Raw genomic sequence first — 142,639 nt, 5'->3', positions numbered from 1 at the left:
CCATGTGTGCGCATCGGGACGCGTGTCAGCCCAGCCTGGGTGAAGCCTCCAGAGGGCTGCTGCCATTAGGGCTTTGGTTGATGACTCCAACCAGGCAGGTGGTGTCTGAAGCCCATCTGAAAAGGAGCATCCCCCTCCAGGACTAGCTGCACCCAGGGGGGAGGGGCGGTCGTTGTCATTCCTCTGTCTCCACACAGACTTCAAAGGTGTCCCAGAGCCTTTGTGCCTGGGCACTGCAGCTCCCTCTGGGTGCTGACACCACATCCTCTCTATCTGTTTGGCAGCATCAGAGGATCCCGCTGGCGCCCAGCCCCGGCCTTGGCTATCAAGCTCTCATCTGGTGTCTCTTCTCTCCTGGGGTTGGCACCCTAAGCTCTGGTGTTGGATCTGCAAATCCTTCCATGGGCACAGATGGGACACTTATGGGGCCCCAGGGCCTGTACCAATAGGGAGAAGGATGGTTAGAAGTGGCTGCTTCCTAACCCTGGGGGAACTTACAAATGTCACCCAATCCATCCTGGCAACACTGTGTTTATAAAGCAAGCAACTACAGTGGTCATCTTTCCAGAGGTTATGGTGCATAGTGAAAGTCGCTCAGTCGTGTCCGACTCTTTGCGACCCTGGCCAGAATTCTCCAGGCCAGAATACTGGAGTGGGTAGCCTTTCCCTTCTCCAAGGCATCTTTCCAACCCAGGGATCGAACCCAGGTCTCCCACATTGCAGACAGATTCTTTACCAGCTGAGCCACAAAGACAGCCCAAGACTACTGGAGTAGGTAGCCTATCCCTTCTCCGGCCGATCTTCCTGACCCAGGAATTGAACCAGGTCTCCTGCATTGCAGGCGGATTTCTTTACCAACTGAGCTATTAGGGAAGGAGATGGTGCATGCTGCTGCTGCTGCTGCTAAGTCGCTTCAGTCGTGTCCAACTCTGTGCAACCCCATAGACGGCAGCCCACCAGGCTCCCCCGTCCCAGGGATTCTCCAGGCAAGAACATTGGATTGGGTTGCCATTTCCTTCTCCAATGCTTGAAAAGTAAAAAGTGAAAGTGAAGTCGCTTAGTCGTGTCCGACTCTTAGCGACTCCATGGACTGCAGCCTACCAGGCTCCTCTGCCCATGGGATTTTCCAGGCAAGAGTACTGGATTGGGGTGCCATTGCCTTCTCCGGAGATGGTGCATAAGGGGTCGAAAACTCAGACCCTGAGGTTGCAGAGGCCTGTACTCAAAACCTGGCTTCCCATCACTAGCTGGGTGCTTTAGCTCTAAAGTGGGGATCACAAGCCCAGCTTCACAGGGTCTTATGAGAATTAAATGAGATGCTATATATAAAGCATAGTGCCTGGCAGTTAGTGTGTGCTCAGTAAGAAGTAACTGTCATTGTTATTATTACCTAAAGAGGACAGCAAGTCAGGCCAGAAAACCCACGAATCAGCGCTGGGTTCTGGATCCATTCTGGATCTGCCTTGAATCACCCTGTTCATCTCTGTTTCCTTATCTGTAAGATGTGGATGACACTGTCTGGTGTCCTAACTTTGCTGTAGCTAACGCTTATCCATTCGTACCAGGCACTGTTGTAAGTGCTTCTTCTATTAATTCATTTCATCCTCAGTACATCCCTGTTTGACAAGTGAAGAAACCAAGGTACAGAGATAACCTTCCCAAGATCAAGCAGTTGGTAGCAAATGGAGCTGAGATTCCAACCCAGGCCATCTGGCCCAAGAGCTTGCATTTCTGCCTTTCTTACTGCATCTCTGTTTTTCTCCACCAGCAAGTGCACATGTGCGTGAGTGCTCAGTCGCTTCAGTAGTGTCTGAACAAAGTGTCAGATAAAGTGTCTTTGTTTGACCCTATGAAGTGTAGACTGCCAGGCTCCTCGGTCCATGGGATTATCCCAGCAAGAATACTGGAGTGGGTTGCCATTTCCGCCTCCAGGGGATCCTCCCAACACAGGGATGGAACTCATGTCTCCCGCATTGGCAGGCTGATTCTTTATCACTGAGCTATCTAGGAAACTCACTTTTCTCACTGTGGGGAACCAAATGGTATTTTGATTATGAAAGTGCTTTGGGTAGGGGAAGTATGATAAAAACATGAGAGATTATTACTACTTATTCAAGTCTCCTGGTGCTCGGTCTTATTTTTTAAATTTCTTTTTCTTTTTTTTTTTGATGATGATTTCCCTTGGCTTGTGGGATCTTAGTTCCTTGACCAGGGATTGGACCCGGGTCCCCTTCAGTGGAAGCTTGAAGTCTTAACCACTGGACTGCAGGAAGCCCCTCTTGGTGTTTGGTCTTGACCTGGAATCCTTACTCTTTCCTGGCAGGGTATAGAGCTGGGGGGTTACTTTAGTTTTTCCTGAAGTCTTTTAATCACTGGATGTTGAGTTGAATTGTGTTCTCCAAAAAAAAAATACATGTTGAAAGTCTAGCCCCTCGTACCTCAGAGTATGACTGTTTTTGGAAATAGGATCTTTTAAAAATAATTTGATTGATTGATTAATTGATTTTTTCTGGCTGTGTTGGGTCTTCCTTGCTGGGAGGCTTTTTCTCTAGTTTCCGGGAGCTGTGGCTCCTCTCTAGCTGCAGTGCTTGGGTTTCTGATAGTGGTGGTGCACAGGCTTAGTTGTCCTGTGGCACGTGGGATCTTCCCAGACTAGGGATTGAACTCATGTCTCCTTCATTGGCAAGTGGATTCTTTACCACAACCCACCAGAGAAGCCCAGAAATAGGGTCTTGACAAAGGTCATCGAGTTCGGATGAGGTGATTAGGGGTAGCCCTAACCAATATGCTTGGTGTCTCTAACAAGAAGGGAAAATTTGGGCATGGATGTACAGAGAGGGACAGAGGTCATGAGAGAATGCCAAGTGGAGGCAAAGTATTGGAGCCATCATTCCCCAGCCAAGAATCACTGAGGCTACCCAAAGCTAGAGAGAGGCACAGAAAAGATCCTGTCGTGGTTACCAGCACCTTGATCTTGAACTTCTAGCCTCCAGAATTGTGAGATAAAATTTTTCTGTTGTCTTAAGCCATGTAATCTGTGGTACTTTGTATGGCAACCCCAGGAGACAAATACACTTACTAAGATCAAGGAGGTGGAGATGAGATGAGGACAAAGATGAATGGGAAAGTCAAGGCTGACAATGGGTGATGAGAGGAGGCTGAGAGGGGCTCAACACTCCCACGTGTGCACACGTGTATGCACACGAGTATGTGCGCTTTGACTGTGAAATCTGAGCTGTAGGCTCACCAAACCTGCAGAACTTTCTTCTACAAGATCACAGGAGAGGTCAAGCAAACGTTCAATCTGTTCCATCTCCACCTAAACAGGTAGGAACAGGTGTCTTCTCTGGGAGAGCATTTAATTAAACCCCACCCCCTTTTTTCGGCACCAGAGGATGTGCAAAGTGGGGAGCTGGGCTCCCAAGACCCCCACATCAGTGAACAGCAGCAGTGGGGTCGATATCAGCCACGCTGATTGGTTGGCATGGAGGAATTCACTCTTATGCTATTACAACTTACTTTACAAAATTACAGTCTGGTTTGTTTATTTTTTAGGAAACTTTTGAATGAAATATAACAGACATACATGTCACAGATCCTAAGTGGACAGACATCGAAGTGTGTCTACATCTGTGTAAGCAGCCTCTGGACAAAGACTGAGCCCATCATTGTACCCCGAGGCCCTCCTGCCCCTCCCAGCCACTCACACCAACAAAGGAACCACTATCCCGACTTCTAACATCACATATGGATTTGCCTGTTTCCGAGATGATACGAATGGGATTCACAGTCCTCCTTTGTGTCGCCTTCTTTCTCTGCACCTTATGTTTGTGAGATTTCTCTTCATCTCGCCTATAGAGCAGTTCATTCTCACTGAGAGAGAATAATCCGTGTTTCTGGTCTTTTGAATCAAATCAAGAGGTGCACAGAGAGAGAAGTGTCCTTACATAATTCAAGCTAGTCCTTAAAAAAACACAAAACAAAACAGTTAAAGCCACTCAATTGCTGAGACAACAGCAAAACAAGTTAATTAATCTTTGTAAATTGGATCCAATGTATTGGTCCTCTTTTAAAAGCCACTTTCCAAGATCACTTTCAACCCACCCTTTCCTTTCCTGTTTCCCTGGATTCCCAAGCCCCAGTTATGTCACCCTGGGCTGACCCAGTTTGGACTTAGAGGAAGGGATAGGGGGTTCACTTGCTCGGATTTCCCCGGGTGAACCCATCTCGACCCCAGAGTAACTGGGAGCCTGGACTATCCCTCACTTGGCTAGTAGGGTTTCTGTGCCTTGAGTAGTGTCAGAGCCGCCTTCACCCAGAGTCGAGGAGGCTGCCCCCCACATCTGAGATTTTGGAGTTCTTCCCCGCATCTGAATCAGAGATAAAGCTCCAGTCCCTCGGCGGCAGGAGGGAGTCTGAGAAAGGGGGCGGGTCCTCTGCCGAGTCCCTCCCCTGGTACCGTGGCTGAGAGTCACTCCCACAGCTCGCTCTCGGGCTCTGGCCTTCCTTTCTAAGAGCAGCTTGGCTGGAAAGGGTCTGCACCCCACCCCCACCCCACCCCGCCCCGTCCCTAATCGTTCCACACCAGACCACAATTGGCCAGATTCCTTTATGCTGACCAGCCTTTCTAGGGGCTTCCCTTTGGCTGGTAGCAATGACTTAATCCCAAAATGCAATTTTCTGGGAGCCCCGATGCCGGCCTGAGCCCGAGTCCATATATGGTCTTAATACAACCCCTGGGCCGGGGCAGGGGTAGCGCTGAGAGGCCCTCTCCCTCCCCACGCCGCGCCTGCCCACTCCAGTTTCCAGTGACGTCAGCCCTGCACCCATCACAAAAGGTTAAGGCGGCCCCCTCGCAGCACTTCTTTGTGCCTTTGGAAGGAGCAATCTAGTTGTTGCTTCTTTTCAGGGTTCCCAGTTCCTGGGGGCGCTTTCCCTTCTGGAATGTGATAAAACCGCCACACGACTGGTACTTTTTCTTCAGTTACTGCTCTGGCTGTGGGTGTGGGCAGGGAACATGAGGAGAAAGGACAGTTACTTGCTCAAGCCCAGTTGCCCTGGACTGTTTTGAACTGGAAGCCGTCTCAGGGCCCCACCCTGGCACGGGGCAGAGTCCAGTTTTCGCAGACCTTAGTTGGAGCCTTGGCTGTGCCCTGGTCTCCACCCTCAACTAGTTTTTATTTGTTTGGCCTTCTGTATGAGCGAGGGAACTAAGACATTGTCAGACAGGGGAAAGAATATTGAAGTCTAGTTACCAGCTCTATTCAAAGCTCATTAGTAGATGAGCATATTCTTTTTATTAGCATCCTCACCACCATTCTAGAACCAATTAAAAGTAAAGCCTGGGACTAGACTCCAGCAGTGGCGTGCTGGAGCTAGCTCAAACCAGTTGTGAACCTAATTGTTAAGTTTTCAGGAACTTTGCAAGCCTATGGTTAAACACAACAATTACTAAAGAATAATTTATATACAATTAAAATAGAAGCAACTAGATTTAAAACAAATTTTAAGAAATGATCAAAACTTATTCACTTCTTAAGGATTTTACTGTATTTGCTGTTATCCGTGTTCTTGAGGTTGAAAAAAGAGTGAAACTGTCAGTTGCTCAGTCGTGTCTGACTCTTTGTGACCCCATGGAGCCCACCAGGCTCCTCTGTCCATGGAATCCTCCAGGGAAGAATACTGGAGTGGGTATCTGTGTTCTTGAGATTATTCACATCTATTGTATCTGTGGGCTTCTCTGGTGGTTCAGATAGTAAAGAATCTGCCTGCAATGCAGGAGACCTGGGTTGGATCCCTGAGTCAAGAAGACCCTTGGAGAAGGGAATGTTGGTGGAAACCTCCTATAATGCAAACATCCTATGATGCTGTGCGCTGTTCAGTCCTCCCATTCCTGGTTCAGTAAGATCACACTGGGATGTTGAAATCAGCCATGATGCGGATATTTAACCACTAGAAAGCATTACAAATCAGACCTCCAACCCCCAACCCCCAAGGCAGTTGTTGACCTTGACTGTAGCTCTGAGAGGCAATAAGAAATGACTCATTACCTCCCCATAGGGTGCTTATAAGACATGGAAGGGGACACGTCCTTCATGACTTGAGCTGCTCAGTGTCTTCTCTAAAATGCCAAATGAAGGGTGTCAGAGCACACAGGCATTGAAGTCAGAGAGACCTGCATCCGCATCCCAGTTCTGCCACTTACTGGCCATGTCCCCTTAAATAAATTACCTAATGTTTCTGAATCATTTGCCAGGGAACAATAGCATCACAATATGGTCACAAGGATTTCATGGTGAAGATATGCAAGTGTAGAAAGAATATTTCCAGTTGGGGGACCAGCCTGAAGGGACGGTGTAGAAGCATACAGAAGTGGAAGGACTATTGAGGGAATGGCCAGCAGTCTGGGAATGTCTGGATATTACGATACACCGGAAGTATCAAGCTGGGCAGAGTGCAAGTAAGATGTGAATCTGAAAATACAGGATTAACAGGGAGGGAAAAGCTGAGACTCCTTGGAGCAGTGCTGGGGAGACTGAGCTGCTGTGAGGGCCACCAGCAGTCCAAGTCACCAGGTTTGAAGGATACAGCAAGTTCAGGTGCGATTCAGACAATCCCCTCAACCAGGATGTACAGTCTTTGTTATTATTGTTCAGTCGCCAAGTCATGTCTGACTCTTTCGGACCCCAAGGACTACAGCACACCACTCTTTCCTGTCCTTCACTATCTAGAAATTGAGTTTGCTCAAATTCATGTCCATTGAGTTAGGGATGTTATCTAACTATCTCATCCTCTGCCTCCCACTTCTCCTCCTGCCCTCAATCTTTCCCAGCATCAGGCTCTTTCCAGTGAGTCGGTGGTAGTCAAAGTATTGGAGCTTCAGCTTCATCATCAGTCCTTCCAATGAATATTCAGGGTTGATTTCCTTTAGGATTGACTAGTTTGATCTCCTTGCCGTCCAAGGGACTCTCAAGAGTTTCCTCCAGCTCCACAGTTTGAAAGCATCAATGCTTTGGCACTCAGCCTTCTTTATGGTCCAACTCTCATATCTGTACAGTCCAGCACACAACATTGTGGACTATGGGCAATCTACTCCTCTAAGACTAATCCCCAGCCGTAACCAGAAATACAGGGTCCTCCTCCAGCCCTAAAGAGAGGGCCAGCAGGAGTAGGTTAATAGGCTATGTTGATTCATCGGCTCAACATGGTCATCAAAAGGCCAAGCACTCTTCTCATTTTGATATTCCCACTACTGTTCTCAGTGTGTCAGTTTTTATTCTTGGTGTTGATGCCAAGCATGGTATGATGGTTGCCACAGCTTACAACCCCTCAATTAAAGTAGGTAAGAGTGGGGCAAACCTCAAAATCATTATGCTGCGCTGTGCTTAATTGCTCAGTCGTGTCCAACTCTTTGCAACCCCATGGACTGTAGCCTGCCAGGCTCCTCTGTCCATGGGATTCTACAGGCAAGAATACTGGAGTGCATTGCTGTGCCCTCCTCCAGGGGATCTTTCCGACCCAGGGATCGAAGCCAGGTCTCCCGCATTGCAGGCAGATTCTTTACCAGCTGAGCTACCAGGAAAGCCCCAAAGTTATTGTATCAGGAAGCAAAATCTTTCTCCAAGCCCCAGCAGATTTCCTCTGTATCTCCTCAGCCACAGTGGATCACAAGCTATATAGTAGGCAGACAGTGGCCTCCAAAGACGATTACACTCTTATTCCCTGGAGCCTGTGAATTTGTTACTTTAAACGACAGCAGGGACTTTGTAGGTTAAAGGTAGATTCTTGAGATGGAGAGGTTATCCTGGATATCTAGGATGTTCAGCATAATCACATATGGAAATTCCCTGGTGGTCTTGTGGTTGGGACTTCGAACTTCCACTGCAGGGGGCTTGGGTTCAATCCCTGGTTGAGGAACTAAGATCCTGCAAGCCATCCTGTGTGTCCAAACCCCCGCAAAAAAACAAACAAAAAAAAAACCCAGCATAATCACATAAACCCAGATGGGTGACAGAGATGGTAGTGTGGGGCAAGGGTTATATGTAAGACAGAGGCCACTAGATACTAATAAAGGCCCCCAGCTGGTAGCTAGCGACCTCAGTCTTTCAGCTGCAAGAAACTCAATTCTGTCTATGCCTAAAGGAACAAGGAAACCAATTCTTCCCCAGAGGCTACAGAAAGGAGATCTATACCTGACTTCTGACCCATACAGCCATAAGAAAATAAATTTGTGTTGTTTTATGCTCATTTGTTATGGCAGCAATAGTAAACCAATACACCTGCCCATCTCGTAAGCCAGTAAAGGCAAAAGAGACTAAGCTAACTATCCCTGGCTTAGGGAAAACTAGGGATTTTCCCCTGGGACTAGGTGACAAGCCAAGTTCCCTGCGGGTGCTGGCAACAGTCCATAAAATCAGGAAGAAGTACCACAGCCAGGGTGGGGATCGAGTAAGCTCCAGGACAGACATGCCAATGGTTTTCAGTAGTCTTATTCTTCTTTTAAAAAATATTTATTTATTTATTTAGCGGCATTGAGTCTTATTTGCAGCATGTGGGATCTAGTTCCCAGGGATGGAACCCGGGCCCCTTGCAATGGAAACACAGAGTCTCAGCCACTGGATCACCAGGGAAATCCCTATCTCTTGTTTTGATGCTGCTGCTGCTAAGTCACTTCAGTCGTGTCCAACTCTGCACGACCCTACAGACGGCAGGCTCCTCCGTCCCTGGGATTCTCCAGGCAAGAACACTGGAGTGGGTTGTCATTTCCTTCTCCAATGCATGAAAGTGAAAAGTGAAACTGAAGTCACTCAGTCGTGTCCGACTCTTAGCAATGCCATGGACTGCAGCCCACCAGGCTCCTCCATCCATGGGATTTTCCAGGCAAGAGTACTGGAGTGGGGTGCCATTGCCTTCTCCATGTGTGATTGTATCAAGTCTCTAAACATTTTAAATATCACACGGGGTTGCAAGCGGAGGTCCATACAGGCTTCCAGAGATCACTCCTGTTACACCAGGACCCAGGTCTGATTGGTGGGGGATCTGAGGGGGGAAGACCCAGAGAATGGGCAAGCAGCTTCCTGGTTCCTGGACAAGCCTCCAGAGCTCTACTGTGGAAAACGCTACCCACCACACTCCATCAAACCTGAGATGCCTCCAGTTGGAAGCGACATCGTTACTTCATGAATCAACAGAAGAAAAAGTGCTGTCAGATATACAGCAGCCTGCCATCAATTGCAGTGTTTAAATGAGTAAGGTGTTAAAATGAGAAAAAGAGTGCATTTTAAAATCAACCAAATAGGATGCTATGAATCTTCCACCAACAATCAGAGTTAACTCTTAAGATGTTGCCAGCTCAATCAAAATTGGCAGGGGATGTACTCATGAGTTTCTAGGGACTAAGGTGGGAGGGTTAGTGTGTGCTTACGGCTCTCCTCGAAGCCAATCTTAAGGATGCGGGCTTCCTCCTATGGGCAATGGGCAGTCACTGAGGGGTTCCTGGCAGGAAGTGGGCCCCCAGTTTCTGAAATCAAATTTACAACTTTGTTTCAGATCAGAGCATGAAAGACCGCTCCTCTATTGCCCAGGAGAGTTGGGCAAAAGTGACCTCACCTTTGACTAGCACTGGTCACCTCTGTTACAAGTGAGGATGCATTTGAAGGATAGCTCTTTATTAATAAGGGGCTTGGGTTTACCCACCCTGATGTGTAGGGTCTATGTGTTTTTTGATTTATTCAGTTCAGTTCAGTCGCTCAGTCATGTCCGACTCTTTGCCACCCCGTGAACTGCAGCACGCGAGGCCTCCCAGTCCATCACCAACTCCCAGAGTTTACCCAAACTCATGTCCATTGAGTCGGTGATGCCATCCAACCATCTCATCTTCTGTCATCCCCTTCTCCTCCTGCCCTCAATCTTTCCCAGCATCGGGGTCTTTTCAAATGAGTCAGCTCTTCACATCAGGTGGCCAAAGTATTGGAGTTTCAGCTTCAACATCAGTCCTTCCAATGAACACCCAGGATTGAGCTTCTTTAGGATGGACTGGTTGGATCTCCTTGCTGTCCAAGGACTCTCAAGAGTCTTCTCCAACATCACAGTTCAAAAGCATCAATTCTTCGGTGCTTAGCTTTCTTTATAGTCCAACTCTCATATCCATAGATGACCACTGGAAAAACCATAGCCTTGACTAGACGGATCTTTGTTGGCAAAGTAATGTCTCTGCTTTTCAATATGCTGTCTAGGTTGGTCATAACTTTCCTTCCAAGGAGTAAGTGTCTTTTAATTTCATTGCTACAATCACCATCTGCCCAGAAAAATAAAGTCTGCCACTGTTTCCACTGTTTCCCTATCTATTTGCCATGAAGTGATGGGACCAGATGCCATGATCTTAGTTTTCTGAATGTTGAGCTTTAAGCCAACTTTTCACTCTCCTCTTTCACTTTCATCAAGAGGCTTTTTAGTTCCTCTTCATTTTCTGCCATAAGGGTGGTATCATCTGCATATCTGAGGTTATTGATATTTCTCCCAGCAATCTTGATTCCAGCTTGTGCTTCTTCCAGCCCAGCATTTCTCATGATGTACTCTGAATAGAAGTTAAATAAACAGGGTGACAATATACAGCCTCGACGTACTCCTTTTCCTATTTGGAACCAGTCTGTTGTTCCATGTCCAGTTCTAACTGTTGCTTCCTGACCTGCATACAGATTTCTCAAGAGGCAGGTCAGTGGTCTGGTATTCCCATCTCTTTCAGAATTTTCCATAGTTTACTATGATCCACACAGTCAAAGGCTTTGGTATAGTCAATAAAGCAGAAACAGATGTTTTCCTGGAACTCTCTTGCTTTTTCCATGATCCAGCGGATGTTGGCAATTTGATCTCTGGTTCCTCTGCCTTTTCTGAAACCAGCTTGAATATCTGGAAGTTCATGGTTCATGTATTGTTGAAGCCTGGCTTGGAGAATTTTGAGCATTACTTTGCTAGTGTGTGAGCTCATTTGCAGTAGTTTGAGCATTCTTTGGCATTGCCTTTCTTTGGGATTGGAATGAAAACTGACCTTTTCCAGTCCTGTGGCCACTGCGGAGTTTTCCACATTTGCTGGCAGATTGAGTGCTGCACTTACACAGCATTATCTTTTAGGATTTGAAATAGCTCAACTGGAATTCCATCACCTCCACTAGCTTTGTTCGTAGTGATGCTTCCTAGGTCCTACTTGACTTCATATTCCAGGATATCTGGCTCTAGGTGAGTGATCACACCATTGTGATTATCTGGGTTGTGAAGATCTCTTTTTTACAGTTCTTCTGTGTATTTTTGCCACCTCTTCTTAATATCTTCTGCTTCTGTTAGGTCCATACCATTTCTGTCCTTTATCGAGCCCATCTTTGCATGAAATTTTCCCTCAGTATCTCTAATTTTCTTGAAGAGATCTCTAGTCTTTCCCATTCTATTGTTTTCCTCTATTTCTTTACAGTGATCACTGAGGAAGGCTTTCTTATCTCTCCTTGCTATGCTTTAATTTATTAGGTGATAGACAAACCTTCTTTGGGGACTCCCAGGTGGCTCAGTGGTAAAGAATCTGCCTGCCAAGCAGGAGTCATGGATTTAACCTGGGTCAGGAAGATCCTCTGGAGAAGAAAATGGTAACCCACTCCAGTATTCTTGCCTGGGGAATCCCATGAACAGAGGAGCCTGGAGGGCTACAGTCCATGGGGTCAAAAAAAGAGTCAGACACAACTTAGCAACTAAACAACAACAGCAAATCTTTTCATCCACCCAAGGATTTGGGGGCCCAGAAGCATAGCAGGACTCCAGAGGCGTGGTCTGGACAGAGGAAACATGGTAGATGGAACTCTGAGGGGTCACCAGTGATCACCTTTGCCACCCACGCCATCCCTTTGCCTGTGGTTGACGTCAGGTCCAGAAAGTTTGGAGATCTTTCTGACTCTCTTTATAAGTAAGGGGGGAAAATCACAGCATCACCACATGGAAGGGCCCCAAGAAATCACCTCTTCCTCTTAATTTTTCCGATTAGGAAAGAGTGTAACTGGCCTAAGGTCACCCACCCGGGAGTGGCAGAAACAGTCTGGAATCTAAGTCTCCTCCTGCCCTCAGGGCACGTCCGAAGAGGCGAGGGTGGGGACAGGAGTGCCATTCCAGGCGCACCCTGCCCTGCCTCCTACTGTCCTGGGAACCTGGGCCAGTTACTTAGTATCTCTGGGCTTCTACTTCCTGTAAGTCGGGACTGGCAGCAGGTACTGCTGCCGAGGTTGTCATGAGGATTACGTTCATGAGAGGGCAGAGACCTTTGGGTGCCAGCTGGTAATTGCTCCATCAAGAGCAATGGCTGTCATTGTTATTCTTTCGTGTGATCTCAGGCCGCCTCCATCACTGTGCTCCTGCTATCAAACAGGAGGTCTGAACTTTGAGACTCTGGGACTGAGGCATCCATGGAATTTGCTCCCTTTGCTAATCTGGCAAAGTCAACAAACCCTTTCTGTCCAACCCGACAGGAGCCTCCTGGAGGTGTTAGGTCGCAGCATGGAAGAGTGTGCTGGAAGGTCCCAGGGTGCTGGCTGGAGGGAGAGCGGGTGGCCTCAGTGATGGGGGGGAGGCGGCCCTCCAGGGGCTGGGGGAGCCCGGCCGAGGGTGCTGGGGAAGGGGTGCAGGAGCCAGCAGGCGCCGGGCGGGGCACTTGGCATGTGAGTGGAGTGTGGAAGGCCAGGAAGGGGGATGTGATTGGGCCTTCACGCTAGAAAGGAAGGGGACTGGAGTCAATGAAAAGAAGCATTTTCTGTGGTGCTCAGGAAGGGCCTCTCACTGGGGATTTCCTACCCGGGGCCGCAGGCCTTGGCCGCCTTCCCAGGAAAAGGTGGTGCTGGTCGTGGGGAGCCCGCACACTGCGAGGCCTCAGTCTGCGGACAGAGGTGCCCACTCCCACCTCTGGCGCTGCCGGGCTCCCTGAGCCTGCTTCAGCCTGAAACAAAACACTCTTTGCTTGAACCGTCCATTTCAGACATCTCTGTGCAGGACAGGGACACCAAGGTCTGGGCAAAAGTGGAAGAGGGGACTGGAAACTACGAAGAGTAGGGAGTAAGGGAGGTCAGGGCCTCACAGGGTGGGCCTTGGAGACTGAGCAGAGAGGCTATTTCAAAGGAACAGGCCTTGGCACAGGGGCTGGCGTGGGCCTAAGACCGCAGGTCAGCCCCAGACCACTGGTCATGCTGACGTGGCTGTTCCAAGGAGCTCGATGTGGGCTAGGGCTAAACCTCCTTGGGGAAAAGAATTTCAAGATTTAAAAAAGAAAGAAAAACACACACACACACACAGATCAACTCCCCTTTTCTCTTTTTTCCCAACCCCAATCAAAAAGTACGCTATCTGCTATTGAAAAATCACATCTCAGAAGCAGCACCACTTTCTGACAGTATCTGCCAAGATTTCTGATGAGGCTGATGGAAGCGCGTTGCATTTTCATGTTGTATAGTGAGTAGACAGAGTCCTCTCACATTTGTTCAGGTGAGATAATGATGATATTATTACTAGAAGCACTGTGTTGCAAAGAGAACCTATCTTTTTTTTTCTCTTTCCTATCCGCTGCCTATATCCAGCCTCGCTTTCTTTCTTTCCTCTCTTCTCTCTTTACTGTCTTATGCTTCCCATCTTCTGGTGTTTACTTTCTTGCTCTCACTCTTAACTCTTCTTTTTCTTTCTTTCCTCACCTCAGTGCCCCACTCAGCTTGTGGAAACCCAGAGGACAAAGCAAGGAATTCTTCTCTTATCAGGTGGAGGGGCTGCTGAGAAGGGGCAGCGGCCAGGGGCTGGCTGCCAAGATCAGGAGAGAGGGGTCTTGTCTCCCCCCACAGAACCCTGGTGCCGCCCAGTGAAGGGCCCTCTTCCACTCGTCAGTGAGTCCTTCAACCCAGTCAGAGAGGGCTTGCCTAGCAAAGAATCAAGCAAAACAGCAATGTGACCCACTCATTCTTGCCAAAGAGACAACAGATGGAAAGGGTTTCATGTATTAAGCATCCAGGAATATTTTGCATCATAACTGGACACTCTGGACACATACTTGATTTACAAAGGAATGAACTTTTCATGTTGGAATATAATTGCAGAAAATCAGAATGTGAGGATGAATATCAGAGTCAGGGGGAGCTTTCATTGTGTTTCCCAAATCATTTATTCATTCATTTTTGTCAACAAATATTCACTTAGCACCTGTTCTGTAGCAGAGAATGAGGTGGTTATTAATACTAAGGCACACATGAAAAGCTATGATTCCAATCTCTCAGGGTCTTAAAATCAACCCCAAGGTTCTATCCAACCTAAATATAGCTTTGTTCTTAAACACACCTCCTGTGTGGAAGCAGACTCCCTGTGGGGTTCCTTCACTATGGAATTACCTTGGGCACTGATATAAATATGGGATAGTATGGATTCCTTCATGATGGTGGTGGTTTAGTTGCTAAGTTGTGTCCAACTCTTGCAACCCCACGGACTATAGCCTGCCAGTCTCCTCTGCCCATGGGATTTCCAGGCAAGAATTGGGTGAGTTGCCATTTCCTTCTCAAGGGGATCTTCCCAACCCAGGCATGCAACCCACATTTTCTGCTTGGCAGCTGGATTCTTTACAGCTGAGCCACCAGGGAAGCCCAGATTCCTTCATATTGATCCATTAATCCATCCACTCTTCCACACATCCAGTCATCCACCTTTCCAACCTTTCATTCACCTATCCACCTACCTTCAACCTACATATCCATTCATTCATCTACCTACCCATCCAACCATCCTACCATACACCAATCTTCCCTCCACTCACCTATCCATCCATCCACCCACCCTTTGACTCAACCATCATCCTTTCAAGGACATAGCAGGAGGTCAATTATCTGCTCAGTGGGGATCGAAGCACCCAGAAACAGTTGTTGTGGTTGGGAACTGTACAAAGAGAGACCCAGTTGTATGTAGTGTTGCTGATCGTCAGCTCACAAGTAAATGGTTCCTGAACCCTGGGCTGTGATGTGAGAATCAAGCTGGGATGGATTTCATGGACTAGTACCAAAGGTCCACAGAGAGGTGCTTAAATGTAACCAAAACAATGTCTCCCTTTCTCCCCAGTCTGGGCGAAAGCTGCTTGGGGAAGGCAGTGGCTCCTATAAGCCATCTTTCCATTGAGCTTTTCCTCACTGTGACGCCCACTGCATAACAGAGCTGCTACTGATAGTTACTGCTTTCTTTTTAAACAAACTAAGGATAAGTTTCCCAGATAGTTTCCATCTAAAGATGCCCCCCACATTGGAGAACTCAGTGGAAGTCAGGATCTGAAATTGTTCCTTTGCTCCCTAAATGTTGTATTCCGATTATTTTTCTGGTTGCAGGAATTCTGACCGCAATGCATTCATTTCTCGTGTTAACTTGAGTTGCGTCTCTTCTTAAAAATGCCCCCCACTTCCCTTCTGAATGGTGGCACATTCATTAGTCGTCTGGAATAAATCTGTCTCCAGCTGAATGAGCTGGAAAGAGGAAATAGAGGGCAGTGGTTAGAGCCCTGAGTGGTCAGGAGTCCTGGTTCCCATGTGTTACTCTGCCACTGAGTCACTAGCTGCCACTGGACGAGCTACTTGTTTTTTTCTGAGTTACTGCCTGTCTGCCAGAGACTAGTGAGCATGGGATACTGAGACTGGGCTGGGAGCTCCAGGCCAGGAAGGGAGGCCTTGTCCTCGCCCCAACTCACCAGTCTTATGGGCTTTCCTCTCATTGTCTCTAAAAGGAGGGGAGTGGGCTATATAATCTTTAAGGTAGTTTTTAATACCTGGACTCTTAACTCTACATTCTCTTGTACTTAGAATATTTAATAGTGAGCGGGAATTTTTTTTTTTTTAAGACTCTGCTCCTTTACCAAAAAAAAAAAAAAAAAACCCAGAAATAATCATGATACATGACATGAAATTAATAATAATAATAAATAACAATGGTATTTTGTACTCTGTCTCACTGTTCTAAATTTTAAAACACAAATAAGAGCTGCAAGTGGTCACACAGAATGATGGAACTAAAGTAACAATTTGTCTCTTCATCTGTAAAATCATTATCATTGTTTATTTCCAATTTGTGGTTCAAATGCAAGCTTCTGTTGCACCAGAGGGTGGAGATCTGGCTGTGCCGGAATTGAGCTCCGCTGATTCCAATCCCGTATGAACTTACTTGAAACAAATGTGAGCATCTGAGAACCTGTACATTAGGGGCCAGCGGTATATATGAGAGCTGAATTAACTTCACATAGGATGCAATGCTTATTAAAAGATAAGTAATAAAAATGGGCTAAGTTACATATTTATTATTAAAACTCAATAGCAACAACAATTATTTAGAACTTAGAGCAAAAGTTTCGGCAAGCGGGAGGTATTTTTACTTCTAAAATCGCTTAGAATTGCCACGGTGATATTAAAAAAAAAAAAGAAACACCAATTTTTAGTAACTTTTGTTATTTAAATTCTTTTAACTTTGAAATAATTTTAGATTTACAGGAGAGTTGCAAAAATATTATAGATAGTCCTCATAAAACTTTTCACTCAGCTTATATAACTGTGGTCCATTTTTTGAAACAGAAATTAACATTGATACAATACTATTAACCAAACTACACTCTTTGTTTGGATTTGAGCAGTGTTTTCACTAGTGTCCTTTTTCTGTTCCAGGGTTCAATCCAGGATACCACAGTGCCTTTAAAGGTTTATCATTGTTTTAAAATTCTTTATAGATCATGCAACCCCTTTGTCCCTGCCCCCAGGGACAAAGCTTCCACTGCCCTGACCTTGGGACGCCACTGATTCCACTACACTGCTGTGGGGTACGAGGCAAGAAGATCAGATGGTTCATCATTTGGCAAAAGGTGGTATGGAGTCTGTTTTAATATGCTAGACTCCAAGAGAAACAATACCTCATTTTGTCAAGCTGGAGTTCCATCAGCCAGACACTTCAACAGTGACTGTTAGGTGTGTGACATGTGCAAAATTCATGTGTCTACTGTACAGAAACCAGAAAGCTGGACTCATTTTGGGCAAGAGTGCCATGAGTCCCATAAGGCAAAGAAGTGAAAATATACAGAGTAAAAAACCTTGACAGGGGCTTCCCTGGTGGTTCAGTGGTAAAGAATCCGCCTGCCAACGTAGGAGACATGGATTCAATCCCTGATCCAGGAAGATCCCCCATGCTGTGGAGCAACTAAGACTGTGAGCCACAACTATTGAACCTGTGCTCTAGAGCCCAGGAGCCACAACTAGAGAAAAGCCTGTGCAGCAACGACATCAAAAATAAATAAATCATAATCAAAAGCCCTGACAAAAATTACCGTGCAGACATTTCCGGATGCTTGCTCCATACCAGTCTCCCAGCCCTTTTTTCTTGCCGTCAGTCATCAGGATCTTCACAGGAGGCTAAAAGTCTCTGCTCTTTTGAGGATGGCTTCCTGGTGAGGTTACTCTAATCATGTCAGTTCTACTCACCTTGCCAATGATTGGATTAAGTATGGACATGAGGTACAATCTGGTCAATGAGGCATGATGGGAAAGTCTGGGGTTTCTGGGGAAGTTTTCTTCACTCTTCAAAATGCCCCTCTCCATCTTGTCTGAATTTTGGGTCTTATTGTATGAAGGATACAATACCTGGTGCTGTTGCAGCCCCTTTGTAACCATGAGGAACAAGTCTGAGACAAAAGCAAAGTGGGAGGACAGTGAGACTCCAGGGTTGGATGAATCACATACACACCTGGGAATGAACTAATTCAGGACTTCTTGTTATGAGGGAAAAGACATTTTCAATTTGCTGGGGATAGTTGTCATACTTGTACTGGCCATGACCACAGCATTTCTCTTTCAGCCATTTATTCGATTAACTAACACTTGATGAGAACACAGCATGATATGAGAGTGAATGGCTAGATTCCTGCCTTTAAAGGTGACATCATCCAAAGGGGGTGTAAAACTCACGGACAGATCCACTGGTTGCAGGAGAACTTGCTGCTTCCTGAGAGGAGTGCATAGGTGCCATGTGATGTCTCCAGCCTGAACTCCCTGAAGACAGTTTTGTGAAGGAAGAGGTAATGCCCTTTATCTTGAAGGTTGGCTACTTTTAGCAAAGGGACACAGCACAGGGGTCTTATGAGGGGAACAAAGACACAGAAAGCAGAAACCACAGGGTGTGGTCTAGAAAGAGGGGCTACTCCAGTTTAGTTAGGAACTGGTGTTTCAGAATTATCAGTCCCCACTTCCCTGATGATTCAGATGGTAAAGAATCTTTCTGTAATGAAGGAGATCTGGGTTCAATCCATGGGTCAGGAAGAACCCCTAGAGAAGGGAATGGCAACCCACTCCAGCATTCTTGCCTGGAGAATCCCATGGACAAAGGAGCCTGTGGGCTATAGTCCATGGAGTTGCCAAGAGTCAGACATGACTGGGCAACTAATGCTTTACTATGGGATAGGTGGAGAGAGAGAGATGGCACCCACCTGATCAGTGCCATGCTCTAGGAAGCCTGAAAGGCTCCAGCCTGGGCAGGCAGAGGGGACCCGGTGCTGACCTCTGGTCTGAGTCCTGTTTCAGCAACCTGCTAATTATGTGGCCCTTGGTCATTCATGTGTCTCAGAACAGCTATAAGAAGGGGCTGGTAATCACTGTCTTGCTCCCTTATGGGGCAACTGTAAGCACAACATAAATGTGAGAGGTTATTATCTCCTCCACCTCCAGGCCTAACTATATATTCACCCATCTTAGGTCGTTGTCCCAGGCTCAGAGGAGTTTCCCTTCTTGCTTTGGTTGTTGAAGCGGCCCTCATGCCTCTTCCTTGGTTTCATCCACGATCTCCCATATTTCTAGTATTTTATATTTCCTTCTCTCTCTCCTGAGTGTTTCTTCTCTGTCTCCAAACAATCTCAGATCTTAAAAAATAAAGATCCTTCCTTGGATCCTCCATATCTCCCAAGAACACCATCCATTTTCCTTTTTTTCACCCAACTTCTTAAAAGAATAGACTACTTTCTCATCTCTTTTTCTCATCTCCTACCCAATGTTAACCAAGTCCACTCCAATATCCATTTAAGAGTGGGCCTCAAAACCCTCCTACACTGTTGGTGTAGCCAAGACATGGAAGCAACCTAAATGTACATCAACAGATGAATGGATAAAGAAGATGTGATATAGATACACAATGGAATATTGTTGTTCAGTTGTTAAGTTGTGTCCAACTCTTTGTGACCCCATGGACTGCAGCACACCAGGCTTCCTTGTTCTTCACTATCTCCTGGAGTTTGCTCAAATTCATGTCCATTGAGCCAGGGATGGTATCTAACCATCTCATCCTCTGCTCTTCTTTTCTCCTTTTGCAAACTTCCATCTTTCCCAGTATCAGGGTCTTTTCCAATGAGTCAGCTATTCACACCAGGTGGTCAAAGTATTCAGCTTCAGCATCAGTCCTTCCAATGAGTATTTAGGGTTGATTTCCTTTAGGATTGACTAGTTTTATCTCCTTGCAGTCCAAGGGACAGACACACAATGGAATATTAACCAGCCATTAAAAAAGAATGAATGGAAGGACTTCCCTGGTGGTCCAGTGGCTAAGAAGACTGCACTTCCACTGCAGGGGCATGCACAAGAATCTGAAATATGTATGTAACTGAATCACTTTGCTGTATGCTTGAAACATTGTAAATCAGCTCTACTTCAATTAATTTTTTTTTTTAAAGTAGGCTCTGACTGTAATGCCTACATCTAGGAGCTTCATCCTCTTCTCATCTTGCCTGGTTTAACCTGTCCTGGTGAAATGCTTATGTTCCAGCTTCCTCCACCCTACCCTTTCCTTTTCCTTCTCCTCTCTTCTCAGGGTTGGGGGTCCCTCACATTCCGCTGAGTTTGGGCTTTTCCTTCACTCAGCACACTCTTCTGGAACACTTGGTTAACCTCATTGATTCAACAGTCCCCTTGCAGATGAAGCACTGCTGCTGCTGCTGCTGCTGCTAAGTCGCTTCAGTCGTGTCCGACTCTGTGCGACCCCATAGACGGCAGCCCACCAGGCTCCCCCGTCCCTGGGATTCTCCAGGCAAGAACACTGGAGTGGGTTGCCGTTTCCTTCTCCAATGCATGAAAGTGAAAAGTGAAAGTGAAGTCGCTCAGTTGTGTCCGAGTCTTAGCGACCCCATGGACTGCAGCCTACCAGGCTCCTCCATCTATGGGATTTTCCAGGCAAAAGTACTGGAGTGGGGTGCCATCGCCTTTTCCGAGATGAAGCACAAATACCTTTATTTCTGGCTTTCCCTCCCTTAATCCAATCCAATGGTTTCCAACTGACCTGTCAAAGCATCAAGGACTCCTCAGGCTCAGCTTGTGCAAAGCGGAGGCCCACTTTTCCTGTCTTATAACTGTTTTTTTCTCTGTTGTTCCATATACATTTTTTTTTAATGGTCCCACTATCATTTAGGTCATTGCCTGGAAAATTCCATGGACAGAGGAGTCTGGTGGGCTACAGTCCATAGGGTCGCAAAGAGTCTGACTCAACTGAGTGACTGAGCATGAGCACCAGAGCCTAAAGTTTTGCTTCCTCCAACTTCTATACATCATATATTAAAGCAAACACCAAATCCAATGAATTAACCCTTGAAATGTCCCTGAAATCATCCACTGCCTTTTCACTCTTATCACCACTATCGAGAAGGGTTCCTTTTTTTTTTTCTTGACTAGGCTGTTATAATAGTTTTTCAATTGGTCTTCCAGATACCACTCTTTTTAAATAAAAATGATCTTTATATTCCTGATGGTTTCTCTAAAGAGAGATTCAGTTATGCTAAAAAAAAATTCCCACTGTTTGCAGAGTAAAGTCACAATTCTCTCTTTTTTAAAATTTTCAGTTTTACTAAGGTATAATTGACAAATAAAATTATAAGATATTCATGGTGTTTTGATAAATGTATACCTTGAAAGGTACAATTCTTTATCATGGCATTTGAAATGCATTACAATCTAGTTCCATCTTAAGTCTCCAAAATTTATCTCACACTGCTCTTCTGCAGTCTCTATTAATAAAATAGAGAATGGACCTACTGAAGGTCCAGCCTGAACGTCCTCTTCCCAATACCCCAACCAGAACTAAGTTGCCTTTCCTTTGTCCTCATAGGGTACATATTTTAAACTGTTCTTAGAGTCACCATCATCACACTGAATTGTAACGATGCCTCTGTCTCTTCTAACAGATTGTAAGCTGCAGCATACCTCTTGCTGTATAACAAATAACAACCAGATTCACTGACTTAAAACAGCAGATGTTTATTATTTCACAGTTGCTGTGTGTCAGGAATTTGGGAGTGGCTACCTTGCTGGTTTTGGCTAGGGATATCTCATGAAGTTGGAGTCAAGAGGTCAGCCAGGGCTGCAGTCATCTGAAGGCTTGATCAGAGCTGGAAGATTTGCTCTCAACAGGGCTCATGCAGAAGGTTGGCAAGTTAGCACTGGTTGTTGGCTGGAGGTCCTGGTTCCTGTCCATAGGGACTTCTCCATAAAGCTGCTTGAGTATCCTCACAATATGGCAGCCCCCTTCCCCCCAAGAGCAAGTGATCCAGCTCAAGAAATAAATAAGAAAACCAAAATGCTTTTATGACCATCACTTATTCTGTTTGTTAAAAGCGAGCCACCAAATCCAGCCCACACGCAAGGGGGAGAGGTGTATTAATCACCATCTCTTTTTGGGAGAGATAGGGAAGAACTTGAGGACATATTTTAAAACCACCAACAAGGGTTGTCCTATCTTTCTGTCTTCAGTAACTAGCACAGTTTCTGGCACTTGGTAGGTGCTCAGTAGATGTTTCTAGTGGAATAATGTGTGAAGGGGGGAGATATTGGAGTCATTGTAATATGGGTAATTAGTGTGGCCCAGGTGAAGAATGGTGGAGGTGAGAGTTGATGGGAGAGATTCTGAGGTAAGAATTCGTGGGACTCCATGACTGGTTACATGAGGAGGGTTGGGAAGAGATCCATTTGGGGTTGAAGGTGGTCTTGAAACTAGGACTTAAAGATGGTTGTGACAGTTTTCAGGACTTCCTTCTTGGGATTTCAAAGGTAATGACATATAAATCATACAGCTAAACTTAAGCCCCAAGTCTAATTGTTCAGTTATATTTGGAAAGGTTTGGAGTTGGCAGTCATCAATTTGAGCCAGAAGTCATCCCCTATATATCATGTTTCTCATTTATAAATGTGGAGGTTATAGTACCTAACTGTGTACCAGAACTTTCCAACTAAACTCTTGGGAATATTAAAAGGTTGGCAACATCTCATCTTTTGCAGGAAATTCCCACCACTGCATCCTCTAGAAATGGTCATGTTTAAACACAAGGGAACTATCAGATTAAACCATATGAAATGCTGGTATTCCAGTTTTGACTTATAAAGAAATCAGTTCCATAGGGTTCAACCTAATAGATACATGTCTGCAGTTTGAAGATTTAAACACCTCTTCACAGATGGAAAATTGAGATGTTCCAGAGTTCTGGATCTTTCTATTCCTGAGACTGAGGTCCAACTAAAAGAAAGGTCAGTCTTGAAGTTAAATTAGGTTTAGCCCAATACAGGCATTACTTTCTCATTTCCTTAAAGTCAGATAAAGGAATTAAAGAACAAAGACTAAATACTGGATTCAAGAAACTTAAGATGGAAAACTTATCTTGGAACTCCAGCTAAGTCCAGATTCAACCCCATTTCCTACACTGTGCCGTTTCTAAGAAATTGTATTTACTTATAAGTGAAATTGCTGAGGACCTAATAAAAAAGGAACTAGGAATTAAATAGTTCTTTGCTCATTTTTGTATTTTTGTATATCTGGAAGGTGATTAGTTGACTCCTTCATTATTGGTAGGAATAAATCCAATATTTGCCGATATAAATTAATTTATGAAAAATACCTTTTGTCATTTCCAGGAGTACTTCTAAAACTTAATACTGAATAGAAACTTTCAATGTGAAAGTTCTTTCTTTTCTTCTTCAGTGTTTATTCTTCCACTTTTTCAGATTAATACCGAAGATATTTGGGTAAAAGGTGTGAAACTCATTGATAGTGGCACAAAGATCTCAAATGTCAATAGAACAAAACTGCACGAATTCATCCATTCCTCTCTTTAGAAAGCAAACTCCCCGAGGGCAAGGTCTTTGCCGCTTATTCCCAGCATTCTGAACCGTGCCTAACGCTCTCTAGCTCTCAACAAACACTTGGTTATCCGTCCATTCATAATCATCGGTGCAGGGCGCGGGCCATCAAGGAAACCGGCCTGCAGCTTTTCCTTCCTGCGCCCAACCTGCGCTGCTCTCAGCCCCACAGGGTCAGAGCTCGCACCCCCGGAAGAACCCTGGAGGCGCGGCCCACCTCTCGGTGGCCCTGCGGCCCTTCCCTTCCCGTGGAGGAAGGAGCGGTAACCGAGGAGAGAGGGAAACCCGGGCCCACTTCCTGTCCGGGCAGGGCAGAGCGTTCGTGAGCCCCTCGGCTGGAAACTGCAGATTCGCAGCACAGGAGAACGGAGTGGGGTGCGCGAGCCGGGCGAGAAGGACCCGGCCGCGGGTACCGCCCCCACCGGCCCAGGCCCCGCCCCCCCGCGCGTCCCCGGCGGCGGCGAGAGGGTTAAGCGCGCGGGGGGCGGGGCCCGAGCGAGCCGGGCGCGCGGATTGAGGGCCGCGGGCGGCGAGGGGGCTGCGCCGGGGGCGGTTCCGGGCGGCGGGGGCGGGGGCGGGCGGAGGAAGGGGGCGGGCCCCAGAAGTTGTTGGGCGCTGGGCCGGCGGCGGGAGGGCGGGCGAGCGGGCGGGCGGCGGGCCGGCGGGTGGAGCGGGGCCGGGGCTCGAGAAGTTTGCACGGCGGCTCTTGAGCGCCGGGTGCGGGCCCCGCCGGCCGTGCGCGCCCACTGCCATGGCTTTCCGCCGGCGGACGAAAAGTTACCCGCTCTTCAGCCAGGAGTTCGTCATCCACAACCATGCGGACATCGGCTTCTGCCTGGTGCTCTGCGTCCTTATCGGGCTTATGTTCGAGGTGAGCGACATCGGGGCGGGGAGCGCCCCTCTCGCGCGCTGCCCGGCGTCCCCTTGCGGGTCCCCCGGGGTCTGCGTCTGCGCCCGGGCGCCGGGCCGCCGTGTCGGTCCCCCGCATCCCCCCGGCTTTGTGCACCGTGCGCCCCTCGGCCTCCTAGTCAGCCCAGACACCGCCGCCAGCTCCGCGTCGTGACCGCCAGCCCTGCCGCCCCCTTGGGTACCCACTGGACCCTGCAGCTCTCTCTGCAGCCCCGACTCTCAACCCTGGCCTCGAACTGACGCGGCTCTGCCACCCTAGCCCGCCCAGCGGAGGTTCCTTTCTGGTGTCCAGGAGCCAAGCCCAGAGACTCCCAGACCCGCAGGCATTGCACAACTCCCCCTTCCTAGCCCTAGCTGCCAGCTCCTCTGGGCTTTTCCATTGGGAGGGACCCCGGCCCTTTTCTACTTCCCACCTGATTTTCGGGGTCTTGCATCCTCAACTTTGGGCCATAGTGGAGGTGTTCGGGGTACGGCCCTAGCCCCATCCCAGCAGTGTCCTTTGCGGTCCTCCTGACACCCCTCCTTTTTTTTTTGCTCTTGCCCCAAAGGCCAGTTTTCATGTACCCTGTGATCATAACGTTCTGTGAACTGTTCCTTCAGTCCATGTGTGGTAGACCTAGAGCTTCTCCCTGTGACAGGAGCAAGGTGAAGGCGAGGCATATCCTCTGCTTTTAGGAGAAAGGTGATTCTACCATAACTGTGGGGGTAGGGGACAGCTGGGGCAGGCCTCACCGACTTACCTCGAATGGGGTCGGAATCCAAGGGGGCTGATGGGAAGACTCCCTGCTCCAGACAGCCAGCAAAATGTGATAGTCACAAGCAGGGAGAACTGGCGAACAGGGAAGGACTCGCCCTGGTCTGCCTTGTCTCAAGGTGAGTGCCGCTTCATTGGCAGCTTATCTGCATCTCAGGATCGGGCTGGGAAGCTGTAACCATCTATCAGTTGCCTTGGATGTGGAGGATTTCTGGTGTGGCTAATTTCCTCTTCCGTGTCCCTCTGTGTCTGGGTTTCCTATCTCCTCTCTCAGGATAACGAGGGCCCTGCTAGGCAGGGAAGCTGCCCTCAAGGTGGGGATGTTCTTGTGGTGGTTGAGCCAGGGTTGGATGGGTGTACGTGTCCTTGGCTGGCCTTCAGGGTCTGTCAGAAGTAACTGGAGACTACTATTGGGGTCTGCAGGCCCACTTTACTCTTCCCTCAACCCCCACATCTCTTGCAGTATATCCGCGGCAAGGGCTTTGTCAGGCCAGGGTCATCTCCTGTGCTGCTGTCTCTGCTTGGTCACTCATCTGATGAAATTTAAAAAAAAAAAAACCAAAAAACAGCTGCAGCCTCAGTTTCCCTGTCAGTACAGATTAGTAAAAACCTGTCTTTCTCCCGGGGGTTATTGTGAGGTTTAATTGAGATCATGTGAGCAGCAAATGCAGTAACAGCATCTCCCAATATAAAAGCAAGTCATTTGCGCCTGAACCTTTATTGTTGGCCATAAAAATAGCCTATGGGATAGAGAATTTGTTTGCTCCAGCAGATGCCCTCAGTATCTCCTTGCTGTCCTTCATTCTGAGAGGCCTCCCAATGCCTTGTCACCAGTCTGGGAGGGTGTGGTTGGAGAGACACACGTGACAGCTGTAGCGCTCACAGCCACATGCTCGCTCTGCAGCCTGGTGGGCCTCTGCTGTGTCTCTGGCGTTCATTAAGGGTGGTGACTCTACCTACTCTGTCTTTAATCCAAAAGAGCTGCCGAGCATTTGAGCTCCGGATACCTCCTTCCCTCACCGCCTGTGGTCTGGTGGAAAGTCCTGTTGGTTAAACGTGGCCGCCTATGGGAGGTAGAAAGCGCCAGGAGTCCTTAATCCCGTATGTTGAAGAGGAGGAAAGAAGGCCCAGGGTGGGAAAAAACAGCGAAAAGACTGCCCTGCTCTCCTCCCCATCTTGGGATTGGACTGGGAAATGTGGAAAGGGTCGTGGCCGAAATGCCTATGTCCGTCCCACCACCGTCTTCCAGTAGAGCCTTAGTCCGGTGGCATCCATGCCTTCAGGCGGGTTGTCTCCTGGGAAAGGTGCACTGAGGTATGATGTGGGTCAGTGTGGGCTGGCCTGGGAGGAGGAGGGCCATGCCCCAACCTCCCTTACGAAGCATGTGTGTTCTGCTGTGCTAGGCACACAGAAGGTCCTCATCGTATCTACCAGCTGACGCTCCATGGAGATAGGTATTTGGGGAGACTCAGGTTTCTAGAACTACCAAATGAGAGTGGAAACAACTCACTGTCTTCTGGGGACCTCCGAGAAACACATGTGGGCGCCCTCACAGGGGAGACCGTCAGGGACTTACTGCTGTCACTCGGGGCCATCTGGGCTCTCCCCTGGAGGGGTGCTGTGCCTGTGTGTGTAGGTAGGGATGTGGGTCAGGGTGCGGGGGCAGGCCAGCACTTAACACCGCCCGATTGAAGACGGAAGGAGATGGAAAGTGGAGGGGGAGGCAGGGCGAGGGGACTGCCGGCTTTTGGGTTTCTAACTTGGGGCAGGGCTAGGATGCCTTCATTCAGAAGCTGAGTCAGGAAAACTCAATTATAATTCTTCCCACAAAGAGCGAGTATCCTGGCCACTCCCTCCTCTGGGGTCCCCTGCCCAACCTCGGCCAATGAGCTGAGGCCCTCTCCCCCGACCCTTGCATCCTAACTGGTCTCCACCTCTTCTGTGTCTCGCCCCTTCCCCAACTCACTGGTCAGCTCACCAGCATTCAGAAGGGCTCTCGTTCCCCAGCAGGGACCTCAGGACCTTAGTTCTGTCCCCTGGGAGATGCTGACTCCAAGTTCCTTCCCTTGGGATCGCTTCCTTTGGGAACACACGTGAAAGAGTTCCCCTCCCACCTCCATCTGGCTCAGTTTTGAACCCTCCTGAGATTCCTTCTCCCATTTTTGAGGCTGGGGTAGGGGGACAGGCTCTTCCCCCCTGAGCCCAGGTTTTCTTTCCATCCTGCAGGCTGTTTGGAATAGAGCTGTTCTGTGCTGTCTCGGCACTCGGCTAAAAAATGTCAGGAATGTGGAGCTTTATTTCCCCCCCTCCTTCCCTTCCAGCTCTCTTTCTTGACTCTGCTGGGGAGAGATGGTGCAAGGGGGGGTTTCTACTCCACACTTTGGGTCCTTCAGGCCTGTTAGGTGGAGTCCGGCCCCAGCGGCCTTCAGGGTGTGGGCAGCCAGTGGGGTGTGTGTCCGATTTGAAAGCCGCATTCCCTCCCCTTTCCCTTCCCTTTCCAGTGTCCTGTTCCTTTGGTGCCACGTTTCAGACTAAACCAGGCAGGGAAAGAGAGAGGAAAAGGCGCTCATTAGCAATCGGAGAATGAGAACAAGGGGGGGCACATCCAGCAGAGACGAGGCCACTTGTATATTACCTCTAAAGTTATTTCAAGACAGAAACTTTTGTTTGTTGCCCAAGCTCATTTGCAAGCGCTGCCAGTCTGCAGCATGGAAACGGTTCTGAAATTCTGGGCCCATCATTTGAAGGTTGGGTTTCTGTTTTGGTCCATGATGACTTTAAAAATTTTGGACTCAGAACTTTGAGGGCAGTGGCTGGCTTTTGCTTTCAAACTGTTTTGGAGACAGATGTAGTAGGGCCACCTTTTCCCCAGGAACCACCTTCTTCCTGGTTGCTGACTGGTTGCCACGGTCAGCTTGTCAGGGTGATGTGTTTGCAGCATATACAGTGGGAGCCGGTTGTGTTACAACCTGGCAGGACATGGGTCCCGTGGCACCAGTCCACATCCTGCCAGGCGTCCCCGTAGGCACCGCAACCCGCAGTGAGGCTGCCGGCCCTGCCCCTTAGCATTCATGAGTGCCCTAAGACAGTTCTGCGTCTGTTCTGTTAAGACGAAGAGCTGTGTATACGGCACAGATGTTCATCCATGGGTATGTGCCGCCTCTCTTTGACTAACTCCTAATGTGCTTTTGAAGACGTTCCTCTGCCAGCTTGTATAGTTCCTGACTTACGCGTCTTCCTCTCCTGCCTCTGACGTGGCCCATCAGTGGTGTTCTAAAGAAATGAGTCAGGGGAAGCCGAGAAGGGCTGTCTCTGGGGTGCCCTTGTTCTGTGATTGGATTTCTACCCGCATTTCAGTGATCTGAACAACAGAACAGAGATTTGGAGCTAGAGTTCCTCCTGGTCTACCTGAAGTGTCAAACCCTCTCCTGTGGGACGTAAGGGTTCCTCAGTGATCCTTACTTATTCCCTTGGCAAAAATGTGACGGCCAGAAAGGAGGTGTTGATCAGTGAGTGAGTTTTTAACTCTCACCACAGGATAATGTGTAAATGTCTCGCACTGGGCCTGGCATGCAGGCACTCAGTTGATGGTCTCAGCAACCACGCTGGTGGTCTCTGTTACTGGCGTCCCAGTTGGGCGTGTGAGCACACCTTCCGCCATCATGCTGGTCCCGATTTCCATTTAGATATGACCTATTTTTCCGTGAGACCTTTCCCCCGAGTTCTCCAGTGCCAGCCGTCTGCCCCAAAGGGGACAATCACAATACCCCAGGTGCCTCTTTCCCCGGAGAACATCAGTTGTCCCTCTTCCATCCATCTTATTGAAAGGTGGGCTGGGGGTACTAGAGGGTCTCAGATATGTGGTTGTCAGCTGCCCTGCCAGCCCTGACCTTGCCACTTCCCTCTCGCCTGCTTTGTGTCTGCACCCTCCGGCTGCTGCTTCTCCGGACCACTGTCCAGCCCAGTCACAACAGAGCGCCTTAGTCCTGCCTGTTTGCAGAGTCCCATGTGTTGCTATGGAGAAAACTTCAGTCTGGCAGGCATGAGCTCCTTTTTTGATCTGCTTCATCGTGGGCAGGGGCACCAGAAATCACTCTATGGCAGATGTATCCCCCGTTCCCACCCTGATAAATGCCTAAGCTGAAGGGTTGATAAGAGGGGATTAGAGTTCCCAAACTACAGAAGTGCTTTCTAATCAACCAGAGTGCTTTTAGCAGGCCGTGGTGGGAAACTTCACTGATATGATCTCGTAACCTTTTTATCCAGCTCTGTGTATCTGGTGTCCATTGGTACCTAATGGTTAAAGAAAAAGGAGTTAAAAAAAAAAAAAAAAGCCGGGGGGAGAAAGCAGTAAAGCTACCACCACGGCTCCTGACACAGCCCTTCTCATTTCACGAGCACACCTTTATCTCATATACAGCTTCGACTTGCTCCCACGTCTCAGGTGTCTCGGGTGGAAAGAAACCCAGCCTAGCTTACTCACAGCTGGGTAACGTTGGGGGTTGACTGTGAGGTTTAAAGAGCTTTGCAAGCGGGTCTCCTGGACCGTGCAGGTTCACGTAGCTTTCCTGCACGAAGGAACGGAGCCCGGTCATCATGAGTGGGGGCCTGGGAGGCCCCTGGAGGGAATTTGGGGACATGCAGGGTTAGGTGAGGTGCTGCTCTGTGGTTCTCCACCCGAGCCACGTTGCCTCTCGACAGCTTCCCTCATCTGTCTCGAGGGGTTGGCAGCAGTCTCCATCTGTGAAATGCTTTACTGGCCTCACCCTGTAATCTGGATGGTTTATGGGGGTTGTCATACCCATCCAGAGCCTGGCTTCTAGAGCAGAGACTTGGCCAAGGACCATCCTCTCCGAGTCAGAGCCAAGACAAGAAGTCAGCCCCGTCTGGCTCACACTTAGAGCTCAGCCCTGATGCTTCCATGAATGGGGCGTCTACGGAATGTAGCCAAGGGCTGCTTTATTTTTCTTTGTCTGAGTGGAATCCGTTTATTACCTGGAAGTAATGTCTGGAGGTCATTGTTCCATGTGGAGACTTTTCTTCCTGGAACAGTCATTGCAATTTGCGAATCCCTGATAGAGACTCCAGAGAGTAACCCGAATATGTGTGTCATATGTGACCAAGGGTGAGTGGGCAGAAGCTTTACCTCCTGTTAAAGTCACTGCCTGCTCTTGGTCCACATCTGCGTGAGAATTGTTGCCTCTGGTGGTGACATCTTCATTGACCTTTTCATCAAGTTAATATCGTGGTCACCGCTCAAGGCACAGCTTTTCTTCATGTTTTACAAGCCCAGGGGCTAAAGGAAAATCTACTACATTCATAGAAGGGGAAAACAAGACCCCAGAGCTTGAGTGATTTGCCCAGGACGATCGAGTAAATTTCTGGCAAGCTCGGGGCTTGAACCCACATCATCTAACTCAGGTCCAATGTGTTTTTACACTTCTGTTCACTGGCTTTCCAGATGCTGCATTTGAATGCAACTGTGTGTGCAGAAGCCTTGAGACTGATAGATCTTTCTTCAGTGTGCTGCATGCATTTATTTGGCAGCTCTTTGCTGACTGAGTGCCTGCTGTATGCCTGTGTGAGCTCTGGGGACGAATGTGTACATGGTGACCTCCTCTCCAAGGAGGTCATGACGTGGTAGCTTGAAGCTGATAGTCTGTTTTGCAGATAGAAGTAAGATCTTGAATTTGATGAAAGCGGCAGGTGCAGCTTACAGAGTTACAGATGGCTGGGCCTCACCTTCAAGCCATTGCCATTGGCGGAAGAGGGGATTTATCGAATAGAGCCCCAACACCCTGAGCAGAGGACAAGTGTGGTGGTGACTCCTAGGCATTGTGTATGACACAGCTTCGTGGATGAGTGAACTGACCGAAGGCGGGGTGTGTGTGTGCATGCATGCAGGTGTGATTTCTGGTACGCAGAGGCTGTCATTGGTTGGAGCTTTGGTTGAGGTTTGAAGAACTCCTCCATATGGTTTCTTAAGATTTTCAACATCAAACCCCAACATGATTTGAGTTGGTAGGGGTGAAAAGGACATCATCCCCAGAGCCTCAGTTGTCCTACCTCTGAAGAGGGTTTCTTTTCCTTTTTTTGGCTGCACTGGGCTTTTGTCACGGCCCTCAGACTTTGTCTTGTGGCGAGTGGGGCTGCTCACTAGTGGTGATGCGCAGGCTTCTCCTTGCAGTGGGTTCTCTTACTGCAGAGCACGGGCTCTAGAGTGAGTGGAGCTTTAGTAGTTGTGACACTTGGGCTCTAGGGCATGGGCTTAGTAACTGTGGTGCTTGATGGGCAAGGAGTAACTGTTGATACGGATTTTGTGACTACTGTTTGAAAGAGGCTGACGGGGGACCTGGGAAGAGCAAGAAGAGGCCACTGTCCTGGGCAGAATGGCCAGCGTCTGCCCTGCCCGCCCAGCGTTCATCACACAGGTGCTCAGGGTGGTCCTGGGCCCTGGGCTGTAGCGTGTGTGCATATTCAGTGATATGCCACATACACACATGCACACGCACACACACGCACACACACACACACACACACACATCTGTGGCCTCTTAATTTCACATCAGTGGGGTGAACCTAGAGTCTGAAGCCACCCTAACCCCACACCCACAGCAGCGTTCTTAAGGCGTTGCCGGCCAGCTGGTAGGGTCCCACTCCATCTGCAAGGCCTCTTCAGCTCCTCTGACCACGGGCATGCTTTCTGCCTCGAGATTATGGGAGCGAGTTAAAGGGATGGAGAGATGTTGTAAAGGAGAGGCATCAGCACTTGGTGACATCCTTCTGAAGCCTAGTTTCGAGGAGGGATTATCCATTACGGTTAGCATTTGTGCTGTCACAGTTGTGGACTCAGCCAACACAGGCCTCACACGTGCCATCCAGTAGGCAGCCACACGCCACACCCAGCTGTTTCGGTGTAAACTCATCAAGATAATACAAAAGGTTCAGTTGCTCAGCCACACTGGCCACATTTCGAGAAAGTTCTGTTGGACATGCTGGTCTCCGTGTAGCTTTCTGAGAATTTGGTTTTTGTGGGTTTTGTTTGTGTAGTAATGTGAAATGGGGGGTCTTTAAGGTGTGGTTCTGTTAAGGACTGTCAGAGGCATGAATTATGGGGCTGAGGTCATGGGCCTGGGGCCACATGGCCTGAGTCTGAATCCTGGTTTTCCCTGTCCTAGCAGCATCGTCTCTGTAGATGATTTCATCGCTCCGTGCCTCAGCTTCCTCATCTGGAAAATGGGGGTAACACTATGTCTGAGAGTCGTTGGGAGGATTAGAAACAGCAACACAAAAGATGAAATGTTGATACAGCCACAGCGCTTAGAGGGTGGCTGGGTGCAGGGCATCAGCTGAGTGCATATGCCCTGTTGTTCATGTTGCTCTCAGGAGGTGTTGGAGAGACGTCTTGACTTGTGGGGCTCCCCTTTGCGGCTCCCTCGGCATTTGGAATGCAGCTGGGAACAGGGTGTCCGGGGAGGTCAGCCCTGTGCCCTGTCCTGTGACCGCCACACTGGGTAGTCACTCAGGTCCTTGCCTGCACTCACTTCACGTACAGTTATAGGAAGCGTGGGTATGTGATCCAAGGTTACAGGAGAAAGAACAAGTTCAGATGGAGCAGTGGCTGGGCAGATAGACAACCGTGGGCAGGTAGGTGGTGGCTGCCAGCCTGAGACTTTCTCCTGGAGGTACTGGGGGCCTTTGAAGAGCTTTGGGAGGGCAGTGACCTGAGACTCCGTCCTCTGCTCTGCTGATCCCTGGGGGGTGAGGTTGGAGGTGAGGAGTCTGATCAGAAGGCTGTGGCAGGGACTCCCCAGGAGATCTCCTCCTACCTCCTAATAAAATTTCAGTCTCCACCCCAACTGGGAAGTATGCCCTGGCCCCCCACTTTCCCTGGGCCCCCCACATCTGAACTTTCTGGTGTCCATTCAGAGACTCTCTCTATCCACCCAGTGTGGCAGACACTGTGACCAGGCGGTTGTGTGGGACCCGCTGTGACCTGGCTGCCCCGGTGCAGAGTTGCCCTTGAACGCGAGTGTTGCTCTGAGCCACTGTCTGCTGCTGCCTTTGTGTGACCTTATCACTGAAGTGTCCTTCAGACTTACTCAGACAGTATGTTTTGTGTCTAACGCGATTTCTAATTTTTTAAGAAGTCAGGCCTCAGACAGATGGAACATCTTCACCCCCCCTCCCCTTTTTTTCTCGCTACATAAGCCATGAAGGGGCTTATGTTCAAGTACAGCAGCCTGACCCAGGGAAGCAGGGTTTGTTCCAGTGTCAGAGGAGGCGGAGGGCGGGGGAGCCCTTTGGGGAGGTTTCCTGGGGTTGGGGGATGGGGGTTGACTGGGGAGGGGAGGAGAGAGGCTCGGCCTGTGCACAGCTTCATTTTGTTCACGAAGTTGCTTCGCTCACTGTACATAAGGGGCTGTCTGCGCTCCGTCCGTCAGGCGGTGGGTGCTGATGGATGTCAGTCATCATCTTTGACATGTGTCTGCCATCTCTGTGCTGGTGCCAGGCTCCTGGAGACAAAACGAGGGGATCGGGCCCTTGTCTGACCTCTCGAACCCGGGTGGAACCTTGGGGGTCTTCTTCCCGAGGCCCGTTGGTGATCACCCGTCATCTTAACAGCCCTGGCCCCCACTGCCTGTAGTTTACGTGGTCTACAGCAGAGGGAAGTAAAGCAAGTGCATCTGTCGGAACAGACCCCTGTGGTCACTGGCCCACGTCTGGTCTCTTAGTCCCACCGGCTTGACCTTCTGAGCTGCCCCGCATCCCTGCTCACCCTTACTGCTCCTCAACCTTTGCTCACACCCTGGATGTCTCCCCCCTGAATGGCTACAGTGAGTCCCAGCTTGGTCCTCGGCCTCCTGTCTGGCCTCCTCTGTGGTCCCTTCTCCATGGACGTCGTCTGGCTCAGAGCTGGGTCTGGGTCTCACTCCCTTCCAGGCCTCTGGTGGTGCCCACCTGAAGTCTGAGGAGCCCAGTGTGGCATTCCAGGTCCCCCTGGAGTCTGACCAGCCTTTGTCCTCCAAGCTCAGCGTGCTCCTGCCCTGACCCCTCATCGCAAACCACCCTAGTGCTTCCTGAACATTCCTCTTGCCTGCCTCCTGCTTTGTGTATGCACCCCCCCCCATCCCCTGTCTCCCGTTTTGTTGACTGACTCTAGCTTCTCCCTAGACGTCACCTCCTGTGTCACCTCCCATGTCGCACCGGCACCACCTGCTCTGAACACTCTCGCAGCCTCTAACAGTTCACGCCTCCTCACTGCCAGCCTCGGCCTTTCTCATCTGTTCATTCAGCCCGACTCAGACCGGGCGTGCGCTCTCTGCCAAGTGGGTCACAGATGGAAAGGTGAAGGTCCTGCTGTCACAAGGCCCGGAGTCCTGTGGGAGGGGCAGTATCCTTGGTGCTCTTGTGTGCAAAGGTACAGAGTGAGTCACTGTAAACACGAGATACGTGTGCTGGGCCTCAAGGCCCGAGGGGTGCTGGCCAGGCAGATGGACCTGGGAGAAGGTAGGTGTTCCAGGCAGAGAGAGGATGTGTGGAAGGGACAGAGAGGTTAGGGAGTGGGAAGTGGCTCTGTGTTGCCAAAGTCGGGGAGGTGGCTCAGGAAGGAAGTTATGGAAGATGAGTCTGCACTGGTCTCAGGGCCGTGGACACCCAGCGTTTGGATTTGCTCCTCGGCTTAGGAAACAGGGAGCCATTGCTTGAGTCCATTTTAATAATACTAAAAAACATGTGTATATGCAAAGGCAAAATCCGGAAAAATCATAGCAGACTGTCAACATCAATTATGTCTCTCCCCCAGGTAGCTCATGGAAGACTTTAGTTTTCAGTGTTATATCTTTCCCTTAATTTTTTTTTCTAACAGTAGGTGTATGTAGCTTTTAAATTCATCTAACTCCTCTCAGTTCTGTTTTGGAAAAAAACTTGAGATAAGAATTCTATCTGAATCACTAGATATCAGTGTAGGAAATAGTGCTAGATATCAGCTTATAACTAAATGCTGAATATACTTGTGGTGAATACAGTGGTTTTACCCACTGTGTAAGCCTGGAATTGAGAAAGCTTTTAGATTCCAGCAAGGGAAGTTTCGTCAGAGAAGAGTGGGACTTGGCTGGAGCCTCAGAGGATGCTGACGTTCATGTAGCACTTTACAGCTTGTGGGGTCAAAGGACAAAGTGTGCTGAGTGCTGACCTTGTGCCAAGCACTGCTGTGAGCACCTTCCTTGGGTCCCGTTATCCCGCCCTCCAAGCCACCCTTAGTAGGTGGATACTGTGGTTGCTCCCATAGTACAGACGAGGGAACTGAGGTCTGCAAAGAGCAGGGAGCCTAACCAGGCTTCCATTGGTCAAGAGGCCAGAGCCAGGATCGACAGCCCACCTGTCTGACTTCAGAGCCGGAGTCCTGACTCCATTTTAAAGAGAAGAAAACTGAGGCCAAGGGAATTCACATAACTTGCCTGAGGTCACACAGCTAGTAAATTGGGGAGCCAGGTATACACTCAGGATATTCTAAATAATCCATCTACTCACACTGATATTTCCTGATTCGAGTTCCAGGATGTTGGAATCCCTGGCATGGTGACAGGAGGCTGGAAGTTTCTGGGTCAGAGGGGTACATGAAACTCTTCCTACCAGGCCCCCTTCCTTGGAGATTCATGCACCACATAAACTTACCAAAGTAGAGGAACATCTCAGATCTACTGGCCCTCCCTTTCCAGTAGGATTTAGTAACATCCACAGGTTTACTCGGGCTTCCCTGGTGGCTCAGTGGTCAAGAATCTGTCTACCGAGACACAGGAGATGAGGGTTCGATCCCTGAGTCGGGGAAGATCCCTTGGAGGAGGAAGTGGCTTAGGAAAGTGGCAACCCGCTCCAGTATTCTTGCCTGGGAAATCCCATGGACAGAGGGAGCCTGGCAGGCTGCAGTCCACAGGCTCTCATAGTTGGACGCAGCAGAGCCACTGGGCACACACACACAGGTCTGCTCTGTAGACTGCCACCCTCCCGTCCTGTTAGAAAGAGCTGGGAGTGAAACAGGTGTGTGGACCGCTCGCACTCCTGTGACCGGTGGGGTGCCAGCTCTCAGATCTGGGGTTGAAAGTATGTGGGGAAGAGTCTGGTTTCTTGGATGGATGTGGGGCTTTGTCTCTGACCCCTTACACGTTTATTGACTCTTCCTGCTTTAGGATACCTGGAAGGGCCTACTGAGTGTCCCGTTTGCCACCTCTGTGACATTTTGTTTCAGTAAATCATGGTTCACTGTTAATTGTTACCTTATTAAACCCACCCCATACTTGTTAAACTCAAATTATTCAATGCACACAAGGCCACATTTCATACAATGGGTGTTAGAAGCATCTGAGTGTCACCACCTGTTATTTTTCTGTGATATGTGTTATTTTTTTTAAAATTGTGGTAAAATATACATAACATGGGTTTCCCTGGTGGCTCAGAGGTTAAAGCATCTGCCTGCAATGCAAGAGACCTGGGTTCGATCCCTGGGTTGGGAAGATCCCCTGGAGAAGGATATGGCAACCCATTCCAGTGTTCTTGCATGGAGAATCCCATGGATGGAGGAGCCTGGTGGGCTACAGTCCATGGGGTCGCAAAGAGTCAGGCATGACTGAGCGACTTCACTTTCACTATACATGACATACTAGTTAGTATCTTACCATTTACAATTTTTAATTTTTTAAATTGAATGGAAGATTCTTTAAATTCCATAGTCCTTTACAATTTTCAGAAGTTTCACACACATGACTTCATATAATCCCATAGCCCTTTTACCCCCCTACCCTGATATTTCCATTTAAGTGTACAGTTCCGTAGCATTAAGGACATTCCCATTGTTATACAACCATTACCAGAACTCTTTTAAATTTGTCATTGTTGTTTATTTGTTGTTTAGTTGCTCAGTTGTGTCCGACTCTTGAGACCCCATGGACTGTGCAGCCTGCCAGGCTCTCCTGTCCGTGGGATCTCCCAGGCAAGAATACTGGAGTGGATTGCCATTTTCTCCTCCAGGGGATCTTCCCGATCTGGGATCTCCCTGACCTGGGTCAAACCCAGGTCTCCTGCATTGGCAGACAGATTCTTTACTGTTGAGTCACCAGGGAAGCTCAAATATTTATTGAGCCCCTGCTGATTGAAGGTGCCTGGGACCTGGAGATGATTGAGACTCACGTGGAGTGCTCTGCCTCATGTGGAGGAGGGATAGGAAAACCAGTGGTCACAGTTCCTTGTGGCCAGAGTTGTGAGGGGCTCTGTCTGAGCTTGATCGCTGGGGGGCTTCTGCAGCTGGGGCGGGGGCCACGTTACCACCTCGTGCTGCAGGGCTCCCTGGCTTCCTGTTGGCTCCGTGCTGGTTTTCTCACTGCATCACTTCCTGGAGTGGCGGTGCTGCCTCTGCTCCTCGGAGCCCCAGGGAGGATTCAGGGATGTGCTTGTGTCAGAGCCAAGTGCTCGAGCCACATGGCTTGGGTGGGGGCAGGCGCGGGTGGGAGAAGGGCACTGCCACCCAAGCCAGCACTCCACTGAACCCCCCATCAACGGTTTGCCCAAATATAGTCTCCTTGCCCTTCCTCCCAGCACGCTGAAGCTAAATAGACGATCTTTCAGCTGTGATTAGTCCCAAGTGCCTTCGCTCCACTTTACTGCTAAAAAAAAAAAAAAAAGACCATGGTGACGTGGCCAAAGTCCCAGATGAGGGGCATGTATAAAACCAAACAGATCGGAGAGGCCTGGCTCCAGGGCGCAATTGGTTCTGTGCATTTCCATGGAGACCTCCGGGAAGTGAAAGGCAGTTGTGGTGTTCTTGTGCGGGTTTATTGGGATGGTTCACTCCCAGGCTCTCCTTCTCCTGGAAAACAGACTGCTGGTGTGAGGCTCGGCTGCCCTTGCCATCCGGGTGGGCACCCTGTTTCCCAACGTCATGTTGCCAGGTCGTGCCGGGCTTGTAAATACCCCAGAGCATGTACAGCTTGGGAGTGCAGACGTTGCTTTCACACTGCCTGGTTCTTTACCGGCTCCTCCACTTCACTAATTTAAGATCCTCAACTGTGCCCCACACAAGCTCAGTAAAATGGGAATGAAAATAATTGTGCTTATCTCATTGAGTTTTTTGTGAGCTAATAGTGCGTGTACATACAGCATTTTCACAGAGCTTGATATCAAGGACTCCATCAGTGTTCATTATTCATGAATACTAATTAATTCTGTGACCCTCACAAGCCATCATCAGGCAGCTGCTTTTCTGTTGTCTCTCATTTTCATATATATTTATATATAGTCTTGATGTATCCACGCCACACCAGATACACCATTTGCTGCCTGGGCCACCAAGACTGCTAAGAAATGTGGAAATGGGGTACGTTTGCTGAGGTTTTCTCCTTGGTGGGCTCTGAGCCCTCAGCCCATGGTTCACTGGGCTCCCTCAAGTGATCAAGCCTCAGAATTACCTCTCACCTCTTCCCCTTCTCAAAGATCATATGACTTCAGACTACTGTCTCCTTCTCCCCCTCGAAAGAAAACTCTGTGGTCCAATGAAGTGGAGATGTGCTGCTTGAACTATGTTATACTATGGTGTGGCCTGTCATGAGCTTCTCAGGTGGTAATCTACCTGCCAGTGCAGGAGACCTGAGTTTCATCCCTGGGTCGGGAAGATGCCCTGGAGGGGGACATAGCAACCCACTCCAGTATCCTTGCCTAGAGAATCCCACTGATAGCTGTCCATAGGGTCCCAAAGAGTCAGACACAACTTAGCGACTAAGCACCCGAGCACAGCTCATCCGTGCACAGCCCATCCATGCACAGCCCATCATAGCATTTTTAAAAATAATATGGTATTTGCATTTTACGAATTGCTTTTACTGAATGACTTTCTTTGCTGTTTGAATGCCACTCTTATAAACAGATTTCTTTGAGCCCTCCTGCTTAGCACAGTTGATTTAAGTTTTACTCTGCCCAGTGTACGTGAGAGCTTAGTCATGTCCGACTCTTTGTGACCCCATGAACTGTAACCTGCCAGGCTCCCCTGTCCATGAATACCGGAGTGGGTTGCCATTTCTTACTCCAGGGGATCTTCCTGACCCAGGGATCGAACTCGTGTCTCCTGTGTCTCCTGCACTGGCAGGCAGATTCTTTACCGGTGAGACACCTGGATACTGTGGTTTTTCATGATTGTAATAGAAATGCACAGACCAAATTCTGACCTTTCCCCCCAGACAATGGTATATCCAAATATTTTGAGATGTTAGCATTTTTAAAAGTTGAGGTTGTTTCTGAATGCCTGCCAGTAAGGGATTGGTTAGATCAGTTGAAAATGGTGACATAAATCTATATGCAATGTCACAGAAGGCTGTCCATAGCCTATGGGTGTGTGTTTCTTTTTAAATCAGGTTATAGAATGTAATGTCAGTGTGGTCCTCTCTAAAAACTTGGATTTGTGTTATTTTTATAAAAAGACAGTGGTAAGGATAATTATCAAGATATAGTCGATGGTTTTGTTTTCTGTGTGTGGCACAACTGTAATTTAATTTTTTTCCATGCTTCTATCTATATTTTTTCAACGAAATATAGTTTTGGTAAGCAGAAAAGGCACATTAAGGCTGTTACCATTTTGGAGATGGAAAGATGAAAAGTTTGGATTGGTGCAGAGCCTGTTGCTTGGAGAACAGGAAAGCTGAATGGAGAGAGGAGAATGGGGAAGCACCTGGAGGTGGAGTGGGAATTCGGGTGTGTTGGGTGGGGGAGCTGGAGAGGGGGGTCCACGGAGCTGCCAGGGGATGCTGTAGATATAAGCTCGCGCCCTGGATCTTAGAGACGTCATTCCCACCTGCTGTAAATAAGAGTGTGCTTTTCTGAAGCCTTTTTTAAAGAAAATATTTATTGATTTGGCTACTCCAGATCTTTAGTTGTAGCGTGTGGGATCTAGTTCCCCTATCGGGGATTGAACCTGAGTCCCCAGCGTTGGGAGTGTAGAGTCTTAGCCACTGGATCACCAGGGAAATCTTTCTGAAGCCTTTTGAAGAGAGGTTCAGAGGGTGAAACGGGGGTGTTTCAAGCCATTCAGGGAAGCGACTACAGACACATCAGGAAAAACGCAAGTCAGGGTGGACCAGAAGTGGAAATGAAACTTCTCAGTTTCAGTTATTAACCGAGCAAGTCACATGAATGAAAGGGCCTGTGGTGAAAATTTAAGCTTTTAGAAACAGCAATTGAAAATTTCAAGTTAAATCCTAACACAGCAGGTCATCGTGGCCCAATGTGGGGCTGTGGAAACCGGCCACCCTGTCCACTTTGGGGTGAGATCCACCCGCCTTGGTTTCCCGAGCACCTCCCTACCCTTCCAGGGCTGTAGCGGGTGAACAGGTGGTGGGGGCAGGGCTGGATGGTACTATCTCAGGGAGGGTTTCAGTGAAGGTATGGGTCTTGACTGCTTGAAGAATCTTTGGACCCACAGCGTCTTGCTCAATGCTGATAGCCTGGGGCTGCTGACTCCACTTCCCTGCCCAGGTGTGTGCCCACCTGCTGTTTGTGATGCTGGCTTTTGTGCATGCTCCTTCGCTTAATCGTGTCTGACTCTTTGTGACCCCATGGACTGTAGCCCACCAAGCTCCTCTGTCCATGGGATTTCCAGGCAAAAATACTGTGGCCCTTTCCTCCTCTGGGGGATTTTCCCAACCTAGGGCTCAAACCTGAGTCTCCTGTGTCTTCTGCATTGGCAGGCAGATTCTTTACCAGTGAGCCACTGCATCAACACATTATTTGTTAAACCTGATTGTGTAGAGGGAAGAGTGGGAGAAGGGACAGCCTTGGGGCTTTCTGTGGTTTCCCATCGAAAAGATACACAGAAAATGATAAATGGCAAAGCAGCGGTAACAAATTGGAAGAAAAATGGCTGATGATGACTTCCTGAGTATGTGATGTGCCCAGCCTGTGCTGGATCGGCCCTTCTGATTGCGCTGACCCTGTCAGCAGCTCTCTTCAGTACATCCTGTTGTCTCTCCATGCACAGAGCACTCTAAACAGCCCCATCAGAGTTGCTGAAGGCAGGACTGGGATTTAACATCTTTCTGAATTCGGAATCCAGGCTTTTCACTGCCGTGCTCCCCTGCATCTCAGGAAGGCCTGTAGGCAGCATGGGCTTTGGGGTGAGGCAAGGAAGCAGTGTGGGCACAGACGGCAGGAGGAGGAGTCTGTGGAAGGGGCGGCCAGAGCTGGCCCTCGAAGGGAAATTGAGGCAGAGACACAAATGGAAGGCAGAACGAAGGGCTGATCTTCCAGGCAAGAGAAGTCGTGCAGAGAACTGAAGGGAGCCGTTAATAGATGAAGTGCTGCAGAAGTTTCTAGGCTGAGTAGGCTGGGAAAATGATAGGCTAAACAGGTTTCTTTGCTGCAGGACTTATCAGAGCCTTTAATGGAGCATAATGAGTCTAGTATACCTGCTCCCCAAACATTTGTTGGCCTTGGAGAGTATTTCATGGAATGATATTCTAGAACATTCTTTAGGGCGTCCAGGGCTATTGTACTGAGTTTGGGGAGTTGTGGTAATCAAGGGCGGAGAGGGAAGGAGGTTCAGGAATGTCAGATGGAAGGGTTAGACGTTTTCCTGTAAGCAGTGGGGAGGTTGGAAGAGCGTGGCTGTTCTAGCTAGGATGGCCAGAGAAGAGGAAGAAGACTTGAGTCCTGAGGCAGAGACTCCAGTTAAACCCTCTTCTGTAGGCTGGTGAGAGATGAGGGTGTGAGCGGAAATAATGGATTTAATTACATAATAAAGCCAACAGGTGACTGTAAGGGCCAGTGGGAGTCCTTGACTGCAGCCTGGGACATGGGCAGATATGGGCATGTCTCTTGGGTATCAGCTTTTGAAATAAAGATGCGTAGTGTGAGTTTTGGCATGCCGAATGGGGTCAGTGGCGTGCTGTTTAGGCAAAGATGCAGCAACGTCCCCCAGGAAAAAGAACTGAGTAGGAAAAGTAGATTTGAATGTCACTGGCTTCGAGGCGGCCACTGGGGCAGGATTTCTAAAGGACCAACAAGGGCCGAGCCTTGAACCCTGAACCTGGGGGTGAGTCTCTGTCCTGGAAGCATCTGTGTGTGGAGGAATCTGAGGGAGCAAAGGGACTGCAGGGAAAAACCCTTTGGAAGAGGTGACTCCCCAGGCCTTGTGGGCGGTGGCTTGTAGCCTGAGGCTCCACAGCTGCTTTGTGGCTGAGCTTCTAAGAACAGTCCGCCGCGTCCTCCGGGTGCCGTTTTCCTTGTGTTCTGCAGGGCTGCCTGCCTCTTCTGCTTAGTGATAAATATCACATCAGGGTTAGATATTTACTGGTGCTTCACGGAGGGCTGCTTCCCTGGGTCGGGAAGATCTCCTGGGTTGGGAACATCCCCTGAAGGAGGGCACTGCAACCTGCTCCAGTATTCTTGCCTGGAGAATCCCATGGCCAGAGGAGCCTGGCGGGCCACAGTCTGTGGGTTCGCAAAGGATCGGACACGGCTGAGCACGCGTGCACACAGGAGGGCTGCAGGCGGCTTCCTGTCAGCTGTGTCCCCCAGTGCCTCCCAGGACTTTGGACTTGGGTCACTTCTTGTCCCCCGAACCCTCTGTCAGGCGGCTGAAGGTCATGAGGGTCTTGTGGTCCCACCCAGCAGTCCATCTTCTCTGAATCCTTGCCTTCTGGACTTCACCTGGGGGAGCCTGAAGTCTCCGTATTTGAGGCTGGGGCCCGGTGTGGCCCGGGGCCTGCTTGTCAGCACGTGGCTTGGGTTTCCGTGTTAACGTTCCCAAATCGGGATCACAGAGGATCGAGTGTCATGCTGGCTGGTCGTGCCGAGCCTTCTGGAGCAGCCAGCTGCAGAACTTTCAAAAGGCCGCGTGTAACTTGCGCAGGAGATGTGGAAGGGGTGGGGGGACCGAGATGGGGACAAAGAAGCCAGTTTGTGAAAGAGAAAAAAAAATGAGCATAACAGCCCTGGGCCATTGGGTGGGGCGCAGCAGGACACTTGGGCACTATGCAACCCCTTTCCTCTTCCCTTCGGATTTTTCCCCTTCCACAGCCGCCTTTAGTCAGCGCCTTAGTGACCCCTGCAGACCCCCTCTGGGTAATACAGCCCCTGCCTCCCACCCCCCGACTCATTATGCATTCCTTTAATCCGGCCCATCTCCAGGTTGCCAGCTGGCAGAGACTCAGCGGATTCCAAACCCCAGCTGGTGCCGGAGTGTTTACACGGGGAAGCTTGGCAGACAGCTTGCCCCCAGGCTGCTCAGCTGGAGGAAAAGGTGGAAGGACGTCCCGGAGCTGAGGCCCGGTTTGTCTGCAGGCTCTCCCTTCCCCGCCACCTACCAGGCCTGCTCTGTCCCTGAAAAGGAAAAGGGAAAAAATCCCCCCATGTCTGAGGAGGTGCTGGGCTGGGGCCTCCCTGGCTTACCCCTTCCACCCACTTGGAGCCTAAACAGGCTGAGAGCCTTTCACTTGCCTGCTGGAGCAGATGAGATTATTATTTCAAAGCTGTTATTTGTCAGTATAAAGTCAGTCTCCAGAGTGGATGTGACTTTCCAAAATCAGGGCTGGAAGCTCTGTGATCAAATATTCCTGAAGCCAAGCCTGGGGTTCCCTCCTGCAGCCCGAGGGCAGTGGTGTCCTAGGAAAAGGCCCCTGAACACGCAGGTCGCTGGTCTGAAGCAGGGGCTTGTGTTGACGAGAATGTGTGAGAAGTCAGTCCCAAGGCATCTTGCCCAAGGGAAGTGGTTTCTGCTGGTTGTCAGCATTGCTGGTCATCACAACTCGGAGCAGCCGTCTGTCCGCCTTCCCGCTAGTTTCCTAGTTAAGCTCCCAGCATACATGGATGGGAGAGGTTTCGGCTGATGTGATGTGCCCTGTTGCCAGCAGTTGTATTGATGAGGTTAATTATTGTCACGTGGTATTAGTAGTAAGCCTTTTATTTGAAGAGCATAACAGTTTCAATCCAGGTCCTGGTGGAAACAGATGAGATGATTGAAGGTGTTGTTAACAGGTGGAGACAGACAGGACGAGGGGAAATGGACAAGACATGGTAAACCGCCCCAGGGCTTTCGATCTTGGAAGGTGGCCCCAAATCTGAAGAGACAGAGGATGGAGCCGGTGCAGACCTTGTGTTGTGAAGGAGAGAGGGAGGAAGAGGGAGAGGTGGTGGGCGAGGGAGCTGTGGCTGAAGGAGGGGGCTGGACCTTTGGTATGTGATCGAGTCACTGCCTCGTCACCCAGCGGGGAGGGCGCCAGGCAGTGGCACCTCCTGGGGTCCTCTCACCTCCTGTGGAATCAGATGAAGCCAGGGCTCCAAGAAACCCATTGATGCACTTGGTAAAGGTCATCACGCCCTCTGCCCTGGGCCCCAGGGCAGGATGGAGACTCAGCCAGACCAGTAGCACTTGCACAGTCTCTTCTATCTCCTGTTTGAATCCTGCCTCCTTTATGCCCGCGGGCAGTTGGAAAGGGGGGCAAAGGGATACCGGTACTCCTAAAATACTGCAAACTCTGATGACAGCCTTTTGGGGCAGATGTTTCCTGATTGCAATAATTCAAATCCTGGAACACGTTTACTGTAAGCTACTGACTACCCTGATTGATCTCTGGGGAGACCAGGATCGCCCTGGCTCCTGAACCAGTTCAGATAATGCTCAGGTACCACTTCAACCCATTTCCTTCTCTGCCAGTGCTCTGCACCCTGGGCCTTCTGGGACCAATAAGAGGTTCCAGTGGAACGTACGTAGGATTCTTATCATGTGTGCAGTTACCACTGGTCTTGGAACATCGGTATCCAACAGGAAATTACTTCCCTGATGGTTTCACGTGGAGAAGCTCAGACTCACTAGACCGTTAAATAACTGATAAAATTTAATTGGCAAACAAATGTGGGATGGTCTGTCAAGTTTTGTGTCTAGAAGTAGAGTTCGGATTTTTATGTGACAGTGTTGCCTTCCTAATTGAGGGAAGCAATTACTTTTTCATCTGTGCTTGGCTCTTTGGGGAAGCAAGATGTTGAAATGCCCATGATGCAGGAATGAACAGCATCCCATGGATGAATTCAGTAGGCAAAAAGTCGACTTTGGAGCCGGGTTGCTTTTAGAATGAATGAATGAATGCTAGAATGAATGAATGAATACTTGAATGAATGAATGCAAACTTTAAGGGGTCTGAGGGCCAGATTTCCCTTCCTTTTCTTGTTTTAGACTAGCTTGTTTGAAACACATGGGATTCAGCTGATCTGAATCGGCCCACATAGTAGATGCCCCCCAAAGTTGCCCAGTGCAGTAGATGCCCCCAAAGTTGCCCCACACAGATGCCCTCCAAAGCTGCCCCACACAGTAGATGCCCCCAAAATTGCCTGACACAGTAGATACCCCTCAAAGCCGCCCCACACAGTTAGATGCCCCCAAAGTTGCCCACACAGTAGATCCCCCCAAAGTTGTCCCACACAGTAGATCCCCCCAAAGCCACCCCACACAGTAGATCCACCTCCCCGCCCTGCCCCACCAAAGCCCCCCTGGTGCACTGAGCTGGCTGGCTCCATCTGGGTCCTCCCGCACTGTCTCAGCACAGTTATGTCTCTTCTCACCCTCGCCCCTCCCCTCTACTTATCCACAATCTGTACATCTTTCTGGCCAAGCTCACCCCCTCCCAGGAGTCTTCCCCAAGGAGATCCATACGCTCCAAGCCCAGAGCACTTGCTGATATTTACGGAGTCGCTCCTTTGTACCAAGGACCTTCAGGGTGCAAAGATGAATAAAGCCACAGTCTCTGCCCCAGATAGAAGGACCCCCACTTGTCCTTTGTCTCGTCATGTCCTGATTCACGGCATCTTTTCTTGTTGTCTCACAAATAACTCTTCGCGCACGACAGAGTCTCCATCGTTAGTTTTCAGGCTCATTGTTCAGGGGTGCATGTGGCTAAGAGTCCACACATCATAGTCTGATGGATCTGGGGTTCCAGTCCCACTTCTGGGGCTTACTAGTCGTGTGCCTCTGGGCAACCCTCCTAAGCTTTTTGAGCCTCACTTGTTCTGTATAATAGGGCTTGTGGGAGGATTAAATGAGATAATTTCTGTTAAGTGTTTACAGCGATTCCTGGCACATGGTAGGAACATAGTAAGTAATAGTAGAGGCAGTGTTCATAGCAGTAGGAGTTTCTACAACAGAAGGTTAAATGGGGTGATCCTGTTTGCTGTTTCCCACGGGGCCCAGCATTTAATGAGATCTCACACATTCATTGTTGTTCCTTACAGGCTGTTGAGGGTTACGTGAGGTAATCATGTAAAACGCCTCAACCGGGCACAGCTGGCAGTAAGTGTTCAGTAAAGCGCGGTCAGTTTTACCACTGCTGAAATTAAGGATTTGCACTGGATTGACAGGCTGTAGCTTCTGGTTTTGGTCTGAGCCTTTGAGGGAAGGAAGTGGGTCTTAGAAATTTTTGTGTCTCCAGTAGCATCGTGCCTTGCACAGAGCATGCCCTCAGTAAACATTTTGTGATTGATAGGTTGATTTTATATTTTTAAAAGTTTTACATGTTCTTTAACTTTTCAGATTTTTCAGTTCAAAGCAGAGGTATGTTTCTGGGGAGTGAGAGTGTCTTTCTTACCAGCCTGTTTTACATGCATGCGCACACACATACGCACTTCTCTTGCTTTCCTTGACCCAGCTGTTAGAAAACTTGGTGTGGCCACTATAAGATCCAGGAGAAGGCCCCAGAATCCCTCCTGTGGCTGTAGTGGAGAAGGCGGACCCCGGCCTCAGCCAGACCTTATACAACTGCGTGTTCTGATTCCGAGCCCCATCACTCCGACCAGAGACAGTGAAGGCTGCTGGAATGATGGGAAGTCGGAGGCCTCCTGGTGGTCCTCTGGCCAGCACCCTAACAATTCCCCCGGAACCGGCAGAATAGCTGTCCTCCTGTGAGTCCATCCAGGCGGCCCTGCCTCTCCCTCTCGGGCCACGACTGAAGGTGAACTGATGGCCTGGGAGAGTGGCCGCTCAGTGCTGGGCCAGAGGAAGCGACAGACAGGCCAGAAGCTTTCCCAGCCCTGTTGAGCGTGATGCTGTTGTTATAATTTTGGTTTTGCTCCCCCACCACATCCTCCCCAGTCCTCTTGACTTCCTGTTTCCCCCTCGAATTACATCAGTTCAAGGCATACGGAATGAGCATCTTCTCGGATCTGAACAAGTGTCAGAACTTCAGAGGCATCAGCAATCTTGTGGAGCTGCCCATGGCCGGTGCTCCCTCAGCCACCCCTCTTCTGTGGTCCTGGATCTCATTTCCTCAAGAGATTCCCCCCTGAGTAGATGTATTCCTTCCAGCTCCCCCGTTTTCTGCGTATCCAGTCACTTCACCTCCCGTAGACTTTCTCCTCACCATGCGGAGGTTTGAGAACTCTTCCATCCCTCCCTGACCTCCTGGCCACCGAGGTCCAGACCTGTCTCCCCTTCTCTCTACGTTTCACGCTCATCTCATGTGCCAGCTTCTGCCACCTCCTTTTCTGCAACATTTTACTCAGCAAATAATGACTTTATGACCTTCCCGTCCCCAAATTGGATAGACTCTTCATCCACTCATTCATTCAGCAAATATTTGTTGGGGTCCCAGTGTGTACTGAGCTCTGTTCCAGCTGCTCTGGATCCATCAGAAGAAAAAAAGTTAAGACCACTGCCCCCTGCAGCAAGACCCTGGAGCCCAGACTCCTCCTGATGCCCTCTCCCCTGGCTGCTGTTCCTTCTGCCTCTCTTGTGGGTCCTTCTCAGCCCCCTCCCTTTCCCTCCCCGTCCCGGCCCTGGACCACAGCTGTCTTCTCTCTCAGTTGATGATCCCACCACCCTCCCAGCATTCCTCATTGCCATTCTAACCCCAAGCATATCTTACTGAAGTTATATGTTTCACCGTCCATCTCCTGAACCAGACGGGAACATCGCTGTTGGATACTCCATCTGAATTCACTGTGCCATCGAATCTTCTGAAAACGACCCACGCTGCCTGTGTCTGTGGCCATCACCTCCGTCCAGGTCTGCATTATCCTTCCTTCCAAACTGGTTTCCTGCCCCCCAGGCTTCCCCAGCCCCTCCTCTGCGCCCTGAGCAGGTATGCTCTCAGCAGTGGAGACCTCAGTGTGTTCTCCCCTGCTTAAAGCCTCCCACAGGGAGCAAAAAGTCCAGTTTTTATACCCACCATAGAGGGTCCTTCATGGGACTTGGTTCTTGCCAGCCTTCCAGCTTCATCACTTTCCACACACAGGCCATTCATTTCCCCAGAGTCATATTTCTCTGGTGTCTCTGAGAGCGTGCAACCTGCTTCCTGCCTGCCTTTGGCCTGTCCATCCCTTCAGTTCTTCACGGCAGGCAGAGCCCCCCTCTAGTCTCCAGAACTGCTGTGTGTACCCTCCGATAATGACGAGGTTGTGTTGTAAGCTTTTCCACGTTTATCTGGCTTTAACTGGCTGGGCTCCAGGTTTGGGAAGTGCCTTTCCCGCCTGGGACGGTGTTTGGGGTGGGGGTATTCTTGTGTCTGGGAGTTGAGGGGGCAAAGTTTAGGTGGGGTGGGGTACCTGTGGTGTCCTGGGATCCAGGAGGGGGCCTGATTCCTTTGTAGGCACTAAGAAGTCATAGAGGTCTGTGGAGTGGGCCTGTGGTGTTCTCAGGAAGACTGATCTTGGTCTTTCCCAGTGCAGTCTGGGAAGAGGGTGAGACCGCACTCAGGCTAGCTCCTTGACCTGCCCTCTGCAGGCCATGGCCTGGGCTCCTGCCTTAGAGGGGGCAGAGCAGTGGCTGAAGCACTGTCCCCCTCGAGGCCTTGGCAGGGAAGCCCCCCCCCCCAACCTTTGTGTGTGCCTGTCTGTCTGCATCCTCCCCTCCTCCACCTTTGCTGTGTGGTTGATTGCTCTACGTGGGGTTCATCCGTGCTTCTCAGCCAAAGCTTAAGGTCACTGGAGTCCCCAGCGGTTCCTGTTCCTTCTTATGTCCCTCTGAAATAGAGTTGCCCAGTTTCGCCCCTGGCCCTTGCTCCAAGGCCTGGATTCACCAGCAGGTGGTCTGGGGTTTACACAATGGATGTTGGACGAGGGTGCCTGCCGCCACCTGTCTGCCTCTGAGGACCCGCCCTGAGTTCAGCCTCGGTCCAGCCTTTCTCTCTGAGGTGTGGTTTTCTTCCTGGGCCGCCTTCACCTGTGTGAGGTCACAGGCAGCCTCCTGGATTGCTGAGAGACTGTGAAGGAGGCTGGCCTCCCCAGCAGAGAAAAAGCACCACACATTTTTAGATCTCATTTAAAATACTGCTTTGAATTAGTAAAGTGAGATTTTGCACTAACATGCATTGCTTTATCTGAGTGTGTGTGTGTGAGAGAGAGAGAGAGGATCTTGGCATATAGCTTGTAACCTAGATATTAGTGTTTGCCTGGGCTCTGTTTATTCGGTTTAGGGCTACGGAGGGACTCTTGTGGCAGTGTGGGTAGTGTCTACCTCAAGTGGTGCCTTGGGGGTTAGAATTGTGTATTCCATCTGTCTGTAGCACATTTTTCTGGGAACTCTTGCCTTTCATGTTATTTTCCTTCTCCACTTTGAAGACGATTTGGAACATCCCCCTGTGAATATTATTTGCAGACACACAAGGGATGTTTGAGTGCCTGGTGTTTTTCATTCACCTTGATAGCCTTGATTTAATTCACCTGAACCAAGTCATCATCCATGAAGTTCTCCTAGGTGCCCTCCTGCGGGTGGTCTTCGGCAGGCCTTCCTGGACTCGTGCTGGGTAGGCTGGGGGCCGCCCAGAGCAGGGTATAGTGCATGCGCAGGGAGCGCGGGAAAGAGCGGAGGTTCAGAGGTGCGATGCTCAGGCCTCGAGTGTGGAGGGTAAGGTGCTGCCTGCAGTTAGGTGGCACCCCAGGGCACCCGCCGAACCCGCCCTTCACCCCTCAGGTGTGTGTGCAGAGACCAGGACGACAGACAACGCACATCCTCAATTGCAGAGGAACGGCTGATTGTAAGAGCCCACTGATTTGCCTTTTTGCCCTCGTTCGCTCAGTTCGCGTGTGGGCGGAGGTGGACAGCCTGAGTCAGGGCCTCTCTTCGCGGCTTGACTGGAGCCCAAGAGGAATCTGAGGGTTCCCACGGGAATCAGGCCTGGTCTGCAGCCCCGGAGAAGCTTCATCGCTCTCCCCAGTTCCCTTCTCTAGCAAGCTCCGCTCCCTACGCCAGGCTCTCCCCACGCCTGGCTGATGTTTTAAGTAGGAAACTTTCCAGACGGTGGAAAATCATTTAAAAGGGTGGCCTTCGACTCTGATCTACCCTGCTCTTTCCTTCCTTCATTGTAAACAAGCAAATGAAGGCAGATCCACCTGGGCCCCGCCTGGTTCCTCCCCACCCCGCCCCCCAATAATCCTTCCACTTCCTCCAAACAGGAGGAAATGCCACGAGCTCCTTGGGTCTGATTCTCGCTGGAGCCACTGGTGATGATGGCCAGTGAGTAGTGACTGGCTGCCGCAGACACACGTGGCTTCAGAATTGCCCCCTCCCTGTGTGTCCCGCCTTATGGAGCTAAAGCTTCTCTAGAAACTGCAGCTCTGTGGACGTTGTGATATATTGGTGCCACAGTTCCTTTTCTGCAATCAAGTCTAAGATGTTACTTAATCTGAACCCTCCCCAAAAAATCACTTGGAGCCTAAAATTCTACACTCCACAACCCTTTCTTTTTTCTGTGTTGATTTTTGTTTTAAAGAGATACTGCATCTGAACAAGTAGCTTTTGCTCATAAAAATTATTTGTTCTCACTCATGTATGTGCTCTGGGAATATCCGCAGAGAATCTGAACTCTGCCATGTCCTGCAAGAGAAGCGCATTTTAAGAACATTGACGTGCTAGAAAGGTATTCTGTGTACACACTTCCTTATTTTGTTATTTTTGAATTTTGAATGACTAAGTGCTGCTTTGAGCGTCCTGGGTGGCTCAGAGGTAAAGAATCCTCCTGCCAGTGTAGGAGACTCAGGGTCAGACCCTTGGTTGGAAAGATCCCCTGGAGAAGGAAATGGCAACCCAATCCTGTATTCTTGCCTGGAGAATCCCATGGACAGAGGAACCTGGTGGGCTACAGTCCACTGGGTCCCAAAAGAGTTGGACACAACTGAGTGACTAAACAAGAACAACAAGGCTCTTCTTTATTTTTATATAGTTTTTAGCTTCTGTGAGGAATGGTTTCTGAGTATGCTGACCCACCCAAATAAGGGGAAAGCTGCTGAGGATGAAGGGGAGGTGAAGTATGTAATCAACTAAGAGTATTTAAAATATTGGCTCAGGGATCTTTGTGGGAGGGAGCAGATGAGAGTGTGTATGTATTAAGGCCTCCAGAGAAGAAATATACACGGGATGTAGGTATTTATCTAAGGCTGTCTATAAGGCACATAATGGGTCGAATTCCTTCTGTATAAGCATAGGTTGCATAAACATGCAGTCTTAAGGTTATCAGTTAGTTGTGGCTGTAAAGGAAGTGCAAAGAGCTAACTTTAGACCACCTCCTGTGTTTTAGTACTGGATTAACCTCAAATTCAGTTTTCATATGTATCTTTTTTTTTTTTTTTTCTGTTTTTGAATAGCTCATCTTGGGAATTCCCTTGCTGTCCTGTGGTTAGAACTCCGTTCTTTCACTGCCAAGGGCCAGGGTTCAATCACTGGTCAGAGAAGTAAGATCCTGCAAGCCGCTCAGCATGGCCAAAAAAATTAAAAGCTCAACTTCAAAATTTTAGAAACTGTTTAAGTGGCCCTTTCTAAATTCCTCTTGATCCCAATATAATATAGTTTAGACCTTGGAATCAATGAATGTTCTAAAGCCCCTGCTATCATTGTATCATGGTTGCTCTGATGATGGGTTTTTCTCATAAATGTACAGTGTCATTTTTTTTCATTTGATATAGGACTGTGATCATGACTTAACAGAGAGTCTTTTCAGCACAATGAACACAGGCTTGTAGAGAATCTGTAGTGTGTGTTTGAGTAGTTTTGCCTTGTTCTTACATCAAGGTGGTTTTTCAGGTGAGAAAACGAAATCTCCAGGTGTTATAAAAGCCACACAGAAGGTACCATCAACAACCTGCCCCTGACTGCAGGCACTTGGCCCTCCCTGCCAGCCCCTGCTCATCCAGATGGAAACTTTCAGAAAGCAAGTGTGAAAAGCATCTTTGTCTCAGCTGTATCTGCCTTTTATTGAGTGGCAGAGGGGCTTCGAACCTCCTGCACCGAGTCCCAGCCATATTACGGTGCATGTAGGTGACCAGCCGGAGAAGGCGATGGCACCCCACTCCAGTACTCTTGCCTGGAAAATCCCAGGGACGGAGGAGCCTGGTAGGCTGCAGTCCATGGGGTCGCTGAGGGTCGGACACGACTGAGTGACGTCATTTTCACTTCTCACTTTCATACATTGGAGAAGGAAATGGCAACCCACTCCAGTGTTCTTGCCTGGAGAATCCCAGGGATGGGGGAGCCTGGTGGGCTGCCATCTATGGGGTCACACAGAGTCGGACACGACTGAAGTGACTTAGCAGCAGCAGGTGACCAGCTGGACTCAATGAAGCCAACACTCCAGAAGAGAAAGGCTAAAAGACTCATTAAAAACACTCACCAGTTGAGCATGACTTATTTACTTTTTCTTACAGTTTAAAACTGAAGTATATTTGATGTACAATATCATATAACTTATAGGTGTACAATATACTGCTACACAGTTTTAAATGTTACAGTTATTATAAAATATTGGCTATATCCCCCATGCTGTACACTGTATACCTGTAGCTTATTTTATACATAACTGTACCTCTTAATCCCCTACTCCTATATTGCCCCTCCCCCCACCTACTGGTAACCACTAGTTTGTTTTCTGTATCTGTGAGGGGTGTGAGTTTTAAATGTTTTTCTGACTGAAATTTTTCTGTGCACCACCTGGGCAGGAAGATGCAAGAGCAGTTTGGGGAAATTCTAAGTGGAGATCGTGTGGCTTCGGAGAGCAGGCTGGGGCACGAGACGGGGACAGGTCACTTGGCTCACTTGTGCTCCTGAGGAGCTGGGCGTGAGCACCCCTCCCCAGAGGTTCCAGGTCGGCTGCATGGACTGCGGTTCAGCCCCTGGGTGGGTGAGCTTCGTTTGGAGCAGGACCCCTCCCATCTCCTGTCCTTGGTGGTGAGTCCTGCAGTGCAGCCCATTCAAGGACCAGTGTGTGGATATGGCCACGAAATAAACAATAAACCAAACCGAAGGTCAAATACTGCTTACCAGGAAAGCCAGGAGACTACCTTCGTTGCATCTCTCCTCTTATCTCTGCTGTCCAGACATCAGCTTGCAGTGAAGGAGAGCAGACTGGGGCATTGGCAAGCCCAGGTGTACGTGGTATATGGGCCTGGCAGGTTGACCCAAGAGGCCTTGTTTTCTTGCTGTTGGTTACAGGTGATACCTGGGCCTCGTCTTCTCACGATGCAGATGCAGTAGTGGATTTTACACTCTCAGCAAGCTGTCAGCACGAAGCTGTTTTTTAAATGTGTGTGTGTGTGGCTTGCTGGGTGTCTCACTTGCAGGATTTTCTCTGGTTGTGGTCCTCTGGCTTCTCATTGCAGAGGCTTCTCCTGTGGTGGAGTGCGGGCTCTAGACTTCAGTAGTTTCGGCTCCAGGCTCTAGAGCGCAGGATCAGTAGTTGTGGTGCACGGGGTGAGTTGCTCGGAAGCATGTGGGATCTTCCCGGACCAGGGATCAAACCTGTGTCTTCTGCATCGGCAGGCGGATTCTTTATCACTGAGCCACCAAGGTAGGCCAAGGCTATGTTTTTAGCATTGATGGTAAGTGGAACCAGGAAATAACTTTTTGGAGCTGAAGGTGGAGAGAGGACCTTTAAGGACATGATTCTGATACCTAATCCTTTCTATGCTTATCTGTAAAATGGGAATATTATGAGTATCTGCCTCACAGGGTGGTTGTGAGAATTACAGGAAATAATTTCTGTGAAGCCCTTAGAACCATGCATTGCACTGAGTAAGCCCTAACATTCACCACCATTGTTGTTCATGGATGGAAAAACTGGGGTCCAGAGAGGTGAAATGCCTTGCCTGAGGTCGGTCACCCACACCCACAGCAGGACTGGGACTGGAGTCCGTCTATTACGCTTTGCTGGAGGCAGCTCTTTTACTGGCATCCTTGGTCTCAGTTGCAACTGAGAGCTCAGATTCATGTGTCCCTAATAGAACACGGCATGTGCAACAGTTTTGGTTCTGTTACGGCTACACAAGCACGCTCAGTGTCACTGCCTTTGTGCTTGATGCCCTGTTTGAGTTAAAAGTTCAGTGAAGCTTCGTGTGTGTGGTGGCCCCTCCTACATAATTTAGTATTCTTCTTTACATTAGCATATTAGCACGTTTGCACTTTCACCCACTGAGCCTGGCATTTAAAATGCTATTAAGCTCGATAATGTTTCCTATAAACAACCTTAGAAGGATGGGAAATAAATGGAATGACATTTTTAGTAGGTTCCTGTTTCTTAGCCCTCTGTGTTAACGAACCCAGCCAGTGCTGGCAGAGGGGTGTTTCTTGGCCATTTCATCCTTGGTCTGAAGTTGGGAGAAGTTTGGAGTGAAGCTTTGGGATGCCAGAAGACCTCAGAAGTTTCTTGTGCTGGGAAAGTAGAGCTGCCTTTTTTGTGTGCTGGAAAAGTAGAGTTGCTTTTGGAGGGGCCGTGTTTTTTGTTTTCTTAATTAAGGGATGTGATCAGTCTAGGAGCTGATGGTCCTCCTCCTCCTCCCTTCCGACGACTTTGAGAAAGCTTAAGGCCAAATTTCTGGGGGCCTTAAGCCAGTGAGACTTTCTGAAGTGAGTTTTTGTGGATCAGCCTCATCACTACTCCTCCTCTTTGCCTTCAATATATATTTTTTGGTCATCCTCTCCTATTTTATATCATCATTCTATTTTATGTGTCATGTTGTATGTCTTGCCTTTTCTGCTTGTAAACTTGTGAGGTCTTGGTGGACGGGGACCTCTCTGTGTCTCAGGTGTAGTCTCTTTGTCGTCAAAGCAGAGAAAACACATTATCTTGCTGAGGCGTGTAACGTGGAGGCAAGCTTGGCTGCTGCAGACAAGGATGCATGGCTTGAAATGGTTTCTGCTGTTATGACCAGGGGCGTAGGGATGGAAAAATACAGGAATCTCGATTTTTTTGCCTTAAGCAGAGTCCCAGATCCTTTCCTCTTAGAATCATGTTTAGAAAGCATCTGTTAAGCTTTTGTCTGTGGTTACTAAACGCTATAGCTTCTTGCAGTATTTGCTCATCAAGTAGGCATTTATGAGAGAGCTACTACATGCCCAGCACTGGGAAGGACCCCAGGGAGAGAGGGGACATGCGCAGGGGATGAGGGCAGAGCACAAGCTGAGAGTCAAGTGACAAAGCAGCAGCGCCTCCCCTGCTTAATCAGGCCTGCGCTTAACAAGCGCCTGCCCAGTGCAGGCCGTGTCTAGGCACTGTTGCAGCAGTAGATTGAAGATAATCAAAGACCCCTCCTTTCATAGAATTGATATCCCAGTGAGGAGAGAGTTTAAAAACAAGGAAAGATAAGCCCTGTAAAGCCGGCTGCTTATCAAGGATGATGTTTATGGTGCGTAAATTACACCCCAATAAAAGTTAAAAAGGAGAAAAGCTTTCGGGTTCACCCCAGAACAGAACTCTTGGCACCTCTCACGTGTGCACTGCTGCTGTGTGCTGACGTGTACCTGTGATCCCCAGCACCCCATCTCCAGGCGACTTTGCGGTGTCTGTGGACATGCGCAGGGCAGTGGGGTGTATGGCTCACTCGACAAGCACGTTCCGGATGGAGGGGAACCAGCTGACGCTCTGCCTTCCTGATCCAGCTCCTGCCATGAGCAAGTGGCCTTCTTGCTGTCTGATTAGTGCCACGGTCTTGCATCTTCATGCCTTTTGTTTGTGACTTAGCTGCTTACAGGGGCCCTCACATGGGGTGCCAGGGTGCCGTCTGGGGATCTTGAGCATGGAGAGGCCGGGATGGGCCTGGTGGAGAATGTACATGTGTTAGAGAAGCTTCCTCAGGCTCAAGCCACAAGCTCAGGGTTCACGTTTCAACAGTGTGTGTTCCATGCAGCGTCTCTCAAAGGGAACATGTGTAAACCAAGGTTACATATTGATCAGTTGATGGAAATGTGCTCAGAGTCCTGTAGGAGTCTGATCCCCTGTCCCCTAGGAGCAGTGAGTGGTCCACTGTTGCTGGGATCACAGTGATTTTGCAGAACAGCAGCAGTAACAAGAATTGACTGGGTATGCAGGGCTAGGCCAAGGGCATTGGTACAGCCCATATACCAGATTGCTGTCATCCCTAAAGCGAAGTGGGATTATCCTTCCACCAGTTAGAGGCTAATGCTCTGGGTGTTAACTCCTGTGTCAATAGCTGTTTCCCTTAATTCCGGGTACAGTGTCTTGTGTAGGACAGCATTCCTTCACATACCATTTTTGTGGATGTGTGTATTGGGGCTAATTGAGACAGAAACACAGCTTTTTCTTTAACGTATAGTTGATTACAATATGGCATTTCAGGTGTACAGCCAAGTGATTCAGTTATACATATTTATTCTTTTTTCAGATTTTCCATTATAGGTTATTCTTTTTCATATTTTTCCATCGTGGTTTATCACAGGATGGGTGCTGTGCAGTAGGTGCTTGTTGTTTATCTGTCTTCTATACTGCCGTTTGTAAGCGCTAATACCGTACTCCTAATTTATCCCCCACCCCCAGCTTTCCCCTTTGGTAACCATAAGTTTGTTTTCTATGTCTAAACGCACAGCTTTCTAATTTCTTTAAAATAGACTTTCTGCCTGTTACACTTTGTGCTTTTAACCAATTAAAGAAGCCAGCGGCATGCTTCGTTCTACCTTGTCCCTGTGTTTTCTACTTGTATATCCCTGTTGATTTGTTTGTGCCCTGTATTGTCATTTTCTAAAATTTTTTTTTCAATGAAAAGAAAAAAAAAATGTCTGTCTGTATACACTTCCACAGAGAGGCCATTTTATTTGGGCAAACTTTTCAGCATAAAACTTTAGGGGTAACCCCAAATAGTAATGAAAAGGCCTAGTTTTTATAGGAAGTTTTTATTATATAGCCACTTATCTCTGTGTTCCCATCAGTAAAGGAAAAGTCAAGCTACACATTCTATGTCGCCATACTTTGAATACTTTCATGTACGCTGGATGTTTTTGTGCCTTGGTCTGTACATTCCTGCGACAACCATTTGATTAACCGAGCTAAGAAAGTGACTTAAACAGTACTTAATAAGTTCTTTTACTAAGTGAAGTAAGTCAAGGAGATAGACAAATACCATGTAATTCTGGTATATGTGAATATATTGCCTATATGTGAAATCTAAAATATACAAACAAATTTGTTTACAAAACAGACAGACATGGAACACAAATTTAAGGTTACCAAAGGGAAAAGGCTAGGGGGCAGGGAGGGATACATTAAGAGTTTGGGATTAGCAGATGCAAACTACTATATACCAAATAAATAGCAAGGTCCTACAGTTTAGCACAGGGAACTGTATTCAATATCCTGTCATAAACATAGTGGAAAATATGAAAAAATATATGTTATAACTGAATCTGGTGCCCTAGTGCTGTACACCAGAAACTAACGCTACATTGTAAATCAACTATACTTCAATTAAAAAAAAAAATTGGAAAAAAAAGTTGTAGCTCTTTTACAGTTTCTTCACTCTTTAATCCCTTCTGTCAAGTGGTATAAACACAGACAAAGTTATGATGTCAGAGTAAAATGAAATTAATTCCAAGTGGATAGATGCGCAGGAAAGCTCTCAGAAAACTGACCCCACACAAGCGGGGAGAGAGGAAAAACCAAGAATGTAGCGTGAATATTCAGCTCTTAGTTTACATTTCTGAATTGTTTCAGTTTTTAAAGTATGTGTGTTTCTCTCGAAGTTAAAAATTGACTTAAAACATAACTTGATTACATGAAATGAATTCTATGGAGGACACAGACAGAAACTGGCCAGAGAGACGTGCTTTGCGAGGCTGGGGAGGGTGGATCTCCCATGAGGGGCTCCCAGGCCAGGCTGCACCTGGCCTGCTTTGGGGAGACTGGTGGGTTGCTGACACCCCCGAGGGGTAGGGTTAATTGAGGGTGGTCCAGGAATCGAGATTCTAGAAGCTCCCCCAGAGGTTCGAACATGCAGCCTGGGTTGGATCTCAGTGCTGTACTCATGAGACTCTGATATATCTTAGGATGGACTCTGACCCAACTTTAAGGGACCGCCTGGGGGTTCCTATGGTTGATGTGAGTCTCTGCTTCAGGGCAGAGCTTCAGGAACCCCAGCAGGAGAGTCTGGCAGGCACATGGCACTGACCAGGTTTTCCTCCATCCCCGCCCAAGATTCAGAGCCCGGGAGAAAGTGTCTGATGGGCTGGGGAGAGCTTCTGCCCCCTCCATCCTTCCAGGAGGATGGGGGTCACCAGACCACCGTCAACACAACTCAGGTGGGGAGAGTTATCTCTTCAGGAAATGTTGGTGCCATTGGGCAGGGGCCAGGGGGTTCTGGTCAGCCAGAACTACACAGAGGTCCACTTCAGCCTGCCAGCTTAAAAGGCGAGTGTGTTTCTTGGGTGACACTGGAGGAGACTGTGCCCTAAGAAGTAGGCAGCGTTTGGTAGGGTGTCCTTCAGCCATCTCCCTGCTGTTTCTGCCACAGAAACCCATCTTCCCTCACACCCACGGGGCACCCTTCACATCTTTCTGTTTAGAGGCAAACCAGTAACTCTGCTGATGAAGTGTCCCCAGGGGCCTGCCAGGAAAGGCCTGGTGTCTGGCCACCTCACACCTGGCCTCTGCACCTGCTCCAGAAACATCAGCACATCAGAAACATCTGGGGAGCCTTAAACGACGCTGACAGCTGGGCCATCGCTGCCCCACACCGCACACTGCACCCCGCCCCAGACCAGCTAGGGCACCGCAAATACCCTGCCTTTTACAGACACAGGAAGTGAGACTCCCAAGTGTCCGATGGGCTGAGGAGAGCGTCTGCCCCCTCCATCCTTCCAGGAGGACAAATGCAGAGGCAACGTCTGAGCCCAGGCAGTCGGTTCTAGAGTCCAAATGTCAAATCCCCTTATCTTACAGTCTCTCCCCTGCAGGCTGAACCACGAGAGGACTGAATTGGCTGTTAATAACTCAGGTGACAGTCACGGTTTTATCACAGCACCACTGAGAGTTGAAAGGCAGCTTTCGAAATAAACAGACCAACAGTATGGGGTGTTGTGCCCTGCCACCCCCCGAGTAGAGAAGATGTGAAATTAGCAGCTGGAGTTCTCTGTTTCTGAGGCTCAGGTTTAGATTTGGGGGGCTGCTGCCCACTGTGCAGTTAATCAGCGTGCTGGGGAACCTCAGCTAGGTCCTGAGTTCTGGAAAACTCTGGAAGGCTGTGACCTTATCTTCTATTAGTTCCTGTCTTCACTGGTGCTGGCTACTTAGAACTACCTAGATAAACACTTGAGTGAATGAATGAATGATGCACAGACAAATGTGTATCCTTTGCCTTTGAGCTCTCTGCCGGTGGGTGGAGCACACCTTGTCGCATTCTGTCTGCAGCGAGCACCAGTCTAGATACCATCCAGGACTTGGGGTGGTTTCGTTTGTTTTCAGTACAGGTATTGGGAGGGATGCCATTAAAGAAAATACGGAAGAAAAACCAACGTTGCTAACTCAGCTCCAGGTGAAACCCTTCATTGGAGAGGCCTGTGGGTCTGAGAATGTGAAAGGCATGGACTCCAGGGCTGGTCGCAGGCTTTGCTGGTTGGTTTTTGTTTGTTTTTTTTTTTTAAATGTGGCCAAGAAGCTAACTTGGAACTTTTCCCTCTGTTTCACAGGTCACCGCCAAGACTGCCTTCCTATTTATCTTACCTCAGTACAATGTTAGCATGCCTACAGCAGGTAAGGAAAGTACTGGTCTCTATCTTTCTCGGGCCCTGTTAACCCCAAAGTTCTTGGAAAACTTCCTTTTCCTGTGCCATGTATGATCATTTTGGATATCTAGACTCAGCATCCCACTTCCTGTTGCTGAAAAGGTGTCGGCCACATGCAGTGCTCAGCCAGGGGCTCTGCAAGCTTGGGGTTCTGAGGTCCACCTCCAGGAACTGGGTGGGCATCTCTGGGGCCCTCCTGGTGAATAAAGGGGGACACGTTCTTCCCTGAATCTAGTCCTCCCTCCTCATCCTGCAGTGAGGTGGTGAGTTGTCTGGACATGGAGGTAAGATTTCTTTCTTGGCCTGGCTCCACCAGAGGCTACCTGAAGGGCTTTGGGGGCAAAACTCTTAAACCGTGGCCTCTGCAGGACATGGCTGGCGTCTCTCCCAGACTCGCCTGCCCCTGCAGTCCCTGTAGCTAGGCTCTAGGGGAAGTCACACCCTGGGGACGGCTTACTCAGCCCTTCATCTAGAATCAGAGCTGGTTGGAGAGGGAGAAAACACCATACTCATGACGGAAGAGACAGGAAATGGCACGGCCAGCTCGTCCCAAGGCACATGCCAGCCTGGTGGGCTCACAGACCATCTTGCTCCTTGCCATGTGGTCCAGGGTCAAATTCGGCCTTATGTACCTATGTCTCTTGAAAATTGTAATAACTAGGACAACTCTGGACCCAGCTATACTTATGATTTATGCATTTAACATTTTTAAAAGTATTTTGGTTTTTTAAAAAATTGGGATAAAATACACATGTCATTTACCATCTTAGTTATTTTAAAGTGTACCAGTTCAGTGGTATGAAGTTCCTTCACCACCATCCATCCATCTCTAGGACTGTTTCATCTTGCAAAACGGAGCTCTGTAGCTCTTAAGTGACTCACCATTCTCCCCTGCCCCACCCCTGCCCCCTACCACTCTACTTTCTGTCGCTATAAATTTGACTCTTCTAGGGCCTCCTATAAGTAGAGTCGTATAGTATTTTTTTGTGTGTGATTGGTTACAATTTAGTTTTAAATGGTTTCCAAAGTACATTTATGACTCTCACAGGAAACTTATAAAATACAGGTAAACATAAGATAAAAATCATACATGACTCTACCACCCAAAGACTACAGTTAACATTTTGTAATCTTGATTCATATAACCCACTTTTCTGCTGTTAGCATATGATGAACCTCTTCCCTAGTCATTCATTATTCTTCCATTCAATTAGGCGTTTGCAAAAACTAAAAAAAAGTTATTAATAAGGATTACCACAGTTATGTATTCAGTCATACATTGTTGGATATTTAAGTTCCCAGTTCTTATAGTGCTACTGTAAACATTCTTGTGACTTCCTGCATTCATGATTTTTTTTTTTTTTTTTGGATAAATTCCTATTACTGGAATTTCTGGGTCAAGTAGTATGTACATTATAAAGGTTTTATATATGTATTGCCCAAATACCCTCAGGCATCTAATTCTTATGACCCATAAATCATGTTTTTTATAGATAGCATCAAATGCTTTTTTTTTTTTTTTTGAGAGTCACTCAGTTGTGTCTGACTCTTTGCGACCCCATGGACTGTATAGAATTCCAGGCCAGAATATTGGAGTGGGTAGCCTTTCCCTTCTCTAGGGGATCTTCCCAACCCAGGTCTCCCACACTGCAGACGGATTCTTTACCAGCTGAGCTACAAGGGAAGTCCGAGAATACTGGAGTGGGTAGCCTATCCCTTCTCCAGCGGATCTTCCTGACCCAGGAATCAAACCAGGGTCTCCTTGATTGCAGGTGGATTCTTTACCATCTGAGCTACGAGGGAAGCCCACATGCATAGGCTTTTTAAAAACATCAGAATGCCAGTTTATTAATTTGTAAAGAGATACCCAGGGGCTTCCCTGCTCGTGCAGTGGTAAAGAATCCGTCTGTAATGCAGGAGACACAGGTTCAATCCTTGGTTCAAGAAGATCCCCTGGGGAGGGAAATGGCAACCTACTCCAGTATTCTTGCCTGGAAAATTCCACGGACAGAGGAGCTTGGTGGACTACAGTCCATGGGGTTACAATGAGTCCAGCACGACTTAGCAACTAAACAACAACAGTTGGACACGACCTAGCAACTAAGCCAAAGAGATACAGCAAAGAGATATGCACCTGTCAGAGGTGGTGCCTGGACTTTCTTTACATTTCTGCCCAAAATCGACTTAGAGGGGCTGCCTGCCAGATCCTAGCCCAGCCTTGCTTTGTTCATTACTGGGAGAATGTACCGTCCTGGGGACCACAGTGGCTGAAGCACATATGAGTGGGACGTGGCTTTATTGTAGGAAGGGCCTGTTTGTAAAGCCCGATCATGACCAGGGGATTGATTGTTTCAGTCTGAAACTTTGAAATTAGGCGACAAGTGATATCCTAGAAGCGTCCCTTTTCACAGCAAGGGTAACAAGCGAGGCTTCCTGCTCCAGGGCCAGACCCAGAGCGTCTGAGCAGGAGGCGCTTCCTATCCTGCCCTCATTTGTTTGTTTTAACTAATTAGTTAATTGATTAATCCAGACAAATATTTGTGTGCCTGCCGTGTGCCAGGCCCGGACTGTAGAGCAATTCATGAAACACGTCTGATCTCTGACTCATGGAACTTAACCGTTTATTAGGGAGGGAATAGATACTACACAGCAAACAATAAACAATTACAGCTGTGATATGGGTGTCGAAAGGAGCATACAGGTTGTGCGATAAGGAAACATCAAAGGGTGATTGCCAGATGTTTCTGGGAAACTGCTGTTTGAACTTCTGGGAAACAGCTGGTGTGAAAGGGGTTGGGGAGGGGGGTATGTGCAGAAGAAGGAACATTCCAGACACGGATTGGCATGCACAAAGTCCCCAGGTGAGGCACAGACACCTCGGCATGTTCTAGTAACTGAACCAAGGCCAGTGTGTCTGGAGCCAGTGAAGTTTGGCAATTTTCTCAGGTGGGGCTATTGAATTGTGTCTTGGAATCCCCATCCAGGCGACAATAAGGCCTGGGTAGAGGTGGAGGGATGTACTGACAGAGGAGATAAAGTATTGCTAAAGAGCCTGGCTTTTGTTTAAATCTTGCCACTGGGGCTGTTCAAAATAAGACTGGCAAATCACCCAGAGAGACAGTGCAGTTAGAGCAGCCTGCTTAATTTTGCTTTGAACTCCTTGATCACCAGACCAGTGTGGTGGTATTTGGTTTGTAAGTTGTGGAGGAGGGCCAACTTCTCACCGAAAAGAAGCAGTTCACAACCCAGGGCAGAGGGCCCTTGAAGCTGCGGATTTAAACCCCATACCAGTGGCAACCCACTCCAGTATTCTTGCCTGGAGAATCCCATGGACAGAGGAGCCTGGCGGGCTACAGTCCATGGGGTCGTAAGAGTCGGACACTATTTGGTGACTAAACTACCACCACACGCCCCTTTGGGACTTCCCTCGTGGTCCACGGGTTAAGAATCCACCTTCCAATGCAGGGATTCAGGTTTGATCCCTGGTCAGGGAACTAAGATTCCACATGCTGCGGGGTCAACTAAAGCCATGGGCCATCAAAATAAAAATTAAAAAAAAAACAACTTAAAAACCCTCCGGCTCACATCTCTTCCAGCCTGCAGCTTCTTGAGGATGAGTCCTATTTGTAGAACCAGGGTCAGTTCTGATTTCTAAGGTTTCTTCTTTCAGTGGCTTGGGACTTGTTCAAATCAGTGTTTAACCTGTGGATTTTAGGAGAGCAGCGATGGTTTTCATATAACCGGCCTGCTATTTCTAAATCCCTAGCCTCCCTTGGCGGAGGTGTTCAGGTTCTACAGGAAACGGCCGGTGGGAACGCTGAGGAGTTTCTTCCCAGCTTCCTTTCCTCGCTCACCTCTCTTCTTTCCAGCTCCCAGCATGTGTTTATAGGCCAGCGGTGACAGCAACGTATTGCAAGCTGAGTGGCTTAAGCAACAGAAATGTAACGCACTGTAAAAGGGTAAGATCAAGGTGTCAGCAGGGCTGTGCTCCCTGGCGTGGACCAGCGGGACACCAGTCTTTGTGTTTGCGGCCATCTCTGCATCCAGTTTCTCTTTCTGTAAGGACGTCAGTCGTATCAGATTAGAACACATTCTACTCCATTATGGTCCCATCTCAACTATTTACATCTGCAATAACTCTGACTCCAAAGGAGCTCATGGTCTGAGATGCTGGGAATTTGGATTTCACAGGAGTTTTGCTCCATTCAACTCATAATGCTGGCTAATAAATGCATGACTCTGTCATATTATATTAAGCTAGCTAAGAAGATTAAGTTCCATTCAGAGAAATAAACTAAAAAAGAAGATGGCACAGACCTTGCAGTCAGAAGTTGTGCATCCTGGGACAGTGTCAGTGTCCCTGGGGTTTTCTTTAAGGTCAACAGTGATGAAGTGTTCTTGTCACATCATTCCCACCTGTTAGGGTTGCCAGACTTTGCGAATAAAAATCCAGGACTATCTGTTAACTTGGCATTTCAGAGAATTACTACTTTTTTTTTCCAGTGTAAGTATATCTCAAAGTATATATGGGGCATAATTATACTAGAAAAGTAGTCTTTGTTTATCTGGAATTCAAGTTTAACTGACCATCGTGTATTTTATCTGCAACCATACACCCAGCTTTGGCAAGGAATAAAATGTCATGTTTCTGGTCTTAACCATCAGAGTCTTTCTGATTCAAATACCCCACAGTATCTGGTATTACGGCCAGAAGTATATAGACTGTAAAAGGTCAGCAAAGAGCAGAGGCTTGAGTCCCGCCACAGACAGACTTGTGGCTTCCTGACTCCCCCTTCTGATGTAGAACAGGGGACCCCACACAGGCTGAAATGTAGCAGCTTCTTTTGAGTTGTTCCAGGAGTTTGCTGAGCTGTCTTGGGCAAACCAGGCGGTGTCAGGGTCTCCATCACCATCTGTCAAGTTGAGGGTGATGGTCACTGTGTCCACCCAGCACCTCCTGAAGACAGGGATCCAGGAGGCACTCACTCCCCAGATTGTCACAGACCTGCACCATCTGGAAATCGGTTAGAAACACAGACTCCAGGCCCCACCGAAGACTTCTGCCTTGGATCCCTCATGGTAACGAGACCTCCAGGTGTCTGAAGTGCTGCTCCCCGTGCTCTGGGTGGAACCCACTAAGTAGGCTTTCAGAGGACCCTGTGCTTCCAGCCCCCAAGTTCAGGGAGGGAAACCCCCTAAATCCAGGAACTCATTTGCATCTTTCTGTTCTCGTCCAATTTTGGCTTTTCTAGAACTGTTTTTAGTCTGAGGAGTGGAGGCGAGGGGTTACTGTTGTTGGGTGGATTTGGTTTTGAGCTGGGGCTGCCACTCTGCAGGAGTCAAGGGCACCTAGGTATTCCTGACACCTGGAGAGAGAAGGCTGGGTGTGCAGGGCCTGTTCCGGAGAAGGGCTGGTTTCACAGTGAGGAAGGAGGACAAGGACCATTCCCTGTTGGTCCCGGTGGTTTTATCACCACCAGCTGCCACATAGCATTTAACAGCTGGAGATGAAAAGCCCAGGGACCCCCCGGGGTCCCTCCCCGCACCACAGTGTGGCCCTTGTTCTCACAGCCCTCCCAGGGCGAGACACACGGCCCCATCAAAACAACCTCAGACAGATGGTTTTAAAGCCTCATTCAGCTGAAAGCCTTTGTCCGGGGCTCAGAGTGTGTTTTGTTCCCTTGCTAGCCGGTAGGAGTTAGCCCTGTGCTTGTATCATGTACTTAGGAGATTGGCGTCACATACCAAACTGAGCCCCTGTTTGTAAGATGAGCTTGTGGGAGACAAAGAGGGACGAGACAGGTGGGCGACAGTGACTCTCGAAGTGGAAACCTGGCTTGATTTCAGGCAGAAGCTGCCCAACCAGGACCTGTGGTCTGTCCAGCTGCAGGAGACTTGAGACTCACAGAGTCTGGCCTCGTCCTTTCACAACAAGGAAAAGAGATGATGCAAGTACCTAAGGATACACCAGTAAGGACAGAGCGGGTGCTGGGCTGTCACACCCCTGAATGCAAATGGGGCGGTGGGCGTGACTCCAGGGGGCCCAGCGAGACTGGCAGAGAGCTGGCTCCATCCTAGTCCCTCTGGCCAAACAGCTGCCAAGATCCCCTTTTGCTCTGAGGTCCTATCTGTATGAATAAGAGAAAATGAAAATAAACCCAAGTCTTCACTGCCCTCACCGTATTGGATGGCATCTGAAGACGCGTGGGAGTTTATAGCCAGCCCTGGGTATAATCTGTTTGTTGTTGTTGTTAATTTATTAAACTTTCTTAGTCTGTTCAGGCTGTTGTAACAAAATACAGACTAGATGGCTTATAAACAACAGAAATTTACTTCTCCCAGTCCTGGAGGCTGGAGTCCGAGATCTGGGTACAGTCTAGTCGGGTGAGGCCCCTCTCCCAGGTCACAGGCTTCCTGCTGTGTCCCCACGTGGTGGGAGGGGCAAGGGAGCACTCTGGAGCCTCTTTCATAAGGGCACTAATTCCATTCATGAGGGCTGCACCCTCATGATTTAAACACCTCCCAAAGGCTCCACCCACTAATACCATCATCTTTGGGAGTTGGGAGTCCAACTGAACTCGGGGCGGGGGGGGGTGGGACGACACCAACATTCAGATCATAGCACTTAATTATTTAAGTGTAACAGTTGTGCAGAAAAGTGGATGCACAGTCATTGGTCAGCCCCAGGTAACAGCCCCCCAGAAGTGTGTCCCTTTCCTGCCTAGACTTGATTTTTATCCAGTCCCCCTGTTACATACAGCCCAGAGAATTTATGCCACGTGGAGCTCCTGAGGTTTAAGCAGGGGCCGCTGAGTTGCTGTGGCTAATTGTTAACCAGCCTGAAGCCTCCAAGCCGGCAGCATCTTTGAATAGCTGCCTCCCCTCCCCCACACGGCCATTTCTCCTGAGCACATCTTTTCTCCTATCTAGCCAGGATCGTTTTTTTTTTTTTTTCTTGCTTAGGTTTTACTGAAATAATTTTTGTCCTTAATTAAACAGTGAACCTGATATTTTTATCCAAGTTAAAAACAAGGCTGAGATTTTAGACATGTTTTTGGTGTATGATCTTGAGTTGTTTTTTCTGTATGGCTTTCAGTTCACATTGTCCCCTCAGTAGGCGCCTTCAAGGACCACACAATTTCTGCCCAGGCCTCAGACTTGTGAACCACAGTGAGGCTGAGTGTGTGCCTGTGGTATTTCTTGAAGGCTTCAGGCAGAGCTATACCGCCTTATAGAAAGAAATGGTTCACCAGGAAAACTACGCAGAGGCTGTTCACTTTTATTTGTAGGTTCTCTTTAATGCCTCTCTCATTTTTTGCTACATTTTTGTATCATAAAAATATCCTTGTCTTCCTACCTCCAGTGAAACTGGAGAAAAATATATTGCAACAAATCGTGCAGTCTGCAGTTAAAATGATGACTTTGAAGACTCTTTCATTCTCTGAACAGCCTGGGGGAGAGAGAGAGAGTGTGTGTGTATATTAAGTTTGCCAAGGCTGCCTTGGTAGCTTGGATGGTAAAGCGTTTGCGTACGACGCGGGAGATCTGGGTTCAATCCCTGAGTCGGGAAGATCCCCTGGAGAAGGAAATGGCAACCCACTCCAGTATTCATGCCTGGAAAATCCCATGGATCGAGGCGCCTGATGGGCTACAGTCCATGGGGTTGCAAAGAGTCGGACATGACTGAGCGACTTCTCTTCACTTTTCTTCACTTCACTTCAAGGCTGCCATGATGAAGTACCACAGACTGGGTGGTTTGAACAGCAGTAAAGCATGCACATACTTGGGGGCACAGTGAGATGACTTTTTACATCCGTGTGTGCCATGCACCCACCCCCAGGTCAGGAGGCAGCCCTCCTAGCTTCCTCAGACCCCTCCGGTGAACACCCCCTCCCAAAGCAACCACTTATCTGCTGTCATGTTTTCTGATTAGTTTCTCCTGTTCTTGCCCTTCATTTCTCCCTGATTTTTGTAAACTGGCTCCATTGTCTGTATGGACAATGTGTTGGGATCCCCTGCTGTCATTAAGCATGGATTCCTGGGCCATGTCCCAGTTTCTGATTCACTGGCCCTGGGGTGGATGTGCAGCAGCGTGCATCCCTGAGGAGGCTTACACCTGTGTGTTATAAGGTGTTGTAAGCCAGGCACTGGAGATGAAAACTACTTGGGTTGTTTTCGTAAGGGTAAAAACCATGCTGCCATGCACAACCTTTTGCCGGTGTCATTTTGAACATGGCAGATATGGCTATACGACAAATTCCCAGAAGTGGAATTGCCATATCCAAAGGCTGATGGTTTGTAATCTCAGTGGAAATTTTCAAATCACCTTTCCAAAGAGGTGGTCCATTTCGCATCCCACTGCAGGGTGAGAGCCTGGTTTCCCATAGCTTCAGCAAGAGTTAGAGACCAGTTTTGGATTTATGCCAGTCTGATGGGTGGGATGGTATCTCATTGTGTCTGTAATTCGTTTCTCAGTGAGGTTGAGCATCCTTTTACATGTAAAAGCACCATCTGTGTTTTTTTCCTCTGTGAATTGTCTGTTCAAATCCTTTGCCCATTCTTCTGTTGGGTTTGTTATCTTTTCATCCTCAAGTTCTAGGAGCTCTTCATACATTGGAAGATCAACCTTTGTTTCTAATCCGAATTATAAATATTTTCCGCTCAGACATCATTTGCATCTTGATTTTGCTTTTGGTGTTTCTTCATGTCAGAGTTCTGGATTTATTTATTGTGTAGAAGATTCAGAATAATGGGGAAACAGTTGGCCATAAGCATAGAAACCAACAGAAAGTAACTCATAAATCCAGGTTTGCAAGGGTGAGGAAGGAAGCTGGGAGCAGAAGAGGCATCCAGGTTGTACAGTGGTATTCTTTGAAGCACCAGACAAAGGCAGAACCCTCGCTGGCAGGGCCTGGACTTTAAGCGGATGTAAAGAGCGGATGGGGCATCAGCTGTAGCTGGCCACTGGCCAGCTCAGGTCCCTGGGAGGAGGTCAGACACTGCACAGCTGTATCCAGACAAGATGGGACTTGTGGAGGCAGGCGGGAGAAGCTGCTTCCAGGTGACACCAGGGGAAACGGGAAAATGTCTGTTAGTCATAGGAAGCAAACAAAGCAGGAGGTGAGAGGGTGCTCCCGAAAGGGCCGGCTCCACCCAAGGTTGTCAGGACAGCCAGGCTCTTATTGAGCATGTTGATTCTCTTTTTAAACTGTTGTTGTTCAGTCGCTAAGTCGTGTCCAGCTCTTTGTGACCCCATGGGCTGCAGCACACCAGGCTTCCCTATCCTTCACTTTTAAACTGTGATCAGAGATAAAGCAAGTGCCACTTTTGACAGGAGACAGGATGAGTCACTTATAGAGGGAGGGTCATTATTAAAGGTGCTTCTTCCTGGGCAAGGTTAACCCCTCTGGGGGATACACTGACCTCCATCGTGGTGCGCGGGAAGAGGACTTGGAATATGGACGTTGGGAGGTGTCAGGAGGCATCTGGGCTGGGGATTGTAAATCGGTGGCCTGTGGTCAGAGCTGGCTTATATGTGTATTTTCTTTGGCCAGTTTGGTAATTGGCCCATAAAGTGTTTTTACAATTTTGGAATTAGTCACCAGCATTTTAAAATCAGATGATTTCACGTAGGGAACCTCTCTCTCTGCTTTTGAAATACGGGGCCGCACCCCTCCAGTGGCCTTCCCCCTCCTTCCTTCACCCCCTCGGGGCAGACGCTCTGCACTTCACCACAATCGCCACTCCTCTCTAATGTGCCCCCAACACCGAGAATGCCTGGCAGCCACCGCATATCCTAGTCTGAATTGTTGTTTTTCTTCTAGCAAGGTTAAAAGGGATGTCACTCTTTTCTTAAACTTGTTTCTCTCTGAAAGTGGAAATGTGAAAGACAGACCAGAGGGGCCCTACAGCTGAGGAGAAACAGTGGGGAGCTCTGTGGTCCTGAAGACTGTTAGTGCAGCAGACTCTGGGTTGAAAGGACTTAACCTGAAGACGCCTGGACCACTTTGCTCATTGCATTCTCCGCCTGGTCTCTGCGGGCATTTTGCCGTGACTCTGGGTTGGAATCACCTCTCTGGTCTAAGAGCTCAGATGTGCCAAAACATACTCTTCTTAAAAATCACAGCAGCTCAGAAACTTCCCTGGCGGTTCAGTGTAAGACTCTGCACTTCCAGTGTAAGAAATGTGGGTTAGTTCCCTGGTCGGGGAAGTAAGGTCCCACATGCCATGCAGTAAAGCCAAGAAAGTTTTTTTTTTTTTTTTTTTTAAAAAGGGATCTATTGGCTATACCCCAATACAAGATAAAAAGTTAAAAAAAAAAAAAAAAGGACCTAAACTTTAATAAAAAAAAAAATCACAGTAGCTCACTGCCAGACTATTGCCATTCTTTTTTGAGAGCTCATACAAGGTGGGGATGCTGCTTAAAGGGTCAGAGGTCTAACATGGGGAGAGACGGGATTTTTTAAGAATTTGTTAGCAACCAAACATTTAAAAAGAAAAGAAAAATCCATTTGTTTATAACCTCCTGAAAAAACACGGGTTTCAGACCTCCATAGCTCCGTGGTGAGCGGAAGGGGCCAAACCAGTCCCCTTTCCTGCTCTAATCAAGGGCAGGAGGGTAGCAGATAAGGGGAGAGCAGTGGAGATGCTGTGGGTGAATCAGAGCACAGCTCATGAGTGCTTGTGTGATGCTCCTTGCTCTGTGGTAGGAGAAAGAAGTCCAAGGATCAGCTTCTCACCAGTCAGGGCGGGGGTCATGAAGGGGGGTCCTGTTGGCCTGAGGTGGCTTTGGGGGCCGGGCTGGGCTGTGGGACACTGGGAGACCTGAGAAATGGCCCTGTCCCTTAACCCTGTGAGTTCTGCTTCTTCGTCCACTCTGCTTCGCCGTGGATGGGGACAAGAACCAAACCAGACAGCAGGTTGACGCATTCTGAAACTGTGGGCGCTACCAGAGGACAGATTCCAGAGGGAACTTGAGAACCGTTCTGCACGGCCAGCCCACCAGATGGTCCTTGTGAGTCCATTGCCCACATCTCTCTGGATTTGTCTTCTCAGACATCACGCTGCCACCCTCGGAGTGGAGGGCACGCCTGCACCCAACCCTGGCCTCCTATGGGCACCTCCTGACTGCTCTGCCGGTCCTATTCCAGCCCACTTAACCCGTCCATCTGACAGGAAGAGTGATCTTTACAAAAGGTGTCTGTGACTCAGTGCTCCAGAACCTTTGCTTGCCTTTGGATGATTGTCAGGGGTGTGGGGTGTGGCACGGCCTGCTCACCTCTGCTCTCCAGGTCACCCAGTCCTCTGCCCACCAGGATCTTCCCTGGTTGCCTCTGTCCAGACCACTCTGCTCTGACCAGCACACCTCAGTGACGCCTCCTCCCCAGGGCCCTGCCCTGATCCTTTCCTGCCCAGGTCGCAGCACTCATCACACCTGGCCGCTGTTTTTTGTTGTTATGAAATACGCCTATCATGAGATGTGCGATCTTACCCGTTTCTGAGCGTCCAGTTCAGTAGTAGGAAGCACACTCATACTGTTGGTGCAACCTCCAGAACGCTTCATCCTGCAGACCTGAAACTGCATCCATGAAACAGCAGCCCCACGTCCCTCCCCTGCCCCAGTCCCTGGCAACCACCATTCTTGTTGTCTTCTCTGAATGTTTCTCCTCTGGGGCCCTTCGGTAATGAAATCATGCAATATTTGTCTTCTAGTGACTGACTTATTTCACTTAGCATGATGCCCTCAAGGCTCTGTGTAGCATGTGACAGGTTTTCCTTCCTTTTTAAGGCTGAATGGTGTTCGTGGTCTGTTGTATGTATGGACCATAGATTTTGTTCTTCTGTTCATCTGTGGATAGACAATTGGGTTGTTTCTACCTTTGGCTGTCGTGATGTGTGTTGTGAACATGGGGTTTACAGATATTTCATTAAGATCCTGCTTCCAGTTCTTTTTCTTCTGTGTACAGAAGTGGAATTGCTGGATCATCTGGTAGTTCTATTTTTAATTTTCCAAGGAATCATCATACTGTTTCTGATGGTGACTACACCATTTTACATTCTCAAAACAGTGAACAAATATGGTTCTAATTCGTGCACACCCTCACCAACACCTATTCCTTTTTTCTCAATTGTGGCCATTCTAATGGATTTGAGTACCTTATTGTGGTTTTGATTTGCATTTCCCTAATGATAGTGATGTTGAAGGTCTCCATATACCGGTTGACCATTTGTATGTCCTCTTTGGAGGAATGTCTATTCCTTTGCCCATTAAAAAAAAAAACAACTTCTTTTCCATTATGATTTATTACAGGATATTAAATACAGTTCCCTGAGCTATATAGCAGGGCCTGTCTTCCTAGTTTGTGTATCGTGGTTTGTATCTGCGAATCCAAACTCCTGCTTTATCTGCGTCCCCCTCCCCCCACCTCTTTCCCCTTTGGTAAGCGTAAGTTCTCTATGTCTCGAGTCTGTTTCTGTTTTATAGATAAGCTCATTTGTGTCGTATTTTGGATTCCACGTATAAGTGATATCATATGATGTTTGTCTTTCTCTGTCTGACTGACTTCATTCAGTATGATCATCTCTGGGTCTTTCCATGTTGCTGCAAGTCTTTGCCCAGTTTTCAATCTAATTATGTTTTTTTGTTTTGTTTTTGTCGTCATTGTCGGCCTCTGGTTTTGGGTAGAGAGAACTTGGTCTGTAGGTGCTAAGCTGCAAGAGGGCAGGGCCGTGCCCACCTCCTTCCCTGCCATGCCCCAGTGTCCAGCATGGAGCCCTCCCTGCCTGTGGTTTATTGGTAGGTGAGCAAATACGCATGGAGCTCTTATCAGCAAAGGAGTAAAAGGATGTTAGTCCACGCATCCCTTCTTGTTTCAAGAAGGATTTAGGGCTCTGGTCACGTCTCTTTGAAAGCATAGTGAATAGAGTGATGAATGGAAGTAATTTGAAAAGGCTTTAAGATGGATAATCCAAAGTGTTGACATTTTTTTTTTTTAAGATTTGTTTATTTTGGCTGCGCTGGGTTTCGTTGCTGCGTGGGCTTCCTCTAGTTGTGGCAGTCAGGCGTTACTCTTCGTTGCCGTCTGAGGGCTTGGCAGTTGCCAGTCAAAGGCTCGAGAGCACTGGCTCAGTAGTTGTGGCTCATGGGCTTGGTTGCTCTGCAACATGTGGGATCCTCCCCAACCAGTGATCAAACCGGTGTCCCTGGCATTGCAAGGTGGATTCTTAACCACTGGGCCACCAGGGAAGCCCTTGACATGTGTTATTCAGCTACTCCGGGGCCATGCTTTTTTTGGTTGAGTCCCATTTTGCCTAATAAGGCTGGTCTTGATGGTGAAACTTTGCATGTATTATTTTATAGTTTCAAAATATGCTGCCAGCTAGTTAGTCTCCGTTGATCCTCCATTACAAAGGCTGGGAAAGGGTGATGCTGGCCTTGCAAATGGAAGGGTGGAAGCATAGGCTGACCCACAAGCCTGCCTCTTTGCTTCCTCCGTCCTGGGTCCCAGCTCCCAGCCTGGGTCTCAGCCCCTGCCTGGGTCAGTCACCTCGTCTGACAGGTCTAGGCCACCGATGGCCCTCCTACCTCCCTGTTTCCTCTTCTACTTGACTTCCTGTCCCCCGAGTTCCTTACCTGTCTCACTGGCCTCTGCCTCCAGGCCCAATGCTTATGCAGCACTGCTGCCAGAGTGAACTGTCTGTCTGAAACCCAATTTCCGCGTTTTCCTGTTGAGTTTGAATTCTTCGATGTTTCCATGTTGCCTTCAGGATCATGTCCACACCCTTTTATGTGGTACCCTGGCCGCCCTCAATAATGTGTCCTCGTTCCCTGCATCCTTAGCAGATGCTCCTCTGCCCAGGATGCTCCACCGCCCCCTCCCGCCGCCCCCCGCCTGCCTACCCCTGCTTGTTCTCAAGTTTCTATTTCATCCCATTTATCCTGACAGGCTGCCCCACCTCCCCCGCCCCAGCTGGAGTCTCCCTCACCTGCCTTGGCTCCCTGTGTGGCTGTGTTTACCTCTTGGTACCATGTGGTTGTCTGCCTGTCTGTAGGTCTTTGTACACTTATTTGTCAGCCTCCTGACTGGTCTGTGCTCTCCAAAACTAAGGCAGTGTCTTTTGTCTCCATGTTTCAGCAATCAGCCCAGTGGCTCTCACAGAGTAGGGTGTTTGTGGAAGCAAGGAGGGAGAGGACAAAGGAAAGCTGGTCTGATCTCAAAGTTCATGTCTTCCTGCCCCCTTCCCAGCCCACTCCCCACCCCCTCCACCGCCCACCAGTACATTCTCCCAGTCCAGGGTGGCGGGGTCATGGGTTGGCTCCCAGAGTGACCCAGTCAGCTCTTCTTGGCTCTGGCCACCCTGAAACTCACTCACCCTGGCCTACCTTCTGGTAAATGCATCCCAGCAGAGAGAGATGACTCATGTGTGTGTGACTCAGCATGAAGGCAGCACAGCTGGAGAGGTGGCCAGTGTGTCTGCCTGGGGGAGGGAGGGCCACGGAGCACCAGGGATCCAGGCCTGGGACCTGAACTCCCGCAGGTCTGCCAGCTGGACAGAAGGCAGGAGCCTCCTCTGTCCGTGGAGGGAGTGGTTGCACTAGCAGAGCTTTGCAAGACTTAAGATATCTGAAATTGCATCTCGTTTATCGCTACTAAATACTATTTTTTAATAACTTTAGTGTATGCTTATAGGCACTGGTAAGCATCTTGCATGCAACCAAAACAACAACAAAAATAATAGCAGATACAGGTACAGTACTTCCTATACACCAGATATTATTCTAAGTAAGCACTTTGCCTTTTTGAAGTCACCTAATTCTCACAAAAACCCTATAGTACAAGAATTCCATTATCCTCATTTTATAGATGACGAATCTGAGGCCCAGAAAGGTCACACATAGAGGTGCCCCAGAGCTACATAGGGAAGAAATGACATTTTCTTTGTTCATTCGTCTGTCGACGGACGCTGAGGTTTGCCTCCGTGTCTTGGCTTTTGTAAAATAGTGCTGTTGTGAACATTGAGGTGCTTGTATCTTTTCAAACTATAGTTTGCCTCTTTTTTTTTTTTTTTTTTTCTGGATAAAGATGTTTTATATATATACAGTGGAATATTAGCTGTAAAAAGAATGAAATAATGCAGTTTGTAGTAATATGAATGAACGTAGAGATGATCATACTAAGTGAAAGTAAGTCAGACAATGACCAGTATTTTATGATGTCACCCATATGTGGAATCTAAAAGAATAATATGAATAAATCTATTTACAAAACAGAAACAGACAGACATGGAAATCAAGCTTATAGTTACCAAAGGGGAAGATAGGGGGAGGGAGAAGTTAGGATTGACAGATAGGATTAACAGATGTGCAATACTATATATAAAATAGACAAGCAACAAGGAATTACATATAGCACAGGGAAGCTATTCGGTGTCTGTGATAACCAATACTGGAACATAATCTGAAAAAAATTATATATAACTGAATCACTTTGCTGTGTACCTAAAACCAAAACAATGTTATAAGTCACCTATACTTCAGATTTTTTTTTTTTTTTTTTTGAGGAGGAGGAGTGGGTTTCCTGGTGGCCTAGAGGTTAGGACTCCCGGCTTTCGCTGCCATCGCCTGGGGTCAGGAACTGAGATCCTGCGAGCTGCACAGTGTGGCCATAAAGCAAAAAGAGGGAGGAGATAAATGACAGTTTTGATACAAGCTCAGGTTTCTGAGTCCACACTCTGAACCCCACCCCGTGCTTCCTCAATGAAGTCTATAATCTGCGGTCCTGTTTTTACAGAGGAGGCGATTATGGCTCAGAGAGGTTGGTCACTTTTCTGTAGTCACACAGCCAGGGAGTGATGGAAGCTGGTTGTCTCCAACCTCTAGCTGCAGCCACCAAGCCCTCCTGCCCAAATCAGGGCATGCCATGGGCTGGTTTCTCCTTACCCCTCCCCACTGGTGCTCCCGGGATCCAAGTCCAGACGGTGGGTGGGTTCTCTGGAATAAACTCTTTCTTCTCAGGCTGAGGTCACAGCCAAAGGGAAGCCCTTGATGGCACATTCCGCTCCAGTCTCCCTTCAGTTGCTGGTTGCAGAGCACTTCCTCCGCCGGGGGTGCTGACGTGGCTGTCCTTGCCTCCGCAGACGGCGAGACGGTGCAGTACCACTATGGCCCGAAAGACCTGGTCACTGTCCTGTTCTACATCTTCATCGCCATCATCCTGCATGCCGTGGTGCAGGAGTACATACTAGACGTGAGTGCCGGGTCTGGGCTCGGAGGTGGGAGGCTGAGGGGACGCGCGGGTGGAGCGGCCGCAGCTCGGAGGCCTCGGTCCTCCCCTTTCGCAGGCTCCGGCTCCCTGGGGGCTGACCTTCCATACCACACTGTGTCCCCCCCCAACCCCCAGCCTCCTAGTAGTGGTGTTTATTCACGGGAGGGAGCTGCCTGAAGTGTGTCGACACGGCGTCATCGGGCTCACACGGCACGGGTCGGGGATGTCGCCTTCACATCTTGGCTAAAAACATCCACCTCGCCGCTCTTTCAGAGTGCTTGCCTTCAACTCAACGCTGTGTGCACATTTGACACTCACACGACATAGCTTCAGCCCCTTTGTGGGGAGAGCAAAGGTGTTTGAAACCTGCCCGTTATCCATACACTTATATATTAACGCGCAGGTCCCTCTCTATTCTTTAGAAAATCAGCAAACGGCTTCATCTCTCCAAAGTCAAGCACAGCAAGTTCAACGAATCTGGGCAGCTGGTCGTCTTTCATCTCAGCTCGGTGATCTGGTGCTTCTACGTGGTGGTGACGGTGAGTGGTCCTCGTGATGACCGGGGCCCGGGCAGCCGTGGCGTCGTGGTGGAAGAGGGGTCAGTGGTTTAGGAGCTGTGTGAAGCCAGGGAGCGTCATCTGGTCCAAAAGATGTCACGGTGATGACAGCGTACAGCTCCGTAGCTCCGTGTCCGCTCCCAGGGCCCCCGCACTGTGCTGTCCCTTGAGCTGAGGTTTATGTTCACCTTGGCACCTGGGTCATGGATTGAAGAAATCCAAGCTCAGGTTTCGCAGTGGTCCTGCAGTCACATGGCTCCGCAGTGGACAGGACTTGAGGCTTTGCTTCTGATTCACCACGTTGGCCTCCAGGGCATGGCCAGCCCTGCTGTGTGCACATCAGGCCCCTGAGAGTCAGCACCGCCCCCAACGAATGCCTGGAGGAGCAGACAGCTGACCTGCCTCCCCTCTTTGCACAATACGACTCTTAAGCAACCTTTGATACAGCCAAATTCCTTTGTACAGCAGAATGTGGACAGTCCTTTGAGGTTGCCGGTCATGCTAGGAAGTTTTTAATTCCCCAACCACAGCCTGGAGCACCTCCTGTCTGTAACCAGATCTCTTCCTCAGGAGCTAGAATCATCCTGTGAGAAATCCAGGCTGGGGGCTTGGAAGATTCTGCAACCTTGTGATCTTTTAGGAGGTTCTTTCCCTGCCTCCCCTGACCCCTCACCCCGCTTCCTCTTCTTTAGCCACAGTGGCCCACTCTCCCATCCTCAGGACCCCTCTGTCTCTGGTCTGAACCCTGGGCCCATGTTCTCAAAGCAGGACTCAGCATGTCTTTCAGCATGTTGCCTGTATTTCTGTTACCACAGAACACTAGGGATTTGAAACCCAGGGCCCCAGGCCTCTGTGCTGCGGAGCAGGCCCTGGGGCGGACTTTCCGTATGGTCTGTGCGGGTAGTGCCCCCCTGCTGTTGTGCAGCGCAGATGCGGCCCCAGGAAGTGTACACACTGCTGGGCTCAGATCTCTCCCTGCTGCTGGGTGTTTGGGTCCTGCGGCCTCTGGAGACCTGGAGCTCCCTTGAGGCAGAGCAACTCTGGGGTCCCTCAGATACCTCACTGCTCTTGCCTCGTCTCTGAATCACTGTTGCCCTTTCAGTCTCACCCCACCATCCACCCGAGCTGTGACCCAGCTACTCACCCAGGGGATTTCCCACCCCCTCCAGAGTGTGCAAGGCTCCACGCCAAGTCCCTGCTTCTCCCGGGCCGGTCGAGGGCTTGGAAGTGAGGCTCGTTAGTCTGGAGCGGTCGCGCTTTCCTGCGTTCACTCCAAACAGGCTTTTACTGTGGTGACAGCCAGGCCTCCACTCAGCTGGAGATAGAGACCCTGGAAAGTTCGAGTGACCCCGGTCCTTATCCACCACGTGGCTCTTAGCCCTCACGTGCTCCCTCCACGCCATTCCAAGTGAAAGTGACTGAAGAAGAGAGGGTCCTTATGTAAAAGGAGTAAAAATAGCTAGGTTTTAAAATCGTATGTTTCTGTTATGATGAACTTTTTCTCAATTCTTCTCTTTCACTCTCCAGCCAGGTCATCAGCAGGTCCCCTGCCTCCACCAGAACGTGGAGGGCCTGTCCCCTGCTTTCTGCCTGCATCTCTGTCCCCCAGGCCGGTGGGTCTCTCCAGGGGGCACTTGACAGAATGCTTCCGGCCTCTAGGGGGTCGAGGCCAGCGATGAGCTGAGTGTCCTGCAGTGCAGAGGAGAGTTTCCACAGCAAAGCCCAGTCTGGCCTGGGCATCACGAGTGCTACAGCTGGGCAGCCTGATCTGTAATCTAGGCCACCATCATCCTTGCTGGACCACTTGTGGAAGGAGGCTGTTTCCACTCCTGTATCCATCCACCCACCCCTATCCATTGTCTGCCCAGCCAGACAGATCTTCACAGAGTGTAAACCACGTCATGCACCCCCTGCTTTCAAAGCCGCTGTCCCACTTGTAGAGAAATTGTGCTTTTTCCTGAGCTCTGGGCCAGCCTTATCCATCTTTTCTCACTCGCCCCAGCCCCCACCGTTCCTCTAACTCTCCTGGCCTTCCTGCCTCCTGGGCTTCGCAGGCAGCGCTCCATCCCCTGACATCCCATGCCTTCCAACTCTCCACCTAAATGTCACCTCCGCAGAGAACGCCCCTCCTCTTGTATCTGCTGCACTCTGCCCTCTACTCTGGTGTTTGCTTGTTAACGGGTGTTCTCTGCTGCCTGCTTCTGCCTAGGACTGCTCCCAGAATTGTGCTCACAGCTGGCCCCTGAGTTCAGTTCTCGGTGTGTTCGCAGCATGTACAGCATGTACAGAGTGCTCTCTCAATATTGTGACAGGGAATAAACTGCAAATGTATCTTCTTGTTCCAGCTTTCAGCAGTTTTTAAAGTAATCAATCACTTGTTTTTATGAATTCACAGATCTTTTTTTTTTTCAAACATGAGCCATACATAAAAGTTTATAAAAAGAGAGTAAAAACTGACCCTAAATCCCTCCCCCACAAAATAACCAGTTTTATCTTGGCATTGGATTCAGATTTCTCTCTGCATTGATGTAGGCAGGGTGATGGGGTTGTGGATGGGCCAACTGAACATTAATAAGAATGTCAACCTCCTACCTTTAATCTAGCCCAACTACTGTTCATCGTTCAGGGCAAAGAAACAGAACTCTACTGCGGAAATCAGGCTGGGTGGGCGCCTGGTCCCCTGCCTGGCTTCCCAGGGACGCCTCCCTTCCTAGTGTAGGGCTGCAGCTGGGCGCTCAGCGGGAGCCTTGCCCTGGAGCAACTTCGGTGCAAGTGTGCAGGTCAGGGCTGCTGCCTCCTGACAGACAGACTGCCTGGAGCGGAACCTCCGCAGAGGTGTTCCTGAAGGACCAGTGGGTCCAGGGAGCAGCTGGCCATATCAGGACTGGGTGCTCCTCTTCCGCTGGTGCTTTCTGGCTGTGGGGGAGGGGAGGGAGTGTGGCGGCTCAGCGGGCCTCCTTGCTGCCTAGTTGATTTGTAGAACCAGGAAGGAACAGAGGACCCCAAAGGCCCCCAGATGGCATACCCGGCGGCAGGGAGATCTGGGGGCGGCGAGCCCACACTCCATGTGGAGCTCCAAGGGTCCCGGCCTGGGCCCCCCTGGGCGGCTGCCTGGCCCGAGGTCTAGAAAAGACTGTTCTCAGAGCAGTGAGTCATTCTTCCTCCGGCTGCCCCGTGCGCCTCCCTCCTGCCCTGCGCAGGCAGGCAGCATTGTTCTGGGGCGTTTTCTCTGCCGTCGGTTGGCTTCACAGTTCTGACTTCTTTGTCTCCTAAATGAAGGGCCAAGCCGGGAAGGTCCCTGTTTAATATCCCAGGATTCTCTGGGCTTTAGATTTCTGTTGGTGCTGCTTTTCTTGGCCAGTGGTTTTTTTTTTTTTGGCAGCAATTCTCCCACCTGAGTCTTCGAAGTACCATTTTCCTCCTTAAGTGCATTGGTGCTTCTTCTAGGAAGGAACGTCCTGCCTGCTCTGGTTTCTTGGAAGCAAGAGTGGAAGGCTGTGACCCTCTGTGCCCAGGGTTGGTGTCTGATGCAGGTGGCGTGTGGGTGGCAGCGAGGGGTGGCCTCAACGCAGAAGAGCCCTCTCTTCACCCAGCTCGCCCCGGAGCCTCCCACCGCTGTCGGACTGTGAGGAGGAAGATGGAATGAGGCCGGAAGGGCTTGGGGGAGACCATGGCTGCCCTGGGCCTGGGCCTGGGCCTGAGGGCACTCAGTCAGTTGGGAAGCTGTGTTAATGAGGCCCCGGTCGTGGGTTTGGGGCCATGGGCCATACCTGAAATGTCCTCAGGTGTTTAGTGACTCAAGTGGGGGTAGACTGGCCCTCCCGTGGAAATAAGGCTGAGGCTCCTGTAGCCACCTGGAGGTCCCCTGTGAGCCACTGGGCCTCCTCCCCCCAGCACAGCCTGCTCCTTGGTCCTGGTGGGAACATCTGAAACTCTCGGCCTCCTCATCCAAGCCACTAGCGTGGTTTCTTTCTGACGGACCGGGCAACCAGGCCTGGGGTACCGGGACCAGGAGGCTGGGGATGCAGCTCAGATTTCAGTTGTACTGCTGAGAAACCACCTTGTTTCTGGGGCTCCTTCCTTTCCCTGTCTCTAAAAGGAGGTCAGGCTGCCATCACCTCCTCTGTCCTCTTTGAGCATCCCGTTGGCCTCCTCGCTCTTGGTGGGTTGTTTCCTTGTATGTTTTGTGATCCTGGATAATAAAGTCATCTTTAGCAAGGCTTTGCATGTCAGAACCCTGTATTTCCTTGGACAGGAGTATGTCCCAGTGGTCTCACTGGCCCACAGTACCGCCAATGCTGAGTTCTTAGGTGGGGACTCCTGGACACACAGGTGATGTCCATGTGCGCTCCAAACCCATGTGAAAGTGAATCTGAGGTTACAGATGTTCAGGAGGTCATATTTTTTTGTTCCCATACTGAGCCGAGGGTGAGCAGACACCGACCTCTTCTCCCTCTGTTCTTTGTCAGATCCTTTCTAGTCTCCCCTTCCTCTGGAGTGGTAGCCTTTTGAGGGTCTTCCTGTCCCCATGTGGGTACATATGCCCTGGTCCCACAGCCTCTGCCCCCTGCTCTGCCCTCCTGGGCCCTAGGGGTTTTGCCTTTCTTATTGTGAGCTCAGCTTTGCATCTGAAAGAACATTTGTTAGATTTCATGCAGCATGTCCAGGTGTCTTCTGATCGGAGGGTTTTCAGGTTGCCTCCCCCTTACTCTATAAGAGGCCCTGGGCTAGATGCTGGAGATGCAAAGAAGGGCTAGAAAAGAACCAGGAAAAAAAAAAAAAGGCCAGAAAAGAAGGCCTGTGGTGTCCTGGCGCCAGGACAGGGACTGCACTGTGCGATGAGTGTCACACGGGCCACCGGTGGGGAGGCCTGTGGGGTCCTGCTGTTGTTTTTGCTCACAGCGTTGTGAAAAACCAGAGGAGGCTTTTCATTTTTCCAGTGGACGGTGATTCTGGAGTTGATCTGCTTATTCACCCTGCAAGCATTTCCTGAGTGCCTGCATGCCAGGCATAATACTCGACACTGTCACATAAACATAAACTGTCACATTTATTTCTAACAATAACTCTGGGAGGGTATTTTTATCCTCATTTTACAGACAAGCCAGCTGAAGCTGAGGGAGACAAACTTGCTCGGAGGATGCGGCCAGTCAGGGTCAGACCTGCAGTCAGACTCGGGTCTTCAGTCAAGTCAGACCCCAGAGCAGGGCTGTTCCTCCTGCATCATGACTCTTTTTTATAATAAAGAGACCGGCCAAGTGCCAGAGGGCCTCCGTGTTCACGTTTTCCATCACCTCCTCGTTCTGGCATCTGGGGACTAGGTGTGTCTGTGACCCCTGACCCCCGGGCCTGCCCCGGGTCCCTGCTGGCCTCGCGGTCACGTCTCTAAACGCGGTCTCATTCTGCCCATGACAGGAAGGATACTTAACAAACCCGAGGAGCCTCTGGGAAGACTACCCACATGTGTACCTCCCGTGAGTATTGTCACGTTCTGTCCCCAGGGAGGAGCGGGCTGGGTGTGCCAGCTTCTCGCCCCAGACTGGCCAGAACATGGGCCAGTGGGCATGAAGACCAGACGCCCCCAAGCCTTCTGGGGCCAGTGTCGTGGAGGCCAGTCTGGGAGCTGCTGCCTCCCCCAGTGCTCGCGGGTGCTTCCTGCAGGAGCTCAGGTGCAGGGTCTCCGCCCGGCTGCCCTCAGGGAGCACCACAGATGGCAGGGGTCCATGTAGGGTCTCCGCCCGGCTGCCCTCAGGGAGCACCACAGATGGCAGGGGTCCATGCAGGATCTCCGCCCGGCTACCCTCAGGGAGCACCACAGATGGCAGGGGTCCATGCAGGATCTCCGCCCGGCTGCCCTCAGGGAGCACCACAGATGGCAGGGGTCCATGTAGGATCTCCGCCCGGCTGCCCTCAGGGAGCACCACAGATGGCAGGGGTCCATGTAGGGTCTCCGCCCGGCTGCCCTCAGGGAGCACCACAGATGGTAGGGGTCCATGTAGGGTCTCCGCCCGGCTGCCCTCAGGGAGCACCACAGATGGCAGGGGTCCATGCAGGATCTCCGCCCGGCTGCCCTCAGGGAGCACCACAGATGGCAGGGGTCCATGCAGGATCTCCGCCCGGCTGCCCTCAGGGAGCACCACAGATGGCAGGGGTCCATGCAGGGTCTCCACCCGGCTGCCCTCAGGGAGCACCACAGATGGCAGGGGTCCAGGGGCTTATAAACCCCAGACAGTCCTTCCTTGCAGTTCTGGAGGCTGGCAGACCTAGCGTCTGCTGAGGCCGCTTCCTGCTTCACAGATGGCATCTTCCTCACGTGCAGAAGCGGAGAAGGGCCTCTGTCACCAGGGCCCTAATCCCACTCAGGAGGGTCCACCCCTGTGCCCTCATCACCTCCCAGAGGTCCCACGTCCTGGTACCCTGTCGCTGCGGGGTTAGGATTTCAAATGTGAATTTCAAGGGTAGGGGCCGCAAGTGTTGGGTCTGTAGCGGGTTCCTAAACTGCCGGGAGGGAGCGGGAAGCAGAGCCACTGCCTGGAGCTCCGTGGGCTGCGCCTCCTGGCACCTGCTCACATCCACACCTGTGTCTCTCTGGGCAGCACCCCCTCCTCTCCTGCTCCGATGGGATACCAAGAGGGCAAAGCTGGGCCCGCATGCCCCCGAGACGACTCTCAGACTCTCCTAAGATCCTTAGAACGGCAACCCCAGAGACTTAGCAGAGTTAGATCCACCCTCTGTGGCTGAGACCCCTGCCTTCCTTGGCACATACCCGCTGCCCACTACCTCCTCCCTGACAGGGCTCTGGAATCAGGCCTCTCCTTAGCCTTTCCTCCTCTGGGCTGAAGACCCCCGTCCTCTGCTCTTTTCATCCTTCTTGTGTCTTTTCATGGGCTTCCTGTGTCCCTCCACATGTGGAGCAGTGTCCTGGCCCAGGGATCTAGTGCATGCCAGCTGCCCGCCCCCACTCCCTGCAACCCAGCTCTCCCCCACCCGCCCCTCCCTCAGCCCAGCTCCTCACACAGCCTGCCCCCGCCCGCCCTGGCAGGGAATTCTCTCCATCCCTCTGGGTGACTGGCCCCCTTGTCTCCAGCTTCCAGGTGAAGTTCTTCTACCTGTGCCAGCTTGCCTACTGGCTGCATGCACTTCCCGAGCTCTACTTCCAGAAGGTACGGAAGGTGAGTACTCGCCGCCCCTCTCTGATACCACCTGTCCCCCCACCTTCCTGCTGTTCCTCTCTCTGGCTACCCACTCATGGGGGGTGGAGATGGGTGTGTGTTGGGTGAGATGCTGAGCAAGCGCCTGTCAGAGTCTCCCTGACATCCTCCAGGATTGTTGGCGGGGGGGACACTGCCAGATCAGCCTCTTCCTCCCCCAGAGGATGTGCGACTCTGGGGGAAACCTGACTCATCTTCAGGGGAGCTGATGGAGAGGTCTTTGCCTTTTCCACAGAGTTTTTTTTTTGTAATCTCTCTCTGACTTTTTTCCAAAAGCCCTTGTTCCCCAGTCCCTGTCTCTCCTTTTTCAACCCAGGCCCGCCCTCTGACCGTCGAGTTACCTTTGGACTTTGTACAGCCTGGTGCACGGGTCTCTGGGGGCACCCGTCTGCCTGTGTTAGAGCAGCATCGCTCTGCACCCCTCCTGCCTGCTCTGCAGCTCCGCCTGCGCCTTCTTCCCCTGCTCCTGCGTCTCAGGGAGTCGGCACATGTGCCATCTGTGTCTCTCTCTTGCAGGAGGAGATCCCGCGGCAGCTCCAGTACATCTGCCTGTACTTGGTCCACATAGCAGGCGCATACCTCTTAAAGTGAGTGGGACCCAGAGTGGGCCAGGTCTCCCCGCCCGTTTACGTTTGTGCCCCTCTCCACACCGTCATTCAATCAGGAGGCACTGATCAGACACTCGGTGTGCCAAGCACCATGCTGACACCTGGGAACACTTAGATGGACAGTGGATGGTTGCTTTATGTTTACCGGACTTTTTCTCCGACGAGTAGGAGAGAAAACTACAAAGATAAGTGGGATGAACACTGTGCTACCACGTGGACCACCTGCCACGGGAACCCAGAGGAGTGACCGCCTCAACCCGAGACAGAGCTGGGAGGGATCTGAGGCATACCGCTGCCAACCCGGGGCGTTGCAGGCTGCCGGCAGCCTGAGCGGGGCTCCCGCCCCACGCGTCCAGGTGGGGGCGCTGCCAGAGCTCGTGACCCTGGACTTCCCTTGGGTCTGCAGTGAAGCGTAGAGTAGGCACTGCTTGGCTGTCCTGAGGTCAGAAGCGTGGCCGTCACCCCGAGTGTGTCTGTAGTGAAGAGAATCACTGCTGGGCAGGATGTGTCTTCTAGTTTGGAGTTTTCTCAGGCTGGGTTTTTTAGCAGGACAGGAAAGCAATGCGCTGTGTAACCTTCTCAGGTGCCCCGGGGGTGCCGGCCCTGGGGTCTCCTGGGTCTGCGCTACAGGCCTGCTGTGAGAATGACCAAACAGGGCAACCCAGACCCAGGTCCGCTCTCCTCTCTGGAGGCTGGGAGCAGCATCCGTGCCTGGACAGGCCTCTGAAGGGCACAGGCTGTGTGGGGCCCGCTCTGCTCTTGGTGCTGCGTGCAGGGCAGGTCTGAGCAAGCCAGCCCGCAGTCACCCAGCAGTGAGGCGAGGATGGGCTGAGGGTGCACAGGAGGACCGCTCGAAGGAAGGGAAGGAGTGTCCGTCAGGAAAGAGTTTCCTGTGGTGGGCAGGATGAGGAGGTGGCCCCTCTGTGGTGGGAAGAGCTCTCTGAGGAGGGAACTTGGTGCGGGGGCGAGTGGCAGAGTCAGGCAGGTGGAGACCTGGGCAGGGGCGGGCTGTGCAGGAGAGGGGACCCCAGGAGCAGGGCCCTGAGGTGGGAGCGGGGCTGGGAAATGAGGCTTGCGACGGTCAAGGGCACGATCCCACTGGCCAGCCTCGGCTGTGTGGAGACCCTGGGCCACCCTCAGTCATGATCTCGACCATTCTTAGGATCCAGAGAACTCGTGGTTTAAGAGGCCAGTTCACTCACACGTGTTCTTACGTTGTGTTGAGTTTTGCTTCTTCGTGCGCCTCTTAGCCATGAAGACTTGGATGACAAATCGGGCAGTGGGACTCCCTCCCACTAGCCCCCGCTGTATTTCTGCACGCGTACGGCTCAGCTACTCGCCGTGAGCACCTTTTCTGTGGCCCCACCCCGGGCCAGGTGATGAATGCAGAGTGACGGGTGCTGTGAAGTCAGCCAGGTCCCCGGGGGGGGGGGAGCGGGTGGGGCAGCGGGCCCAGACAGAGCAGGTGAAAGGCCAGGCTCAGTGTGGGGGCAGACTGGAAGGAGCAGAGCTGAATCGCGGGCTGAGGCAGGGCCCCAGGGCGATGGGTGTTTCACGGGGACTGTGAGGCTCGCCTGTGTCTCCGCAGCCTGAGCCGCCTGGGCCTCGTCCTGCTCCTGCTGCAGTACTCGACCGAGTTCCTCTTCCACACGGCCCGGCTCTGCCACTTTGCGGACGAGAACAACGAGAAGCTGTGAGTGATGCTGAGGCCAGGGCGTGGGATGGGAGGGCCCTGGGGTTAGGTGGAGCCCTGGGGTTATTTTTTTCCTGGAGCATCTTATTCTGGACACCTCAGTTCTCAATCACCCTCCCCGACCACCCTTGAACCCTCTTCCCGTTTGGGCCTCAAAGGCTGACACACCTTCTGCACCTCCCTGCGGGCAGGTTCAACGCCTGGGCGGCCGTATTTGGAGTCACCCGCCTCTTCATCCTCACCCTTGCCGTGCTGGCCATCGGCTTCGGCCTCGCTCGCATGGAAAACCAGGCCTTTGACCCTGAGAAAGGGAACTTCAACACATTACTCTGCAGGTGAGCTGGCCAAGAGCTTTGTGAATTCAGCCCAACTTCAGCTGGAGGTCAGGATGGGGCAGACCCCCAGGTCTCCCGCACCTTGATGTTTAGGGGGGAATCTCAGACATCCGGCTGGGAGGGGAAAAGAGATGCCACCCCCCTGCTTCCGTCACAGCCGTCTCTCCTGCCTGGCCCTAGTCCATCAGTCTGCAGGCCAGGTCCCAGTGCCAACAAGGGTCCCCTGCCGGCCCACGCCTCACGGAGGGTGCTGGGCTCACAAACAGCCTCTCATCTGTCCGTCACGACCCCTTGTGGGCTCTTCACAACATGTTCTCCTAAGCGGCCAGGAGGGCAGCGAGGAGGCCACGGACCTCATGATCTGGGGTTGGGGGATCAGATTTATCTGGGTTGCTCGCCGGATGAGAAGTCGCTCTTCTAGAATGATTTCTGCTGTATCGTACCTCAGTTCACTTGAACCACCACCCCACCCCTCCGCCCCAATGATAGGGAGCTTACATGTGCCATGTTCTGGGCGGCAGGTCCCGGGCAGGTACAGGGCATTGTGACAGGAGCTGGAATCACATCTATCACTTCCTCTCAGCCGGCACACCCCCCTCCCCCGCCACGTGCCTGGAGCTGAGCCCGGCACTGGCTACCTTCTTCCCGGAGGGCTGGCGGGCCGGGCGCTGTGGGGTCCTGGCTGTGCCTCCGCCCAAGCCCACCAGGCCCTTGTCCCCGCAGGCTGTGCGTGCTGCTGCTGGTGTGTGCCGCCCAGGCCTGGCTCATGTGGCGCTTCATCCACTCGCAGCTGCGGCACTGGCGCGAGTATTGGAGCGAGCAGAGTGCCAAGCGCAGGGTGCCTGCTGCCCCCAGGCTAGCAGCCAGGCTCATCAAGAGGGAGTCGGGTGAGTGTGGATCTGCGTGGGGCAGGTGGGCTCCCCCAGGACCCTGGACCAGACCTGCTGCTCCTCCTCCCCAAAGGGGACTCTTTGGCTCCTGCCGGGGCCTGACTGGCACGTGGCTGGGCCCAGATGGCTTGTCGCGGGGGCGGGGGCAGGCAGGTGAGGCAGGGGCCCTCGTGGCCACAGAGGGCAGGGCGGCAGTGGGGTGGGGAACTCTGGCAGGAAGCATGCCTTCAGGCTGGCCTTGGGGACCCCATCAAGGGCAGCCGTGTGTCCTCACCTGCCCCCTTGCTCTGCATCTCGGCCTGGCTGTCTCCCAGGATGCTGGCTCTGCCTCTCTCTTCAGGGGTGACCCGAGGTGACAGCACTAGGGGCTGGCGGATGGGGGACACCCCCTTCTCCTCTGGCCCCTGCCAGGTCCTGGGGCGCTGCCAGCCCCATGCTCTCCATGCAGCCTGGGGGCCTGTCTGCGCCAGGCTCTGTCTTCTGAGTCACCGGCCTTTCTCCAGGTGTGGCCTGCTTGGCAGGGCTTGTGTGTGTTTCAGACACGTGTGCGGCTGGGTGTGGCTACGAGTCAGGCCTCGCTGGGGGCGGGGGTGGGTACGGGGCGAGGCTGCAGCCAAATGAGCCTCTGACTCTGAGCAAGGAGACTGGGTGTTGCTGACAAGAAAAAGCGGAGTTTTTTCGGGCAGAGGGAGCATCAGGCAAGAGGGTACGGCCTTGTCCCTGCAGCCTCTCCACCTCCTCCTGTCCGGCCGGTCAGCTTCCCTGAAGCTTTGCTGAAGCCGGCCAGTGCCCTGCAGGGGCCTGAGGGGAGCTGAGGACCCCAGAGGCCTTGGAGTGATTTCAGGAGAGTCTGGGCCGGCCTCGGTGGCCGTGTGTCACCCCAGCCCCTCCTGCTGAAGGACAGAGACCAGCCACCTTAGCGGGGATCAGGGCCCCCCGGAAACGGCCTGCTGGTGTCCTTCGCCATGGGGGGCTGCAGCCTGGGTCCCCTCGGCTTGTCCCGTGGAGAGCCACAGGGCTGCCAGGCCTCCCCCCACCCCTCCGCTCCCACCCCTACCCGCCGCCTCCCGCTTCAGACGCAACAGAAACACCACGTCCGTCTCCTTTTATTCCCAGGTTACCACGAAAATGGGGTGGTGAAAGCCGAGAATGGAACCTCCACACGGACTAAGAAACTGAAGTCTCCTTAAGGCCAAAGTGCTGAGAACAGCAATCCTCTCGTGGGGCCAGCAGGGAGCGCCCCCACCCGCCTTCCTGCTCCAGGCGCCCCGCCTCGAACAGCACAATCCCGTCTTCACACAGGGCCTTTTCCTCTTTCTTACGTCTCAGCTGTCTCCTCTTCTTCCTCCATGAACCGTTCTCAATAAAACCAAAAATCTCCCTCTTTCCCTTCCTCAGACCGCCGCACCTCCTCACCTCTGTCCTGGGTGGGGTTTGCTAGAAGCCCAGGCTCTCTCACGGTTCCTTTTCTGTCGGCCTCCTCTTTCTCTTCTTTCATGGCTTGTTTCTCTTTCTACTCGTTAGTGTACCTTATCGTGCAATTTCTCCGTGTCTGATTTTTTACAACGAGAGGAGGCTAAGCCTGCAGTGCTGGCCATCTAACACCCAGTCCCTGGGACTTGAGTGGGCCGCCCCGTGCCATGGAGCCTCCACCAAGCCGGCAGTGGCCCCTCGGTGATCTCTATGCGGATGGGCAGCAGGAGGAGAGACCGGCTCTCTCGGATCATCATCTCCTAGGTGCTGATGAACTGACGAGATGTATGATTCCAGTTCTGCACGTGCCATCTTGAGCACCACCCCGCCTCCCCCGTCCCGGGGGCCCTTTCTAGTCCTAAGTGCCAAGGCGTTTGGCTTTGGGACGTGACAACTCGTTCCAGAAGGATGGTGGTGACTGAATGGGGTCCCGTGGCTGGTCATGCATCGGCAGCCACCCCTGCTCTCTGTCGGGGACCTGCTAGAGGAGGACGAGTCATCCCACTCTACAGCAAGAGCAAAGTAACCGGCGCGGTGGGCACCTCCAGGGAGGTAATGCGGCAGAAATGACGGCATCGACCTGGCCTTCGGTAGCACGTCCAGCTGCACTGCGCTTCCCATCTTTCACCAGCAACCAAACCAAACAGCAGTTAACAAACCAGCCCAGCGGGGGACACGCCGGTTCTAAACCCAGCAGCCCTGCCTGTTGGGGGCTGGCCTTGCCCCTGACTTCATCTCTCTCGCTGCAGGAACACTAAGCTCCCCGGTGACCCCTGGTGCCCCAGCGAGGGTCACCTAGGCCCCTCACCTGCGAGCCTCACTTGCTGACTGTCCTATGGAGTTGTCGTTGTCTGCTGCTGTTTGCTGAGCACGCCCACAGCATTTTAGACGGTATAAACCCAGGCTGACTCAGAATCGCTTTGCTGGTTAGGAGGGCAGACCCAGCCTTGTTGACGGGAGTCTTTTTGCACCTTCCCCCCACGTGTTCCCCCCCAACCCCCCAAAGACAAGGCTTCCAGGCCTCACAGTGCCTTGTGAGGACTCCAGCAGGGAGCGAGGCTCTCAGGAGGAGACCTGAGTGCCGTGTGGAGCTGGTGGGAGCAGGCATGTTAGTGCCATTTGAGGGGCTGCTCTTCTCCCTGACACCAGAATAGAAAGTAAACCTTGAGTTATTACCCAGCATGGGGGAAATGGGTCTCTTCATCAAGGCAGCTTCCTTCTCCAGGTCACTTGCCCCAGAGAAAAGTTTTAATCTCCCAGTGCCTGGGATTTGCTTCCTGACAGCCTGGTAGACCCTCGCTTCTCTGCTCAGGATGAGGCCCTGGAGAGGGGAAGGGGTTCTCTTGATTACCATTAGGAGAGGGACAATGCTTGTGAAAACGCGAACTTCTCCCATCTTCTCCTTCCCTGACACTTACCTGGGCTGCAAGGGAGAATGTTGGTGAAAGGGTGGCTTGTACCAACTGAGCGGATCCAGTCTAGAACGCCCTCAGCCGTTCAAATAGTCCCCCTCCCCGCTCGTGGCTGTAGCCGAGTTTCTGCTCCTGCTTGCCTGGGGATGCTGTGTATGTAGCCCAGGTCAGCCTGCAGCCTCCTCAGCCTGCCCACTGGCCTCACGCCCGGCCCAGTCCTCTCTAGGTGTCCTTGGCCTTGGCACTGCTCCCCGGAGGCCACCCCCCATGCTGGGGAGCCCTGCAGCGTCATGCCTTCTCCCTGGGCCGGGGAGGAGGGAGCCGCAGCTGGGGCCCTGCCCAGAGCAGCGTCCCTTCTCGGGTACCAAGGTGATCACTGACAGAACACAGGTGTTTACCATGTGCCTCACGGTGGTACCACCAGCCTGGGCCCGGGCCGACTCGCACTGCATCCTAAACGATGGGGTCGGTTCCCTGATGAGAGTTGGGGAAATCTTCCCCACCATGTGAAGCCCCTGAGAACATTACGGGAGGCTAGTGTCCCACCCGCCAGCTTCAGGAGTGATTTGAGGGGAGGCTGAGAGGGTAACTGGGGGTGCCTGGCACATTCGCTTCAGAGCAGAGCCAAGCCTGTGGCAGGTTGGCTCACTGTGTGTGACCAGGGGCCGAAAAATCTCAGTTCCGCTTGGTCTTGAGAACTTGGGCTGCCTTGTCTTGGTTTGGCCATTCTGGATCTGTTCTTCAGTCTCACATCCTCGGTGATGGCCCGGCCAGACGCCCCCAAGTTTGAGAGGCTGCTTAGCACCATCTGCCAGGAGCCGAGCAGACACTTATCTACCTCAGCAGCCCCACCCCACCCCATCATCGCCGGCTGGCACACGTGGGGGCATCTGGTAGCATGGGAGAGGAGGCCCTGGGGTGGCGATCCTAACCCTCCCTGGAGGCTCTGTGATGGGAAGTTGTCGTCTCGCCCCGGGTTCTGATAACTGTGTATTATTCCTTGGTTATAGGTGCCCCTTCTGAAGGCAGGGCAGTTCTGGGGGACCCAGGAGCAGGCCAAGCTGGGCCTGGTCAGTCCTAGTCCTGCATGTGTCTCTGCAGACCTGCGTCCTTTCCCAACGAGTGCCTCTCCCATTTCTGTCCCAAGCGGAGCTACCACACTTCAGAAACCAGACTAGATCCCTGCCCTGGCCCCCTCTGCAGAGGGTGCTGTTGACTGGAAAGCCCTGGAGCCGGGCCGGGTGTTCCGGGATGCGCGCGGCTGGGTTTGCTTTGGGGACCTTTTTTCTTGTCACCTTTGACTTTCCTCGGTGCTGAGGAGAAGGTAGGGGCAGGGTGTGCACCCCCCTCCCGGGTTCAAGTTCAAAGTGGCTGCTCCTTGCAGCCTTTTGGTTTCTCTCCTGGGCTTCGGCCTCCCTGTCGGTCTGTCCTAGGCTGGGGGGCCAAGGGGGCGGGGAGGTCTGCATGTGACTCGCACCTGCAGGGGCCCCTGTGTCCCAGTGAACAGACCCCCTCTCCTGAGGGTCAGGGCCTGACCCCGTGGAGAGTGGCTTGGGAGTCAGGGCCGCCAAGTGGTCTCTCTCTCTCCACACTGCCATCTTAGCTTGCAGCCCTCTCCTCAGGAGGGCTTAGGCACGAATGCACAACTGGGCTGTTGACAGATCACTTGGGACCTAAGTCGAGTCTCCCCGGGTATGGCTGCCTCAGGAAGGAGCCTTCACCAACTTCTCTCTCTCTCAGTTCTTTCGTGAGTAGTAATTCCTTTCAGAAGGCTGTGAAAGACCACGGTTCCCCCAGCCGCCTCCCTTACCAGCTCGCTGTCTTTTATGGAGGTCCCCAGAAAGCATGGGGACGCTGGCTCTGCGAGACCTCTTTGTGCCCTGAGCTGATCCTGTATCTTTTTGTCAGAAGTGCCTTCCTTACTGGGGTCTCCTGGCCTCCACCTGCACCGTGTGGCCAGCCCCCGGCCCCAGTAGGGCTCCGTGGAAAAGGGACACGGACTGTGACGGTTTCCCCTCATTCGTCTTAGCCTCGCCCCTGCCCGTTGTCAGGACCTGGTGGTTTCCAGTTCCTCCTCGAGTCCAGGTGCTTGTGAGGGCCCCTCTGCGGGCAGCTGCCCATCAGGGAAGCTTGGGGCTCCCTGGGCACCAGGCCGCCATGCCTCTGGCTCATGCGCTGAACCCTGCTCATCCAGCTCCCCCGACGTGTAGAAGAAAAGGTATCCTCATAGCAGCCTCTTCTCATCTGTTCTGTTTCCCATTCGACCCAAAGTTTATGCAGGAAGGTGTTTACTCTTACTTCCGGTCACAAGTGTTACTCACAGATGCCCGTCTGACGTGGGTCCTGCTGGGCTGTGGCAGACGCCCCCTCCGTGCAGTGTTACCTTGTTGAGCATCAGCTCCCCCTCGCCCGCCCCTTCCCGCCACCTCCTCACTCTTCCGGGTTGTGCAATAACTCTCCCGGCCAGTGGTCTTTCCCACAGGCCGTCTGTCCCTCCCAGTGCTCGGCCACTGGGGCAGGACGGGACCCACGGGAGGGTGGTCGTCATCCCCACAGAAGAAACGGTAGCCACGCTCCCTCTTTGTCGTTCTCGTGACCTTGGTGGCATTCTAGTGGAACATTATAGCATCGTCTTAGAAGTCCCTGTATTTTTTAAACTGTTTAAAAAGGAAAAAAAAAAAAAAAAACCATCCTCACGATGGGGCATTAATAGGTTAGCATCTGGGAATAAGTTCTGTGAGACACCTGAGGCATCACCAGCACTTCGCTGAAAGCATTTAAGAGTTTGTGTGGAGAGGAGGGAGGTTTTCCTGGGAATCAGCCGTGTGTGCACACCCCTGGTCACCCGATCGCATCTGACCAGTGGTAAGTGCCACCATCTCCTTGGGTACAGAGTCAAGTGTTTATGTGACGAGACTCTACACCTCATCGTTTTCAGTTTCTCTTGTTTAATAAACATCTGAAGGATGAGCTGAGGCTGCTGGTGCCCTGAGCAACTCATAATGCAGATGTGGACAAAGTATCTCTTCACTCTTCCACTTCAGCCTGTTCATGTTATGGACCAAATTTCCAACGAGGAACTCAAGGAAAATTTGTACCTGCCGTATTTATGCTTTCATGTAAAAGGGTTTTGTTTTTTTTGAGGGGGCTCTTTATACTTTCAGTGAACTTTTTTCCAAATCCTTTTCCCACTGTTTCTGTCCGATTTTAAAACAAATTACAGTTTTGTATGAATTTTTTAAAATGTACATTTTGAGACAAATGATCAAATATTTTTGAAATAACTGAATAAAAGGCATAGAATTATTAGTCTAATTGTCTCAGGTATAATTGCTTTTTACCTGGATGCTCACATTTGCTTTTTAAAGTTGCAGTTATTTTATTTCACCTCGAAGTCAGATGGTTATAAGGGAATTGTTTAGAGTGTTGCTTCAATGCATTTATAGAGTATGTTTCTTCCCCTGAAGATTGAAAAGGTTACAATTAAGATTGTTTGAAAATAGTGACATTGCTGGCAACTTTCTTTTTTGTAAGAACTTGCACCAACTGTAATCTTAAGTTTGTATTCGCAAGTGTGCTTTTATATGAAGAATGAGTTTGCGGCCATTTCAGCCTCATTTCTAATGTTTTTCACTGTTAGTAATTTCTTGCATATCTTTTGAGATAGTTGTTTATTGTGGTCATGTGAGTAAGGGAGCTGGACTTAAGGACAGAGAACAAGTCAGTTATTTTGAGTGGTGGGTAGCAGAACGCCTTTTACTTGTGTCTGTAACAGGAGGTGTAAATGTGGACAGGAGTGTGCCGACGTTGGGGGGGTGGTTAGGAAGCTCCAGGAGGAGGTGCACTGTGCCCAATGGCTACCTGTCATCCACAGGGGTGTGTTCTGAGACCCTCAGTGGATCCCTGAAACCCCAGACAGGACCAGGCCCTATACACACTGTGTTTTCCTAAACATACCTACCTACAGTGAAGTCTATAAATTAGGCACAGTAAGAGAGAACAATTACAAACATACACCATAATGAAAGCTATGTGAATGTGGTCTCTAAAAATTTTATCTTAACTGTGCTGCACTTATCCTTCTCCTCACGACGTGAGTTGACTGAATGGCTGTGTGGTGGGGTGACATGAGCTGTATGCTGCAGACGCCATGATGGAGCCTTGGGCTACTGCTGACTTGACCACACGTCAGGAGGAAGCGCACTTGCTTGGGGCGATCCTCGATCTCGACACTGATGGCTGGAGATCCGAGGTGGGACAGAGCGGGATGGTGCAAGAGTCAGCACAGTACTCAGAATGGCACACAATTTAAAACTTACACAGCATCTTCGGAACTTTCCATCTAATATTTTCAGACCATGGCTTACTGTAGTAATTGTAAAGTAAAGGTGTGGATAAGGGAGGACGACTGTGTTATGGTGTCACCTGGCTAAAAGAAGACAGGGCTGAGTCTGTGTAGAAGCCACCAGATGTCAGTGTCGGTGCTGAACAGATGCTGCCTGAGTGCTTGTGCCAGCAGTGGGCAAGGGACACAGCTGGCACAGTCAGGTGGCCTGTTGCCCATCTCCAGAGAGAGCTTAGAGATGGGTGCAGTTGGCTGAGGGACATGCACGGACTATGAGGGCCAAGCAGGAACCGTGCACCTGAGGCGAAGGCACGGGAGAGCCAGGGCTCAGCTGGGAGAGCCAAGCGGTCAGCCTTTCTGAGCTAGCTTGCTCACTCAGCTGTGCTCGGTGTTTTGGGGGAGGCAGTTGGCTGGTTGGTTTGCTTCAGTTCAGTTCAGTTGCTCAGTTGTGTCCAAATCCTTGCAACCCCATGAATTGCAACACGCCAGGCCTCCCTGTCCATCACCAACTCCCGGAGTTCACTCAAACTCACGTCCATCGAGTCAGTGATACCATCCAGCCATCTCATCCTCTGTTGTCCCCTTCTCCTCCTGCCCCCAATCCCTCCCAGCATCAGAGTCTTTTCCAATGAGTCAACTCTTCGCATGAGGTGGCCAAAGTATTGGAATTTCAGCTTCAGCATCAGTCCTTCCAAAGAACACCCAGGACTGATCTCCTTTAGAATGGACTGGTTGGATCTCCTTGCAGTCCAAGGGACTCTCAAGAGTCTTCTCCAACACCACAGTTCAAAAGCATCAATTCTTCGGCACTCAGCTTTCTTTGTAGTCCAACTCTCACATCCATACATGACCACTGGAAAAACCATAGCCTTGACTAGACGGACCTTTTATGGCAAAGTGATGTCTCTGCTTTTGAATATGCTATCTAGGTTGGTCATAACTTTCCTTCCAAGGAGTAAGCGTCTTTTAATTTCATGGCTGCAATCACCATCTGCAGTGATTTTGGAGCCCCCCAAAATAAAGTCTGACACTGTTTCCACTGTTTCCCCATCTATTTCCCATGAAGTGATGGGACCAGATGCCATGATCTTCGTTTTCTAAATGTTGAGCTAAATTTAAGCCAACTTTTTCACTCTCCTCTTTCACTTTCATCCAGAGGCTTTTTAGTTCCTCTTCACTTTCTGCCATAAGGGTGGTGTCGTCTGCATATCTGAGGTTATTGATATTTCTCCCAGCAATCTTGATGCCAGCTTATGCTTCTTCCAGTCCAGCGTTTCTCATGATGTACTCTGCATAGAAGTTAAATAAGCAGGATGACAATATACAGCCTTGACATACTCCTTTTCCTGTTTGGAACCAGTCTGTTGTTCCATGTCGTTCTAACTGTTGCTTCCTGACCTGCATATAGGTTTTTCAAGAGGCAGGTCAGGTGGTCTGGTATTCCCATCTCTTTCAGAATTTTCCACAGTTTATTGTGATCCACACAGTCAAAGGCTTTGGCATAGTCAATAAAGCAGAAATAGATGTTTTTCTGGAACTCTCTTCCTTTTTCCATGATCCAGCGGATGTTGGCAATTTGATCTCTGGTTCCTCTGCCTTTTCTAAAACCAGCTTGAACATCTATCTGGAAGTTCATGATTCACGTATTGCTGAAGCCTGGCTTGGAGAATTTTGAGCATTACTTTACTAGCTTGTAAGATGAGTGCAATTGTGCGGTAGTTTGAGCATTCTTTGGCATTGCCTTTCTTTGGGATTGATTTGCTCGCTTGATTGTTTTTGGAGGGAATGGTGGTGGTGAGATTTAGAGACAGTGAACACTAAGCTTGTGGTTTGAACAGAGCACTCGATGAATTGATTTCTCATAGGAACAGGCTCATGCTCCTACACCAGCAGGATATTCACTCATCCAAGTGACCCCTGATCTGGAAATCTAGAGATATCTTCTCGGGTACCCCTGAAGCCTACAGGTAACAGGCTTGACTAGATGGTATTTTCAGGCCCCTGGGAGTGCAGACAGAGTACTGGTGGTGAGAAATCCAAGACAGTGCTTATAAAGGTGAAGCTGGTGGCTGACTTCAGCTGAGGAGCAGCCCTGCTTCTGGACTTCCAAAAGTGCATCAGAGCCTGGTTGACAACTGGGAGCTGTTATTCTAATCTGTTCTCCTTATCTTGAGGCCAGGCTCTCTAAGAGCAGTTTCTCTAAATTTATTTTTTTTAAGCTACAGCCAACATCAAGAAATACATTATACATCATGACTCATGAAACAAACATTTCATGAAACAATACGAATCCGTATACCACCCCGTGATAGTTCCTGTTCCTTTCAGGTCAGGTCAGGTCAGTTGCTCAGTCGGGAATTACACTGAATCTGTAGATGGCTCTGGGTAGTATAAGCATGTTTAGTTCAGTTCAGTCGCTCAGTCATGTCTGACTCTTTGTGACCCCATGAATCGCAGCACGCCAGGCCTCCCTGTCCATCACCATCTCCCGGAGTTCACTCAGACTCACGTCCATCGAGTCAGTGATTCCATCCAGCCATCTCATCCTCTGTCGTCCCCTTCTTCTCCTGCCCCCAATCCCTCCCAGCATCAGAGTCTTTTCCAATGAGTCAACTCTTCGAATGAGGTGGCCAAAGTACTGGTGTTTCAGCTTTAGCATCACTCCTTCCAAAGAAATCCCAGGGCTGATCTCCTTCAGAATGGACTTGTTGGATCTCTTTGCAGTCCAAGGGACTCTCAAGAGTCTTCTCCAACTCCACAGTTCAAAAGCATCAATTCTTTGGTGCTCAGCTTTCTTCACAGTCCAACTCTCACATCTATACATGACCACTGGAAAAACCATAGCCTTGACTAGACGGACCTTTGTTGGCAAAGTAATATCTCTGCTTTTGAATATGCTATCTAGGTTGGTCATAACTTTTTTTCCAAGGAGTAAGCGTCTTTTAATTTCGTGGCTGCAATCAGCATCTGCAGTGATTTTGGAGCCCCAAAAAATAGTCTGACACTGTTTCCACTGTTTCCCCATCTATTTCCCATGAAGTGATGGGACCAGATGCCATGATCTTCGTTTTCTGAATGTTGAGTTTTAAGCCAACTTTTTCATTCTCCTCTTTCACTTTCATCAAGAGGCTTTTTAGTTCCTCCTCACTTTCTGCCATAAGGGTGGTGTCATCTGCATATCTGAGGTTATTGATATTTCTCCCGGCAATCTTGATTCCAGCTTGTGTTTCTTCCAGTCCAGCGTTTCTCATGATGTACTCTGCATAGAAGTTAAATAAGCAGGGTGACAATATACAGCCTTGATGTACTCCTTTTCCTGTTTGGAACCAGTCTGTTGTTCCATGTCGTTCTAACTGTTGCTTCCTGACCTGCACACAGATTTCTCAAGAGGCAGGTCGTGGTTGGTGCAAAAGTAATTGCTGTTTGGCATGGTTGAACGTCATCATTTGATGTCAGAATACATTCTTAAATAAATGTAGTTATGTTATACATCATTTTAATCCACATTTCTTGCTTTATTGCTTTTTGTTTTTCGCTAATGACTTATTACTTGCTGTTTATATTTATTTGATGTGTTTGAGCCTTGTTACAATGATTTAAATTCATGGTCTAAAACATTTGTAACTGCATTTGGTGCAGTTACATTTGCACCAACCTAATATCTAATTTTTTAAAATGCAGGTCTACTAAGGGGCCTAGAACTGCAGTTGAAAAACGGTGTCTACTTCTCTACCCGGCTAGGGGGAGGGGTGGTCTGGCAGCAGTACCACACCCCACATGGTGTCTCTCTGAGCAAATTCTATCGTCCTGCTCCTATTCATTCTGCTCCTGCATTATCAGGGTTCTTTCTCCAGAGAAATAGAACCAATAGGCTCTATACAGAGAGAGAAAGGGACTGATTATAAAGAACTGGTTCTTGTAACTGTGGAGCCTGACAAGCTCCAGTATCTATAGTCAGCAGTCTGGAGACTTGTTGAGAGCTGATGAGGAGGTCCTGTCTGAAGGCCAGCAGCCTCGAGACCAAGGAAGAGCCGACATCTCAGTCTGAGTCCCAGAGCAGGAAAAAGCTGATGTCATGGCAGGCTGGAGGAGTCCTTTCTTATTAGGGAAAGGTCAGCCTTTTTGTTCTCTTCAAGCCTTTAGTGAGGGGTGAGGGGTGAGGGGCTCCCATCCTAGAGGGGGCCATGTGCTTTCCTCCATCCACCAACTTAGATGGTAACCTCATTCAGAAACAGCCTCACAGACACACCCAGAAATGTCCAGGCACCCGTACTTAGTCAAGCTGACACAGAATTAACCATCACAACACCCCTGTCCCCTTCCCTAAATAAGGCACCAACCTTAGCTCCTACAAGATCCAATTTAATTTAGCCTTCATTGGTAGTGAAATATAAGAACCAAAAGAGAAATGGAATTTCAAGATGCCTGTAAATGCCTCTGTGAGGCGTACAGGTAGATGGAGGCCCAAAGTCAACACACTCCGCTGCGTTCTGTCCTCAGCAGGTCAGTTGGAGAAAGCACGGACGAAGTTATAGTAGTCGATCTTGTCTTCTCCGTGAGAGCACATTCTGATGAGCTGCAGGTGAGAGACAGGAGGCTGCTTTCAGCTCCGCAGCAGAGCCTCTTTAGTGACCGCCCCCCACACTCTAACAGCTCAACTGTTTATACCCTCAGCTGATCTGACATGATCTTGGGAGCCTTCCCCAATCTTACGCTTCATGAAAAGAAAGCTCAGATGGTGTAAATGGCCTGCCCGAGGTTTCAGGTCTAACATTTATAAGAATACTGTCATTTTCAAAGCAGTTTTGTTCTTATATTCAGTTACAAGACTATCCATCAGGGCTGCTGTTATCACAGCCTAAGAGAAAAATATAGTTATGTCACTGCTAACACCAGGTCTCCTGAAACTCACCTGTGAGTGGCAGTAAGTACACTGATCCACTGTGGTTAAAAGATGTGTGCAGACCCATCCCTCCCCCACCCCCTGATGCAGCGCCCATGTCAGGTCACAGGTGATACAAATGACGTAAAAATCAAAGGCTGGACATGCTATTGGCCTGAGGCTTGGGAAGCCAGATGGGAGTTTTGCTCACACGAGACTGCTGAAGGCCAGCAGTCTTGAGACCAAGGAAGAGCCGATATCTCAGTCTGAGTCCAAAAGCAGGGAAAAGCTGATGTTATCCTTCCACCTGCCTCCTCACTCCTTGCTAAGGTTCCTGTCTGACAAATTCTTGTCCCCAAGCTAGTCACACCAATCCCAAACAAAAGCTTTCCCCAAATGACTCTTAACTTCCCAGCATCCCATGTGCTGAAGTGTCCTTAAGAAGGACTACAGCACCACAATGCTCTTCATCAGTGAGAATGTCTCGTATCAGCCACTGTCATTGGCAACTGAGGGAGAAAGCCTGTCCTAACTTCTAGTCCTGACAGACATCCTGAACCTGGTCAAAGGGATTTATAAATAGAAAGTGAAAGTGAAGTCACTCAGTCGTGTCTGACTCTTTGCGACCCCATGGACTATAGCCCACCAGGCTCCTCTGTCCTTGGGATTTTCCAGGCAATAGTACTGGAGTGGATTGCCATTTCCTTCTCCAGGGGATCTTCCCGACCCAGGGATTGACCCTGGGTCTCCCGCGTTGTAGACAGACGCTTTACCATCTGAGCCACCAGGGAAGTCCTTTATAAAGAGAAAGAGGTATGAAATGCCCCCTCAGCTCCCTCATGGAAACTCTAAGAGGAGAATGTCCAGCTGGCCATGGACCTGGGTCAGTGGTCACGCCCTCTCCCATGCCAGCCCTACCAATGGACAAGCATAGGGGTCACCTTGAAGGGGTCAGAGGCTCCCCCATCCTGCCCAGTCCAGCTATTCCATCCGCCTTGGCGACCGCCCTCCTCCTGCACCCACATGGCTCACCGGCCGCTCTGCTGTCTGAACCCTGCCCACTTAAAGAGATGCCCTACAACAGCATTAGGAATGACCAACCAATGATAAGAGTCAAAGGCAAATGCCATAATCAGGACTGAACGGCAGATCTGATTCGAGCACCCCAAAGCTTCCCCAGTTAAAATACAAATGCAGCTGCCTTTGGGAGCGAGTGAACAGTGCCCATCCTCTGCAATTAGCCCAGAAAAGTAATTCCTACTCACCTCCTTAATCAAGGAGTCATCAACTGGGAGTTGGTAAGAGCCACAGATTTTAAAGAACGTCTCCCTGTCCACGTATCCTGAAGCTTCCTTGTCATAGATCTGAAAGGCCTCGCGGATGTTGTCCCTGCACGGGCGATCTTTCAGTTGCTTCTGGATTGTGTCTATCAGGGCCTCCAGGTCCCGCACACCCGGGTCCTCTTCCGCTTGCTGGCTGTGGAGAGAGGAAAGAAATGGCTGGACGTGGTGTTCATTCTCCAACCATCTTATCTCAGTGACCAAAGTTCTCACTTGGTGAAGCTGAGGAAGCCTCTAATGATATAGTTTTGATGCTCAGCTGATCAGTAACTGTTCATGTCTGTGGCTCAGCCTCCCTCGCTACCATCTGTCAAATACTTGCACCACAAAAAGCCAGACCTACCACCACTGCAGCCTCCTCCAAGTCAGGCATCTGCGGGAGTCACATGATTGTCAGCATCTGTGTTACATCACCTAGAACTGAATGTTTTTAGAAACAGATGCCTAAAAGTAGTGTGATGAAGAAATCAAAGTAAAAGAGAAATAAAATATCTAGAAACAAACAAAAATAGATATACAGTTGACCCTTGAACAAAAGCAGGGTTTAGGGGCATCAGCCCTCCACACAGTCAAAAATCTGGGTGTGACTTATAGTAAGCCCTCCGAATGTGTGGTGGTTCTGTATCCACAGGTTCAACCCACTGAGGATTGTATACAAGTGCAATACATATTCACTGAAAAAAAATCTGCATATAAATACACTCACACAGTTCCAACCTGTGTTGTTCAGTGGTCCCCTATACCACATACCAAAATTTATGGGATACAGCAAAAGCAGTTCTAAGAGGGAGGCTTACAGTAATAAAGAAAAAGGAGGAGTTCATGGGCAGTTCAGTGGTTAGGACTAGGTGCTTTCACTGCTGTGGCCCAAGTTCAATCCCTGATGAAGGAACTAAGATCCCATGAGCCATGCAGTGCAGCCCAAAAGAAGAACGAAGAAAGATCTCAAACCACCTAAGTTTATACCTCAAGGAACTAGAAAAATAAAAATAAAAGCCCAGAGTTAGCAGAAGAAAGATCAGAGCAGAAAGAAAGGAAAGAGATCCTGGAAAAATGATAGACAAGATCAATGAAACTAAGACCCTTTTTAAAAAAAAAAAAAGATAAAACTGACAAACTTTTTAACTTGACCAATTTTTTAAAAAAATACTCAAAATCAGAAATGAGGAGAGACATTACAACTAATACCACAGAAATACAAAGGATCAGAAGAGACTACTATGAACAATTTACTTATCAATGGGTTGGATAACCTGGAAGAAATGGATAAATTCCTAAAAACAAACAACCTACCAAGCCTGAATCACAAAGAAATAGAAAATCTAAACAGACTAATGATATGAAGATTAATCAGGAATCAAAAATCTCCCAACAAATTCCCAGGACCAGATGGTTTCATGGTGAACTGTACCAAATATTTAAGGCAGAATTAATACCAATCCATTTCAAACTCCTCCAAAAAAAAATGAAGAGGAGGAAACACTCCCAAATTCATACAAGGCCAGCATACTTTGACATCAAATCCAAACAATGACACTACAAGAAAAGAAAATTACAGACCAATAACCCTTGGTGAACACAAATGCAAAAGTCCTCAACAAAATACCAGCAAACTGAATTCAACAGCACATTAAAAAGATTGTACATCATGATCAAGTGGGATTTACCCTGACTAGGCAAGTATGGTTCAACATATAGAAATCAATACACACTGAGAATGAAGAATACATACATACATAAATACACACATACCTAAATATGATCATCTCAATACATACAGAAAAAGCATTTGACAAAACTCAACATCCTTTCATGATGAAAATTCAAATAAATTAGGTAGAGAAGGAATGTATCTCAACGTTATAATGGCCACACATGAGAATCCCCCAGCTAATAACATACCTTGTAGTGAACAAGACGATGATGCCCATTCTATAAGATCAGGAACCAGACAAAGGTACATACTCTTGCCACTTCTACTCAACAGAGACCTGTGTGCCCACTCGGTTGTGGCTGACTCTTTGTGACCCTTTGGACTGTAGCCCACTAGGCTCCTCTCTCCGTGGGGTTTTTCAGGCAAGGATACTGGAGTAGGTTGCCATTTCCTCCTCCAGGGGATCTTTCTGACCCAGGGACTGAACCAGAGTCTTGTGTCTCCTGCCTTGCAGGCAGATTCTTAACCGCTGAGCCATTGGGAAAGCCCTACAGAGACCTAGCCAGAGAAACTAGGGAAGAAAAATAAATGAAAGGCATCCAAAGAGAAAAGGAAGAAGTACAACTGTTTCAGTTTACAGATGACAGGATCTTATATATTAGTCTTTCAGTTCAGTTCAGTTGCTCAGTCGTGTCCAACTCTTTGGGACCCCATGAACCACAGCACGCCAGGCCTCCCTGTTCATCACCAACTCCCGGAATTTACTCAAACTCGTGTCCATTGAGTCAGTGATGCCATCCAACCATCTCATTCTCTGTCATTCTCTTCTCCTCCCATTTTCAATCTTTCCCAACATCAGGGTCTTTTCAAATGAGTCAGCTCTTCGAATCAGGTTGCCAAAGTACTGGAGTTTCAGCTTCAGCATCAGTCCTTCCAATGAACATTCAGGACCGATTTCCTTTATGATGGACTGGTTGGATCTCCTTATAGTCCAAAGGACTCTCAAGAGTCTTCTCCAACACCACAGTTGAAAAGCATCGATTCTTTGGTGCTCAGCTTTCTTTATAGTCCAACTCTCACATCCATACATGACCACAGGAAAAACCATAGTCTTGACTATATGATGTTCTTTGTTGACAAAGAAATGTCTCTTCTTTTTAATATGCTATCTAGGTTGGTCATAACTTTCCTTCCAAGGAGTAAGCATCTTTTAATTTCATGGCTGCAGTCACCATCTCCAGTGATTTTGGAGGCCAAAAAGATAAAGTCTGTCCCTGTTTCCACTGTTTCCCCATCTATTTGCCATGAAGTGATGGGACCAGATGCCATGATCTTCGTTTTCTGAATGTTGAGCTTTAAGCCAACTTTTTCACTCTCCTCTTTGACTTTCATCAAGAGGCTTTTTAGTTCCTCTTCACTTTCTGCCGTAAGGGTGGTGTCATCTGCATATCTGAGGTTATTGATGTCTCCCAGCAATCTTGATTCCAGCTTGTGTTTCATCCAGCTCAGCATTTCTCATGATGTACTCTTCATATAAATTAAATAATCAGGGTGAAAATATACAGCCTTGACATACTCCTTTCCCGATCTGGAACCAGTCTGTTGTTCCATCAGCAAAAACAAGATCTGGAGCTGACTGTGGCTCAGATCATCAGCTCCTTATTGCAAAATTCAGACTCAAATTGAAGAAAGCAAGGAAAACCACTAGCCCAGTTAGGTATGGCCTAAATCAGATCTAATAGATTCAAGGAATTAGATGTGGTAGACAGAGTACCTAAAGAACTATGGACGGAGGTTCATTACACTATACAGGAGGTGGTGACCAAAACCATCCCCAAGAAAAAGAAATGCAAGAAGGTAAAGGGGTTGTCTGAGGAGGCCTTACAAATATCTGAGAAGAGAAGAGAAGCAAAAACAAAGGAGAAAGGGAAAGATATACCCAACTGAATGCAGAGTTCCAGAGAATAGCAAATGGAGATAAGAAAGCCTTCTTAAGTGAACAATGCAAAGTAGAGGAAAATAATAAAATGGGAAAGACTAAGAAAATTAGAAGATACTAAGGGAACATTTCATGCAAAGATGGGCACAATAAAGCAGAGAAATGGTATGGACCTAACAGAAGCAGAAGAGATTAAGAGGTGGCAAGAATACACAGAAGAACTGTACAAAAAAGGTCTTAATGACCCGGATAACCACAATAGTATGATCACTCATCTAGAGTCAGATATACTGGAGTGTGAAGTCAAGTGGGCCTTAGAAAGCATTACTATGAACAAAGCTAGTGGAGGTGATGGAATTCCAGCTAAGCTATTTCAAATCCTAAAAGATAATGTGGTTAAAGTGCTGCACTCAATATGCCAGCAAATTTGGAAAACTCAGCAGTGGCCACAGGACTGGAAAAGGTCCGTTTTCATTCCAATCCCAAAGAAAGGCAATGCCAAAGAATGCTCAAACTACCGCACAACTGCACTCATGCAACTTTCACATGCCAGCAAAATTATGCTCAAAATCCTTCGAGCTAGGCTTCAGCAGTACATGAACCAAGGATTTCCAGATGTTCAAGTTGGATTTAGAAAAGGTGGAGAAATCAGAGATCAGCTTGCCAACATCCTCTGGGTCATAGAAAAAGCAAGGGAACTCAAAAAAAACCATTCACTTCTGCTTCATTGACCACAGCCTCTGACTGTGTGGATCACAACAAACTGGAAAATTCTTAAAAGAGATGGGAACACCAGACCACCTTACCTGCCTCCTGAGAAACCTGTATGCAGGTCAAGAAGCAACAGTTAGAACCAGACATAATACAAAAGACTGGTTCAAAATTGGGTAAGTACATCAGGGCTGAATACTGTCGTCTTGATTATTTAGCTTCTATGCAGACTACATCATGCAAAATGCTGGGCTGGATGGAGCACAAGCTGGAATCAAGATTGCTGAGAGAAATATCAACAACCTCAGATATGCAGATACCACTCTTATGGCAGAAAGTGAAAAGGAACTAAAGAGCCTCTTGATGAAGGTGAAAGAGGAGAGTGAAAAAGGTGGCTTAAAGCTCAACATTAAAAAAACTAAGGTCACGGCATCCGGTTCATCACTTCATGGCACATAGATGTGGAAAAAGTGGAAACGAAGACAGATTTTATTTTCTTTGGCTCCAAAATCACTGGAGATGGTGACTGCAGCACGAAATTAGAAGACACTTGCTCCTTGGAAGAAAAACTATGACAAACCTAGATAGTGTATTAAAAAACAGAGACTTCATTTTGCCAACAAAGTCCATACAGTCAAAGCTATGGTTTTTCCAGAAGTCATGTATGCATGTGAGAGTTGGGCCATAAAGAAGGCTGAATACTGAAGAACTGAGGCTTTTGAACTGTGGTGCTGGAGAAGACTCCTGAGAGTCCCTTACACTGCAAGGAGATCAAACCAGTCAATCCTAAAGGAAATCAACCCTGAATATTCATCAGAAGGACTGATGCTTAAGCTGAAGCTCCAATACTTTGGCCCCGATACAAAGAGCTGACTCTTTGGAAAAGACCCTAATGCTGGCAAAGACTGAGGGCAAGAGAAGGGGTAACAGAGGATAAGATGGTTGGATGGCATCACTGTCTCAACAGACATGAGTCTGAACAAACTCAGGGAGATAGTGGACAGGGAAGCCTGGTGTGCTGCAGTTCATGGGGTCACAAAGAGTCGGACACCACTTAGGAACTAAACAACATGAAATGCACTAACAATTAACTATTGAAAGAAAAATTAAAACAATCTCATTTATAATAGCATTTAAAAAACTAGAATAAATTTAACCAAAGTGAAAGATCTATACACTGAAAACTATAAGACATTGATGAAAGAAACTGAAGACGACAAACAGATGGAAAGTATTTCATACTCCTGAATTAGAGTAATTAACACTGTTAACATGATTATAGTCCCATCACTTCATGGGAAATAGATGGGGAAACAGTGGAAACAGTGTCATACTTTATTTTGGGGGGCTCCAAAATCACTGCAGATGGTGATTACAGCCATGAAATTAAAAGACGCTTACTCCTTGGAAGGAAAGTTATGACCTACCTAGATAGCATATTAAAAAGCAGAGACATTATTTTGCCAACAAAGGTCCGTCTAGTCAAGGCTATGGTTTTTCCAGTAGTCATGTATGGATGTGAGAGTTGGACTATAAAGAAAGCTGAGCACCGAAGAATTGATGCTTTTGAACTGTGGTGTTGGAGAAGACTCTTCAGAGTCCCTTGGACTGCAAGGAGATCCAACCAGTCAATTGTAAAGGACATCAGTCCTGGGTGTTCTTTGGAAGGACTGATGCTAAAGCTGAAATTCCAATACTTTGGCTACCTCATGTGAAGAGTTGACTCACTGGAAAAGACTCTGATGCTGGGAGGGATTGGGGGCAGGAGGAGAAGGGGACAACAGAGGATGAGATGGCTGGATGGCATCACTGACTCAATGGACATGGGTTTGTGTAGGCTCTGGGAGATAGTGAAGGACAGGGAGGTCTGGCGTGCTGCAGTTCATGGGGTCGCAAAGAGTCGGACACAACTGAGTGACTGAACTGAAGCTCCGGCAGACGGTGAAGGGCAGGGGAGCCTGGCGTGTGCGGTCCATGGGGTCACAAAGAGTTGGACATGACTGAGTGACTGAACAACAAACAATGTGAAATGATGAATGTGTTAACTAACTAGGTTGTGGTAATCACATCACAATGCACATGTATATCAAATCATCACATTGTACACTTAACACAGTTCTGTCAATGACACTTCAATACAACGGGCAGAGGAGAAGTAGTATGATGAATTTGGAGTCAAGTGCCAGCATGACTTTGTGTGATAATTCGCGGCCTGGTAACTCGGTGCAATGGGTTAAAGAAGAGAATGGTGGCGGGCAGATGAGTCAGAAGGCACTGTGGTAAAAATCAGTTTACATTATCTGCAGATCAAAAGGCTGAGCGCTGGACCAGGGGGGCTGGCCCAAAGGCCAAAGCCAGTGGGCGGCCTGTGTTTCTAAACAGAGTTAAGTGAAACCCAGTCACACCTATTCGTTTACACACTGTGCACGGCTGCTTTCACCCCACAAAGGCAGAGCTGAGTAGTTTACAACAGAGATGCTGGTGTGGCTTACACACCTGAATTATTTACTCCTCTTTCCAAAAGCGTCTGCCAACCGCTGCCCTAGACAACGAGCTCCTATTCTCTCATCTGGCTGCCTTGAGTGTTTATTAAGGTCCGGCATGTGGTGCAAGCTCCAATATCACTGAATTAAGAATAAATGACAAGAGACCGTTAGATCTGAAAACAATCGGTGACCTCAAGAAACAACTTCTGGAGAGTATTTGGATACCAGCACAGTCAGAAAGGAGGCGGTGACAGACACAAAAGAATTTAGAGAAATGGGAGCTACTTAGCTGTGACAAGAAGGTAAAGAGCTCAGTAAAGAAACATTCCAAGGCAAAGAGTAGGAAAATGGAAGCCACTCACACTGGATCTACTTGAGACCAACTGCAGAGTGAATATGGACAGCTTCCCTGGTGGCTCAGTGGTAAAGAATCCACCTGCCAGTACAGGGACCTAAGCCTGAATAGAATTTCAGATGAAGTCAATACTCCAATCACGTGGGCACTGTTTTAATTTTATGGCTCAGAGAAAGAAGATGGCTAACTCCAAATTTCATCATCCAGTAGCCAACACCTCTTGCCTGGGAAATCCCATGGACAGAGGAGCCTGGTAGGCTGCAGTCCATAGGGTCTCGAAGAGTCGGACACGACTGAGCGACTTCACTTTCACTTTTCACTTTCATGCACTGGAGAAGGAAATGGCAACCCACTCCAGTATTTTTGCCTGGAGAATCCCAGGGATGGGAGCCTGGTGGGCTGCCATCTATGGGGTCGCATAGAGTCGGACACGATTGACGTGACTTAGCAGCAGCAGCAGGAGCCAACACTGGACGTAAAAAGTTCTTGGGCATGACAAGTACTCAGGATCCCTTTTCATTATTCTTTCCAATGATCAACTACAGGGTTTGTGTTTCCTTAGAGCGGGATTCTTTACCAGATGGGTGAGTCAGGAGCCAAGAGAAGTAAGGCTGTAAAATACGGAGGGCAAGATCCCTGGGTTCATAGCACCTTTGAGCGTTTTCTCTCATTTATCCCTAACTCATCACAAGAGAAGAGAACGAAAGTGAGGGTCAGAATGAGGATAGCCATGGATCTATTAACCCAGAACTTAAATTTATTTTTATTCGTATCTTACTCTAAGTGTCCTAATACTATCTTTTCCTCATTACTAAAAAAAGGGGGAGAAAACAGCCCACCTGTAGTATGCCAAAGCAAGAAGCTTTCCAGTGTTCCTGGTATTTGCAGAGACATGGGGAAATTACAGAAAAAAGCTTTTGAGAAGTACTCAAGTTAAATGTGTGCCATGAATCTCAACCTGGCCCTTCCTGGTGCCCAGCCACCAAACTATGGCCCTCGTGCCATCTGCCTCCCACTCTCCTAGACGGCTGCCATGTTTCACCAGCCAAAGAAACTTATTTTCCTTCATATTTTTCACATCTCTGAATCAGGATGCATTTTAAAATTAATGGTGAGTCTCAATTACAACTGACAGTCTTTCTTTCTTAGCAGCAGGTAAAATGATGGTATGTATTTATTTTCACTTTATTTTTATATTCATTTTATTTATTTGTAGAGTCAACAGAACATTTCCCAACTTCTCCTCCCGGAACCTCCAACGTCTCCACATCTGCGTTCTTCCTGCTGCACTGCTATAGTGAAAACAGCGAAACAACGAGAAGGACCCCTCAACCACGTGTTGACCCCTCAACCAACCTGCCAGCACCTGCACCCACACACCCTGCTTTCCTGCCTGGCACACACATTATGGTTTCAGAGAGTAATCCAGAGACCCTGGGAGCTTCTCGAGACCCTCATGGAAGTCTGTGAGGTCAGAGCTGCTCTCTGACCTCTGAATGTGAACGTTCCTAAATGTGAACATTGGTGAACCACTGCCCGAGATGGATGACCAATGCTTCCGTCTAAAGCCAGTTCCTCCCCCTGGGTCCTGAACACCCCACTGTCTCTCACAGACACCAGAAATCTCCCCTCTCTCACTGATTTATCAATGCTTCCTTCCCTACAGAATTATTCCCATTTACATACAAACTTGCTGCCCTTTATTCTTACAAACAAAACAAAAAGCCCTCTCTCTATTCCATTTCCTCTGCCAGCTACTCCCCATCTCCCTAATCCCCTTTGCACCAACTTCCTCAACTTCCTCTCCTCCCATGTCTTAAGCCCACCCCCCGCTCCATTCCAGTGGAAGTCCTCACTGAGGTCCCCAGTACCCCCTCAGTTCAGTTCAGTTCAGTCACTCAGTCGTGTCCGACTCTTTGCGACCCCATGAATCACAGCATGCCAGGCCTCCCTGTCCATCACCAACTCCCAGAGTTCACTCAGACTCACGTCCATCGAGTCAGTGATGCCATCCAGCCATCTCATCCTTGTCGTCCCCTTCTCCTCCTGCCCCCAATCCCTCCCAGCATCAGAGTCTTTTCCAATGAGTCAACTCTTCACATGAGGTGGCCAAAGTACTGGAGTTTCAGCTTTAGCATCAGTCCTTCCAATGAACACCCAGGACTGATCTCCTTTAGAATGGACTGGTTGGATCTCCTTGCAGTCCATGGGACTCTCAAGAGTCTTCTCCAACACCACAGTTCAAAAGCATCAAGTCTTCAGCGCTCAGCATTCTTCACGGTCTGACTCTCACATCCATACATGACTACTGGAAAAACCATAGCCTTGACTAGATGGACCTTTGTTGGCAAAGTAATGTCTCTGCTTTTGAATATGCTATCTAGGTTGGTCATAACTTTGCTTCCAAGGAGTAAGCGTCTTTTAATTTCATGGCTGCAATCACCATCTGCAGTGATTTTGGAGCCCAAAAAAATATAGTATGACACTGTTTCCACTGTTTCCCCATCTATTTCCCATAAAGTGATAGGACTAGATGCCATGATCTAGGTTTTCTGAATGTTGAGCTTTAAGCCAACTTTTTCACTCTCCTCTTTCACTTTCATCAAGAGGCTTTTTAGTTCCTTTTCACTTTCTGCCATAAGGGTGGTGTCATCTGCATATCTGAGGTTATTGGTATTTCTCCCGGCAATCTTGATTCTAGCTTGTGCTTCTTCCAGTCCCCCCTACTTGTTGCTAAATCCTCACCTGAGAGAGCGAATCACTGTCTTCACTGATGTGCAGACAATTACGACTTCACATGGCTCAGATATGCATGAATTTCAGTTACCACAGTTCACTAGTTAAATAACCCAGTCCTTCAACAACATGGTTCGACTTTCAGTTACCACAGTTCATTAACTGTGAATTACTGCCTAAAGTGAAAACTCACTGTCAGATTTCTAGCCCACAAGTCACTGTATAAATAGCAGATGTGTGTCATAATCAATGACAAGCATATCCTCTCTTCGAAATCTGTCAGTAACTAGTAACCAGGCATGTGTCTTTGAAGCCATACACAGATAGCAAAGCGTGTAGCTGCGTTGCCTCCTTTTCTCTAACGGATAAACTCAAGTGACAGTTTGCAAAAATGGACAATGAAAGAGAGAACTCTGACAGCAAAGATGAGAGTGCAGCAAAAAACCAAAAGCGATAGAGCTAGAGAGGAGAATTCAGGTCCAACACAGCGGAGTTAGAGAAGAACCAGCTGACTGGGAACGCGGACACCGCTGCCGTTTGAGAGACTCGACGTGCAGCCAGAGGACCCCAGCAAAGGCCGGCGCACTGACCCAAAAGGAGGAAATGATCGGGACAAAAAGGATCACGATATCCCAGACGCCAGCAAGACGTGAAGCCAAAGTCACTCAGTCGTGTCCGACTCTCTGTGACCCCATGGACTGCAGCCTGCCAGGCTTCTCTGTCCATAGAATTCTCCAGGGAAGAACACTGGAGTGGGATGCTGTTCCCTCCTCCAGGGGATCTTCCCAACCCAGGGATCGAACCCAGGTCTCCCACGTGCTGCCAGGTTCTTTACCATTTGAGCCACCTGGGAAGCTCAAAAACTTCACATTAAAAGGACTCTGAGATATTTCACTGTCATTAAAGGAACTCTAGGATATAATCACAACACTAAAAGCGAAAATAAGAAAACATTGGAAGTTGATTCAAACTTGGAAAGGAATCTGATGATTTGTGGAGGCACAGAAAAGATACTCGCATTGTGTGAGAACAAGAAGGCAAGCACTGTCCCAACTACTCTTAATTGTTTTTTACAAAGAAAATGAAACATTTTTAATCCTCAGCATTGGCAATGTCTTAAAATTACAGTGGACTAAATAAAAATCAATTTTACTATTTTTTAATCTCCCTATACATTTGTAACCATCAGAGTTTTTCATGTTTTGACAAAAAGTTTTTGAAGTTGCAGAACAAAAGTGAATTTTCCCATTGGCACAAAGATTGTCTGTGTGGTCACATTTATAATGCCACTATAAACTTCTGGGCAAAAGGGGACGCCTGGACCCTCCCCCTGGATTCCAGGACACACCTGCCTAGCTTTCTTCCAGCCTCACTGCTGTTCTCCGGTTTCTCTTCGCAACTCTTACTGCTGGAGGGCTCCAGAGTGCAATACTTGGAGCTATTCTTTCTTCTGTCTATAACGACTACCTTAGAGATTTCACCCAGTTTCGTGGCTTAAAATATCATTTATATGCCCACAACTCCCACAGCATAGGCCTCTCTGAGGCCTGAACTCCAGATTTATATGTCCAACCACCTGCTTGATCACTCTACTTGAATATCTAAAGGTATCTTAAACCCTAGTATGTCCAAAACTGAAACATCCCCACCACCCCACCACCTCCAAAAAACCCTCCTCTACCTACAATATACGTCTCCATCCCAGTTGGTGGCAACTCCTCCTTTCCAACTGCTCAGGTCAGAAACAGTCATCCTCCGTACCGCCTCCTCCTCTCATCTCCCCTATAGCCACTGTCTTAATCATTGTTGTTTAGTTACTAAGTCATGTCTGACTCTTTGAGTCCCAAAACAGACTGCAGCCCACCAGGCTCCTCTGTCCATGAGATTTTCCAGGCATTAATACTGGAGTGGGTTGCCTTTTCCTTCTCCAGGGGATCTTCCCAACCCAGAAACTGAACCGGTGTCTCCTGCATTGGTAGGCAAGATTCTTTACCACTGAGGCACCAAGGAAACCCAAGTTATTATATTAAACCCAGGTAACCTGTGTAGACCACCTGCCAAGCAGGAAACATGGGTTCCATCTCTGGGTCAGGAAGATCCCCTGTAGAAGGAAATGGCAACCCACTCCAGTATTCTTGCCTGGGAAATCCCATAGACAGAGGAGCCTGGCGGGCTATAGTTCATGGGGTCATAAAAGAGTAGGACACGACTTAGTAACTAAACCACCACCACCACCTGTGTATAAGAATTTCCATTGGTGAGGGAAATTTGAAAAGCTAAAATGTGATTACCCATTCATTTTGTTAAGAACTGTTTCCTGAATATCTCACTGTGCCAAATTCAAAATGGATCTCAGATGGTCAGACATACCCATCCAATTCTGGTGCGGGAGCCTCTTGCTTTCGAATGTGGTTCTGAATCGACAGGAGTGCTTCTGGTGAATACTGGGCAGCGTTGCTCTCCATGTATTTTAAAACATAGTCGTCTGTGTCAAGGATGACGAACCGGTGGCCAAACACTGGGGAGAAGGTAGAAATACATTAGCTTGGTTATGTTTTTATCAGGCAACCAAGAGTAAAAATTCACAGACATGTATTTGTGAGCTAGACTAATGAACCTTACATAGCTCTCCAAACTAATGTGTACTAGTTTGCTCAGCACTTAGGGAGCTCCAAGTCTCCATCTACAGCCAACAAATGCAACCAATTTACAGTTTAATTGATAAAGGAGGACATTACGACACTGAACCACATGTACTTCTGGACTGCAGACTAATGCCTCCTACAAGTGTTCACTCAGTTAAATCCCCAACAAAGCCAGTAGGAAAGCCTGAACTCTGCTGAGACCTACCCTCAATCACAGCACCAATGAAGAAGTCACTGGGGCCATAGTAGACAGGGTTTTCCACCGAGGAACCTGGTTTGACAACTTTAGTTCTGCCGAGATACTTGCCCCCAATGATACCAGAATTTCGAACAGGAGGCTCAAAGATACTGATCATGTCAGTGGCTAGAAAATAAGACAAGACAAACCGGCGGCCCTTGTCTTCTGGGAAGGGGGATTCCTGGAAAGGTGAAGAAAAGAGGACATTATGAAGATACATGATCTGTGCAGATGCCGCCAACTAAAACACCTACAGGGACTAGGGTACAATATAAACCTAACATATGGAATATAATATGAATGAACAGTATGGGGTGACTCTGGAGGCCTGGACAGGGTACACCTCACCTAAGGGAAGCTGCCCCAACTCACACCAGTTGACTGCTGCCTGTGGGAATGAATGCAGGCCCAGTGTTGTTAGATCTTCCAGTTTTTCATGAGAAGATAGAAATATGGATTACTATATTAAATCCCTGACTTTAACATGTTGACTTCAACTCTTTAAAAGCACCAGGCAGGCCAGAGATAACATATGGGCTATATTCTATCCAAAGGTGGCTAGTCTGAAACCTCTTAGCTGACATTATGTTCAGCTTCAAGGACACTAAAGTAATTACGCCAAGTCTATGGCTTTACACAAATCCATTTCTATACATAATTTTAAAAAGAAAATTTTAAAGGGGAGGAAAATATATGAAGATCCTTTTCTGTGCGTATCAAGGAGTCCATGATGTCAAAACGTCTTTTTATTGGTGACACTGACCTTGATCACCTGGTTAAGAAGATGCCTGGTAGGTTTCTCTCCTAGGAAGTCATCATCTTTCCCTTTGCAGTTAATAAATATCTTGAGGGAGATACTTGCAAACTATGGAGATCTTGTCTACTTGCAAACTATGAAAATCGTGTTTTTCCCCAAAGATTTTCCCACTAATTTTAGCATCTGTTGATGGATCTGGTCAGCAACAAATTTACTGTGGGGAGTGCATAATGCTAATTTTCTACTTCACTCTTCTCTTCCAGGCTTGTTCATTGAAATTCTACTATATGATAATCTCTAGGTCAATCCATGTTGCTGCAAATTATTCCATAGTTTTCTTATGGCTGAGTAATATTCCATTACACACACACACACACACACCCCCTTCCACACAGCTTCTTTATATCCATTCCTCTGGTGATGGACATTTAGGCTGCTTCCATGTCTTGGTTATTTTAAACAGTACGTCTGTGAATACTGGGGTGCGTGTTATCTTTTCAACTTGAGAGTTTTCATTAGGTTGAGTTCCAGTTCTGCCTCTGTCTAAGCAGTAAGACCTGGGACACACCAATTAACCTCTGTGATTCTTATATTTCAAAACATAAAATGAGTAAAACATTATATTGCCTGACTCATGGACAGTGTATGTGTAAATAAATTCATTTACCAACTCAACCAATAATTATCGAGTGCCTACAAAGTCTAAAGAGACACTACCCCTGCCCTCAAGGAATTCACAATTACTATGTTATAATTCAACAAACCTACTGAACTTTAATAGTAACTCAAAGAACTTAGCAACAATGCAAAACCTTCATTAATCACAATTCTTTTATTTTTTAACCAGAGGAAAATTGCTTTACGTCGTGTTGGTTTCTGCCTTACCAGAATTCTTACAGTGTGAAGTGTTCTAATTGGCCTAAAATTTGCTAGAACTCTCATTTCAAAGCTTTGTTCAACATTTCAAAAAATGTATCAGTTAACTACGTTCTCATTTTTCAAACACATGTCTATTGCCAGAGTAACATGTCAATTTCTGCTATTTATGTCTACATTTCTAAATAAAACACTTATATTTCTATTTCTGTTTTTTTTTTCTATTTTTAGAGACATTATCCTTTGAATTCTTATCAGTAATTTGCTTCAGGCAATTCAGCCACTGAGTGGAACATTCAGGATCTAAATTTGTCTCTTTCCAAACCTCTTAGCCACTAAACATATGACCTCCCAAAGTTACCTATTAAGTTAGTACGATTCTATTTGTTACATTTAATGAATATAAAAGACATGGTCCCTACTGTCAAGGAAATGACAGTTCACTGGAAAGGCACACAGAGAGACAGATACTTTGAATATAAGTCAAGGCTTTCACTGCTTAATAAAAAAGGCCAAAAAGTCGGTCAAGATGTGAGGGCTAGCGAGGAGAGATTAATGATTTCAGAGAGATTCTGAAGGCAGATAGGACTTGAGCTAGGTCTTGGTTCGGGAGCACCATGCTTAATGCCGTCCACCCTGCCTGAAGGCTGGAGTTCAACATGACTCCGACAGCTATTACTCTCTAGCTTACAGACAAAACGGACAACCGTGCACAGCACTGAGACACAGCAGAACCTCAGGATACAAACACTGTCCTCACCAGTGTGGCCAAATAACGAAGCACCTTGTTCTCGTTCATCAGCATTTTAATAACATCTTTTTGGGGAGCTTTTGGGATGAGAGCAAAGCAGTTTTGAGCAGAGTCTTCAATTAGGCCAAAACCATTATAGGGAGGCAACTCCTGAAGAAAAAAAGGAAGCAAGAAATAAAGCAGATGCTGCTTGTTTTTAAAATTTCATTAAAGGTAACTGTAAGTTTCTTTTTAAAGTCTGGAAAATATTTAAAAGTAATTTCTACATATTCAAATGCAATCGGAAAGAACAACATATCACATATTCCGTTCTTCTTTATAGACTTTACGCCCTTGATCACTGCTCACACAAGTGACTCATGATGCTACAGAATAACCCTCCAGACTGGGCTGAGACATCGCTGACGTCCACTGACCCTTACCGCCATGGCAGAGCCCTGCCCTGCTCCCCAGCCCTGGTACTCATGGACTTGCAGCATGGAAAGCCAGGGGCCTGTGAATTCTTTGTTCTGGGGTGTAGGTCTCCGCCTGGCAGATTTGGAAACCATTTTCTTGTGTGTTGGAGCTGGGGTGGGGTGGAGGTGTCAGGGCTTGGTTCATGCTCCTTTTTTTCCTGTTAACCTCCATACTTGATATTTTTATTTCTTGATTATTGCCTCATAGTAATGACAGTCATACTTTACTGAGAACTCAGACCCCCCCACTGTCCACCCAGGACTCCCCTTCCCTGGTGAAGAAGTAAACTCATGGAACTGAATTCCAGATGCAAAGATTATTCGGTAAGTGTGGAAGTACAGGGTGAACTTATGTTTGTCGTGAACTTAGGTTCCATAAAGGGCTGAAGGTACCACTACAGGATGCTGGGATTTGTCAAAAACTTAAGTATTAATAATTCAGAGGTTTCCTCCCTCTCATCAATGCCAGGCAGACTTCAGCTGAATTCTTTTTCTCTGACTCCTTTTTGCACTGCTTTCTCAGCAAACTTGCTCGTACCATGCTTTCACCTGTAGACACCTTCCCCAAATCTTCAAACATATTGTATCCAGCAAGTTTAACAAATTAGTTTGTATGAGCCCTGATCCATCTATAATGGGGACTCCCTCAAAAACCATGGACTCTGTTATGTTCATTCAAGGTGAAGTGCTTAGAACATTGATCCTTCACCCACCCCTGGGCTGTATGTGATTAATATGATCTGCATGGCTGGAATGTGACTAAGTTAAGTGAAGTCGCTCAGTCGTGTCCAACTCTTTGTGATCCCATGGACTGTAGCCTGCCAGGCTCCTCTGTCCATGGGATTTTCCAGGAAAGAATACTGGAGTGGGTTGCCATTTTCTTCTCCAGGGGATCTTCCCAACCAAGGGATCGAACCCAGGTCTCCCACATTGTAGGCAGATGGTTTTACTGTCTGAGCCACCAGGAAAGTGTGATTAGCGGATCCAGTAAGTGGACAATGACTAATTTGTCCCATATGCGAAACCAGTAGGCAGTGAATACATAAGTTGCCATGGACAGAGCAACTTTGAAAGTCCCTCATGCTAAGCTGCCCATAGCACTGCCCACATGCTAAGCTCTAACTTACCTGTAAGCAGCAGAAATGCAGTGGCACTATCTAATTCCAATACACAGTGAGAGCAACCTGGTCGGGGGGTGCAGGGGAGATTAAGGGGTTTTGAAATAGGGAGGTAAGCTTCTGAACACCTTCCTGCCAAATTCCTTTTGTGTTTTAACAGGTTTCCACCTATTTCCCTCAAATCGAATCTCATTTCCCCTCTTGGGATGCAGGCCTTCTCTAGATATCAGCCCTTCCGCCTGCGGCCCTGGTACTGTGCTTCCCATACTCCATCATATGCCAAGCTGCTGCGTGGGTCCTGTTCCAAACTAGAGCTATTCCTCTGTGGATACCACCACTCATAGATACCCCTGTTCCAATGACCCACCCTCCAGAGTTCCTGCCCAGGGGTTTTTTTTTTTTTTTTAACATGTACACACACACACAAAATCTGAGAGCCCCTCATCCTTTAAACGTGTTCAGAGGCTGGCTCCATGGCAGATGGGCCCTCCTGGCCCTGGCTTCTTCCTCCTCCCTACCAGCATGTCTCCAGATGGACTGAGTCTGAGATCTAGCTCATGTGGCCTCTGGATCCATGTGGACTTACTCCTGATCTGAAGGTCACGATTCTCAAATCAAATATACGCACTTCATATCCGGCTCTGTCCCTGCCCATTGGCCTGACGCTGGCTTGGTGCCTCTAGAAACTGCTAGCCTCCCATCTCTGTGTCCCCACTCACCTTGTAGAGTTTAGACGGCCAAGGGGTAATGACTGAGGAGAGCTTAAAGGTACTTGCTTCTTGGAAGAAAGAAGGCCTACACTAAGTTGCGAGAGGTGAGAGAGAGCCGTGTAAAGAAATGATGCAAAAGTGGTTCAAGCATTAGCAGAAGTCCAGGGGATAAAACAGGACACAGAACCCTTGTAACTCAGCAGATACGCAAGCGGCTCGGGCCAAGAGTTGTGGGTAAAGCAGAGGCCAGGCTGGAGGAACTCAATCATTCCATCCTTCCAATCACTGTCTTTTGAAAAGAAGCCGCTGACATAATTTTACACACATGCTAGCAGAATAAAGAAGGGCCATGGATGCTCACACACTATTTTATACACGAGCAACACACACAGAGGTTGTGTGAATTGTTCTTCCCCTAGACAGGTGTAATGGCACAGTGCCTTTGGTCTATGACACGTGGGCCTTGATACGTGAGATGCTTCTGGAATTGGCTGTGTAATTCTGAAAACACGCAGTTGTTACTTCAAACTCTAAAATACGTGGCTGAGCCATTCTGAAGGCCCAAGTCTACTAGATTACTATATTGCTGCATTAAAGACACCATGAACTTACTCTCAGATCACAGTGGACTCTGAGGTGCACAGAACTGAAGTCTGGGATTCTGCCTGATTTTTAAGGACAGCAAAACTGCAATTAAAGAACACCATCTTCCAACATCTTCAATTAATTAGTTTTTTTTTGTTTGTTTTTTGCTCCCAATCACTTTTTAAGTGAAAGGTTTGATAAATAGGCAAATAAAAAAAAAAAAGAAAGAAATGTCTTAGGGGTCTGGAATTTAATGAAAAAATTTAAAAAGTTATTAAGGTAATATACAGCTTGGTATAGAAAGTGAAATTAAAACCACACAGTATAAAAAACAGGTCCCTGGTCATCTCCCACTTCCCTCTTTCCCTCCCTTCTGCCCACTGGAGAACTAACAACTGTAGATCATCTGGGGAAACATTCCTCCAGGTCTTTTCCTCAGTGACGGAAGCAGATGTTGTATACAGTAATCTACAGAAATTAGTGCCACATCATGTATTCACACTCCCTTAAAAATGTTATGGACATTTTTTTCATGCTAATATGCACAGACTTCCTCTTTTTTTTTTTAACGAGACTTACAGTCTTCTAATTGTATGGATGGATATACTATAATTTATTCGGCCAATGTTCTAACACCTTATTATAAACAATGCTACAATACAGGTCCTTACACCTATCTTTTTATAATCCCCAAACCAGATTTTCTGGGTCAAGAGATATGTAATATTTTTATTTTGGAAAAGTTAAAATGATAACAAACGGTCTTTCAGAGCTTTCCTCACTGGGTCACCTATTAGCAGTCTGGGAAAAAGCTTATTTCATCACATCAGGGCAAACATGGGATGCTGTTGAGTCTTTTTAAATCAAAAGTCCTAAACCTCAGTATTTTAATTTCTGTTTCTTTGATGATGAGTTGAGGGTCTTTCCATATGTTCATTAGCCATTTGTATTTCTGCTTTTGTGAACTGCTCTATTTCATATGTTTTGCCCATTTTTAATTGGGTATTCATATAAGAGCCCTTTTTGTCCTTAAAGTCCTCTATCAGAAGATGAACTCTCTCACTACCCTCAGAACCAGAGTTCCATTACCTGTTTCATAGGAGGTGGTTCCTTCTTGCTCATATCAATGCGTGGTAAATCGGAGATTCCAAATTTTTCTTGGTAATACTGCCGAGTAAATGGATCACAATCATAAATGAAGAAAGTTCTCCCGAGTATAGTGAGCGGCTTCCCGACGATGAAGTCTTTGGCCGTGTACCATTCCAACACCTCCTTATCGGAGATCTCCAGCACGCACCGAGGGAAGTTCTCTAACAAAAGACAGCAGAAAGAGGAGAGAGAAAAAGGAATGAGGATGGGAAGATAGACACACAACAGCCGGGCAATCCTGAGAACAGAGCAGGTGTGGGCTTCAGCTCTGATGGAGGGTCAGTGACTCCTCCACGCTCCCAGCAGAACACAGGGCTGTGTATTTCTATCTGTGGACGGGACCCATAAATAATGGCCCAGATGGTTTCTGTAAAGTCTCTCTCCCATATTAGGCTTCCGATATCCCTGTTGGGTGTGTGTTAGTCACTCAGTTGTGTCCGACTCTTTGCAACCCCATGGACAGGCAGGCTCCTCTGTCCACGGGTCACTAATCTCAGCAGAATTAAGGCTTAGAAGGAATCATTACAAGAGAAAAGAATAAACATCCTTCTATAAAGACAGAGTACTGGATCTAGGGTGGGGGGATCCAAGTCATTTAGTTTAACTGCCCACCCATTTGGGGGCTTCCCTGACAGTTCAGTTGGTAAAGAAACTGCCTGCAATGCAGAAGAACCCACTTCAATTCCTGAGTCGGAAAGATTCACTGGAGAAGGGATAGGCTACCCACTCCAGTATTCTTGGGCTTCCCTTGTGGCTCAGCTGGTAAAGAATCCACCTGCAAAGCAGGAGACCTGGGTTTGATCCCTGGGTTGGGAAGATCCCCTGGAGAAGAGAATGGCTACGCACTCCAGTATCCTGGCCTGGAGAATTCCATGGACTTTATAGTCCATGGGGTCCCAAAGAACTGGACACAACTGAGCGACTTTCACTTTCACCCATTTATCCACTCAACAAACAAATTATTAGTGACCACAATTAATAATATGGATAAAATTCCTGGCTTGATGGAGGCAACACTCTGTTTGGGGCGGCAGACTCTAAACACACAAAAAACGGTTTCATTGCAATTGTGATCAATGCTGTGAGGCCAGTGTGATCCTGTGGCAGAAGGCAGGGACAGTCAGTGTGGATGGTTCCAGTAATCTGTTCATCCGGGGAAATCAACAGATTTCCAAACACAGAATCAGCCTTCACTATGTCTGTGAGTCTGTTTCTATTTCACAAAGAGGTTCACTTGTGTCTTATTTTAGATTCCACACATAAATGATATCATATCATATTTGTCTTTCTCTTTCATTATCCATTCATACAATGAATATACTCAGCCATAAAAAAGAATGAAATCTTGCCATTTTCCACAACGTGGCGAGACCTAAAGAGTTATTAGGCTAAGTGAATTAAGTTGGAGAAAGACAAATACTGTACGATTTCACTTACATGTGGGATCTAAAAAGTAGACATGGAAAAACTGACTGGTTCAAAACTGGAGAAAGAATACATCAAGGCTAAATACTATAACCCTGCTTATTTAACTTATATGTAGAGTACATCATGTGAAATGCCAGACTGGGTGAATTGCAAGCTGGAATCAAGACTGCCAGAAGAAATATCAACAACCTCAGATACGCAGATAATATCACTCTAACGGTCAAAAGTGAAGAGGAACTAAAGAGCCTCTTCAGGAGGGTGAAAGAGGAGAATGAAAAAGCTGACTTAAAATTCAACACTCAAAAAACTAAGATCATGACATCTGGTCCCATTACTTCATAGCAAATGGATGGGGAAGTAGTAACAGATTTATTTTCTTGGGCTCCAAAATCACTGTGGACAGTGACTGAAGCCATAAAATTAAAAGATGTTTGCTCCTTGGAGGGCAAGTTATGACAAACCTAGACAGCAAAGGTGCATAAAGCCAAAGCTATTGAGAGTTGGACCATAAAGAAGGCCAAGCACCAAAGAACTGATGCTTTCAAACTGTGGTGCCAGAGGAAACTCTTGAGAGTTCCTTGCACTGCAAGGAATCAAACCAGTCAATCCTAAAGTAAATCACCCCTGAATACTCCCTGGAAGGACTGATGCTGAAGCTGAAGCTCCAAAACTTTGGCCACCTGATGCAAAGAGTCAACTTATTGGAAAAGACGCTGATGCTGGGAAAGACTGAAGGTTAAAAGGAGAAGGGGAGGAAGAGGATGAGAGGTTTAGACAGTATTACTGACTCAATGGACATGAGTTTGAGCAAACTCCAGGAGACAGTGAAGGACAGGGGAGCCTGGCATGCTGCAGTCCATGGAGTCACAAAGAGTTGGACAAGACTCAGCGACTGAACAACAACAACAAAAAGTAAAATAAAAGAATAAACTTAACAAAACAAGAACAGGCTTAGAGATACAGAGGACTAACTGGTGGTTGCCAGAGGGGAGCGGGGTGATGGGATGAGTGTAAAACTGAGGAGGAAGATTAAAAGATACAAACTTCAGCTGTAAAATGAGTCACGGGGATGTAAGGTACAGCATAGGGATAGAGTCAGTAATAAGTCTGTATGGTGACAGATGGTAACTAGACAGATCCTGGTGATCACTCTGTAATGTATACAAGTATCAGATCACCTGAAGCCAACATAGTATTGTAAGTTAATTCTATTTCGATGAAAATAAATAATCCACAAAAATACCCACTTTTCAAAACCTGTTGTTTTCTTAATCCTAACACTGCTCCAATATCATTATTGTCATAGACTTTAATTTTATCTTGATATTCTTAAGCCCTTAAATTCAATCCTGGTGGCTCAGCTGGTACAGAATCCACCTGCAAAGGAAGAGACCTGGGTTTAGTCCCTGGGTTGGGAAGATCTCCTGGAGGAGGGAGCTGTACCTCCAATATTCCGGCCTGGAAAACTGCATGGACTGTCCAGTCCATGGGGTCGCAGAGTCAGACACAACTGAGAGACTTTCACTTTCACTTTAAATTCAACATTATGCCTTCAGCGGGTATAGTCAGTGTTTATTTAGATTCACCTACATTTTACCATTTTCTTTCTTTACTGCTTCTTACATCTCAGATTTTTACTTCTGGAATCATTTTCTTTCTGTATATAAGATTTTTCCAAGTAAGGGTTAGGTCTTACTAACCTAACCCTGTAAAGGCTCTCCTGTAAAGGCTTCTTTGGTCTTTCTAGCTCACGCCCGTTGTTCTGAGCTCTGTCTACATGACATGCGAATCAGGAATCAGATCACCTGGGGCACCCATGTTACTGTTTAAGCACTCTGAATGTGTATATGACTTGTCTCCCCAGCCACTGAAAGTGCCTGAAGGACAGGCATTCTAGGTCTGGAGCAATTTTATCTTATCCTCCACAGCACTTAGCACATGACATGGTTCTCGGAGCAGATATTTAACTCTTGTTTAACTGAATTCAATAAGAACTACCCACTAGATAAAGGCCTCTGGAAGTCGATCAGATGCTTTAACACCATTTCTTTTTCCAGTTAAAGAAATTATTTAGCTGATTGGAGCTTAGCTTTTTCTGTCCTGCTACCACAAGACTAATTGTAACTTTCACAAAAACATATGTCTCCTATCTTTTCAAGGGACCATACGTAGGTCACCTGGCTACCTCTCCATCTACCTCTGATGGAAATTTTGTTAGAATTTGGGAAGTTATAGGAGCAGATGATTACGTGTTGAAAAGTTTACACATAGGTCACATTGATGAGGCAGACAAACAAGGAACCTAAGAGTGACTTCATGAGGTTTACTGACCCTTCTTCATGCCACCCTGAATACATTCCCATTCTGCCTCTCAATCATAACTCTAACGCTTGTCAGCTCCAGATGGCAGGCATTTCAGCTCATTTAAGCACCTGGAAGGCCAAACTTAGTACACAGTCCAATGTCACGGAACCCTAGGAGGGTGCTATGAGAGCTAAGCAGAACGGAGCAGGCAGCAGCTGGACTAAGCTGAACAAGGGCGCCAATCCAGTTATTGCTGTTTGAGAATGGAAGCTGTTAAAGCACTTATTCTCACTTCTTAAAATAAGAGGGTTTTAAAGTTAACTCTTAATTTAAAAATGATGACCATTTTTATCGCCCTTTCCCCAGTCTCATTCTCCTCTGCCTCACAGGCCACCATTCTAACGAACTGCTTTCTGGTTTTGTATGTACTATTTACACCGTTTTGTGTTTTACTTTATGTAAGCGGTATTCCACTATGCATCTTGTTTTCTTTTTTCTACACAGCAGTATGCATTTAAGATGCACCCATTCGCTTTCTTGTATATTTTGTTTATTGTTTCTAACAACTACATATTTATCAAGGTGTATTTTCTCCACATTTTGACTTTTCACTCTCCAAGTGATGGAAATCTCTACCTCCTTGCCCCTAAACAACTCTGCATTTTTAAAACACACTCCGCAGACCCAGCAATACATGTGGGTGGGCTGGATTTAGCCTTCAGACTGCCGATTTGTTTATAACCTGAGACAAACCTCTTGGCTCAATACCTGGAATTTCTTATCTCTGAGTTCCAAAAAACAGAGTTAAAAAAAGAAAAAAACAATGAAAGTATTTACGGAGTTCTGTCATCTATCCAAACATTGGTCAGTACATGTGACCAAGATGACACTCTTGCAAGAGAAAATTCTTAAACTCTTAAGTCAATAACTAAAGCAAGTTCACTTATTCCAGAGAAGTAGTGACAGACAGCATGTCTCAGCTGCATTCTGTTTGCATTCTTGCTCCAATTCACAAGGTTATTTTATACCAGCAAAGAAAGACCAGGGGCTGATAGAATGGGGATCCACCTTTACGAATCAGAGACGTGTCTTTACCACCTGAAGTTATTCCACACAGAAACTTCCTGATTGATTGGGAAGTGGTTGAGGTGAGAAGCAAAGTCCAAAGCACACCTAAGGAAATGGTAAGCTGTGCCTCTGAATGAAAACAAGGCTGTTTCAGAAAAGCACTAAAAGCCTGACATGAAATGGCTCAGAAGCCCTTCCACACTTAAATAAATCTCCCACTGCTGTTTTGGTTCTGCTCCCTTGATCTGGGTATCAATCATCTCTGCCAGATCATTTCAGAGACAAGCTTGGACTGAGGGGCCAGTAACGGAGGGAAGTTACGGAAAAGCCTACAGAACACAGCAGCCATCTCCCAAGTGTAAAGGGAATGATCACATGATTGAGTAACTCCTCTGAGATCCAGGAAAGGTCCCAATTAATAGAGGATAAATTGAATCACACATACTTGCATTCTCCACCAAAACCTTGGGCATGCGCTGGCGGTTCATCAGGAGGGGGAAGGGATCTCGCCCATCATTCCGTTCGTGGACCTCTCGAATTTCCACCGTGTCATCCATAAGATAGTAATGAATGATGTAGGTCCGACATTCACCGAACATGCTGTCTGTGTCATCCCAGATGGCATAGAATCGAAGAACCTTTGAGGAACCCAAAGCAGTGACTTAAAGAAAAAATTCCACAAAGGGAGAGTTTAACTTAGCTACTTTGGCATTTATGTATCAGTGATGAAAAGATTAGCTAGAAAGACTATGAAGTAATCTCAGATGGTTATTAAAAAAAAAGTATTCACCAAAGATACAAAAACATCTGAAATTATAAACCAGATGTCAACAGCTGGAAAATATTAAGTAATAGGCTTATAAGCTTGTGCTGAGAAAGGATTCATTTTGATCCAAAATATTAGTCAGTGAAAGAAAAGCTGAATTAAAAGAGCAGTGGGCCCTTCATTCAGTTGTTTATACGTAATTAATAAAGACACGTGAATGGTTTGTATATAATTAGTATAGAAAGAATTTTCATTTATTAATCAGTATTTTAGTTCTTTCAACCTCAAAAACAGAATCTTTACAAAAGAGTAACAGTCATATGACTGGTTTAAAGAATGTTCTTAAAAGAATTTGGTAGTTCTAGGTAAAATTTTCTATACTAAACAGAATTACATTTCTGAGAGAAACAGCAGCAGAGAAGCACTAAGGGTGATCTCGCTGTTTTCTCTTTCCCTTTAGTACAGAGAAGAGAAGACTCGGATCTGCTCTGTACACCAGCTCACAAGGGGGAAGACAGGCTGGAACAGAGTTGGAAAATACCCAGAACATTCTGTACTCAAACATCAATGTATTATAACATTTAACAAGGAAGCATCTGCAATGGGAATGCTTTGAAATTACTATTTTAACATTAGAAACCTACATACATGCAATAGCTTTGAAACATCCCAATATAATTCACTCAAGGTTTCCCAAAGGATTCTTGGAGATTAATTCATGTTTAGGAAAAGAAGTGGGCGGCTGGAAATGTAAAGTTAGGGAGCAGATGGTGCTCAGGAATTACTTTAAGAGAGAAGTTTGGTGGAACTCGTAAGACTTAACTTCACAATCTTCTTTGAATCTCTGATATGAAACCTAGGGATTCCTGTACCTGTAACCCCAGAAAGAGAGCACTGTACCTGACCAGTTAAAATACAGATGTAATGTTTCAAAATACACACCTACCAAGACAGCTTGCTAATAAGCAGTGCCGCTTTTGGGAACAAACCTACTAGCTCACTCACCTACCTGTTTGTCAAAGGTGAGAAACTGCTTGAGTTGATCAAAGTCTGTTGGGGTTACATATTTACGGAGAGGCTGTTTCCGGAGTTCAGTGTAAGGATCAAGCGCCATCTTCTCTGGGGGATTTAGCTCAATTCCTTGACTTTCCAAAAATACCTACGTAATTCAAAATTAATAATGATTATCCTTCTTGAAGCTTCTTAAAGTAAGTGCTAAGTGATGCTATAAAAATAAACACTAATATAATAAGAATTTCTAAGCCACTGTCCACATTAACCATTAGTTTAAAGCTTGAGCATGTCTTAGCAGTACCAAGCCTCCGACTGACCCAATTCTGTAATGCAGACAATAACTGATAATTACCTTAAGTAAAAATGTAAGACGTGGTGGCAAGGTAACTGGCTCCAAATATGAATTCAGATCAATTAGATTTAGGTGCCCAGGAACAGAGGAAAAACTAGGATTGCTTATACACACTTATATAATGCTTATACATCGGGAACCTAATCATAGTCTGAACAGTATGTAGTTCATGTCGGGTATGGGGCCAAGCTGGGGTTCCCAGGTGGCACAGTGGTGAAGAATCCGCCTGCCAATAAAGAAGACCCAAGAGACGCAGGTTCGATTCCTGCATCAGGAAGATCCCCTGGAGTAGGAAATGGGAACCCACTCCAGTATTCTTTCATGGAAAGTTCCACAGAAAGAGAAGCCTGGTGGGCTACAGTCCATAGGTCCCAGAGAGTTGGACGGGACTGAGCTCATCATAGAGCACCTGGCGGCAAGCTGAACGAGGGAAAGTTAAGCTGAAATCAAATTCCCAGCTTTCCATCTCAATTAAAACAAATATATGATTAAGCACTTCCCACAAAAAAAAAAAAAAGGAAAAGAAAGCAAACCTACTGGTTATTTCAGACCAAAAAATATTTCAATCAAACAGGAAAGATGAATCAAGGGCTCAAATCTCACTAAAAAAAGTTAAAGAAAGCCATCTGAACTCGATGTGATCTTGAATTTCTTTGCTGATTATGAGCAAATATGTATTATTTTAAGTCACTATATATTTAATACAACTCAATTCTTCTTAAAAGCACAACAAATTTTTTTGTTAAGCACACACACACACTCAAAAACAATTTCCTGGGATCTGTTTACATTCTGGAACTGGAAATTAATGTGGGTTTCTTTGGGGAATTGTGTGGTTTGCTTTTGGACAATTCCATACAAAATGTACAGAATTCAGGGCCAGAATATACGGGCTCTAGTATCAGTTCTGCTAACTAGCTTGTAATCTTAGTATTTAAAGTTTTGGCAGGAATGTAGAAGCTTCCTGAAGTTGACTATTCTTCCTGTCTCTTAGAGAAAAGCCTAAGCTCTTTGAAGTGGTTATTCTAAAGTGTCCCTGGAGGAGCAGAGAGAAGGGAGTGTCTTTGAGAGCAGAAGAGACAAGTGCGGGAGGGAATTCCCCCAGACAGGAAACTAAGACACAGGCTGGTGGGCCTGAAAAGAGCAAGGCTCCCCATGTCTCTGCACAGACGCTCGAAGCCCAGGTGCAGCCCGCCAACACAGGCGTTCAAAGCCTAGTCTCTTACCGGCACCATGCTCCAGGAAGGTGCCCGTGGTCACCAGATGGTGGGCCTGAAAAGAGCAAGGCTCCGCTCATCTCTGCACAGACGCTCGAAGCCCAGGTGCAGCCTGCCAACACAGGCGTTCAAAGCCTAGTCTCTTACCGGCACCATGCTCCAGGAAGGTGCCCGTGGTCACCAGACAACCTGTGGACCCTGGATGACCCCGTTAGGTCTGGGAACGCTGCTGCTTCCCTGCTGTTCCTAGGGCCCGGAATCTCACGTTCAGCGCACTCTGTCTATGGGACCATTTATGCAGAGCCCTGAGGAGGGGGTGAGAATGGATGGTGATGATGATGTGTGTGAACAGAGACGGTGCCTTGTCCAAATCATACTGTAAAGAGTTTCCTTTCTTATTCACTCATAGGTCTAGCCAGGGTGAAAACCATCAAATCAGGTAAGATGTGGACAAACTTCAGACTATTATAGGAGCCAACTTCTAACAGATCAGTTATTAAAAACATAATCTAATCATCAATGCCTGAAACACTCAGCTCTTGTCTATCAGTCATGAGAACTTCAGCTTCCACAAATTTCTGTATTTGTTTACCTGCTCAACCTTATCAACTTAATCAACCCTTGTGGAGCTTTGTGGTCCTTTTCAGCCGAGCATGGAGCAGTGGGAATTCTGAGTTGTCTGATGCACACTCTCAGCTGAGGTCGAACACTGGGAAGTTCTGCCTGTTTCAGTCCTTTTCCTCGAACGTCCTTTTCAGTCCATTTGGGGCCAGCCACTTTTTCTCACTTATTTGCTTTCTGTAGGCGATTCTGCAGTTTGAAGTGGCCCCCAACCTTAGTGCTACGGTGCTGTCTCATGTTCTCAGTACAAGACGAACAATAAGTACTCAGTACATCTACAAATGGTTAAAGTGCTGAATTTCATGTTACCTACATTTTACTACAAAAAAGAAAAGGCAGATGTGATGTACCTTACGGAAAAATTACAAGTGTCAGCTAAGCTTCATTCAGGCATGACTTATAGTGCTGTTGGCCAAGACCTCAATGTTAATGAATCAACAATAATCTGTAAACAGAACAACACACAGAACAAGACTGTGTATTGACCACAGGCTTGGAGGAACCCAACTCTGCATTTCTTGTAGGAGCAATGGTTCAGTATTTGTTAATTCAGTGTCTGTGAAGACTGTACTGCATGTAACTACCATTATTAATGAGAAGTGACTACAACTGGCTTAGATCAACAGCTCAGGGATCAACTTGCAAATGTTCAAACTGTAAAGATGTGACTGTAAAAACAATGGTGATACCTCAAATTCATACAACACTTCATAATTTTTCATTGGTGGCACAATCCTGGAACTACCTATGATAAAATGGACTTCAAAACCAGAAAGAGATATCAAGACCCATTTGAGGGGGACGGTCTCTCAGAGATGGTCTGGTACCTCCACCTTCTCTATGGTTTTCTTGGCTGCTCTCAGGGCAGCACGGATGCCATGGCACCCTCTCTCACTGCCCTGAGGTTCTGCCCCTGAGACATCTCATCAGTGAGGCCTTCCCTGGCCAGCCTTCACACACCGCACCCCCTCCAACTCCAACCCCTTTCCCCTCTTTAGTTCCTTCCATAGCTCTTTGCAGCATCTGACAAACATTTGTTTGCTTATTATTTGTTTCCTCCAACCAGAATGTAATAAGTTCTATAAGGGCAAATCTTTATACCTGGCACCTAGAACAGTGCCTGGCATTCAGCAGGCATTAAGTATTTGCTAAATAAATTACTAATTAAAAAAATAATAAATGAGTGAACTCATAGGGGCTCAGTGCATGGTAAAACTTAATTACATTTGGCATTATGTCACATGGGATTAAAGGCATAAAAAATTTAGGAACTGTATCTTTGCTAAGGCAAATTTGCAATTATTTACTAATACCTACACTTTGTGCTAAAGAAAGTGCTCTCTTTTGCTTTTTTTTCTCTCTCTACAATTAAAGGTGTCAAAAATCCATTACATATGAAATAGAGAAATAAAGATTTTTCCCAATATGTGTTTTTCTTTAAAAATGGTTTTATTCCAGGAATTTTTTAGATACCAAGTTTCCCTAGTATACAGCAAGTATGAGTTCCAAAAAAATACAAATCGCACAAAAAACTTTTGGCTCATATCTGCTAGTAGAGATGGTGCTATTTTTGTAAATCCAGACTTAAGCTAAATTGCCCAAGGTCTCTTTCATATTTCTATCCCTTCAAGGGTACCAGCTCCACTACTCTCTGTCTGAACTGGCATGTGAACTGATTTCTAACCAAATGATTCAGCCACAATGGGAGTTTAACTTTATTACTCAAATATCCATCTAGGATATGTACCAATGTCATCATGAAAAAGATGATGTCACCATGCAGTGATGGCACATGTGTGCTAAGCCGCTTCAGTCACATCTGACTCTGTGAGACTCTATAGATTGTAGCCCGCCACGTTCCTCTGTCCCTGGGATTCTCCAAGCAAGAACTCTGGAGTGGGTTGCCGTGCCCTCCTCCAGGGCATCTTTCCAACCCAGGGATCGAACCTGCATCTCTTACATCTCCTGAATTGGCAGGCAGGCTCTTACCACTAGTGCCACCTGGGATGCCCATGATGCCACATATGACATATACAAATGCCAAGTTAACCTACATATTAATCCACTCAGGACAGAGGATCAGTGCCCTCCTCTTACCCTGACAAGTGACATGTATTCTCTCATAGATTAGAACAATGCCTCAGACACCAAAACTTCCCGAAACACATACTATACCTGTGTGAACTTGTCACAGTCAACAATGCGGAAAGTTTTGCCATAAATCGTGATGTTTATTCCTCGGTTTAGGTCTTTCCAATGGTAGTGGTCTCCCCGGTCATTCTTGGAGAGGCGCTGGCGTTTGATTAACTTTCCTTGAGGGATCCCAGAGTTTTCCACGACAGGCTCTATGACGGACATGCTGTCATCTTCTAGATAGTAGTAAATGTGCACTTGGCGGATCCTGTAATGTTCCTCAATTGACATAGGAACATCTTCTTGGAAATAGGCATCAAATTTAAGCACCTGTAATACAGAAGGGTGGGAGAAATGGTGTGTTAGTGTCTCATCAAAAAATAACAAGTCTCTTCTCACACCAAGAATCACTCAGGGAGGTTCAAATACTCATCATTCCCACCTTGTAATTCCGAGGCTGCCAAACTATGAACATGGGACAAATCTACCCCTGCTGTCTATTTCTATAGAACCTGCAACTAAGAACAGTTTTTAATACATTTAAACGGTCGCAAAATCAAAAGGAGAACAAAATTTCAAAACAATTGGGAACTATACAACATAACATATAATTGCTAATGGCTGCTTTCCCATGATAAGGGCAGAGTTGAGTAGTTGGACTGCTGCTACGGACTGAATTATGTCCCCACCTCCACAATATGCAGTGTTGGAAATTTAACCTTCAACATGACTATATTTGGAGATAAGGTGCCAAGGAGCTAAGTAAGATTACATGAGTCCTGAGGGTAGAGCCCCAATCCAACAGAACTAGTGGCCTTCTAAGAAGAGGAAGAGAGCTCTCTCCCTCCCTCTCAGCACACACGCACTGAGCAAAGGCCGTACGAGGACACAGCACGAAGCCAGCTGCCTGAAAGGCAGGAAGAAAGCCTTCACCAGAAACCAAATCAACAGCAATCTTGGACTTGAAGCGTCCAGAACTGTGGGAAAATTAATTTCTATTGTTTAAGCCACCTGTCTGTCTGTATTTTATTATGGCAGCTCAAGACCAAATATTTATTATTTGGCCCTTCACAGAAAAAGCTTGCTGACCTCTGAACTAAATACTCAAAATAGGGGTAGACAGTTTACTAATGTGTTCCTTAAAGACTTAACTCTACTAGCCTTATTTCAATGTCAAAAATTCCATTTCAAATTTGTGAAAAGGATAAGAAATTTGGACAAGACGACGACTTTTGGTTTCAAAATGAAAACGAATCTCAAGTCCATTTCTTTAGAAGTGGGGTGCCTTGTAAACATATATTAATGACATATTCATTCTTAGAGACTTATATGAATGAATCTCAAATTGACCATCCATCACAACATCTTTGGGTGGCTTGTAAATACCTGTTTTGTGCTCAGAAACAACCATCCCAGATGGACCAAATCCCAGGTCTTCTGGAAGCAGCAGCATCAGTGTAAAGTCAAAATGGCACAAAATGGGATTTTAAAGTGTCTATTATTCTATTTTTAACATTTCTTTTCAAGGCAAGAACATATTAGAATGATGTTTCAGGGAAGTAAGAGTGTTAACCCAAACCCAACTCTATTAAAACAAGGGGAACAAACCAAGGAGACTTTTTAGCGAAGACACAATTATGGCTCAATGGAGGAGGAGATGAAATAATGTATAATGTTTACTGCAGAAGAATAAGATAAGAACCAAAAAAGAATGGGCAACTGCATAGCAGAAATATGAATATAATGGAGTCAGGGCCTTAAAACTCATAACAAAAAGATGAAATGGATGAATATAGCAGAATGTTTAAAGCAAAACAATCATACAGTAAAAGCCAAATATGAAGATCCTTTTAAAGTAACATTTTACAGCAACTGCAAAGAATGAAATGAAGACATGATCAGTAATTCATGTACATAATAGTCAGTATTTGAACCACAGACTTACACAGATTTTTCTGAGAAGATGACTTTGGCAGTGCAGATAGGGGGCTCGAATTTAGGCTTACTGAATTTAAGTGACCGCACAGTTAACACCGAAGGAGGCGACTTGAGATGTAGAGCTGGGTTTGGAGAAAGATGTCAGCATTAGGGGAAAAAAAAAAAAATGACTCAAACATTTTGACCTGAGCAACTGAAAAAAATGGAACTACAATCAAATTGATACGGGGGAGACTGTAGTGGAGCATATTTTGGGGATGAGGAAACAAAATTAGGGGTTTGGTTTTGAACATGTTTACTTTTGAGGTATTCACTAAACATTCAAGAGGAGATGTCAAACGGGTAACTCATCTAGAATTCAGGACACAGTTCATCATGTAAAGGACATTTCAAGGTAAGAGTCTGGAGTCAAGGAGTGAGCAGAGACAAAGGAGAAGAACACACACTGAACCCTGGAGCATACCCAGCTTCCCAAGCCATCTGTTTTCTATGGTGGAGGGGATACAGATACCTTTGGCAACAGAAAGTTGGCCTCAGAACGGGAGGCAGGAAAAAGATACATACACACACACCACATTTTAAAGGCTCAAATAATCAGGATTTTATGCATTCTATTTTTTAAAACGTTAATGAGTTATTTAAAAGCAAACCTTATAGAATTATGTCACATGATCAGTACAAATGAATCCTAATCTATCTTTGTGCTTACACTTGTGAATTGTGACCACTGTAGGCCAGAGTAGCTGGGTAGTGGTTACATTTTCCTAAAGAAGTGATGTTCTCAGAGCTGTGCTTTGAGGAATAAACCAAGCAGAAAGAAGGTAGGGTTTTTTTTGTTTTGTCTTGTTTTTAAGACAGGATGGTATGACCCTAGGTAGAGAAGCAGTCCCCTGAGTGAAATGGCAGCAGGATGAAAAGATGAAAGAAGAAGAACACCACAGAGTGGGAAGTCAGCCTGGGGAAAGATGAGAATGGCACAGGAGCAAAGGGGAAGACGCAGGCATTCCCTGGAGAAGTCCTGGTCTTTATCATCTGTGTAAGAGGTCGTTGCTGCTGCTAAGTTGCTTCAGTCGTGTCCGACTCTGTGCGACCCCACAGACGGCAGCCCACCAGGCTCCCCCATCCTTGGGATTCTCCAGGCAAGAACACTGGAGTGGGGTGCCATTTCCTTCTCCAGTGCATGAAAGTGAAAAGTGAAAGTGAAGTCGCTCAGTCGTGTCCGACTCCTAGTGACCCCACGGACTGCAGCCTACCAGGCTCCTCCATCCATGGGATTTTCCAGGCGAGAGTACTGGAGTGGGTTGCCATTATATTCAGTTATATTCTAATCATGAGGAACGGCATGAAGAATGTCCAAAATATGGACACATATCTTGGCTATGAAGTGGATTTCTGGGTATTCTCAAAAAATTTAAACTCTGATTTAATTCACAGAACCTGTAATTTCCTTACTGCAAAAAAAAAAAAAAAACAACTCAGGTTCAAAACCATGTATTTAACTACTCTACTTCATAATTTATGGTAAGAATTATTTATCAAGAAATTATGATGATCCAAGTAAATGAATAGAAAAAAATATAAATATTCTTTTCACAACAAATATCTTTAAAGAAATGAATTGTAGTATTTAAAAAGTATAAATTAAGTAATGACAATTAGCATAAAATTACATAGAAAAACAAAAAATAAGAAGCTTATTTCCTATTAGGCACAATTTTCTCTCTTTGAATTTCATTAATACTTTTTCACTTTCTAGTTTACAATAGTTATTTGCTATTGTTTTCAGTAAAAATTGAACATAACCATTTATATCTTGATAAACTGTTAAAACCTGCCTGCAAATGCCAGAGACTTAAGAGATGTGGGTTTGATCCCTAGGTCGGGAAGATCCCCTGGAGGAGGGCATGGCAGGCTGCTCCAGTATTTTTGCCTGGAGAATCCCATGGACAGAGGAGCCTGGTGGGCCCCAGTCCATAGGGTCACAGAGTCGGACACAGTTGAAGCGACTTAACACAGCACAAACTTAAAAATGCCTGTCTCACTCCTCTCTTGTATTTTCAGCCCTCTCCCTTTTCTATTGGCTTTGCAGTGCCATTCACAGCTGTAAATAAACAAGAGACACAAGAACAAAGTTAAGACATACAAAATCATGTATCACTGATAAGGGATGTTTAGGTTCAGCCTAGGAAAGCACATGTCAATCTGTTTGTATCAAATGAGTTAGCTGAGATGGGGAAGGGGAGATGATATAGATTATGGCTGATACAGTAAAAAATACTTGCTTCTAATTAAGTGATTACCAGTGCAAATGGCAAATTTCCACAAGATTATTTTGTACCTTTCTGCCTCTAGCTTCAATAAGTACTCTGTAAGACCAAGAAAACAGACAAGTAATATAGGCCAGGAGTAAATGAAGACAGTTAACTCCTGATTAGTAGTTGTCACATTCAGTTATATATAGACATCATTGGGGAATTAGAATCAATGAAGGGTTGGGGTGACACCCAAGTTTCTTAAAAGTCCCGTCAGTAATTCTGCTGCATGGCCAGGGTTAGGACAACCTTACCTTAGTGAAAAGAGAAAGCTCACTGACAAGGAAAATCAAGAAAGATATGGAAATGTTAACAGATGGAAATAAAACTCACATTACAAAAGCATAAGAATAAATAAAACAAAAATGTTATACTACCCTTTGGTTCAGTTACGACAAATCTGAAATGTTTCCTGAAAAACAAAAACTTACAGAAACAGACAAAAACCGACAATAGATGAAGTCATTTTCATGATATTTTGCATTTCACAGAGATTAAGAATTTGTCATTACTGCAGAATACAGGACTTTTAAAATGTGGAAAACACATCAAACAGATAAACACAGCAATACGAACTCAAGAATTCAGAACCACCCCATGCCAACTTTTTAAAACAGTATTTAGAAAATATTTCAGGGACATCTACAGGGAATTATTTTCTGTAATCAGCTTCCTGAGTAAAGAAAGAGTCTTTCAATCCTGAGTCCAGCTGTCTATGACTAAGGGTTGAGGCATTTGAACAATTTTTTCCTCAGAGAATCTGGAAAGCCTGTGGTTTACTACTGACTTTTCTGCAAACAGCTGGCTCTCAGAAATCTGAATTTGAGGGGTACCCTTTGATCCCAGATGATACCTTTTTGTCGAAAGCCACATGTGCAGGAACAAACGCTGCAGGCGGGGCCTGCCTGGCCTGTCCATACGTGAGGATTGGGATCTTGCTGGCCAGCTCATCCAGATCAGCCTGGGACAGCTGGTTAACCTGGAGCCTGTCCCCACCAATCCCAACTGTTGGACGTCGAACAACTGCGTAGCCATTCCTGTAGCCCAGAGTCTGGCTTCTATGAAATGCTGTTTTCTGAAGGAAAAAAGAAGTGTGTCATGATATAACAAGTATTTGTTAGGTAGAAGAGCTAACTTCCAAAGGTATCAGATTCAACCTTTACTTATAAACATCCACAAACCCTGTATCAAAAATTTTACCTACATGAGAAGCTTCTTGTATTTTAAGCTAAAACAGGTGGCCAGGAACAAGGCGGGAGGCAGCAGCCTGAGCTTAAAATAAAATTTAAAGCCCTGTTACGGAGCATCCAATTTTAATTATCAGCTCACCTGCCACAAAAAAACTAAAATATCTTTATGTAGACTCCTAATTTTGTACTATCTTATCTGGTGGTTATAAGTCACAGAACCAAAACAATCCAAATCTGTGAAATGATTTCTTACCTGAAATGAAAGGCCCTCTTGCTACAGTGACACTAATATATTGTAACTCTTTGGAAAGCAAATGGATATTATGGATTTAAAGTCAAACTCAATAATTCCACCCTCCATCCTTTGAGTATATAATCCAAAATCATGGGAAAGAACAATATGCCTAAGGCTGACAATTACAATGTTAATTACAATATACCAAAACATAAGAAGCAATCTAAAAGACAAGCAAATGATGGAAAGCTCACTTAATGGGCTATTATGCAGCTATTAAAATACTTGTTTTGAAGACCATGTAGCAATCTGGGGGAAATGTTTATGATTTAATAAGCCCAGAAAAGCAGCTTATAAAATTATACACATACTACAATTACAAGCATGCAAACACGTGCACAAAAAGACTGCTTTGGAGAATGTTCTCTGTTCTATACATTTCTGAATTACGTTGTTGTTCTTTTTTACAATCAACAGATTTTTTTTTTGATAACTGGAAAACAACAAAAGATTATATAAAAAAGAAAAAAGTGAAAATGAAGTATTTTTGAAGGAAGGAGATCAAAACAGTGGCACGGGGACCCAGCCTCCCCACCACTCCACAAAGATCAACGGTCGGACAGCTATCCACAAATAAGAGCTCTGGAAGAGGTCCATGTAGTAGGTTTCAGCAACACAGTGGGATATTTGTACAGGAAGAGAAGGAAGACTACCTCATTTTGTCTGCATCATCTCATCCTCCAATCCAGCACTGTTCAGTGCCAGGAGACAACTTCCCCTCAACAGGAAAGGAAGAGCCAAGTGAGCAGTCAGGCTCCAGTCTTTTTTACTTTACCTTCATGACCAAGGAGAGGAACTTATTGTTTAAATTGTTAAACTACATAAATGATTATTGTTTCATCTTTGAAAATCAGCCTATTGAATCTTAATGCTGACCTTCCCACACATATTTCAGCAACCCTGAAATTTCAGTATTAAAATCATAATTTTGTCAAGGGCTAAACTGTGTTGGAGAAAAAAAACACAAGCCTATTTTTTTTTTCCTCTTCAGTTTTGTCTAGAAGATACAACTAACAACACTTAAGGTAGGGGAGGAGTCAAACAAAATCCAAATAGGAATCTTTTATAAAAATGTTAAAAGCGAAAAGAAAAGGGCTAGAGAAGAAAAAACAAGAACACATCAATTGTGGCAGAGGGAACTAAAGTGCAATTATCTCCTACAAAGCACCTGAGGATGATTTGGGAGGAAGATGGCCAAGTGCTGAAAATTTAACTTTCCAAGCGAGAGGATTTGGGGGAAAAGATTAAACAAGACTGCAGAAAAAGTCGACGTGCTGGACAGAAAAGGAGATGGGGCTTGGTAGAAGCATAAATGAGACCGAGGAAAAGGACCTGACATAACGAAGCCAACAGATGGAAAATGGAGTTGGGAGTGGGAGCGATTACTGGGTCTAGGATTCAGAAGAGGGAAATGCGGGCGGCAATGATGGGCTTGGGGAGAGTGGGCGGGATGGGGTTGTGGAAATAAGGATGAAGGCGTATAGAAGTTGAGTCGGGGAAGGGGCCCAGGTTGAGGGAAGAAGAGTTTAAGGATGGAACTGGGCAGAAAGGGGTATGTGCAGAGGGAGAATGAGCTAGGCAGAAGGCCGAGGGAGCTCGGGAACCAGGTGGGGAAAACCAGCAAGAGCAGAGCAGCAAGGAAGAACGCTGGGAGGCCAACAGACTGCCAGGATGGAGTGGAAAACCCAGAAAGGGATGGGCTGAAAGCAAACTGGAGAAAGAGAGTGAGGTTGGGTGGGGGGTGGGGGTGTGGAGAACAGCGTTGGGGGCAGAGAGAGGGTTTGAAGGGGAAAAGGCCAAACTCGCGTGGACGAGCAGAGACGCAACCTGCTGCGAGCTCTCCGAGGCTGCCAGGAGGTGGGGACAGGGGTTTGGCCGGAGACGTCCTCACCGTTAAGTCCTTAAAGGACGTGCCTGGGAGAAAGGGCAGGCCATGCACTGGGTTAGACACCATCGCGCCCGCTCTCGCTGCAACCACCCGAGTAGGGTTTGGCTCTCCTGGGTTGCCAGGGGAACCAGCGGCGTTCTGGGCGGCCCGGCAGCTCCATGGTAACGCCAAACACGCCGAGCGCTTGCGGAAGAGGGGCGGGGCCCGAGACGCAGGAGTGTCCGGTCAGCGCGTGCGCAGCCCGTGGACTAGACGTTCTCGCGGGAGTGTGGCCGAGCGGAGCTGGCCCCGCCCCGCGCAGTCACATGAGAACACGGGGCGGGGCGAGGCGAGGTGGTTTGGGATGACGTGGTGGTTCTCCCCTTGAGGGTCCGGGTTCCGGGCGGGTCCTTAGATCAGTGACAGGGGAAGGGTCCTTCCTTCGCTCCATCCCAGTCCTCACCTCACCTCACCTCGCCCGTCCCGCTCGCTCTTCTCCCACCCGTGGGAAAAAGGCTCTTGTCCCAGTTCACACGGAAGTGTCACTGGTTGGTTCCGGTTGAAAGTGTTACTTCTGAACCCGTGCTTCCCTGGGGCCAGGGACTGAGAAATATTCATTATTGTAATTCTGTTGTTCAAGGATGTTCAATAAACAAAAGCAACTGACTGGTGCCTAATCCTCCAACTACGTCATTCAAGTTTTTTCCTACTTTACCTTTCTGAAGGAAATGGCAACCCACTCCAGTATTCTTGCCTGGAGAATCTAATGGACAGAGGAGCCTGGCGGGCTACATACAGCCCATGGGGTCGCCAAGGGTCGGACACGACTGAGCGACTAAGCGCAGCACATTCTATTTCTACACCCTCCTTCACAGGCCTTGGTGGGGGCGGGGGGGTCTTACATATTCACCGCAGGACACTCAGTATTTGTTGACTGGAGAGCTACACGGCGCTCCTGTCAATTCTCTGAGTATCTACGATCACTACCTACAGTTGCAATAAAAAGATCAGACCCACGAGGGGAAATACATCTTCCAAGAAAAATTTGTCATAGCAGAGAAGCAAATAAGCGCGGTGATAAATTGTCAAAACCGTAGGTACTCTTTTTACAAAACTTGTTTAAATTATTATCCCTTAAAAAATGTAATCCTGTACTTGAAACATCTTCAAGAAAGGAAAAAACAAGCTATCAGAAGCGCTGAGGAGCTTAAAAAGAAAAACAAAACCCAGATGCCTGGACATTGGATTCATTGGGTTTGAAATGGGGCCCAGGCATCTGATTTTTATAACAGCTGTTTCTGAGAATGAGCCAGTTTAACGGAGTGCAATAGAGTAGCAAGCTTCGCGCCAAAGGCATCCATGTCATGGGTGGTTTACTGCCAATACAGACAAAGGCTTTAGTTTTACTGCTGCTTGTCAGAGTAAATCCCCCTGATGGGTTTCACTAACAGGCGTAAACCTCAGGGGGCCCAGGCCATCAATCCACTAGTAGCAGTGAAGCAGTTCTTGGTGGCTGTCTCCACACCTTGCCCAAAGAGTTTCTTTTCTGATAACACTTGCTCTCCCCTAACTACTTCTAGTTCCCATTTTTGTCCCCCACTTCTTTTTTCACCTTTCCAGATTTTTTAAATTTTTTATTGGTGTAGTGCCCTAATGTAGGTGTTTAATACATTTTTTGAATCAGTGCATTGTAATGATACTAAAGACTTTACAAGTATCTGTCCATTACATTTTATCTTAGCCACTGACCTAGAAGGGCAGTGTGGACAAAGGATGTCACCTGCCATATCAGTAAATGAGAAGATGTTGCAGCCATTAAGCCATCAGGCACAGAAGTCATCCACAACTGTGCATGCTGAGGGGATTTAGGATGGAGAAAAGCAGGATACTGGTCCTGGATGGTAAGGTGCCTATCAAAGGAATGAGTTCAGTGAGCCCAGACTCTTGCATCTTCTCATATAAAGAAAAGCACTCGTTCATTAACTTGAGATGTCTGGTTTTCTTTAATTAACAGTATTTTTTTTTTAATGTTCTGACTCCCTGTTCTTTGTTGCAAAAGCTCCTGGCTCCTCCCTTACCTCTTTATGGTTGTAGCTTGGAGCTGAGAGGCTGTCTTCCTGATTTTAGTCCTCAAAAAGTCCACCGAATAAAACATAATTCTCAACTTTTAGGTTTTGCTTTTTTTTTTTTTCTCATTTGACAGAAGTCATACACTGGGAGAATATTTCAAGATGGCAAGTTCAGCCTCAGAATCACTGGAAACCATGATCCTTGCTGACTCTTCATGATAAACTTACACTGTTCCTAGTTATACAATCCATCCCCCCCAACCCTGCCACCACCCTTTCTCTTAATTAAAGTAAATCCATGGCATTAGGATACACTTGGTAGAGCCCCCCTGGACTCAGTGCAAAGTTGCACTTGGGTCTGTATTCCTTGGGCTGGGTAGGGAAAGAGCGTGCAGGGCTTGGAAAGGGTGAGTCCTTCCCAAGTTTCTTGTCCTTTATGGCATCTGTTCCTATTGGGGCAGTGCCTTCTGGTCAAATGCCTTTCTTTCCCAGAAGGGCACACTGCTGCTGCTGCTGCTGCTGCTAAATCGCCTCAGTCATGTCCGACTCTGTGCGGCCCCAGAGACAGCAGCCCACAAGGCTCCGCCGTCCCTGGGATTCTCCAGGCAAGAACACTGGAGTGGGTTGCCATTTCCTTCTCCAATGCATGAAAGGGAAAGGGAAAGTCACTCAGTCGTGTCCGACTCTTTGCGACCACATGGACTATACAGTCCATGGAATTCTTGCATGAAAGTGAAATGTGAAAGTGAAGTCGCTCAGTCACATCTGACTCTTAGCGACCCCATGGACTGCAGCCCACCAGGCTCCTCCGTCCACGGGATTTTCCAGGCAAGAGTACTGGAGTGGGGTGCCATTGCCTTCTCCGAAGGGCACACTATGATACCCTTAATAGAGTGTTTTAACTACTTTCAGACCTAGACATGCATGGTGAAGGAAACTTCTCTCGATCTGTGGCCTCATAAAAATGACTTCACCTCTAAGGAGGTGAAGCCAGGCCGTACTGCATCTGTGTTAAAAGCACAGGTACAGGTCTGTGAAGAAGGCTGGGGGGGAGTAGGTAAGACAGGGCTTCAGAAAACTGCATGAAACCTGAGAAGGAGGGTATGATTAAGAGTTTATATCCCATTTCTCCTAAACATGATGATTCAGCATGGATTGCATTCACCGTCTCTCACCTTGTGGAATATACAGGAGAAGGCCAGAGCCTGACCATCCCAGGCAGCTGAAGTGGAAAGTGCCGTGTTAGGAAGGCTGAACATAAAGCCTGGACTCAGAAGGCCATGGGGACATTGCATGACCTTACAGGGTGCTACAAAACTTGGGGGATGGAAAAATTAGGGAAGATCAGACTGCCAGGAGGCTGAAAGAGGGCATCTTGGGCAGGATGACATCTCTCAGGGACTCTTGATGGGAGAGGTCGGACAGCAGAGCCTGCAAGCAGTTGCCTAAATAAATCTCCTTTTCCAGCATTTTGCCCAGAGCTGGCTTTTACCCAGAGTTTGTTTACAATCCTGGGACATCGTTATTTTTGAAATAGATGGGGAAACAGTGGAAACAGTGTCAGACTTTATTTTTTTGGGCTCCAAAATCACTGCAGATGGTAACTGCAGCCATGAAATTAAAAGACGCTTACTCCTTGGAAGGAAGGTTATGACCAACCTAAATAGCATATTCAAAAGCAGAGACATTACTTTGCCAACAGAGGTTCGTCTAGTCAAGGCTATGGTTTTTCCTGTGGTCATGTATGGATGTGAGAGTTGGACTGTGAAGAAAGCTGAGCACCGAAGAATTGATGCCTTTGAACTGTGGTGTTGGAGAAGACTCTTGAGAGTCCCTTGGACAGCAAGGAGATCCAACCAGTCCATTCTGAAGGAGATCAGCCCTGGAATTTCTTTGGAAGGAATGATGCTAAAGCTAAAACTCCAGTACTTTGGGCACCTCATGCGAAGAGTTGACTCATTGGAAAAGACTCTGATGCTGGGAGGGATTAGGGGCAGGAGGAGAAGGGGACGACAGAGGATGAGATGGC

The 142,639-nt window shown here is 47.9% G+C and overlaps 2 protein-coding genes and 1 long non-coding RNA gene across 5 annotated transcripts; 1 reads left to right on the top strand and 2 right to left on the bottom strand.

Annotated features, from left to right (window-relative positions):
- Positions 1–3,475: 3,475 nt before the first annotated feature.
- Positions 3,476–4,564, bottom strand: LOC112443711 (uncharacterized). Its single transcript, XR_003032122.2, has 2 exons — positions 4,267–4,564; positions 3,476–3,963 (listed from the first exon to the last, which is right to left on the bottom strand). It is a non-coding gene; the product is annotated as an uncharacterized lncRNA (long non-coding RNA).
- Positions 4,565–23,780: 19,216 nt separating this feature from the next.
- TRAM2 (translocation associated membrane protein 2) lies at positions 23,781–88,801 on the top strand. Of its 2 annotated transcripts, NM_001193150.1 has the most exons (11): positions 23,932–24,051; positions 59,765–59,828; positions 75,998–76,107; positions 76,548–76,664; positions 82,098–82,156; positions 83,770–83,854; positions 84,410–84,480; positions 86,090–86,194; positions 86,386–86,529; positions 87,253–87,416; positions 88,536–88,801. In NM_001193150.1, exons 1-11 carry the CDS (start codon positions 23,932–23,934, stop codon positions 88,607–88,609), a joined length of 1,113 nt encoding a protein of 370 aa, NP_001180079.1. In that variant the 3' UTR covers positions 88,610–88,801. The 2 variants fall into 2 exon arrangements, with proteins under 2 accessions (XP_059736416.1, NP_001180079.1); XM_059880433.1 differs by lacking the exon at positions 87,253–87,416 and having other exon boundaries at positions 23,781–24,051; positions 88,536–88,682.
- Positions 88,802–98,990: 10,189 nt separating this feature from the next.
- EFHC1 (EF-hand domain containing 1) lies at positions 98,991–138,725 on the bottom strand. Of its 2 annotated transcripts, NM_001192244.1 has the most exons (11): positions 138,566–138,725; positions 136,043–136,264; positions 130,982–131,269; positions 126,612–126,761; positions 125,282–125,474; positions 119,977–120,197; positions 116,029–116,169; positions 113,603–113,816; positions 113,123–113,270; positions 100,797–101,007; positions 98,991–99,225 (listed from the first exon to the last, which is right to left on the bottom strand). In NM_001192244.1, exons 1-11 carry the CDS (start codon positions 138,626–138,628, stop codon positions 99,154–99,156), a joined length of 1,923 nt encoding a protein of 640 aa, NP_001179173.1. In that variant the 5' UTR covers positions 138,629–138,725; the 3' UTR covers positions 98,991–99,153. The 2 variants fall into 2 exon arrangements, with proteins under 2 accessions (NP_001179173.1, XP_015315280.1); XM_015459794.3 differs by lacking the exons at positions 136,043–136,264; positions 138,566–138,725 and adding an exon at positions 132,885–133,045 and having other exon boundaries at positions 98,996–99,225.
- Between the last annotated feature and the right edge of the window lie 3,914 nt (positions 138,726–142,639).

The sequence above is a fragment of the Bos taurus genome, chromosome 23 (genome assembly GCF_002263795.3).
Source record: "Bos taurus isolate L1 Dominette 01449 registration number 42190680 breed Hereford chromosome 23, ARS-UCD2.0, whole genome shotgun sequence".
Lineage (NCBI taxonomy): Eukaryota > Metazoa > Chordata > Mammalia > Artiodactyla > Bovidae > Bos > Bos taurus.
Note: the sequence above shows the minus strand (reverse complement) of the source record. Positions and strands in the feature narration are given on the sequence as shown.

Coding starts and splice junctions, on each gene's coding strand:
- TRAM2 (NM_001193150.1), top strand. CDS start 23,932: ATGGCTTTCCGCCGGCGGACGAAAAGTTACCCGCTCTTCAGCCAGGAG. Junction 24,052..59,764: donor TTATCGGGCTTATGTTCGAG/GTGAGCGACATC, acceptor TCTGTTTCACAG/GTCACCGCCAAGACTGCCTT. Junction 82,157..83,769: donor TACCCACATGTGTACCTCCC/GTGAGTATTGTC, acceptor CCTTGTCTCCAG/CTTCCAGGTGAAGTTCTTCT.
- EFHC1 (NM_001192244.1), bottom strand. CDS start 138,628: ATGGTGTCTAACCCAGTGCATGGCCTGCCCTTTCTCCCAGGCACGTCC. Junction 136,265..138,565: donor CGTCCTTTAAGGACTTAACG/GTGAGGACGTCT, acceptor TTTTTCCTTCAG/AAAACAGCATTTCATAGAAG. Junction 116,170..119,976: donor AACCACCTCCTATGAAACAG/GTAATGGAACTC, acceptor TTTTTTCTTCAG/GAGTTGCCTCCCTATAATGG.